At 44.2% G+C, this 135,523-nt stretch overlaps 19 protein-coding genes, 3 long non-coding RNA genes, 2 other non-coding genes and 1 pseudogene across 38 annotated transcripts; 12 read left to right on the forward strand and 13 right to left on the reverse strand.

Moving 5' to 3' along the window:
- Window positions 1–8,293: 8,293 nt before the first annotated feature.
- LOC127772596 (uncharacterized) lies at window positions 8,294–11,841 on the reverse strand. 4 transcript variants are annotated; one of them, XM_052298540.1, is made up of 4 exons: window positions 11,684–11,841; window positions 10,715–10,944; window positions 10,548–10,631; window positions 8,294–9,494 (listed from the first exon to the last, which is right to left on the reverse strand). In XM_052298540.1, exons 2-4 carry the CDS (start codon window positions 10,890–10,892, stop codon window positions 8,734–8,736), a joined length of 1,023 nt encoding a protein of 340 aa, XP_052154500.1. In that variant the 5' UTR covers window positions 10,893–10,944; window positions 11,684–11,841; the 3' UTR covers window positions 8,294–8,733. The 4 variants fall into 4 exon arrangements, with proteins under 4 accessions (XP_052154500.1, XP_052154499.1, XP_052154498.1 ...); XM_052298539.1 differs by having other exon boundaries at window positions 11,680–11,841; XM_052298538.1 differs by having other exon boundaries at window positions 11,641–11,841.
- Window positions 11,842–12,251: 410 nt separating this feature from the next.
- On the reverse strand, window positions 12,252–14,916 carry LOC127772501 (uncharacterized). The gene is made up of 6 exons (XM_052298427.1): window positions 14,717–14,916; window positions 13,777–14,201; window positions 13,614–13,666; window positions 13,454–13,491; window positions 12,951–13,365; window positions 12,252–12,663 (listed from the first exon to the last, which is right to left on the reverse strand). The coding sequence occupies exons 1-6, from the start codon at window positions 14,740–14,742 to the stop codon at window positions 12,469–12,471; spliced, it is 1,152 nt and encodes a 383-aa protein (XP_052154387.1). The 5' UTR covers window positions 14,743–14,916; the 3' UTR covers window positions 12,252–12,468.
- Window positions 14,917–15,118: 202 nt separating this feature from the next.
- Window positions 15,119–17,608, reverse strand: LOC127772499 (protein trichome birefringence-like 40). The gene is made up of 5 exons (XM_052298426.1): window positions 16,938–17,608; window positions 16,201–16,378; window positions 15,924–16,099; window positions 15,687–15,842; window positions 15,119–15,595 (listed from the first exon to the last, which is right to left on the reverse strand). Exons 1-5 carry the CDS (start codon window positions 17,603–17,605, stop codon window positions 15,271–15,273), a joined length of 1,503 nt encoding a protein of 500 aa, XP_052154386.1. The 5' UTR covers window positions 17,606–17,608; the 3' UTR covers window positions 15,119–15,270.
- Window positions 17,609–18,155: 547 nt separating this feature from the next.
- Window positions 18,156–20,719, forward strand: LOC127774723 (uncharacterized). The gene is made up of 2 exons (XM_052301006.1): window positions 18,156–18,320; window positions 19,951–20,719. The coding sequence occupies exons 1-2, from the start codon at window positions 18,246–18,248 to the stop codon at window positions 20,284–20,286; spliced, it is 411 nt and encodes a 136-aa protein (XP_052156966.1). The 5' UTR covers window positions 18,156–18,245; the 3' UTR covers window positions 20,287–20,719.
- Window positions 20,720–22,200: 1,481 nt separating this feature from the next.
- Window positions 22,201–24,266, forward strand: LOC127773532 (protein tesmin/TSO1-like CXC 3). Of its 2 annotated transcripts, XM_052299632.1 has the most exons (7): window positions 22,201–22,552; window positions 22,974–23,033; window positions 23,141–23,378; window positions 23,520–23,600; window positions 23,691–23,757; window positions 23,915–24,051; window positions 24,179–24,266. In XM_052299632.1, the coding sequence occupies exons 2-7, from the start codon at window positions 22,975–22,977 to the stop codon at window positions 24,179–24,181; spliced, it is 585 nt and encodes a 194-aa protein (XP_052155592.1). In that variant the 5' UTR covers window positions 22,201–22,552; window position 22,974; the 3' UTR covers window positions 24,182–24,266. The 2 variants fall into 2 exon arrangements, with proteins under 2 accessions (XP_052155592.1, XP_052155591.1); XM_052299631.1 differs by lacking the exon at window positions 24,179–24,266 and having other exon boundaries at window positions 23,915–24,102.
- On the reverse strand, window positions 24,095–34,786 carry LOC127773531 (uncharacterized). 7 transcript variants are annotated; one of them, XR_008017572.1, is made up of 11 exons: window positions 30,152–31,752; window positions 27,819–30,076; window positions 27,595–27,706; window positions 26,239–26,275; window positions 25,964–26,033; window positions 25,718–25,822; window positions 25,322–25,472; window positions 25,134–25,216; window positions 24,930–25,023; window positions 24,495–24,849; window positions 24,095–24,241 (listed from the first exon to the last, which is right to left on the reverse strand). XR_008017572.1 is itself a non-coding variant. In XM_052299629.1 (10 exons), the coding sequence occupies exons 2-10, from the start codon at window positions 27,844–27,846 to the stop codon at window positions 24,765–24,767; spliced, it is 765 nt and encodes a 254-aa protein (XP_052155589.1). In that variant the 5' UTR covers window positions 27,847–30,076; window positions 31,116–31,752; the 3' UTR covers window positions 24,354–24,764. The 7 variants fall into 7 exon arrangements, 4 of the variants coding, with proteins under 4 accessions (XP_052155589.1, XP_052155586.1, XP_052155587.1 ...); XR_008017574.1 differs by lacking the exons at window positions 24,095–24,241; window positions 24,495–24,849; window positions 24,930–25,023; ... (3 more) ...; window positions 25,964–26,033; window positions 26,239–26,275 and adding exons at window positions 32,414–32,569; window positions 33,041–33,124; window positions 33,212–33,252; ... (3 more) ...; window positions 33,846–33,967; window positions 34,609–34,786 and having other exon boundaries at window positions 27,665–27,706; window positions 29,984–30,076; window positions 30,152–31,753; XM_052299629.1 differs by lacking the exon at window positions 24,095–24,241 and having other exon boundaries at window positions 24,354–24,849; window positions 31,116–31,752.
- A 2,916-nt stretch (window positions 34,787–37,702) lies between these two features.
- Window positions 37,703–42,164, forward strand: LOC127774028 (probable inactive receptor kinase At2g26730). The gene is made up of 2 exons (XM_052300297.1): window positions 37,703–39,157; window positions 41,172–42,164. The coding sequence occupies exons 1-2, from the start codon at window positions 37,816–37,818 to the stop codon at window positions 41,807–41,809; spliced, it is 1,980 nt and encodes a 659-aa protein (XP_052156257.1). The 5' UTR covers window positions 37,703–37,815; the 3' UTR covers window positions 41,810–42,164.
- Window positions 42,165–44,187: 2,023 nt separating this feature from the next.
- Window positions 44,188–45,886, reverse strand: LOC127773184 (bidirectional sugar transporter SWEET5). Its single transcript, XM_052299212.1, has 4 exons — window positions 45,514–45,886; window positions 45,003–45,418; window positions 44,765–44,884; window positions 44,188–44,541 (listed from the first exon to the last, which is right to left on the reverse strand). The coding sequence occupies exons 1-4, from the start codon at window positions 45,557–45,559 to the stop codon at window positions 44,410–44,412; spliced, it is 714 nt and encodes a 237-aa protein (XP_052155172.1). The 5' UTR covers window positions 45,560–45,886; the 3' UTR covers window positions 44,188–44,409.
- Window positions 45,887–47,588: 1,702 nt separating this feature from the next.
- Window positions 47,589–48,136, forward strand: LOC127774312 (uncharacterized; annotated as a pseudogene).
- A 518-nt stretch (window positions 48,137–48,654) lies between these two features.
- On the reverse strand, window positions 48,655–55,750 carry LOC127774657 (paired amphipathic helix protein Sin3-like 4). Its single transcript, XM_052300935.1, has 16 exons — window positions 55,563–55,750; window positions 55,329–55,482; window positions 55,133–55,234; window positions 54,933–55,061; window positions 54,539–54,734; window positions 52,405–52,559; window positions 52,177–52,328; window positions 51,954–52,060; window positions 51,600–51,860; window positions 51,194–51,492; window positions 50,611–50,922; window positions 50,006–50,076; window positions 49,761–49,899; window positions 49,493–49,645; window positions 49,123–49,223; window positions 48,655–49,046 (listed from the first exon to the last, which is right to left on the reverse strand). The coding sequence occupies exons 1-16, from the start codon at window positions 55,733–55,735 to the stop codon at window positions 48,974–48,976; spliced, it is 2,577 nt and encodes an 858-aa protein (XP_052156895.1). The 5' UTR covers window positions 55,736–55,750; the 3' UTR covers window positions 48,655–48,973.
- Window positions 55,751–58,332: 2,582 nt separating this feature from the next.
- On the forward strand, window positions 58,333–60,608 carry LOC127773050 (uncharacterized). Its single transcript, XR_008017496.1, has 3 exons — window positions 58,333–58,520; window positions 59,565–59,696; window positions 60,469–60,608. It is a non-coding gene; the product is annotated as an uncharacterized LOC127773050 (long non-coding RNA).
- On the reverse strand, window positions 59,860–62,080 carry LOC127773047 (AAA-ATPase At3g50940-like). The gene is made up of 2 exons (XM_052299059.1): window positions 60,978–62,080; window positions 59,860–60,835 (listed from the first exon to the last, which is right to left on the reverse strand). The coding sequence occupies exons 1-2, from the start codon at window positions 61,992–61,994 to the stop codon at window positions 60,413–60,415; spliced, it is 1,440 nt and encodes a 479-aa protein (XP_052155019.1). The 5' UTR covers window positions 61,995–62,080; the 3' UTR covers window positions 59,860–60,412.
- On the forward strand, window positions 60,735–65,330 carry LOC127773051 (uncharacterized). 2 transcript variants are annotated; one of them, XR_008017497.1, is made up of 4 exons: window positions 60,735–60,873; window positions 61,006–61,235; window positions 64,297–64,524; window positions 65,188–65,330. It is a non-coding gene; the product is annotated as an uncharacterized LOC127773051 (long non-coding RNA). The 2 variants fall into 2 exon arrangements; XR_008017498.1 differs by lacking the exon at window positions 64,297–64,524 and having other exon boundaries at window positions 65,188–65,321.
- On the reverse strand, window positions 64,806–66,771 carry LOC127773046 (AAA-ATPase At3g50940-like). The gene is made up of 2 exons (XM_052299058.1): window positions 65,635–66,771; window positions 64,806–65,517 (listed from the first exon to the last, which is right to left on the reverse strand). Exons 1-2 carry the CDS (start codon window positions 66,625–66,627, stop codon window positions 65,056–65,058), a joined length of 1,455 nt encoding a protein of 484 aa, XP_052155018.1. The 5' UTR covers window positions 66,628–66,771; the 3' UTR covers window positions 64,806–65,055.
- On the forward strand, window positions 65,411–68,049 carry LOC127773049 (uncharacterized). Of its 2 annotated transcripts, none has more exons than XR_008017494.1 (6): window positions 65,411–65,552; window positions 65,664–65,892; window positions 65,983–66,126; window positions 66,286–66,384; window positions 66,478–66,628; window positions 67,312–68,049. It is a non-coding gene; the product is annotated as an uncharacterized LOC127773049 (long non-coding RNA). The 2 variants fall into 2 exon arrangements; XR_008017495.1 differs by having other exon boundaries at window positions 66,001–66,126.
- Window positions 68,050–69,263: 1,214 nt separating this feature from the next.
- Window positions 69,264–73,450, forward strand: LOC127773048 (uncharacterized). Its single transcript, XM_052299060.1, has 9 exons — window positions 69,264–69,571; window positions 70,259–70,373; window positions 70,466–70,575; window positions 71,706–71,831; window positions 71,931–72,051; window positions 72,146–72,230; window positions 72,335–72,448; window positions 72,542–72,581; window positions 72,998–73,450. The coding sequence occupies exons 1-9, from the start codon at window positions 69,380–69,382 to the stop codon at window positions 73,148–73,150; spliced, it is 1,056 nt and encodes a 351-aa protein (XP_052155020.1). The 5' UTR covers window positions 69,264–69,379; the 3' UTR covers window positions 73,151–73,450.
- A 735-nt stretch (window positions 73,451–74,185) lies between these two features.
- Window positions 74,186–74,258, reverse strand: TRNAV-UAC (transfer RNA valine (anticodon UAC)). The gene has a single exon. It is a non-coding gene; the product is annotated as a tRNA-Val (tRNA).
- Window positions 74,259–74,426: 168 nt separating this feature from the next.
- On the forward strand, window positions 74,427–77,239 carry LOC127775186 (RNA polymerase sigma factor sigC). Its single transcript, XM_052301506.1, has 7 exons — window positions 74,427–74,733; window positions 74,882–75,033; window positions 75,107–75,661; window positions 75,756–75,983; window positions 76,072–76,212; window positions 76,302–76,502; window positions 76,615–77,239. The coding sequence occupies exons 1-7, from the start codon at window positions 74,616–74,618 to the stop codon at window positions 76,894–76,896; spliced, it is 1,677 nt and encodes a 558-aa protein (XP_052157466.1). The 5' UTR covers window positions 74,427–74,615; the 3' UTR covers window positions 76,897–77,239.
- A 376-nt stretch (window positions 77,240–77,615) lies between these two features.
- On the forward strand, window positions 77,616–77,689 carry TRNAV-AAC (transfer RNA valine (anticodon AAC)). Its single transcript has one exon. It is a non-coding gene; the product is annotated as a tRNA-Val (tRNA).
- Window positions 77,690–79,094: 1,405 nt separating this feature from the next.
- Window positions 79,095–80,421, reverse strand: LOC127773107 (transcription factor MYBS3-like). Its single transcript, XM_052299124.1, has 3 exons — window positions 79,979–80,421; window positions 79,684–79,889; window positions 79,095–79,607 (listed from the first exon to the last, which is right to left on the reverse strand). Exons 1-3 carry the CDS (start codon window positions 80,328–80,330, stop codon window positions 79,353–79,355), a joined length of 813 nt encoding a protein of 270 aa, XP_052155084.1. The 5' UTR covers window positions 80,331–80,421; the 3' UTR covers window positions 79,095–79,352.
- A 974-nt stretch (window positions 80,422–81,395) lies between these two features.
- LOC127773258 (RGG repeats nuclear RNA binding protein A-like) lies at window positions 81,396–84,606 on the forward strand. Its single transcript, XM_052299293.1, has 6 exons — window positions 81,396–81,795; window positions 81,949–82,360; window positions 82,466–82,610; window positions 83,688–83,846; window positions 83,927–83,986; window positions 84,093–84,606. The coding sequence occupies exons 1-6, from the start codon at window positions 81,618–81,620 to the stop codon at window positions 84,288–84,290; spliced, it is 1,152 nt and encodes a 383-aa protein (XP_052155253.1). The 5' UTR covers window positions 81,396–81,617; the 3' UTR covers window positions 84,291–84,606.
- Window positions 84,607–85,402: 796 nt separating this feature from the next.
- Window positions 85,403–90,173, reverse strand: LOC127773257 (inactive protein kinase SELMODRAFT_444075-like). Of its 3 annotated transcripts, none has more exons than XM_052299291.1 (10): window positions 89,966–90,173; window positions 89,135–89,340; window positions 88,855–88,994; window positions 88,642–88,733; window positions 87,522–88,540; window positions 86,966–87,126; window positions 86,622–86,698; window positions 86,380–86,527; window positions 85,965–86,114; window positions 85,403–85,862 (listed from the first exon to the last, which is right to left on the reverse strand). In XM_052299291.1, the coding sequence occupies exons 2-10, from the start codon at window positions 89,310–89,312 to the stop codon at window positions 85,638–85,640; spliced, it is 2,190 nt and encodes a 729-aa protein (XP_052155251.1). In that variant the 5' UTR covers window positions 89,313–89,340; window positions 89,966–90,173; the 3' UTR covers window positions 85,403–85,637. The 3 variants fall into 3 exon arrangements, with proteins under 3 accessions (XP_052155251.1, XP_052155252.1, XP_052155249.1); XM_052299292.1 differs by lacking the exon at window positions 89,966–90,173 and adding an exon at window positions 89,450–89,904; XM_052299289.1 differs by lacking the exon at window positions 89,966–90,173 and having other exon boundaries at window positions 89,135–89,440.
- A 14,929-nt stretch (window positions 90,174–105,102) lies between these two features.
- Window positions 105,103–107,217, reverse strand: LOC127775043 (aspartyl protease family protein 2-like). The gene has a single exon (XM_052301355.1). The coding sequence runs from the start codon at window positions 106,902–106,904 to the stop codon at window positions 105,279–105,281; it is 1,626 nt and encodes a 541-aa protein (XP_052157315.1). The 5' UTR covers window positions 106,905–107,217; the 3' UTR covers window positions 105,103–105,278.
- A 244-nt stretch (window positions 107,218–107,461) lies between these two features.
- Window positions 107,462–109,773, forward strand: LOC127775042 (phosphatidylinositol 4-kinase gamma 4-like). The gene is made up of 2 exons (XM_052301354.1): window positions 107,462–109,061; window positions 109,145–109,773. The coding sequence occupies exons 1-2, from the start codon at window positions 107,700–107,702 to the stop codon at window positions 109,526–109,528; spliced, it is 1,746 nt and encodes a 581-aa protein (XP_052157314.1). The 5' UTR covers window positions 107,462–107,699; the 3' UTR covers window positions 109,529–109,773.
- Window positions 109,774–111,418: 1,645 nt separating this feature from the next.
- On the reverse strand, window positions 111,419–113,731 carry LOC127773029 (probable esterase KAI2). Its single transcript, XM_052299038.1, has 2 exons — window positions 113,217–113,731; window positions 111,419–112,099 (listed from the first exon to the last, which is right to left on the reverse strand). The coding sequence occupies exons 1-2, from the start codon at window positions 113,606–113,608 to the stop codon at window positions 111,592–111,594; spliced, it is 900 nt and encodes a 299-aa protein (XP_052154998.1). The 5' UTR covers window positions 113,609–113,731; the 3' UTR covers window positions 111,419–111,591.
- Window positions 113,732–135,523: the final 21,792 nt, after the last annotated feature.

Raw genomic sequence — 135,523 nt, forward strand, 5'->3', positions numbered from 1 at the left:
ACTATCAATGATCGAATTGGGGGTTTGGATCCTAGCTCTAAAGTCTCTGTACGACATGTGAACTAACAGCACCATATGCATCTCTGAATTTTTCTCTTTTGCAGTTTTGCAAATGCAGATTTTATCAGCTAAATCATATCATTCATGCATGCATGGTCACACGCATACGGCCGGTAAAGAAGATAAGACCGTACGTATACGTATGTTATATAGTTGTTGGTAGTGGACATTATATTGCAGTAGTTAATCTGAAGCTGCTTGAAATGCAAGCTTTAGGTGGTTGAACATGCACTGCATTCAGCCGATGATCATTGATTAGAACACGTTTCACAGTATTAGCAATGATCCATCCGGTCGAGTTGAATTTGCATTGGGCGCTTGGCAGTTGGGGTTAGTGAGTAGTTACAAATGTATTAACTAATACCTTGGCTTTTCTGACAAAGCCAGCACATTATCAATATCATGATCTTTACTCTGAAAAAGTTACAAATATATAAAACTGAAGGATATGAATTTAATCATGTATGCGCGTCTTTCATGTAAACTGAGAAATATGGCAGGCGCCAGGTAGCAATAGATTGAGATGGAGGGAGGTAGCTTTGAAGGTAATGGGCCAACAAGGCCCAATGTAGATAAACAGGCAGGTCCAGGGAGGGTGTGGAGCCCACTGGTCCAATTAGCAGCCATTCCTTCTCTGATGCTCCCTGTAAGCATGTGTTTTGTCGTCAGGAGACAGCCTAATTCTTTGGTTTTGGTCGGTTGTTACTGTGCACGCATTCCCTCCTCGCCTCATTACATTTAGTCTCATCAGATCACCACCGATGACAATGAAATGCAAATGCTGTTTCCTAATCATCTTACTCTTAGCTAACTACTACTCTTAAAATCAAATCTTAATTACTAGTACAGAGATAGATAGATAGATAGATGATAGATCACAAATGTCTCAAGGGGCAAGAGCCAAGGGCCCTTTCTTAACAGGAAAACAACACCACTTTCAGATTTGGAGATCTAGAGGAATATTTCAGAAAAAAAAAGGCAGGCTTAGCTAGCTGGTACTACATGTGCCATCCTGCAGACACTTGAAGCCAAGTTTCTTGCTTTCCATGCATCTCAATAATGTTGCCATACACAGATGATTAACTGCTCATTAAACTAAGACTCGTGTGTTTAAACTATGTACCTCACTTTGCATATATACATGTCATGATATAGTGCCTGCGGGTTAACTGTATTATTGATAACTGGTAAGAAACAGACAGTACTAATTTCAGCATTTGTTTGTTAACATTTTCTAACATTTAGAAGTAGTTGAGAGCCCCTCAGCTGGTGGTGATTGACCAGTTCAGGTTCATGGGATTCAACAAGAAACATGCGCTTTCTAAATTGCCAAGCTGTGTGTGTATTTGATTTGATTGCCCCTATGAATAAATTAGTTTTTGCACAGTTGGGATTCAGTTTGAGTGCAAGCAACATACTAGTGACTAGTGAGTGGAGTAGTAGTATTTGGCACAATCCATGCATGTTTGCAAGATTTGAGAGGCCTTTAACAAATGGATTTGAACACAGGAGGCCATGTGATGCTTGTCAGGTCCAATTAGACACCAGGCAGGAGGATAAGTAACTACAGCCTCATCTTGTGCCCCTTTGCCAGAAACCAGGTCCAATTAGATAGATTCCTTTGCACTGTTCAATCAAAACTAGCTTGACCAAATGTGTTGTATATACTCTTTTATTTCTTAATTATTAAACCATGAGAAAGCAAGTAAACGTGTACATACTAAACACCAGATTTAGTTTGATAATTTGTTTGTCAAGGACTCTGTTTGCTGGTCACTGATCTAAGAGCACAGTATTGTTTTTCTAGTATCTTTTTGTGTTAAAGTTCAGTCTTCAGTGTATTCAAGCTGAAGCGTTTTATGTTACTAATATGTTCAGTCTTCATTGGTCAGAGCAAAAGATGAAGCCCCTTATTACCTTAATCATTGCATATTATCACTTTATAAGATTCTTGCAGTATGAAACTCTGGCATTTGTTAGGAAACGATAGGCGAACAAACGATAAATAACAATAGATCAATCACAAAAGACACGAGATTTAACGTGGAAAACCCTCCCAAAACAGGAGAGAAAAAAACCACGGGCGCCAGCCAGCAAAATATCTTCACTATATCTGAGGTGAGGTTTCATCGCCGTACGACGGCTTACAAGAGGTATATATATAGTGGAACCCTAAAAGGGAACGGCAGAAGCTGGTCTTTATTAAATGCAAATGAATTTGGATCACAACTCAACAGCGTTTGCAGTTTTTGGTGCTGCAAAAGAAAATTTAGTACTAGTTGACAGATAAATGATGACTGAAGAACTGATCAAAGCTACAGGTTCAGAATTCAGTGAGTGCGGTTTGACCTGGTTTTTAGTCCTGAGGAAAACTATAACTGTGTGTTCATTGAATTCAGAGTCAGGCAAGAACAATGAAGGAGTTTGGATAAAAAAAACAACACACTAAAACTTGCCAGGCTGTTTGACCTAGTTTAGTCCTGGAAAAATCTATACACTCTCAAGAATCAAGATACACACACCCCACCACTAGAAGCTGTCAATGCAAGCAAGTTAAGCATTGGACAGTGTCAGCAGGAGGAGCAGCTAGCTAGCGAAGCATGTGAGTTTGACACCAAAACATAAATGTTAATGAGGAACAATTCTTTGAACCCTAGAGAGTGGATGGAGAAAAGTAGATGAAATGCACACCTGTCCAACTTAATACAGATCACTCTCCACCTGTGACTGCACAATATTTATTCTGCTCAGATGCTATCACAACTTTGAGAGAGAGCCACAAGCTAATAAAGGCCATAAATAATTAGCATAGGATACACCCATCCACATTGCTTCCAACTCAAGACCTGCTTGTACTTTGTGATCTGTGATGCTCCAACCACCTTATAGATAGATAGATAGATATATAGCCTCGTTCTTCCTTCCTCGCTGACCTCATGTGACACCAGCATTGCCTTGCATTGCAAGTACTACTCTAGTTTCCTTAATACACTTGCCTCAAGATGAAGGGTCAATTGATTATTTATTTACCATGAGCCCTCAAGATCCTAAACACAAAGAATTGTTATTGTTATCCTTTAGTTGTCACTGTCAGTTGATTTGGTCTCAGGAGTTGTGCAAGGAAGGGGATCCAATGAAACATCAATTAGAGGATTAGCTCATTCAGGGGGGATCAACCAGAAGTGGCATGCATATGTGTGCATTTTATATATCTGCAGCTAGTAGGATGGTAGTATGTATATATACTCTGTCTTGCAGCAAGACCAAAAGAAATTAAACTAATTAATCAGACAGGAGCTAGCGTAATGATTACTCCTAAGAAAAACTGAAACAGATAAACATCCATGAGCTGCATGCAGTTCAGTGGTTGTTCATTTAGTGGATTTAGTATCTGCATTGTTAGAATGTCTTTGCTGAAATATATTAAACCGAATTAAGCTGATGAAGGTACGTAGGATCAGTTTGATGCAATGGTGATTAAAAGAGCCCAAATAAATAAAGAAATTTATGGGCCATTGCCGCAACAAGACAACAGTGCAACTTTTCAGCTAGCATCCATCGGTCGATCGATCTCATTGGGAAAATATGGGCAAACATACATGAACCCCAACCACTAAAATTGAAGGCTTGCTCATGGCAACTACTCTCATCCATTGGACTGATCTATCTATCTCTCTTTGACATGTGCATTGTAAAGTGATTCCTATCGAAAGCTGGAAGCCTGCCTGAACGACTTTTCCTAGATCTAAGAATGATCACTACTCACAAAGGAATAGGACATGACATGTTCCTTTTTAACTGAAATGCTTTTCTTTCTTTCATTTCATCTCTCTTTTCCTTTCAGATTTCCATCCAAATGTGTACAGGAGGAACAAGACAATGCAGGGTAGCCTTGTGCCATATATTGGCAATTAACACATCATCAATCAGCATTAATAATTCAGAAACCAACAGCGACGGCAGAGAAGAACTGAAGCAGATTTTACTGCTGTGGTGTATCCGTAACTGAAGAATTGAAGGCGCCGCGTTTTGATGCATGGCCAGGTGTGGTGAGAGCATCATCGTGAGTCTTGGAGAGAGGTAGCATTAGCAATGGCCGCTGTGCACTCCTCAGCCACGTGAGGTGGGGCTCCATCGCACGTGCTCCACGCATATGTATCGATCGATCGATGAATCATGGCTACTGCTTGGTATTGAAGTCTGATCGATCAACTGCATATGCTGCAGAGCTAGCTAGACGAATAGACGATCAGGAGGAGGATAGGGTTAGAGAGAAGCAGACAAGAACATTTTTCCCTTTTCATGGGATCCCCTGCCTGCCTTATCTGAATTTCTCTGAATTCCTTGGCTCTCCTGTCCTGCATCTATCTGCAACAAGGACTCCATAGATCTCTCGTGCTACAGCACTAGAGCAGGCAGGCAGGAGTTGTGCTGAAATTGATGCAGGTCAGGTCGTCGTAAGACTGCATGCATGCATGCATTGACGCGCGTCGCTCCAAGCTGCAGTGACAGTGAGCCAGAAGCGCTGGTAGAAAGATAATAAGGCCTCCTAAACAAAAACATTTCAGCCTGTCACACATGGAACGTTTAGACACATATATAGTATATTGAATATAGACAAAAAAAAAACTAATCATACGGATTGCGTGTAAATTGTGAGACGAATCTTTTAAACCTAATTGCGCCATGATTTGATAATATTGAGCTACAGTAAATATTTGTTAATAACGGATTAATTATACTTAATAAATTTGTCTCGCGGTTTATAGGCGGAGTCTGTAATTTGTTTTATTATTAGACTATGTTTTATACTTTAAATGGGTGTCCATATATCTAACGTGACACACAAAAACTTTTCGCCCCTAAACTAAATAGGGCCTAAGGCAATACATAGGGCATGTTTAGTTGGTGAAATGAAATTTTGTGGGTATCACATCGGACGTTTGACCGGATGTCGGAAGGGGTTTTCGGACACGAATAAAAAAACTAATTTCATAACTCGCCTGGAAACCGCGAGACGAATCTTTTTTATCTAATTAATCCGTCATTAGCACATGCGGATTACCGTAGCACTTATGGCTAATCATGGCCTAATTAGGCTCAAATGATTCGTCTCGCGATTTACATACAAACTATACAATTAGTTTTTCTTTTTATCTATATTTAATGCTCTATATATGTGTCCCAAAGATTTGATGTGATTTTTTGGAACTAAACAGGCCCATAATAATAGTAAATGGATGGATCGGAGGAGGAAGAAGAAGACAGAGTGACAGACTGAAGAGGAGTGAAAATTAAGTGGCCCTGCCTGTTAACTTGGAGGAATAAGCAAGTTGCCATATGCAACTTGTATCATATGTACTGTAGGCATACTGTAGCATGGTCAAAAAGAAGTCGAGATTTTGCTGCCATGGGAACGAATTGAAGCTGCTGTGATACAGTGAAAGCCGATCAAGGGTGCAGCTTTGCATGCAGCACAATGTTGTCATATACTATATGTGGCCGATCGATGATCAGCCGGGCCTAGCTAAATATAGCTAGCTTGTTTGATCGATCGATCGATCGAATCGTCCTCATCCCTCCGTCGTCGAATGCATATGCATCGTTGAATTATTTCTGGACTGCTCGTCACATTCTCATGTCTCCAGCCAGCAGCGTCGCCATCGCTGCATGCACTCTCCTCTCTATCATACGATATTCCCTCCGTAAAAAAAAAAAGACAAACCCTGAGTTTTCATGTTAAATTTTAACTGTTCGTCTTATATGAAATTTTATTATAATTCATATTTTCATTGTTGTTGCATGCGTGACTTGTCTTTTTAAATTTTTTTTATGATTTTTTCAAATAAGACGGACGGTCAAACGTTGGACACGGAAACCAGGATTTGTCTTTTTTTTCTTTTTCTTGGGACGGAGGGAGTAGAGGAGAAGAACAAGTATATCTTGTATATCAGGCACGTGAGGCCCGGCCGGCGACCAGTGGGCGCGCCTGATTGATTTCTCCATGCATCATGCACAGTAGCTGCATGTCATATGCCGTGCCACTGATGCCATCAACCTGTGACGAGACGACTGACTGACAAAATGGCTACAGTACGAGAGTAGGAGTAGATTGCTTCTTGCTTAATTAGCTCGGGTGGTTAGCTAGCTAGCTAGCTCACCGGCAGCCGGCCAGCCGGCGTGCCGTTTGTCGTTGACGACAGAGGCGACGACCTACGCCGTCGTGGCTGGATAAATCCTTCAAAGTATAGATGATCTAGTTGGAATATAGAATTAGGAATTTCCCCGGTAAACGGAGCAGTCTATTTACATTGATTAATTAATTATTAGCTATTTTTTCTTAAAAAAATCAATATGAATTTTTTAAAGTAACTTTCGCATATAATTCTTTTTCTTTTAAAAAAATACAGTATTTAACAATTTGAGAGTGAAAATGAGAGAAGTGTGTTGGGAAAGCCTTCAAATGAAGGCAACAATAATATATATTTCCTTCATAAAAAAACAATCGGGTTGTTTTATATGGAGTCATATTCTCATATTCTCACCTAGGTTTTTTTAAATGACAAAGGAAGTATGTTGATGAACATGCATCATCTTATTCTTCCAGTATGGATGGAATGAAACGGAAACGGATATATGCATGGCTGATGGAGACGGCCAACCATTCGGCCGGTCTGGAAACGTGGCCGGATGGACGTCTCCGATGGAGCCATGCAATGCTTATCCAAAACTGTTTTTGTTGGCTTGTCTAATTACAGTTCGTACGTTGTAACGTTTTGCTCATCACCTCTTAGCGGCCGGCTGCCCATGATGAATTGACCGCCATCTCCATCGCCGAATGCCCGGCGTTTGCATCAATATATTACTGCTGCTATTCCTTTTTTTTTTCTTGAATAAATGACATTATTGACTTAGGATCGTCTCACATGCATTGACCATAAATGTACTTTTAAATGATTGATCAATAGAAATTGTATATATGAATATGATTATATTTACGACGGCACACAATTTACAACATATTTTCAAGTATTTGTATTTTTTTTTTGAAAAAAACACAAGCAGTCAAAGTTAAATTTTAATAGTGTAGTGTCAATTATTCGACAAACGGCTACTTTCTTTTGACCTGCGGCGACGTGATATATCTGATTAGGCCAGTTCACATGCATGGGTTCCGGGCACTACTGTTCGCTTCATGATTTTCATTACTCAAAAATGAACACTAGGCTGTTTGGTTGTCTTGTACTCTTGTTGGAAGTGTATGCTAGCTCTAGCAATAGGCTGTTTGGTTGTCTTGTTGCATTGCATTTGCATGGATAGAAATTAAGCTGACCATTTCAATCAACACTATAGTATTAAGACCATACTACAAAGGCATGATCGATGTAGGTGTGTACCTGAGCCAGCTGCCTTGAACATGAATAAAAACTACTCCCTCCGTCCCACAATATAAGGGATTTTCAGTTTTTGTTTGCAATGTTTGACCACTTGTCTTATTTATTTTTTTTTACAAATATAAAAAACGAAAAATTGTGCTTAAAGTACTGTAGATAATAAAGTAAGTCACAAATAAAATAATTAATAATTTCAAAAAAAATTAAATAAGACGAGTGGTCAAACGTTGCAAGAAAAAAACTCAAAATCCCTTATATCATAGGACGGAGGGAGTATCACTGGCTGGGTGCAGTACTCGCACCAACATGGGTATCCTGCCCTTTCCCATGATGATCGTCAGATATATCCTGCGGACGAGTGAAGTCCAGCTTGCCCATCTTCTTCGTGTCCATTCTTCTGGTGCTCATCAAACTGGCATTAAACTAGAGGAGTCCTGCTCCTGCATGCTACAAAATTCAGTGCCACCAAAATGGCTTCAGTAAAGTGGCACAGTACGGTATTGTGCTCCAGTGCTTATCTAAGCCACAGAAAATGCTACTACTAGTATTGCTCAGTTGCTGGCAACAATTCAGAACAATGTCAAACAAGATGTGCAATATGGCCAAAGGAATGAAAAATAATAATTACTACCCTAGTTCTAATGATTTCTTACAGTACACTAATCACAAGGACGAAACAAAATGGATAAGGAAAGCTTTGTCATCTCAGCATATATAGCCCATCACCCTTGGGAACCCCAGCTTGTGAATCTTCTGAATAATGAAGTCAACACAATGCAAAAGAATTACCTTATCTTTGTAAGTGCAACTTTACAAGAAATGAAAAACGAGCCAAGCACTTCCAATAAATATCAATCAGGTAAGATTTTTTTAGGTTCTCTAAGTCAAACAGAAGACACAGCAAAACAAGAGCATCTTTACATTCCAAAACGACACTCCCCTCAACCATACCGAGCTAAATGGAGGCACATCGCATAACTTTGCTTGCAAATCAGAAACCTGTACAACACATACGTGTCAAGTTCATCATTAGTTCAGCTACCTAGGCCTATCAATTGGGAAAAGAGGGACCCTTTCAGCACAAGCAACAAAGGAGAAAAACTGAAGAAAGCGAATCAACCTAACAACACAGAAATGAAGATAGCCAAACATCCTGCAAAGATCCTAGCAAGATGTTCCATGTGCTGAGACCTTCTCCAGAAAATCCGTGGCCTAATGTGAAGCAGAACTCCACCCCTTCTGCTCCATGACTAACTTAATTAAAAACTTTCAGAAGATCCTACAAGATGTTGGGAACTTGTGCAGAGAGCTTTTCTTGCAATTCTCTGATCTTCCCACAGAGCTCTAGCTTCTGCTCCTTGTAGCTCTGAATCAGGAAATCCTTTCCTTCAATAACTTCCTTCAGATCACAAACCTCCCGCTTGAGCATTTCCACCTTCTCTACCTCTCCCTTCCTTTTCTCAATACCAATATAATGCAGCTCAGGGTCATCAACACTGCTATCAGCATAGCCATTAGCATGCCCATTGGTAGCATCTGATTGCCAATGTCCAGCTTGCAAAGGCTTATCATGAGAGAGTGCTTCCGCAACACAATGGTCTGCAATGATCTTCCTTAGATGCTGAATCTCTCTCTCAGATTCAAAAAGCTCTCGGCTAGCAGCATCCAACTGAGACTGCAAATTGGTGGTCTGCGTCACCTGGACAACAAGAGAGTTCTTAAGATCAACAATCTGAGCTTGCATCTCCACGATCATCTCATCACGTCTCTTCAGCTGCTGCCTCAGCTTCTGTATAATCTCTCTCTTGTTATAGATGTCAGAACCTGATTCTGAAAAACAGGGAGAGCCAGAACTGTTCGAGTACTGAAATGGTTTACGAGGATCTTCGAGCTGGTCAGGTGATGATGTCCACATGACACCACTGTTCTCTTTGCTTGATTCTGGCCCTGGTATCTCCACAAGAAGAAGAGGGGAGAGGTCAGTTGATTTTGGTAGAGGACTCCCAGGAGCTTGCCTGATTTCCACTCCATCTGCAACCGCTGCATACGATAAACCAGCAATAAATATTTCCACCACAAAGGAATAAAGATAAATAGAATTCAAAAGCCAAATTAAGGTATGAAAAGTCTTATACAACTTAGTATGTAAGCGCGCAATACTGGCATGGTCGAAGGCTCCAAGTAATAGCAAATGGACCACAAAGATGTAATCGTGATATGGACAAATATTAAACCCATCCAAAGTTACTAATTGGAATATAGGACATAAATGCAACAGTCTAATAATCATAATCTTTTTCTTCCTGTGTAGATTCCATTGCACAATAAGGAACTTGAACATGAGGTGATAACAATTAACACATTTGACTCTACCCATTCAATCATAGAAAACACTCAGGTATCATCTATTTTGATTCTACCCTCAAATAAAAAGGCGTGTTGTTTACAGGACTATGCACTGAAGATTGAAGAATGAACATAACCAAAAGATATATCAACTTACAAGCAATCAAATATGTGCAGATAAAAAGCAGGCCAAATTTATTAGATATTAGGCCAGACTTTGTATCATTTGGTGTTGAAACTCAGCAAACATTCAGAAGGTTCTAGGTCTGAGTTTCTTATAGAAAAATATGCATCACGTTACCAACTGTAGTAAGTCAGAAACTTAACATACTGAGATTGATGTATGGTCAAGTATAGACATATTCGTATCAAGTATCAACTGGCACTGCAAATAGCATAGTATATGTTTGGATTAGGAAGCTAGCGTATTAGTATGTACTCTCAAATATTTTTTGGGAGAAAAATTGCTGACCATACAGCATTGCAATTATGTTCATAAAAATCTCCCCACTCAAAAAATTTAATCCACCGAGGATAATGGATTCTATATGGTGATTAAAGGGCAGGCTATTCTACCGTGGATAACTATTGACCTGAAATTTTTGGAATCCTAGATAGTCCATATTACAGTTACATATCCTTAGCTCTAAATTTAGTGTCACTTGAAAATTACACACCAAATAACCTGTATTATTCACTGATAAGCGTGACAGAGGCAAAAGAACAGGCTATGTTACAGAAAGGCACCTGACATACAACAGTAGCAGCTTGTTTGGTCATTAAACCGGTAGAGATTCGAGTGCAGATCACATGCCCCAGGCCTTCTTTTTACTGCAATTTTGCAGAGTCAGCAGCACACATAAAGAATATGGACAAAGCGGTCAATGTTACAGCTGTAAATGGGCACATTAAACCTTTGGGCATACTGTTTTGCTTCTTTGCATCGAACATTTGCTTTAATTTGCACCCAAGTCTGACTGACAGTGTGCTAAGTAAAACTCCTCCTGCAACAAGAACCCAGTTTGGTCTGCCTCTTTGGGAGTGATCAACTTTTCCTGCCTTCTGAATGCTCCCATTTTCCTTAGACTTCATCGTAAGATAAAACCAGTTTCTTCAGCCAATTGTACAAAGATACTGGCTTGACCTATATAGGCAGTACAACAATGTATTAAGTGCTAATGCTGCAGTTCCCATACTGACTTAGCAAAATACTACCTCTGTTCCATAATATAAGGGATTTTGGCTATGCAAGCAATTCTATAGCCAAAATCCCTTATATTAAAAAAGACTTGTTTTGCCAATACAAGTATGCAACATAAGATTTGAAGCACCTTTTCTAAGAGGGGAAGTATACCATACAACCTTAGTGGATGGGTCGGCTACACACATGACAGATACATTTTACTTTGGAAATCCAAATGCTAAAGCTAAATGCATAGGAGTTATTCTTAGTTATATACAGAAAATGGAGGAAGTTGTGTTGCCGTATTAACCCTTGATAATACTCAACTTTGAGTAAATTGACTTTCGATTGAACAAGGCACAGGGCGATTTATGATCCTATTTAGGTCAATTGGTGAAACATCACCACAACATCCATGATGGCTGGAGGATGGAGCAACAACAATCGATCATATCAAAGGACCACACAATTTACACAAGTTAAACTAGTGAAAGTCGCACCTGCTACAATCAAGGTCAATCAATTCACCAATTCCTTCAATCGGAATCGGCAGTGGTACTAGATCATTATGAGTAGAATCCTACCCCGCAATCAAATCCCCACGCCCCTCCGCTGCTCGTAGCCATTAAAATATCGCGAAAAATGGGTTTGGTTTACCCGAATGGATCTGAGGAAGTGACCAAGCGATGTTCTCACCCACCACCAGTCACCAGTCAGTCGCGCACGCCCCCTCCGGCGAGTCGGGCGGCTCGCCCGCGGTCTCCAACGGCGGCCGGCAACCTCTGCCCACCGCGCGGCGCCGTTCCGCCTCCCGCTGCGCTCTCCCCGTGGCGGAGGCCGGTGGATGCGCCTCCAAGGGGAGCGTGGGTTGGGGGGTGGGGGGCGTTGGGCGTGATGGGCCGGATGTCTCTAGGCCCAATAGTCCAATGGACAATACTCAGTACGTGTTATGGGCCGTCATAATGGGCGGGCTGTTGCCACTAATCACATACTTAATGGGCTGTCATGTTCTTAACAGGCCTAGATGGGCTATGATAGCGCATTTGTAATCATATGCGAGGCTAGTTTTAAACTGATGAAATTTCATATTAACACCATATTAGTAACATGCTTAGGAGATATGCATACATAAACATCATATTTTGGCTACTATAATCAAATTGATGAATACCACTACTAATAGTTACCCCACCGAATCATGTTTTTATCAAATCAATCGACAGGAGACTTCACATTAGCAATGACAGTATTAATTGGGACTTAAAAATCAAGAACAAGAACAATGATAACAAAACTGAAGAGCCAGTACATGACACTTGATACACATTGACCCCTGGAAACAAAACCGTGAAACAGAATATCACATACGCTGGTCATCCTCAAGAGTAATGATATGCCTTCACTGCACCATTGATGCTGGCATGGCATGAACCCTTCTCTAGCATAAAAACCGCGTTATAGCCACTCCCTGGACATGGCAATTGCTCAGGGCTGTGTTTCGCCTTGGTGGTGGATTTCGCGAGGAAGCCTGTCTTTGCAAGTTATGCGCAGCTCCTCCACCAAATCCACTTCTGCTCGCCTTTCTGCTGCCTTTCGCCTCGGCGTTGATCTTCGCAATCCAACTCCTTTCCTTGTCCTTGAACTTATCATGGTCTCAAGTTCCTTTTTTCGATCATGCCACTTTAGCCATGAAGACAGAATAAGTACTTCAAGTTAATGTCAATTCAGGTAGCAGCATATTAAAGCATGTGGATGATTGCAAGAAATAAAGTCAAAACAGTGAATGGGAACCACATCTGGGACTTTATTTGGGAACGATATTGCTTTGAATTATTATGACACTAGTGCCCAAATTGTTGCCTTGGCTATGCGAAGAAGAGTAGCACAAATATTAGCAATAGGATGCAAATTTCTGCATATGTGGGCTTGTTCATGCAGTGCAATCAATTTTAGGGCATGGCCGTTACCTTGGTTAATCTCTCCTTGAGTTTTGGTCTTGTAGATACTACCACTCGTGTCGGCTGAGCATCTGATTTTCGCAGAACCAACTTCTGATGTTGCAGCTTCTTTATCCCTCTAGTTTGTAGTTTACTTCTCTCTGCTGCCTGAAGCTTCTTGGCTACAATTTTAGCCTCTGCCTTTTCAAGCTTCTTCATTATTCTTTCCCTCTCTTTATTCCATAGGAACATTGATATCATCTCAGACTTTATCCTGTCATAGCTATCCCAATCCAGCTTATCTTGGCAGTAGTCACCATATTTTGCTGCTTCTGCAATGCTATTTGACCATATGCGAAGAACCTCCTGTCTTGCTTTGACAGCCACCATTCGCCTCTCCCAGATCTTTCTCAATGCAGCACCTATTTTGTCTTTGCTTGCTTGTCTGAAACAGGATCAGCCATCGATTGCTTCAGAGTATGCATAGACATGTTTTATATGCATCCATCTAGGTAGCAGAAACACGCATTTACCTATGCAATTGTCGATGTCCTAGCATTTTCTTCCTAACCTGGGAATATTAAAGAAAACAAAATAACTTGAATTGAATTTATGTAGACAGTTCACAGTCCATAGCCAAGTAGGCCTTTGGCAGATACAAGTGTCATGTGAAGGTTTCTTACATGACATCACCTTGGGATCTCTAAGAGCCTCGGTAGTCCTTCGCTTGATGAGTTCCTTGTGCTCTACAGGTGAATGAGAGACCCCTCATTGTATTGTAATAAGAGACTGCGTATCCACTCATTCTAATGTTAAATGTACTGAGGCAAAAAGGACAGAAAGAGCTTGGTCATACCTTTGCTTAGTTTCCTCCCCTTTGTCCAGGGAACCTTTCCCTTGTTCGCTGCACCAATCTTCCGTCTTCTTTCGATTTCCTTCATCGACAAACCAGTAGTATAAGCATCAGCCTGTAGAGTTGATGGCTGACAAGGTGAATGTTCTTGCACTAGCTTCTTCACATCCCTCTTTCTTGTCGATGGCTGTAAGCAAGAGGAATGATGGGAACAGTGTTCATCCATGTCATGGACCAAATGTTTGTAAGCTTCTTGTTTCAATGATGACCGTGGCAAAATGAATTCCCGATAGTGGATTAATCGGTTGTGTTCTCGAAATCTGTTTTGTTGTAGAACTAACTCCAACGCTGCACAGTACTTATAGTATGAGAATTTGATTCTTGAAGATGAGCCAGCACCATACTCAGAGGTCATAGAAGGCACCACCCTGTATATACAAATTTTATTTACAGAAGTGAATGTTAGCTTTGATCTACAGGATTGAATGTTAACTTGCAGTAAGGACCGTGTAAACTGGAAAACTAGGGAAAAGATTAATCAATCAACATGAATACATGATACTCCTATCTGTGAGTGTAACATGAGCTAAATACCCCCACCCCCAAAAAAAAAAAACATTTTTTTCAAGCTTTCTATAAATTTATAAATTGCTTCACATACAATGTGGAAATCAAATGAGTTTTACGATTTATTAGCTGCATTTATGTGGTATTGGATCAAAATTTCGAATGGAACGGAACTCCTAATGCAGATGGAAATATTGGCATCGTGCACTGAAGTAGTATAAAATGTTACAGGCTTAGAGTGAGTTGTTTCTAGTGCCAGATGCGTTATTGATTAGGGCCAATTTCTCGAAAACGCTCACCTGAGCTATGCCACATTACCACATTGGACAAAAATAGGCGAAAAAAAGAGATGACATTAGAAAGCCATGGGCATTACCTAGCACAATGGACGGCCGCCGCCATGGTTTTGCGGCCTTGCACCGCAGCACTCTCTTGCTGTTTCGAATCACCTGGGATGGGAAGATGCTTCAAAAAGAACAAAAGAACAAATCAAGTGAGGGCGGGAGAGATGTGGGATGAAGCGAGCAGGGAGGAGAGGAGGAGAGCAGCCACATCGTCGACCAAGAAAGAAGGTGCGCGAGTGCGAATGGGGATGAGAGGACGATGACCTTATCCCTTCTCGTTCGTGTGCGCGTCTAAGCCCACGAGATGATGGGCCTACTAGCTACATTGTCGGCCCACAAGAGGATGGGCCTCCTTGCTACATTGTCGGCCCACAAGTGGATGGGCCTACTACAAAGGCGGCCCACTTGATCGGATTTGCTGAAACAGGAGCTCACCGGCGTCACTGCTCGTGTTTTGTGGTGTTGAGTTCGTTCAGCACACAAAAATTCACAAGACAAAAAACGAGGAGTTTCAGCAACAATTAATCCTATATATACATGCATGATGCATCAATGGCGCATCGACAATGGAGAAGAAGAGATGATCTCAGGATCGAAGCGAGGTCCAGGAGGCAAAGAGGAGAAGGTTCCACGTGTCAGGCAGCCCGGGCAGGCACCAGTGGCTGCAGTCGGCGTACGATCCCGGCTGCCGCCTCTGCTCCGGCGTCAGCAGCTTCCCTCCCCTGACCGTGAACACCGACGGGTGCGCGTCTCGCCGGAGCTCCGACAGCCGGGTGATGTCCAGGTACCCCACCGCCGTCCTCGCTCTCCTCACGTTCCTCTCCACGATCGACACCATCCCTCTCGGGAACGCCTCCACGTACTCCTCCGCCCTCGCCATCGGAGCCGTCTCGTTGTAGCACCAGTTCTTGCTGTGCCAATGCCAATCATGTCATTGTTTTCCAATGTTAAGATCAAGTAATTAAGCTGATAATCAGTTGAAATTCGATCGAGTTTACGAACTTCTTGTGCTCGGGGGAGATGCTGCGGAAGAACACCATGGTCTTGTGAGAGTCCACGTTTCGATCGAGCCACCGCGTCCATGTCCGGAGCGCGCGGTTGAAGGCTTCCTCCGCTCCCATCTCCACCTTCTTCCCGTTCCTCTCCAGGTGATCCCACCTGCAATGCAGTAGTCGTCAAGTCTGTGTCAAGCCATGGACGCGGATGATTTTGATGAGGTCTGGAGCTGAGAAGCCTTACGCCCTGAACTTGCCGGTGTGCGTCCACCAGTGGCCCGTGTTGAACACCAGCACGTCGGCGGCGGCGAGCCGGCGATAGGTCGTCGCCGGGAGGCGGTCCAGTTTCAGCACCCTGGTCTGGTCGTCGAGGTCCACCAGGAACGGGCTCCAGTAGAACTCCACCGTGCAGTTGTAATCCTGTCCGTGATCGCAAAAAAAGTTCAACTGAATTTCGGTTTGATTTGCTGATGAGTAGTAGTAAAATGCAAAAGTTTTTTTTTTGGTTTGTCTTTAGTTACCAATGCTTGGAAGATCTTGTGGTCGGCGCTGGCGTCGTCGACGGTGGCGCGTGAGCGGTCGGGCGCCGCGGCGTAGAGGATGCAGGCGAGCGACTCCCACATGTTGCGGTTGAGCGAGTCGCCGACGAGCACCACTCGCTTGTCCCGGCACTGCTCCAGCATCTCCCCACCACGCAGCCTGATAAAAAAGTGAAGCATTATTCAGTGCGACGTGTGCGATTTGCAGAGGATTAATCATGGAGAATCAACACGATTATTCCGGTCGGAATGATGCACCGGAGGAATCAGGAACAGTGACCGTGGTTGGTTGTCATGTGTGCAACTAGTGTCAACTATGTGTTTCAAAGTGAAAAATAATTAATTACTGCCATAACACTAGTAGTACTATGCACAGGGCACTGTCAGAGCTGTGTTCCCAACTCAAAAGCAACGCACATCGTCACAAGTTGACAACTTTACCCACTTTTCATTTACCTTTTGTATCCAAGAACGGGCCCTGAGACAGTGCGACTTGCACGGGCTGTTCATTTTAGCCATCGATTACGACTGTGTCACAGGGGATACACACACACAACGGAGTGCATTCATGAACGATTCATGCGCATTTCAAAAACAAATCAGATTCAGAATCTACTAAAGAGACCAGCTTTAGTTTGTCTGTCCAGGATTTAAAACAAAATGAAGAGAAATTTCAAAAAGGCAGAAGAGATGCAAGGTAGGTAGCAGTGGCCACGCACCTGAGAGCGGCGGCGCACCGCCTGGGCTGCCACCGCCAGTGCTCGTAGCCGGAGTCCGGCCGGCCGTTCCTCCGGCAGGTGACCTGGTCGCTCAAGAAGGGGCACTCCCCGGCGTCGTAGAGCGGATAGCCGGCCGGGTCGTACACCCAGCTGCCGTCGAACAGGTCGCACCGGACTTCATCCTGGGCCGGCGCCGGCGAGCCATCGGAAGCAGCAGCAGTAGCTGGGCTCGGCGCAGGTGCAGCAGCAATAATGGCAATGCGGTCGGGCGGCAATGAGATTGAGGACGCCTCGTCCGGTCGCTTGACGGGCTCCGGGTCGTCTTGGGAGAAGAGGAGGGCGCGGGAGAGGAGGAAGAGCGAGAGGCAGCCGAGGGCGGCGCCGGCGAGGCGCTTGCGGGTGGCCATGGAGGGTGGTTTCAGCTTCAGGGGATCCATTGCTAGCTTAGCTCCAACTGCTACTTCACCGGCTGCTCTGCCTCTGCTACTGCACTTTTCACTGGGATGGATGTACACATCTGCAACTCGGTAGTAGCAGTGTATATACTGGAGTGGTACTACTAAACCATAAAAAGAAAAGGAAAACTCAAAACTGAAAAACAAAATTTGGAATGTGTTGGTTGAGTTGTTGCTACATGGAGGATGAAGCCAAGCCCCCAAGCAGTGCATTGTTTGGTTGGTTTTGCATCTATTTTTATGTACTTATGAACTAGTATGTGGAGTAGACGAGTGGTTGCGTTTGGGGGCTTGCTGCTGTCTGTTTGTTCTCTCTTCCTTTGCCACTGACACTGTGTGTGTGGATCTTATCTGAGCTTAGCTCTGGGACTTGCCATGTGCCAGCAAACTGAAATCAAATGTATTACTCCAGCAGCTAGTATCCAATTCAACAGATTGTTTCAAACTCAACTTTTTTTAAAAAAACTAAACCCGCAGGAGAACTGCTAATTATATTTTTAATAAGTAGGAGCAAAGACCCTATACGGGTTACAAGAGAAGAGTTTCAAACTCAACTTTGTAGTACATATCTTCCTCTTCTTCTTAAAAAAAAAAGTGAACTTTGTACAGCTTGGAATCGTGCAAATCAGGAATGGGCCGATAGTCATTGTGGGCCAAGCCCCTGGTCCAAAGTTCACCCTCCGGCCCTGGCTGGCTAAGGAATAACGGGCAGCCCAAACTAAAATTTAATTCGCTCGAAAAATAGAAGAAAAAAAAAGAGGAAAAAGAGAGAGGAAAGGAAACCCGAAACCCTCCTCCTCGACGGCGTCGGCAGGGAGAGGGAGGGGCAGAGCGGCGGGGAAGAGGGAGCGGGATGGCGGCGTGGTTTAAGCTCGGTGGCTCCGCTGTGCGCGCCATGGGCGCTCTCCGGGGATCGCCGCCGGCGATGGTGCGGTAACGCCCCCCATTTCCCCTTTCTTCTCTTCTCTAGCCGGATTGCACATCACAAGCGCCTCTCCACGATCGTGTTCTTCCGTTCCGTGATTCTGCGGCCTCAACGTTGCTCCCTTAGGACAGCCTACTCATGCCCATGAGCCCACTCCTCTCCTCAAGGAAGCACCCCCCAGTCACCGGCGCGCAAAAATTGCTCCTTTTTTGTTTGAGGAAATTGGGGATATATTTCGACGAAACCCAGTTTCGAGGATGGCATATGTCCAATTTTCTCCCTTTTGGATAGATGGATGGATGGATAGAAATCTGTACATGGCTCAGGAAGCCAGAAACAACAGCATCTCAAAGGCCCAAGAACATGTGGGAAAAGAAATCACATCTTCTCTTCAAAAAAAAAATTAAAAAATCACATCTCGCAAATTTCTTTCAGTTTTGACGGCCCAGCATCTGAGCATCTCTCTAGCAAATTCTCTGCGGTTCCCACAATTCATCTTAATCGTCAGCTTGTTGTTATGATCCCAGCTCATCCTCCTGAATTAAGGAGGATATAACAGTGGCAAATAGTTAAAAGCCCCCCTTAATTCAGCACGTTTACACCCAACAGCATATAACAGTTCACAACAATCAACTCAAGTACTTGGATACAAAGTGTAGCAGAGTGGAATTGGGGAATTGGGGATAAGCAATATAGGATGGGAATTAGATAAAATAGACAGGGAATTGGAGAAACAGATGTGGGGGTTCAGGTAAGAGGCCGCGGCCATTCAGTTCTTTCAAAATGATCGATGATATCCTTCCTAGTGGCGCCTGTTTCCCTTTTTGTAGTGGCTGCTCGATGCCAGCCCATTGGGCCTAACAAGCCATAGCCTATCTTGTACACTGGCCCAGCCCATATCCATGACATTCCTCCCTCTTTAAGGTTCAGCTTGTCCCCAAGCTGATGCAATTGAGCTACCCAAGCCTTGCCTCCAGGGTCCCAAGGAATCACTATCATTGTGGCTAAGTCATCCTGAATAGCAGCCGACTCCTTGACCACGAGGTGCATTGGCAACACTGACAGACACAAGGCAATGCTGAAAAGTTGGTAGGATAGTTGCATCACCACAACACCATCTATGTGAGGAATAGCCAACCCAGAATCACAGGTAGTGTCAACCTGCACCTCCATCTTTCCAGAATTGTAGTGATTCAATTGGATCTCTGTAACAAACTCTCAAATATTCCAAGGTTCTTTCCTTAGGAAGTCTAAACGAGCTGGAAAATGTTGAATCGGAGTAATGTTGGTTCTGGATTGAATTCCTTCTTGATGCCATAATGGTCTCCAGCAATGTTGATGATGCCTCCATCACACCAACAGAATAGGGAATGGAAAATGATTGTAATTGTGATTGCTGTCGCATATTTCCCCCCAGCAGTAGAGGGATCTAAATGATGCTGAATATTCATAGAAGTCTCCCAGGATTTGCAGCGCATCCCTCTACATCTTCTCTCCAGGGAGAATGCTTACACGTACAACTTACTTGCTGTAACTTGGAGTTGGAGTTATACTCTACACTTGACTGCACTTACACCTACAATCTTTTTGCAGCATGAATTGTAATATTTTCCCTTTGTTTCGTTTGTATCAGGCATCAGTGTTCACCGGTGGATGGCTCCTGGGGTCTTCCATCTCCAGCTGGCAGACGCTGAAGGTTGCGGAGCAGCAGATCGACGCCCTGGCGAGGGAGCAAGAGGAGTACCTCAACAAGTTTGAGGCCAAGTGGGTCGAGGAACTTAACAGGCTGAAGCTCGAGATGATGAATGAGCTCGAGGAGTCGGAGGAACGGCTTAACAGGGAGATTGACGTCCTCAAGATGATGGTGAGGATAGCGATGGAGGAGAAGGAGATGAGGATGGCGATGGAGGAGGAGGCTGCTTCTCCAGGTCCTCTCCAGGGTGAGTCCGGGGACCTCGGTGACGTGTGACTGATGGCGAGGATCATCGGAGGAGGCTTGCCTGCGCCAGATGTGGATGTGGGTGATCGATATGTATCTACTAGTATCTAATCTATCATTGAGCAATATAACTTGACTACTAGCCAGATGTAGAAAGTTGAGGACTACAACAACAGTAAAAGTAAGCTGTCTTGCCTGAGACCCAGAAACTAGGAACCAGCACAGTCAACTGCTACTAGCTCTACTCATTACTACATGATGAGAAATTGCCAGCTTCCATATTATGGTGGTCTCCTCCTTGATGTTTTTTTCCAATTAATTGCATGCTGAGGAGGCTTCGACCTCTTCTCAAATCCCCTCTCTTTTCAAGTTAGCTAATAGACCATCATGTACAATAGTCCATCTACTGCTTAATTCAGGACTAGCAAAAATGCCTGTGCGTTACAACAGGTGAAATTTTTTTAATGATAATATACGCTTTCCATGCATAATCATGTCAATGATAATAATTGTATCGATCGTTGTAGCTAAGACATATTATAAAGAAAATTGAAACATCTTCAATATAATGACCCAATCTCGACGATGGCAACCTTACCAATGCATGTTTTACCCAAACGAATTGGATTATTTACGTAGCTGGACACATATAATCTAAAATACTCTTTCAATCTCATTTTTGCTATTAATAATAGGATCAATCAAATCCTACATTGTCTCATATTGTCAACTATAGACAAATAAAGCCTCAATGCACTCTTCTCTTAATAACAATTAAAAATATATTATTTATTATATGTTATTTATTATCTATTAGTCTGATAATTACATGCATAGATATGCAGGGTCTCCAATACAGGAGAATATAATCGTGGAACACGAGCCATGTAGGAGATGGAAAAATGGAGGATCCTATCCAACCCAAAGCCTCGATCAATTTGATCTCGTTCCAAGAAAACCAAGCCCAAGCAAGACTTCTTTTAGATCCGCACGTCTGAACATTCGATGACGCTTTGGAAAACCCAAAACTACCAAGACGATGGACGATACAAATGATACGAATATTTTTCATGAAATCAGATTTTTTTTTTTGAAATCAAACAATTTTTCGCATTGCACAGTACTGAACCGGAAATTTTTATAAACGCAGGTTTTTTCTCACGTTGGGTCGGTTTATTCGGAGCCGTCTATTTTATATATGGCGGTTTTTTCTCGTGTGGAGTCAGATGGTTTTTTGGATCCTTTTTTATAACAATTTTTATTTGACAGTTTATTTCAGAGTGGTTTTTTATTTCGCGTTGAGTCGGATATTCTTTTGAACCTTTTTTTTTAAATGATGCTTTTTTCTTTGGTTTAGTCGGGTGGTTTGTTTGAATCGGTTTCTTTTATAAAGGGGATTTTTTATAAACTACAGTTTTTTTCCTCCATTTTGAGTCGTACTTTTTTTTTCTTTTTTTTTTGGGACAAGACAGACTTTTTTTTCCTTTTTTTATGGAAGTCAGACCTATTTTTTTTTTACGGATGAGTCGTTTTTTTCTTTATTTATGGGAATCGGACATGAAAAGTTTTTTTTTCCTTTTTAGGGAGTCGGACTTTTTTTTTCGTTTTCTTTACCGGCGATATTTTTTTCCCTTTTCTTCAGCAGTCGGAATTTTTTTACCGATGGGTTTTTTTCCTTTTCTTTACGGGAGTACCGGAGTCGGACGTGAGAGTTTTTTTTTTCTTTTTTACAGGACTCGGATTTTTTTTGTACGGATAAGTTTTTTCCCCTTTTTTATGGGAATTACGGTAGTCGGACTTTTTTTTTTACTAGCGAGATTTTTTTTATCCTTTTTACCGACGACAGAAGTTTTTTTTCTCGTTTTTTTGAGTCGGACTCTTTTGAGTGGTTGAAGGTGGAGATTTTCACGGACGGGAGTTCCTGTTCACGTAACTTTTTTTTCGCCTTTTCTTTTTATTTTCACGGACGGACTGTTTTTTTTCTTCCGCATCACGTAGAATCGGATTCATTTTTTTCCTTTTTTTTTCACCCTTTATTTTATTTTGACGGACGGCGAAAACATCTTTTTAAGTAGTAGACATAGAGATAGAGATGTACCTGGAGACCACCTGAATTTCGTTTCAAACGTGAAACAACTCAGCCATCCCGAAGGTTTAGAGTACAACTAGTATAATGAAAAATCGTCTCTTCTTCTTCCTCCTCATCCCGGCGAACGATCAGCCTGATTCGACCGTGAGCGCGAGGATCGCCTTGCCTAAATAGATTTGTCTCATCGATTCTTCTTCTTTGATTCAGGTGTTCTTCTCTTGCTCATCTCCGCCTTGCATGTACTACGTAGATTGATTCCAGATTAATTACTTGGATTATATTGTTGTGGGCAATATGTAGGCACTAGCTAGTGTCATCTCCTGTCCGATTAATCCATACATGGCTGTCGTTGCAACTTTTTTATATTCATCAATGATCAATTCTTAGTTTGCATTAAAGAGGATATATGCATCAGTCCATGCACCTCCATAGAACAGAACATAGCAACTTTAGTTTTCAGATAGAGAAACTATCAAACTCTCGAGGATACGTTACCCTCTCTGCAGATATAGATATATCCCTGTCCCATATTGTAGTTAGTATATGGACATACTATCATCCTCTCAACATTGTACTTGTGGTTGCTAGCTTTGCACAGGCTAATTAATCTATCTCTGCTCTAATTAAGCATGGCAAACAATCAGGAGCGGCCAAAATGCAGCTGCGTCCAGTCCAGCTGCACCCAGCTGTAAGTACATACATTACCGTCTATTGTGACGTTAGTTAGTTAACTAGCTAATTGCTCTTACTGCTCACCGTCTACTTCTTATTTTGCCGTGCCTAATTTATCTGCAGATATTGGCGGTGTTTCCGCTCGCGTTACTTTTGTTCAGACAACTGCAATTGTTCTGGCTGCTACAACATTAAATATTACGAGGATGCGATAGAGGAGATTTCCGACATGATCCAGATGAAAAACCCGAATGCATTTGATCCCAGGATTATTGTTAGTGTTCAAGATGCAACGGCAGCTGATCCCCAGAGCTCTACTAGTGCTATTTCAGACCCAAAAAACACCTCCGATGCAATGCCGGTAATATACCTGTTTCTAATTTCTTATCGGAGCACCAAACTTAACTGATTCCATGCTATTCTAGTCTAGCTAATTAATTAATTTTGATGATGCATGGTTTTAAGTGGCTTGAGAACTCACGCATATTCAGTAAAATTTCAGGGCAATGAACAACGGAAGCATGCCAAAGGGTGCAGCTGCAGGAAGTCCAAGTGCAGCAAACTCTACTGTGAATGCTTCAAGGTGTGTATATACTAGTACTTCGTTTTTTACATAAAACCTATATTTATTAGTATTATGATTAGATGGCTGCCTTTTATTTCCCTCTTGCAGAACAGTGTGGGGTGCACTGCAAAATGCAAGTGCCAAGAGTGCAGAAACAGCTTCGGAGTAAAAAATAGTGAGTGTTCTTCTAAACTGTTATTTCCTTGTCTTTCAGATCAGAAGTGTGCGCTCAATTCGTTTGGAGGCCCTGAAGAATCTCATTTTGCTCTTCACCCGTGTCAATGGTTTTGTCTTGCCTGTGTTTTTTATCTGACCTATTTTATACAAAACAGGTGAATCAAGCAACAAACCAGATCCAGATGATAAGAGTGCTACTGACGGCCTGACACATGAAGAAACAACTACGGAAAACATCACGCTACCTGGGGAAACCTGGAACTCTGATCCAAACAAACGCCCAAGATATTTTGTAAGTTTTTCGCCCTTTAACTTCTTTAATATAGTTTACCAATAGAAACTGTAAACTTAATTACAATGTGTTAAACTTGTCATAACCTGTTCAAACTGAAACTCTGACGATATGCTCTTTTGTTCAGTGACAAACTGACAACAACTTTCAGATCATGATGATTTACCGTCCTCCAGGCAGTGATCACTTTCTGCCAAAAAAAACGCAACTGTAAACACAACCAGGTTTCAGTATCGAGGGGTATCTATACATTAATTCTTCTCTAGTATGAGGTTTTTAAATCATGCAAAAGTTTGTTCGGCTTTAGTAGTATGTAAGAATATATATATAAACATGATTGCAAGGACACTTGTACATAATATACAAGGCAGCTGCCTTGCCTTCTTTAGAAAAAAAAAAAAAAACAGACAAACAAAAATGATTGCAAGGAAAGGAGCCTCAACTGCATTATTGGCACTTGGTGACATATGCTCAAAATCCTTAATAAGTAACAGAGCACAATCAAGCCTTGGCCTCCACATAGTTAACACCATTCCATTCCACGTACAGTTGCGACTGTGTAGTGCACAAGTTTACTTCCATAAAGCTTTATTCGGTTAATCCCCGTATGGGAGAGATTGAGGGGGATTAATTCCACACCTCAATAGGTGTGAAATTATTCATCTCCAAATTCTCCTCAATCCCCTTGTGAGTGGGATTAACCGAACTAGTCCTTAGCGGGATCTGTCGAGGCCAAGCCTTGAGCTGAGCCACTTGCCAACGTCGTCCATCTCTTCAGGGATGGTATAGTGGCCTAGCCTGCATCATAAGAAACTTTGTCAATCTTTGCTAAAAGAATTCTGTTTTGTACTCTGCTGTGCAAATGCATGAATATGTACCCATTGTAGGATTTGAAATGCAGATATAAGAACCCCGAGGATCGCAGAGTGTCAGATGACCTCTCAGCATTCCTGTAGGATACAACCTCATCCGCTGCAACAACACACAGAATTGAGAACAGACTGACGCATGATGCATTGACTGGTAATGACTAGTTATACTGTTTCTGGAGGGAAGGCTACATGAATCGACAGCTTTGTTACCTCTTCCATGGCTAAGTAAGATAGGCAAGGAGGCAGCTCTTCTTGCAGCTATGTGTGAGCTCTCCATCTTGCCCCTCAGGGTCCTAAAATTACAGTGCATTAGCAACACTAGGATTCAGGAACAAGTGACACTAGTAAGTAGCAAGTGTTTGACAGATTAATTTCTGCCTAGGATGGCAAACTGGCACCTGGAGCAAGGGAGCCATCCACTCAAGCTGATGACCGCGCTAAGTGTGATTGGGTAGGGGATGCCACTTGTGAATTTGCCATGAGCATAGCACGCAGCTGAGTAGAGGGAAGCAGCAGCACCCATGCTGAAACCACCAATCCTAAGCTTCACTGCACTCGCAAAGTGTGGAAATCAGTGGAATGAGTGTCACAGGAGTGAGTGGTCACCAGCATACATCTGAAGAACATATCATAGTTAGTGCTAGTTTTGTATATATACTGGCTCGCGTTTGATCACCTAATTAACATATGCATTTACCGGTGCCACTAATAAGGATCACTTTGAAAAATTAAAAGAAAAAGAATCTGGTAAGACCATAATATATGTTACATTGATGTGGTCCTGGAACTAGTACCATCAGGCGGCTCTGACGACAGCAGGTTTGCAATGTGCGCAGCTGAAGCATCCAGTCCTTCAATGTCGTCACAGCCATCCACTGAAGTATCCTCCACATCAAACCCTATTTCAGTTCCATACAAAAGCTAATAAGTCAGAGAGAAATGGCAGTACCCCTAAGTTTTCAAACTTCAGAGAGATGGTAGCATAGTAGTCCTGAATACAGGGTATTCTGCCAAGTTCCAATGGAGAAGAAGAAGCTTACATGCAGTGCAAGGGAATCCACCAAATGCTGTGACAGGCTGGGTTGCTGCGGTGGGGCAAATCCACTTGATCTACACCATCATAAGCTTCAAGGTGAATAAACCATGGTGCAACAAAAATAGACTGCTAGTTGCTACTGAACATGATAAGCTACACTGATCTGGAGATAGACCGGTGGAGAGAGACCGGTGTGTGTTAATAGGGGAATAAGGAAAGGTGTGTGTATGTATCTATCATCTGTGTATGTGTGTCTGAAGTACAAGCATCGACACTTACATTTGGCAATGAAAGAGAATCCAGGAGTTGGGACCAGCTGAAAACAGAATGAACAAAACAGAGAAAAGGAAACGGATCAGTGCAGAAAAGCATTGTGGATGCAACTAGTATAGGTATTCTGTTTCATATTCTCTGAGAACTTATGATTAACACATCATATATGTATAAACAACAGGCGTCGTCTAAAGTATCAGTGAAGATATAAGAACATCTGGAACTACAAATTGGAATCCATCAGATCAGACTAAAGAGAGAACATTTACAGTACTGGACAGAATTTTTACAGCAAGTAGAGCAACTAGCCTGAATTTCTTAGCTTATCTTCAGAGAATAAACAATTATCTTATCAACAAAAAACGTAACATGTAAGTAGCTGAGTTGCTGATCTTTTTAGTTACTGGAGACAATAGGGAAATGAATGAAAAAGAACAGGAAATGAACATCTGCCGCAGAGCTTAACTTGGCAAATGTGTACTGAACTCTTAAAAGAAATTGTGACACATGCATCATACCAAACTGAAAGGCGGCCAAGCTTACTTTTTACCTTCTTTGCTCCCGGAGTTGATACTGACCATTAAAAACTCTATTTAATGGAGCCAAGATACTCTAATTTAGTGGCTTATCATAAATTATGCTGTTCTTTAGATGCTTTGTGCAGACATGGAATAGGAAATTAGGAATCTTTCATAAGCTACCTTACATTTATGCAATTTTAATATGCCATTAGCCCACATCAATTAGAAGTATTTGACATTCCTCTCCATTTCTGAATGGAAAGTGAGATGCATTATCTATGTCCTTGGTGGCGCAGAAGGTTGTCAGGTGTGCAGAAGGACAAGAGAAACATTTACTCCCTCCGTCCCAAAATAAGTGCAGTTTTGCACTATTCACGTTCAACGTTTCACCGTTCGTCTTATTTGAAAATTTTTATGATTAGTATTTTACTTGCTATTAGATGATAAAACATGAATAGTACTTTATGTGTGACTAAATATTTTTAAATAAGACGGACGGTCAAATGTTGGGCACGGATATCCACGGCTGCACTTATTTTGGGACGGAGGTAGTACTTTTGAGTAAAGCAATACTAGGAATATATGCATGCACGGACACAGAAAGGACAACACTTCAGTCATTTCTGGCAGAAAGATGCAAAGGGAATGATTAAAGCGTTGCATCTACATTGCCATGATCTAGTCCCATAAACCATAAACCATTGGTTGAAAAGTGTAGTGTATTTGCACTTCTATTAAATTTGAAGAAGATAGTATTGCTTGAAAGGGGAGCATCTGAGTAAGCAAGAAAAGTTTGTGGAACAGGCAAGACTATATCAAACCAGCAGCATACAGCTAGTACCTTGCACCATTGTCACCTAGGCCATGAAGCCACACAATGGTGGCTTGGTGCCTTCCCTTTGGCCTCACCACATAGGTCCTCCCGTACTCAACTCTCTGACCGCCCCGTCCACCTGAATCACCATTTAAATCGTGCTCAGAATTGTTCTTTTGCAGCTATATAGATTATTATAATGGGCAAATAAGTTTTCGAGAAAAAAATGTATAATGGAGTAGACAGATTACCAGAAGAACTGCTTCCATAGTAACTCATGATGTTTTCTGCAGCAAGTCTGTACTGATGCTACTCAGCTATAGTACTATACTACTATTTCTGTATGATGTGCACTGAACGTCCGAACGTATGGAAGGGTATGAAGAGCACAGCCCCAGTTGGCATGTATTTATAGTGAAGGTTATCTGAAGAGGGAATATTATATGTGTGTGTGTGTGTTGGACACTCCTTTGAATCTGCATCTCAGGACAGTGCGGTTTTCCGCAGCAAAGCTGTCATAGGAGGAGCATCTGGAGTCTGGAATACTCAAGGGATGGTAGGGTAAAAAAGATTGAAGCCCTTTGCTCTAGAGTGAAGAATCCTGTACAATGCTTACAGCCTTGCACACAGAGATACACACACAGTGACAGTGACGGTGACGATGAAAGTGATGCCTAAACATATCATGCAAGCAAACTAAGGCCAAGGAGGAACCATATAATACATAAATGCTGTTTCATGTCCCTTTTTTCCCTTATTTTTTGTCTGCCAAGCATATATCCGCTTGTAGGATGGAGTACTAATGCCCACTGCATTCTGCCCACAAATTGTTGCAACTCCATATGGGAAAACTTTAAATAAAATGGCAAGGAATAAGCATAACGGAACAAATTGTCCAGTCATTGAGCTTTCTTTTCACATCAACTTACCAGTTACTGCTAGATGGAACTTCAGATGTTCTTGCTGGAAGTACAATTTCAAAAGGACGGAGTACAAATTCTGATTTTGGTATTTCAAGTTTTTTTATGCAGATGACAAAGCAGAAAGAATTTTTTTTTCCTGGAATGTGCAAAAGAACTGTGCGCCTTGCATTAATTTTAGGAGAAAGCAAAGCAAAAGGAATTGTATGCCACAACTTGTTTTGGCATACCATCAAGATATAGTGAAGAGTCCAGAAAGGATGATTACATTGGTAGAAATATCTATCAAGTGTCGACACCAAATCAACATGGATATGGGAACCAAATCAGACATAACTGCAATTACACTTGCAGATTGCCTCATAAACGTGGTGCAATCTTCATGAAGGTACAGATGCTTGCAACAGAAACATGACATATTGTTGCTACAATTACGTCAACTGTTAACTGTAGCCATTCAATTAGTTAAAGGGTCATATCAAACTAGACAGTAGTTTGCCATAACATTTAGCTGTTGTTGACTTTATGCAACACAAGTTTTAATTTTCTTTTAGACTGGAAATTGTCTCAACCTTGATGCAATAATTCTAGTGAAATTTATCCTGTTTACACTGTTGACTATGCGAATGTTACTAAACCAATAGGACAACTACAGCCTTTTTTTTTACCTTTGATGAGCTAGCTTTATCTTACCCTAGATTTGCTTGCCAAGAAAGGTGGACAACTTTACCAATATGCCTCAGGAATGGAGCTGAGTTGATCCATCCTCAACAATAAAGATTAAAGATGAACCAAAAGTCAAATAAAAACTGACCTTGAATGAAATTTTGGTAATTCGGTAGCAGAATGATGCAAAAGGTCTGCATATCTTCTTTCAGAGAAAAAAAGGTTCACATCTGGTTTTTCCATGTGTTAGCCCACTACACACAGGAAGGATCATATTCTGTTCTCCTTTTTATTTTCTAATGATTGGTACAGGTAATGTGGGGGGCAGCCCAAGCCAGAATATGTGATTTATATGTCATTCTTGTCTCTCTTAGCACCAGAGGTTTGAGTCTACAGTGAGCAAGAATGAGGATGGGACATTAGCCACCTGATCTCACTTTTTCTCACACTGGAAATTATAGACTATGATTTTGTTGTGCCCTAGTACTATAAGCCTGCATATTCCTCCCTACGCACATCATTAATTTTCTTTATTGCACATGTTCCTGTGAAGAGTTAAGTTTTCTGTGAAGTCAGAAAAATATTCTAAAAAGGCCATGGAGAAGATATTGGATTTGTCATTACTAAAACATATAATTAAGGAAGATATGACCACAGGAAAAGATATATTCTTCTTTAAATGTTCTCTATTCTGTCCATGGTTAATCAAGTTCTTATTCATCAGTATTCTCATTCCAGTCCATTTCTGCTGCTAAAAGGATGAAACACAAGGGCAGTGACAATATGATAAATTGATATATGCCTGTAGTGATGTAGTATAATGCGATTACCGATACACAAGGAATTCTTGTGATTGCAATTCCTTGCAAGCAAATTGCTGATTGCAGATGCCGCCTGAATCAGCTCCCACCAGAGCCAAATCACTGAATAAAACAGGAAAAATATTACCTTTGGCCAAACCACTGAATAGTGGATACAACAGGCAAAATATTACTCACAGTAATAAGAAGTCTACATCAAGGCTTAACAGAAGTCAACTTCCAGGATGCAAGAGGGAATGTTGCAACATGAAAGATCCACGGCCACCATTAGACGAGGAATTATGCCTTATAAAGTACTGGGGCATTATGCATGCTTCTAATTACATTGCTTGATCTCCCAGAAATTCTTCAGTAAAATCTCCTCTCATTTCTATTTCATACTTTATTGAGAGAATCCTTTCTACTCATACTGTTGATAGTTCATGAGCTAATACTTTCTTCTAGAGTGTTTTCCTATATACATGCTCTCCTATTCTCTTTTAACTTTTAGACTTATAAAAAGTACTTTGGGCGAGAGAAAATATAAGAAAGGCAAAGTGAAGTTGACATCACTAAGTGCAGAATTTATCCTATTATCACTTTATCAACCTTAGGCAATCCAAAACAAAGCGAATATTTATTTTCCTATGTGTTTGAAGTTGTGCGATAGGACATATATAATCAGTTGATGGTAGGAAAAATGAGTTATAAGTTGCATCATGTCTATAGGCTTAAAGAATCGAACCTGAACTTTTCGACATATGATCTCCCATAGATCAACCGGAATTTCTTTTGATTGCCCAGCCATTTTCTATTTCTAATGTGGTAGCCAGTAATCATAGTATTTGTTCTCATCAGGAAAAGGAAAAGAGAAAGCTATGGTGATTAGTTCGGCGATCGATCGATTGCAAAAGTATTTCCTTAAATCAATGATACTAAAAATTTTTGTTTCACACTAATATAAAATTTTAAATATTGGTGACTAAATCATATATTGGAAACCATGAAATGTCAACAAATGTCAAGTAAAAAGAGTATCTATCAAAATTCAAGGTGTTACAAAGCATACTAAAGGTTAATATATAGTAGAAGAACCAGATCATTATTGCCTAGATGTGGCCTATAAATGTAGAGTTACTAGTTTGTAAATGTCAATGCATACCTTCAAAATTCAAACAGTGGAAGGCTCGGAAAGAACATCCAACAGTCTATAATGTGGGGTCTGGTTTATCTAGCTTTCACATAGACAAAAAGGCATCAGACATAACCAGACCATCTCTAGTTTTTTTTTCTAGTACATTCAACACTAAAACGCAGAGAGTCTAGAGTCTAATAGAAGTGAATATGGATATTTAGTCGGCGCGCAAAAGGAAACAGCAATGAACAAATAAAGCATAGCCATCTTTAAAAGAAGAAAGAAATGGCAAAGCTAAACAAAAGTACACGAGTAAAGTATCTGGGAAGTAAACATAGCTAGCATTGCGCTTGATTTGGGACAATCAATTTAGCAGGACATTTAACAGTGATTGCTATATAAGTAGACTTTGTTTCTCTTTTTCCATCTAGTTAAGATCAAAAGACTGCCTGCTGACCCAACGCAATCAGGAGCCTTTGAGGAGTCGCAACTCACAACTAAGCAGAAGCATCAGGATTCTCTCTGACACAGAGTATTAATGGTCTAAAAATACTACGTAACAATATAGCAACCACAAGGATAAAGAAGCTGTGCACAGGCTTCCGCAGGCAGTCAGTCCGCCCAGTTGATTCAGTCCATAGCTCAGGTTCACAATCACCTTCTGCCTGCCAAATCAAGAAACGATCTCAGTACATGGAATTGTAAAACTGACAAACAAGAATACATGGAGGCAGCATCGAGACATTAAGCCCTAGTATCCAAGGGAAAAGGAAAGTGTTCAGCTAACAAGAACTACAATGTATTTCTTTATGAGCTTGCAAGTGAAAGGCTGATGATATCCACCACTGAAGACTACTTAGGATTTAGTCATAACAATGTTACCTCTTTTCCTGACTTTCAACTATAAAGCCCACCTATATCTAAACATGCCAATTAAGCATGCAAATCATAAGATTCTTATATTATTGAAAGGGAACACTCCAAAACACACAATTGAACAAACTGAATCATATAATCTTCCCTCAGTTGTGCATGTGACTTTCCTCTGGTAAATGTGGTACGGTGTGAGCCAGACCGTAGGAATTTACATCACAAAACAAATGAAAATATAACATATAAGTAAAATTGAAGAAGTTTCGAGGTGGATATACACTATCAGTCTATCACCATGAATCAGTTTCTGTACTTGCCCCAAAAACAATTCACACAGCAATAAAGAGAAGTGATACATTGACAGTTTTATTTTATCAGAAAAAAATGAAGGTGTTAAAATAGTAACTAAAGTAAATCAATTGAACTACTTAAGTCAAGCAGGTGGAACATACCTGTAACTAGTTAATTTTAGGGCTTAAGTAGTACTGCGGATCTCTGAAGAACCTGACAATTGTCTCTGCCTTATCCGTGGAAAGGTCAGTGTTTTCTAGAATAAATTTCTTGGATGCTTTTGCAATTGCTTCAATAGAGCCAATAGCTTGGGCAAGCTTGAAAATCAAGTGTGACATCAATATCAGCATGGCATTATATGAACAGTAAAATGTTATCTCATGTTATGCATGAGGATTGACCATATATATCTACTGGGTAGGCTATAGGAGAAAAGGAATAAATGCTAACAGATTAGTACATAAATATATCAGGAATAGAAAACGATCAATTCACCATCATGAAAAGTTCCAAAAGGTCAGCACTTTGCATGGAGAAGGTCCAATAACTGTGTTTAAGCTCAGTTATACCCTGAATTAGCTGTGGAGTAATGCTAAGCTTATCCTTTAGAACGATTTAGTAGAATGAGTACACAAAGATGGTACTTATATATGCAAACAATGTCTCTAATACATTTTCCCTAAAGAAAGAACTATCAATTAAGTATGCGGACTTATAATTAACATTTTTATGCAAGCAAGCAAAAGACCATCTGGTCATACATAAGGCTAAAATAATTGAGTGCATACCGCATTGGCGTCATGATTGTCAATACCAGGAATAGAGGTGAGCACACGTAGAAAGGAATCAGTGCACTGAACTGCTTGCTCCCGCTACAGACAAGCAGGAAATCATTAGGCTCCATTTCAATTATAGACCAAGAAATAGAGCACTGTGTATCTGGAAACATGTGAAAGCACCTCATTCTTCAGTCTTGAGATAATGTCTTGCTGCTTGCATACTGAATAAGAAAGGAGTGTCGATCAATGTCAGCTTACAATTCAGAATTTGAATAGGACTGAGAGAATTGCTAAATGAAGTTTGAGATTTACCTCCAAGTGCATGAGCTATCTTCACGATTTTCTCGAACCCCATCTCCGGATCAGTAACAGGCACAAACGTAGGAAAGCCAAGCTTCATACCATACCTTGAATAAGAAATACATGAAAATCAATAGCTCAACTAAAATATTCTGGCATTAACATTATGATAGGTGCATACTTGTGATATGATCGATTAAATGATTCGTTTTGCTCTTTTGTAGGAACAGCAACAACAACATATAGATGTTTTAACTGCCTCTTCAGCATATTCACCCTGAAAAGGCATATCGAAACTGAAGTCATTATCATAGTCGTTAGGGTGGATTGGAATAGGAGTCTCGCACCTGCTAAAGACAGCACCTTCATTTTGACAATCCCAGTTTGTCTCAAAGATAAATGCAACAGATAGCTCCCCATTGTTGAATATAAAGTCCTGGGAAACACTTGCTCAGGTTACAGAAAGGCGCTACAGAAACAGTTCTGTGACGTTGAAGCAGGAAGAGGTGCTTACAGGAGATATTGACAGGAAGTTTAGGCGGTATGAGTTTGCAGCTAAGAATGCAGCAATAAAGTTGATGAGGCTTGGCTGTTGTTTATCCCTCCATGAAGTGCTCATTGCGCATACTCCACGACCTGCAGGACGGTGCCCAAAACCCCAAATAGAGTAACCAAAAATGTGCTCAGTGTAGGATAAGCTAAAAGCAGCCTGCTGCTTCTTTGCTTCAGGCTTCCTGTACTGGTCTAACATTGGAGATTCCATATGAAAGAATTCTAGAGTGCAAACTGAATTTCTAAGTGCTCCTGAGTCCTAACATACTGAAATTGAACAGCAGAGTACTGCAGACTGATTGGTTTAAATGAAATAGGACATGAACATGAACATGCCATTAGCAAGTAAGACGTGTCCACAAGTAGCAACAGGCTGGTGCTTCCGGAAACAAGCAGCCATTCCTAGAACTAGAAGTAAGAAATGCCGAAATTGAACAGGTGAACACTGCAAAGTGACGGCCTTAGCTCCTTAAGTAGGAGATGAACATGGCCACGCGCCCATGCCATATAAGTAAGTAAAACATATCCACAAGCAGCACTAGCCTGATGCTTCCAGAGAGGCAGCCATTCCTAGAACTAGTAGGATTGAGAAATGTAACTCGGACCGTACTGAACTCATGATTTTGCGACATTGCGGGCTTGATTGATCCAGTATGGGGCGATGCCCTAGCGCGTGCGTGAGAGGGGGAGAGAGAGAGAGAGCGAGAGGCGAGGGAGTGGATGACCTGGAGCAGCGGGTTCGGGCGGCGGCGGTGGGAGGCAGGTCCAGCCGGTGGAGTGGGTGGAGCGCTCCATCGGATCGGAGGAGGACGGCGAGACGAGGCGGCGCCGCGACGGGGATCGAGCGGAAGAGCCAGCCAACTCGCCGCCGGTTTGCCGTCGACTCGGCTAGTGCGGTTTCGCGGCGGCTTTTGCTCGCGCTGGGCCTCAAGTGCTAGACTGCTACTTCTTCCTTGAGGCCTCGTTTTGTTATGGGCCAAAGCCCGGCACTTCGGCAAGGATGGGCCAGATGTTTGAACCCAGGGATTTGGTCCGTTTGAAAGGAAATGAAAATGGGCCAAATTTCCTGGATTTGAACAAAACTCTTTTCTTGTGTGTGCGCTGGATTTTTCATCTTTTTTGTCCTTTTAGAAAACTTATTTTACAGATATCTTTTTTAAAAAAAAAACTTATTTTAGAAATGGACCATTTTTCATGGCATCAATGAATTGGCGTCGTCTCTACTGTCCCCGGTGAAAACTAAGTCACTAGTATAAAGGGAAAAGGCGCCAATGTATAATAAGTTTTTCAAAAGGTGAAAAATCGGGAGGGGGTGTAATTGCTGAATGGCTGTTAAATTATTGGCGCATTTCATCAAGTAGTAAGTATATATTATATTCCCCTTATGTAAGTATTGCGTCATGTTTGAACATTGTTTAATCGTGCTTTTCCGGTATTTCTGGGCACTGACAGAACCATATGGCGTTGCTTTATATTTCTCTTCTTTTCTTTTCGGACTGAAAGGATATCACTGAGTTTGAAGCCTGATCGTGTCGTGTAATTCTGCACTGTACCTCAATTTGGCGAGTTAATTCTAGTATTGATCATCTGTAAGCTAACGGTTGGGCAAATGAAGAGCAGCACGCACCGTGAAAAATGATGATGCAGCTACATGGTAGTATCTCTTTTGAGCTTCACGCCGTGGAGACTAGTTATAATTCAGCTCCAATGATGCTGCCCCCGCGAGGCACATGGCGAATTCGCCCAACGGCCGGCCAAACAACACCATCGGTAAAATCTTTTTTTAAGAGGCTCGCTAGCTAGCGGCAGCTAACAAAATGATCAACCACAAAGCGAAGCGACTGAAGAAGTCTTCTTAAGTTTCAGTTTCAGGGCGTCCAGTTGCGTGCGTGCTACTGAAACAACCACGAGTTCAGACCACGGTTTACATCACCAGTTTACCACTAAATTTTTTGAGCCCCATCAATATCACGATTTTCGATAAATTTCGATCGGTTTTCGATAAATTTCAACTGAATTTTGATCAAATCTATTGTTTAACCTTTAAAATTCCAATCGAAACTTAATTCCGAGCCGTGTCAAAACATCGAAATTTCACGAAATTCGACCGGTTTTCGTCGGAACTGTGAACCCTGATTCAGACTTGAGAGTTCAGACATCGACACGGCTGGCTACTGAATGATAGTATATAGTAGTAGTACTTACATATCCGTGGCGAATGCGATCGATTGAAAACTGAATTTGAGAGGCCATTATTCAGAGAGAGAAAAAAAGGGTGAGCAGCAGCATTTGCTCCTATCCTAATCGGTCACCATGATTGCCCGATGGAGCGGGCATCATGACATGAGCCGGCTTCAGTACTCCGAAAAGGATATCAGGGTAAAGGACTGATTAAAAAGCGACGACGTACACAAGCATGCATGTCCAAGTAGTAGTAGTATTAGTTTGAACTAGAGAAAGAGCAATCAAAGCGCCGTCGGGGCGGGGCATCGTGTTCGCAGTTGCAAATGTTCAGTGAGATGGGGAGGTATATGATGCATGTCCATTCGATCCATTGCTTGTGATCCACGTACAAATCGAATCCGAGGTGCTCGCAATTCGTTCCTAAGGCCTCTTCAATTCGGATCCTCATGATCGAACGCAATGCGATTCCGAGCGTCGATGGCATGATGATACTTTGCTTCCTCCTTCCGCGCTCCAATTCGCCATATTACTCCCTCCGTCCCATAACATAAGTGATTTTGAGTTTTTATTACAACGTTTGATTATTCGTCTTATTTAATTTTTTATTGTAAATATAAAAAATAAAAAGTTGTGCTTAAAGTACCGTATATGATAAAGTACGTCACAAATAAAATAAATAATAATTTCAAAAAATTTTGAATAAGACGAGTTGTCAAACGTTGGGACGGTTAGCATTTAGCAGTAATTCCTCTCTGTGTCTGTGTCGGCGGCGGCGAGTGGTGACTGCTGAGCCCCTAATCCACTGTAAACTATCACTAGCAAAGGACGCTAATGTCAGTCGATCACACTGTTTGACCAGAAAATAGGAGTACTCAGCTTTCTTTCTGCATGCTCTGTTTCTTCGAGGTGTATGTCAGTCGAAGATTCTTCACTGCTACTGCTCTCGGTTTCTAGTGTACAGTAGCAGAAGTTCCATGCTAAAATTGAAAGTTTGAAGAAATTGGAATGATGCGACAGAAAAATTGAAAGTTTGTATAGGTAGGAAAGTTCGATGTGATGGAAAAGTTGGAAGTTTGAAGAAAAAAAGTTGGAATCTAAACAGTGCCTGGATTATTTGAAACTCTCGAAGGGACGTTCACTTATTGTTTATATCATTGTATGTCACTTAAATAGCTATGAAAAAAATATAAATTAATATGTGATAGATCACATGAACATTTCACAAATATACAAGTTACTCATTCCGTCCCTTAAATATAAGGGATTTTTGTTGGATATGACACATTCTATTACAACGAATGTGGACAATTCAATCAAAATCTCTTGTATTTAGGGACGGAAGGAGTATAATTTAACTTCTACATGTTACAGTGAAAAAAACAAATTTTATTAAAAATATACGTTTAACTAACTTAGTTTAATATGTTTCCTGTTATAACTTACGAAAGTGAATTTTAAGTTACATGGGAAGTGTATAAATGTAAATATATCTTGTTATTTCTTAAAAAAAAATCTTGAGAGTTTAAAATTCCTACTACGTAGAAGTAGACAGCAGTGGAGGCCAGAAAGAGAAGATCTGGGCCGTTTATTTTAGGCGATACGGACGGAAGCAGGACGTGTCCCATCTGGCACGGCACGGTACAATCCTCCAATTCCCATTCCCATTCCCATTCCCAATCCCAAGCATAAATAAAACCAAAACTCCCTCTTCATATTCCCACCCATGACTCCGACTCCGACACTGACCCATGCCCATGGCCGCGCTCCGCCTCCTGCTGCTCGCGCTCGCCGTCGCCTGCTGCGCCGTTGCCGAGCCGCCGCAGCAGGAGCGCTCGGCTCTGCGTGCCTTCCTCGCCGGCACGCCGCACGAGCGGGCGCTCGCCTGGAACGCCTCCACGCCCGCCTGCGCCTGGGTGGGCGTCACCTGCGACGCCGCCAACGCCACCGTCGTCGCGCTCCGCCTCCCCGGCGTCGGCCTCATCGGCCGCGTCCCGCAGGGCACGCTCGGCGCGCTCCGCGGCCTCCGGGTGCTCTCCCTCCGATCCAACCGCCTCTTCGGCGACGTCCCCGGCGACCTCTTCTCCCTCCCCGACCTCCGCTCCCTCTTCCTCCAGGGCAACCTCTTCTCCGGCTCCGTCCCGCCCGACGTCGCCAAGCTCACGGCGCTCCAGCACCTCACGCTCTCGCACAACAACCTCACCGGCGCCATCCCCTTCGCGCTCAACGGCCTCGCCAACCTCCGCTCGCTCCGCCTGGACGGCAACCGCTTCTCCGGCAGCCTCCCGAGCTTGACTCTCCCGCTCCTCGAGGACTTCAACGTCTCCTACAACCAGCTCAACGGCTCCATCCCCGCCTCGCTCGCGCGCTTCCCGCCTGAGTCCTTCGCCGGCAACCTCCAGCTATGCGGAAAGCCCCTGAGCCGCCCATGCGAGCCCTTCTTCCCGTCTCCTGCTGGCGCGCCGACGCCGACGGATGGACGAGGCAGCGGAGGCGGTTCCGTGCCAGTGTCCGAGAAGAAGAAGAAGAAGCTGTCCGGCGCGGCGGTCGCGGCCATTGCCGTGGGCGGCGGGGCGGCAGCACTGCTGGCCCTGGTGCTACTCGTGGTCTGCACCGCGGCCTCCCGGCGCCGCGCGGCGAACGGCGAGGTCGGGAAAACAGCGGCGGCGAGGGGCCTGACGCCGCCGTCGACGGCGTCGGGGGAGCTGGGCGAGCTGACGTCGTCGACGTCGAAGGAGATCGCTCTGGCGGCGGCGGCGGCGACGGCGGAGAGGAGCCGGCTGGTGTTCGTGGGGAAGGGGGCGGCGTACAGCTTCGACCTGGAGGAGCTCCTGCGGGCGTCGGCGGAGGTGCTGGGGAAGGGGAGCGTGGGGACGTCGTACAAGGCGGTGCTGGAGGAGGGCGCCACGGTGGTGGTGAAGCGCCTCAAGGAGGTGGCGGCGTCGCGGCGAGAATTCTCGGCGCACCTCGACTCGCTGGGCAAGGTGGACCACCGCAACCTCCTCCCTGTCCGAGGCTACTACTTCTCCAAGGACGAGAAGCTCCTCGTCTGCGACTACCTCCCCGCCGGCAGCCTCTCCGCCACGCTCCACGGTCAGTCGCTCTAACCACTCCTCCATTCGACCGGAATTCGCGCGGTTTTTGCTTGCAAGTACGCGCCCAACTCCAATCCAACTAAAACGCTAGGAATTGTCGCTGCATATGCATTGCAGTATAGTACGATAAACAGTGTGGGTGTCATGCTGTAAAGCGAAAGCCATTGGGGCACACCTACACACACGACACACTGACTATGAGTACGATACACGCAATGCTAATCTCATCAAGCGAGTGTCGTCTGTGATTTCAATTTCGATCGGAGATGCTGTTGCGATATCAACTACGAACAGGTGAAAACTGTAGCTACTGAATTCGTCGGCCAAGTGCGTGCTAGTACTTCAGAATGCAGTCCAGCAATTGAGCAAAATTATCAAGTACATTTCCACGCATGAAACATTCTCTGTGTTGGCGATTACTGTTTGGAGCTACATATTCAGTTATTACTACTACTTTAACGGTACAGCTACTTTGGTACGGGGTTTTTCTTTAGAATGTTTCATGGCATGGAGGTACGTATGTTTGCTCTAACAAAAGCAACAGTACGGCACATAGTACATATCACTGTAGAGTGTAGGTTAAGCATTGTTTTAGACAACATCGTCGTTTGATTTGCATCAACATCACTGCAAACTTCCTCAGTAGTAAACCTTCAGTCTAATTCAGGAGGTGGTTGGTAGGAGGTGTAAGGTGAATTTTGGGTCAAGCTGTAGATAATTAGTCACAGTGCAATCCAATGATTCGAGATGCTACAACTACGAGTAGTCAGCAAGGGGCATGTACAAGAGATGTGGACTCTAGCTTCTTTCCAGCGGCGCATGGGCTTGAGGTTCCAAACCTAGGAAAGTGATTGAGAGGGTAGCGTTTGCATTTGACCAGCGTTCTTCAGATTCCAAATGGCTTATGTCCAAATCATCCGAAAGGGATTGAAAGATAAATGTAAGGTTCAGTACCCATCTTCTGCTATCCATGATGCCGCCCTGAATTTTAAAATTTTCTGAACGACTGGCCATGCTAGTTTGTTTCTTTCGTTTTTATGCAAGTAGTAGCAAAATTTAATTACTGCTGTTCATCAGTTACCAGAGGGCAACTTTGCTTTATTTTGGGTATCACTCAAATGTCAATTGCCTGTCACAAGCGAAGCATTTAGTACCAAATCCTTAACTCTGAGATTTCTCTGATTGCTTAGTTATTATATTCTTTTTCAATAAGTCAAGGTTTTTTATTAACTGTAAACGTCACATGTTCTGTCATACGCGTATGCTAATTACTACCTACTACAGCTTATCCAGCATGTTGATCTTTCATACAAGCAACGTATGTAGCATGCATAATCTGTGTGTTTTACATCACAATTGTTATATTTAGAAGTCCACGAACACGTACGGCATAGTTTTTTGCTTCTTAATTTCGAAAGAGAATCCATTATTTCTCTAACTTTTTTTTTTGCTGGGCTTTCTCTAACCAATCTCTCATTCTCTCTACCAACTCGACCAACCTGAGTACAGGTTTTGTATTCTGGTTTCAATAATAGAAGATGCTTGCCTTCTTGCTGTCCAGCAGTAGTGCCTACCAAAAAAAATCAGGTTTACTACTCTGTAGTGTATGCACCAATGGAAACAAAATTGGAGGCGCGATTCTGTATCACTAATAATTCAGCCGATAGAGACAGGCTCATGCGATCTTTATCCCGTTTAAGAACTGTCTTTTCATCACTTCACTTGTAAAACTAGCATGTAGAAATAACAGAAATGATAAAAATTTTCATGCAAAACTAATTGTAGCATAATTGTAAATTGTACTTGTTTATGTTCATAATGAAAAGTGTGCGCGTCCGTATTGTGTTAAAACAACACTCCCTTCATCCCACAATATAAGATGCTCACACATTTCAAGATTTCAGATTTAAAACATTTTAACCAACATTTAATACAACATTTAGTTTTACTGTGCATTGCTTTGCTGCTCTGTGTTTTGTGGCTGGAAATGGCTGACAGTGAATTGACCTCAGGGAGCCGGGGCACCGGGAGGAGGACGATGGACTGGGACGCGCGGATGCGCGCCGCGCTGTCGGCCGCGCGCGGCGTGGCGCACTTGCACGCCGCGCACAGCCTCGCCCACGGCAACCTCAAGTCGTCCAACCTCCTGCTCCGCCCGGACCCCGACGCCGCCGCGCTCTCCGACTACTGCCTCCACCAGCTCTTCGCCCCGCTGTCGGCGCGCCCCAACGCCGGCGGGTACCGGGCGCCGGAGCTGGTGGACGCGCGGCGGCCGACGTTCAAGTCCGACGTGTACTCGCTGGGGGTGCTGTTCCTGGAGCTCCTCACCGGCAAGTCACCCGGGAACGCGTCTGTGGACGGCGACGGCGCGGTGGACCTCCCGCGGTGGGTGCAGTCGGTGGTGCGGGAGGAGTGGACCGCGGAGGTGTTCGACGTGGAGCTGGTGCGGCTCGGCGGGAGCGCGGAGGAGGAGATGGTGGCGCTGCTGCAGGTGGCCATGGCGTGCGTCGCCACCGCGCCGGACGCCCGCCCGGACACCGCCGACGTGGTCAAGATGATAGAGGAGATCGGCAGCGGCCACGGGCGGACAACGACGGAGGAGAGCGAGGACCGGTCGAGGGGGACGCCGCCGGCAGGCACGACGCCGTGAACACTCTACTCTCTCTACTGGTGTCGTAATGCAGCAGCACATGACAGGGTAAATTGATGCATGAACAGCTTCGTTCGTTCGTTCGTGGCGAAGTTTTCTCACTCTGTTTTTTTTTTGTCCTCCATTTCTTCAGTTTATAGCCTCTCTTGACTTGATCTAGTAATTCTTCCATTGTTTCGTCGATCAAATGAGTTGTTACTACCTGTTCGTTCCTCTTCAGCCAAGTGTAATTTTTCAGTCCGTATCTACTACCACCATTGTAGCTCTTCGTATATGCATCTTCATTTTGATGCTGTGAAGTATATGTAGGAGTATGACACATGAATAAACAGAAAACCTGTGAAGTTCTGTACCATTTGACAAAGCTGGGCGCTACCTGAATCTGAAGACCCAAGAAAAAGACAAACATGCATTGAGGCTCATGCTGTATCGCAAAAAATTCAGGAAAAAAACAATCCATCTCATCCAGAAAGAAAAAAACGTGCCCTCAGCCTTGTTGACACGAAGTACTAGTAGTACGTACAGTAGGTTGTTTGATTGGAGTCAGCACGTCAGAATGTGGGATGTCATCTTGCTGAAGAATCTTCATTTTTGCAGCTGTGGATGTCCCAGCAGAAGTAACATCGTCAGGTTAGATTTACAGGTGCTCTGCTCCAACCCTCGCTATCCGGGCCAGAAGGGGGAGGCTGCGGCCTGCGGGCGAGTAGGCCGTAGTGAATTGGGCTTTTGTAAGTTGGGCCTTTGCGGTGCGCGCGCGAGTGGGCCGCGGCCTTTTGACTTGTTCCTCCAACTCCAACTCCAACTAAATCGGTGGATCCTTTCGTCGCGCGGGCGCGGCTGCATGCGCGCGCTAATCTTCATCTCCTCGTGAATCACCACTGCAGCTGCAGCTAATAGTAGTAAATTCCATCCATGGCCGTCGCCTACACTAGTGACCACCGGCACCACCACCACCACCACGACGTCGTGGGCAGGCTGAGCAGCCTCGTCGCCTTGTGCGGCCGCGGCCTCTCGCGCGCCAGCCGCCGCCTCCTCCTCCTCGACCGCCGCTGCTACGGTGGCGGGAGGTCCGCGCCGGCCAAGCAGGACGGCGGCGGCGGCGAGGCCATCTGGCAGCGGACGATCCTGATGGGGGAGCGGTGCCAGCCGCTGAACTTCGACGGCGCTGTCCACTACGACAGCTTCGGCCGCCGCATGGCCGCCCCGCGATCCGCCTCCTCCCTCTCCTCCTGCTGCTCCTCCGATAGCCTCGGCGCCGCCACCTCCGAGGCAAGCTACATCACCTCCACCTCCACTTGTGACGATGGCGTACTCTGAATGTATCACCATGCCATGCATCTAGCTCTAGCTTCATGCGTTTAATTGCCTTCAATTAGTATTTTTGTCACCGATGATATATTCCGCATTAGTTGCTTTATACATGTGCATGCACCGTACCCTTCAGTTTAATTAGCCTCCCTCATGCATTCTGTTCAGAATATATGTAGATCTTGCTATGCCCAAATGAATTACTCCTATATTAGTACTTGTCTGTAAATATTGCTCGGATTTATCCTTGAATCATTCTGCATTATATATATGCATTTTCTTTTCTTAATCATTGTCTCATTGTCTGGTCATTGGTCATTGTGTGGTTGGTGCATGCTGTCACCGGCCAGTAGAAGAGATCCTAGAAATTAAGGTGGTCCAATCCAGTTAATGGTTGTTCTAATTACGTGCTCGCAAAAGCCGTCCATCGATCCAACGTGTTGGCGACAAATTAGACATATGGTATACAAATTAAACGTACAAGAGCGAGGCCGCCCCAGCCCATCCAAAGCTTAACAACCTACTCCCTCGATCCGTTTCTAAATATTTAACGTCGTTGATTTTTTTAAAATATGTTTGACCGTTCGTCTTATTAAAAAATTTAAGTAATTACTCCCTCCGTCCCAGTATAGTGGACGTTTTTGACTTTGTACTTTCAACGTTTGACCATTCGTTTTATTTAAAAAATTAGTGCAAATATAAAAAAAGATAAGTCATATGTAAAATACTTTTGATAATAAAGCAATTGACAAACAAAATAAATAATAATTCCAAAATTTTTTGAATAAGACGAATGATCAAAAATTATAAATAAAAACTCAAAAAGACAAGTAATATGGGACGGAGGTAGTATTATTTTTTTTTTATCATTTGATTCATCGTTAAATGTACTATGTGTATGTATATAGTTTTACATATTTTATAAAAGTTTTTGAATAAGACGAACAGTCAAAACATGTGTATCGATCTCATTGCATTTGGGGGCCTTTTGCTCACATATACCTGCCTCTTGCATAGTTGCATATGTACACACACAAAGAAGCTGGCTGCATGCACCGGCGAATTCAGTGGGTCCAAACAGAAGAGCAGCTGCATTGCCTGCATCCATGATCCATATCCATCCAACAGATCGATTATAACCCGTCACAGTTACATGCACGCGCGCGTGGTGCGTGCAGATCCAAGCATGCGTACGTTGTGATACTGCATGTGTGATGTGCATATATGCTGCATGGTTTGTGTTAGCTTCGATCTTGTGGTTCTTTGCATGGCAAGATATATAGCATATGTAGCTACACAGCGGAGGAGTCGCCGTCCTTGGGCAGCTCGAGGGCGCCCTTGTTCTTGGCCGTCGACCCGTCGTAGTAGCAGAAGTAGAGGATCAACTGCGCCGCGCCCAGCAGCGTCCCCATGCCGTTCGGTATCTATTTATTTATTAATTATGATACATTAATATATAGTACTATTAGCTAGAATTACTCTATGATTATAATAACAACTATACTACTTACTGATCCTAGTAATTATTTATGAGATAATTGAAAGCATATATATATATATATATATATATATATATATATATATATATATATATATATATATATATATATATATATATATATATATATGCATGCATAATATGTATACCGTGATGAAGATGTCAAAGCGGATCAACGCGTATATTGTCCAGCATATGCCGTTGATGAAGCTCACCAGCGACAACGTGAAGGGCATGTACTCCACGCTCTTTGTCGCGATCACTTGTTTCTGCATTCATTCCATGTAGTAATTACATCATTTTGCCACACACATATAAATCAAATAATTAATCATCAGATCAGATTCATGCAAAAAATTAATAATCGACAGATATATATACACATACCATGATGGTGAGCGGCGCGGCGTACATGAGGGTGCCGAAGAAGACGCAGAGGGTGCCAACGATGAGCGAGCGCTTGTCGTAGGTGTGGGCGCCGAGGAGCACGCCGGCGGCGACGGCGGCGAGGAAGACGAGCTCCACGGTGAGGACGCCGAGCATCCTGCACCTCTTGGGCTTGGGGGCGTAGGCGAAGTAGATGGCGAGGTAGGCGATCTCGATGAGGAGTCCGGTGCCGTTGATGGTGACGATGAGGATGCTGTTGGGGTGGATGAAGGGTAGGCCGTAGAACACCCACAGCGCGCAGTTGAGGAACGTCGCCAGGTACGGATCCGGCACGAACTCCTCCACGTCCTTCTTCTTCACGATCGTCACGAACGTCGGCAATGGCGACAAGAACAACCCGAACGATATCAAGTTACCTAGTACAATTAATCAATTATTAGTCAATTACTAATGTTCGATCAATATATATATATGAAGCATCTACAAGCAGGTTCAATTCGAGACGACGTACCGATGATTCCGACGACATTGCGGACGGCGTCAGGGTTCATCACCATCTTGCCTGCTCCTCTTTGCTGCTACTTTTCGATATTTTCTCAGGCGAATAGATGGGAGTATGTATTAGTACAGTGGCAGCTAGCGAGAGCGTGTAGCTGATAGCAACTAATCAACCAGCAAGAGATTAATTAACTGTCAGGCCAGCAACTGTAACCTGATCAAATAGTTAACTTAGCAGCTAGCTAGCTAGTGTGCTGCTAAGTTAAAATTGGGGGTTAAATTAAATATATAAAATGCGTGGATTTTATTTCCACTGATTAAAATGGCGGCCTCTGCCCTCCAATTCCTCCCCCCTTAATCTTACGAGAGTCGGAATAATGGAGAGGCAGAGCACGGATTCAGATTGGCCATGGCCGCCCTTATATACACGACCTATGGCTAAAAAAACACATATACAATTAACCTGATTAATTAAAGTGGTGCTAGCTAGCTTGAGGTGCAGACACAATCTAGCTAGTTTTGGCTTAATTACGTGGGGCCAAAAAATGGACAAGCCAGGGTGGAGAGCTTACTGGAGCTCCGAAATGCATGCGCAGCCGTCTGCTCAGTTTTACTCTTTTCCGTCACAAAATAAATTAATTTTGCCATGTCTATAGCATTTTCCAAAATAATCATCCAAAACAGTCTGGATAGTAGACTGTAAAACCAGAAATTGACAAAACCAAGTCTATTACTCGCTCATTACCGCCTCTCTAAGAGGATCTAGGACGCCATAAGCACATGATCGCAACTACATAACAAACCAATAGAGTTGACGAACTGTACAACAATGTAGCAGTGGTGGGTGAAAACCACCTCCGTGCAAAACATGCCAAAGAAAGTACTCAAGTCGATGATTATCCTAGTCTCCTGGGAGTTGTGAAAGGAGATTAACTCTTTTCCCTCTTTCGTTAGGGCCGACTCTAACTCTCAAATGATGTACATATTTGAGGATCTCCTAACTCTATCAATATAAAAGATAATTCTTTTGCCTTCTTTTTCAAACAAATAAATCAAAATAAATATATTTGTACCACTCAAGTTCTCTACCGCTCGTCTCAACTAACTACAACCATTTTACATTTAATTTTTCACTTACTTTCTTTTATCAACCAAACATCAATTTGTACTTACTTTTAATATCCGTATATAGCTTCAAGATACTTATATTTTAAAATGGAGGGAATTGTACTCACAAATTAATAATTATCTGTAGTTTTCATTTGACTGACACGTGGCACGCAATTGGCGTTAGATAGGCATCCGTACCGATCCGATCCGAATTATTAACCGTACACTTGCGGGATTGCAGGAGAGCATGCGATTTGCATGGCAAGTGAAGTGATTGATGATGGTTCGAGGTTTTGCTTGCATTGGCATGCCGATAGCATGAATAACGTTCGATCCATCAAACAATACACCAAGCATTTTGAAAGCACGGGCTTTCTTCTTAGCCGATTCAGCCCAACGCGTTGGTGCGGTTAGTTAGTTTCAGTTGGGCTGATTTCCAAATTCTGATGGGCCGATCGAGTTGGACCCGATGAATAGTAAGTTTACCTCCTGTCCCTCAACTTTTACACCAAGTTTGTTTGACATCCATTATCCTCAATACCAGAAATATTCACCCCTAAATTATACTCCCTCCGTCCCTAAATATTTGGGGCCATTGACTTTTTAAAGCATGTTTGACCGTTCGTATACATAAATGTTTAAAACTTTTGTGAAATATGTAAAACTATACGTATACATAAATGTATATTTAAGAAGAAAAAGAATTAATAATTACTTAAATTTTTTTAAATAAGATGAATGATTAAACATGTTTAAAAGAGTCCACGGGACGGAGGGAGTATACAAAACCGGATAATCTGATTTCGTTGACGTGGCACCCTACCAGCCACATTAGCACGGCCCACCCCCTCTCCCTCTCCCCAGCAGTTGGACTCGGATCGCCGCCTCATAACCGCATCCGACTCATGCGCGCGTTGCAGCGTTATATATGTAGGATGGACGTTACGATCGATGTGATACGTGTATCCAAATAGCGGTAGCGAATTGAAGGAAGATATATCGATCGGTTGAAAGTGATGATGGACGATGTGATGAGCGAGATCCTGCTCCGTCTGCCGTCCAAGTCGGTGGTTCGGTACCGCGCCGTCTGCCGGACTTTGCGGCGGATCACCAGCTGCCCCTACTTCCTGGCCGCCCGAGATGCTGGTGGGATCCTGCGACGGCCTCCTGGTGTTGGAGCAGGACCACGGCCTGTACGGATGCTGATACACTGTAGCATTTGGACGGCTAGTAGAGGAGAGGGATGATGTGATGGTGGTGTGCGAGTCCGCCCATGACAAGAAACTTAATACCCAACATGCTGCTGGCCTTTACCATCTCCGTGACAACAAGTTTTTGGAGCCCGCACTTGATCTTGGGGAATGCTCCCTCTCAGAGTTTCGGTTCAAGGAAAGCCTCGTCCGACATGCCTTCTTCGACTTGCCCCGCTCTCCCGACTTGAAATTCATACCCTTCGATCTCCCCCCCCCCCCCCCCCCCCTCACCAATTTCCCCTTTTCTCCCATATAATTATAGGCCCTATTTAGATCCCCTGGTAAAATTCTACACGCTGTCAGATCGAATGTTTGGACACATGCATGGAGTATTAAATATAGACGAAAAAATAACTAATTACACAGATTGCGTGTAAAATTGCGAGACAAATCTTTTAAGTCTAATTGCACCATGATTTGACAATGTGGTGCTACAGTAAACATTTGCTAATACCGGATTAATTAGGCTTAATAAATTCGTGTCGCGGTTTACAGGCGGATTCATTATTAAACTACGTTTAATACTTTAAATGTGTGTCCGTATATTCAATGTGACACATCAAAACTTGACACCTCTGGATCTAAACACAGCCATATATCATGATGCAACACTGTAAATATATATATATTGATGATGGATGGAATGCCTGGAGATAAGGGATGTGGGGCTCTGTTTTCCTCTGTTTCACAAGCTATATGAAAACTTAGAGGCATCTGCTTTTTATTTTTCTGAGATAATTTATGTGTCACAATACATCACGCCATGTACATTCACTAGATCTATAGGGGGGGGGGGGGGGGGTGTATGTACAGATTTACAAAGTTACAGGGTTTGGAGAACTAGCCCAAAAGGATCAATTTACAGGGCTTTGGCCAAGTCCGCTACCCAGGTTGAGAAGATAGAGAGTTACTACAGGAGAGCGGGAGGTTGCAGAGCTCTCTGCCTAGGCAGAACCTCTCCCTAGGGCTGGTTATGCTGTGTCCTGCTTCTCCATGAAAATTTCTGCTTCCCTCCAGATATCCTCAAATAGCTGTTGTGCCGTGCACATTTTGTGTTGAAAGATCCTTGCAAATCTATAGCCTTCTGCAGGGCTGCATATAACTACATGTTCAATTATGAGCTTGATTCCCTGAGCCAGGCTGAGAAAAACTCGGTGGACCGTTCTCCAAAGCGCGTTTTTTCCTGTAAAAGACATCTATAGTGTCGAAATAGCTGGAACCAATAAGGAATTCTAATCATTCTGTCAAAGGATCCTTACCTTCTCTGAAAATGGTTCTGTTTCATTTTTCCAGTGTCACCATGGGACTCACAGCCTCCTTTTGCTTCCTCACGACCTTGCTTCGGCAACTCAATTGATGGCTGAATTGGAATATCGCAACAAGGGAAAAAAAGACACATGCAACAGTTGTGAATATCTGATAAATTCAGTGAAACGCAGAGGAAATGTATTTCTTTTGCGAGGTGGAAAAAGGGGAAATGCATGACACCAATATTTCACATTTGCACACATGACACATCTCATGGCTAAGCATGCATGACTAAACACGTTCTCAACAACTAGATGAAAGTGGGCGTGTTTAGTAGCTTGCTGCTGGTAGTAGGTAAAGTTTTTAGAGTAGAAGACTTACGCCTCTTGCATTTTGATGATGCAACAGCTCTTTGGACGAGTTTGTTCTTCTTGCCGGCAAAGCTGGGTCTTTCAAAATGTTAAATGTTCTTCTTGACCTCTCTTGCCGCTGAAGGACAGAGCTGTCTTCACGGCTTGGATATATCTTGCAAATCTGAATGAAGAAAAGTGAATTTTAAACAAATGTCTGGAACGAACTAATGAACAAAGTTACCAAGAAAAGCTAAACCGCACTTCCAATTTACCATTGCACAAAGGAATTCAGTTACCTGCTTGATAACACGATCGATAAGCTTATCCAAAGTAAATAGTACGTAGGAGTTGGGCCCAAGAAATTTCAAGCAGTGCTGCTCAAAGTTCCAATTGTCAGTAGACCCATGAATCAGGCTGCAGAGTTTCTCCTTGAAACTACACCATTCAATAAAATAAAAAGTTGTTGTTAAAACACAGATATTCAATGGTGAAATTTGAATAATTCTACTTATAGATAATAGGTGAGAATCTTAGACGTTACTGTGCATATGAATCATGGGTGCTTGCTCCTTCTGAAAGATTCTTAGCTACTAGTAGTCTCTCGTACATAACCTGCCACATAAATTAAAAATAAAATAAGATCATAATGCCAATAATTAGGTATAGAGGCCAATAGTTTGTCCAGAAGAAATATCATACTGCTGTCTATTAGATTAACAATCATGGTGATGCATATTGAGCAAGCCGTCTCTTTCATGTATAACAAAGTAAGAGCATACATAAATACTCCCTCCATTTTTTAATAGATGACGCCGTTGACTTTTTCTCACATGTTTGACCATTCGTCTTATTCAAAAAATTTACGTAATTATTATTTTGTTATGAGTTCTTTTATCACTCATAGTACTTTAAGTGTGATTTATATCTTATACATTTGCATAAAATTTTTGAATAAGACGAATGGTCAAACATGTGAGAAAAAGTCAACGGCGTCATCTATTAAAAAACGGAGGTAGTATTTTTTTGAAAGTAAGAGCATATATATTTGTGTTGAACTATGTAGCTTGCTGTCTTGCTCAGTGCTCACTGGCATATTAAAAGTCGCCAATCCAAACAAAAATATGTAATAGGAACATACTGAAATACCTGGAGAAGCCGGCAGAGCACAGCCAGAGTGCAACAAGATATTCCTCTGTTTGCATCACATTCTTTAGATGTTCTTCCGAAATATTCTGAACTTCCAACCTCTTTGTTGGAGTCATCTCTTGATGATTTATGCTCTTCAGATCCACTCCAATGTCCATAGGTACTATGCATAGAATTATTGGTAGGCAAACATCGAACACGCAACTGTATATTTTCTACATCTGGTATGAACTCACCCTCCTCAACCTCCGCGTCAAAATGATAAAGCGAAGAAGTAGACTCATTGGACTTGGCTCTTAGACTTTCCACTTCCTGAATGGAAAATAAAAATCATGTAGCTTTACTTACATTTATCTTTCAAGTCACCCAAGTTACTTTTTTTTTTCGCCGGGACGGCGAAGAATGCCGACCGATGTATATTAAGGAAAAGGAGAAAACTGTACAAACACCCAAGTTACTTTTACTTGATAAAGATGAGAAAGTAAGTGTTCATCAATTAACTTTCATAACAGAAGCTATTTATGCAAATCCAAAACACGAAATCATCATAATTCTAAGAGTAAAGTGTTGTAAGTACATATACCTTTGAAGAAAAAACAAACTCATTAGTAAGCACAGCAACAGGAATATTATTGAGAAAATCTCTGCTCATCCCACAATGTTCACAAACGTTTCTGCGAGAAACTGTATCCTTCAAGTCTGGCCATTGAAACTTCACAGAAACAAATGCCTTTACTAACTTTGTCCAATTCATCATTGGCTTATCTTCAGTAGTACAACTTCTACTATATGCATAGTTAATGATAACGCCTACGTCCTCATGAATGTGAATATCAGTATGAGATTTGATCTGACTGATTTGTTTGTCTTCTGCCAGCAAAGCTGCAAGAGAGATACTGAAATGAGTAAGAACGAACTAATAAAATGGTAAAATTTCCATGAATTATAACGCAGAACCTAGCTTCAGCAGTACGTAATAGTAAAAGTACCTTTTGGGCTCATCCTTTTCATGTCTAGTTGTTTGAAGGAGGGACTACAATGATCAAGTGATCTATAGTAATTATTGGCAACAGTATCTGAGCACATTTTATTCAAGGATAATCGTGCCTCGGAGAAATCTCCTATCTTCTGATTTAGACGAGAAAGTATAACAGCAAGAGCAGAACTGGTGTTCTCAGATTCTGACAAAGCATCAAGCATGTCAATGCCAGAATCATCATATAGCTGTTCAATGCACCTCTTATGTAGAGCTGCACATGTAAAAACAAGGAAAAAATGTAACACTCAGCTAACCACTCGAAAAGTTTTGGCTCCGAAAAATTTACATAGTACAGTATACTTACGAGTTAGGTGTTCTTGAATTTTCACATTGCTGCCAAACCGATATTGAAGATCCTCAATAAAGTCAGCAGTTGCTCTAAACCTCTGCAATAGCATGTCACTCTCAAACCTAAAAAGTAGTACATAACATTCATTGATTATCAGTGACCAGGCAATTTTTTGCTGATAGCTGAAAGAATGAAAACAGTGCTGAAGCATCTGAAAAACTAACATCTGTGTACTTACAAGTCATCTTCACACTTAAACATGTTTTCTTCATATTGATTTTTAGTTCTGAACTTATAGCAATCCTCACGTCCAGATGTAACAGAAACCAAAGAATCATTTAAAATAGACCTTCCAAGTTCAGTTTGGTAGCTTGACTGGAGAGTCACACACTGAGATCAAGAAAGAGAATGTTAGAACAGATGCCAATGATTTACATGGAAAACTTGTGCGTTTGTAGGAATTTACATTCTTTGGTAGCAGGCAATAGCTAGGAGTGCAATGCTTGCAATTACTAGGATCCACTTTTAGGGGTAATTCGTTTTCTCGTGAGGTACTCCACTGAAGCAAAGGTTCAGTCTTGTGTTCCTCATCATCTTCTGCATGAGGTGATTTGTCATCACCTATCATAAATGATTAAACATAACTTCAACACAAGGGGTTCAATTAAATATATACAAAATACAAAAACAAGTAAGTGGCTAGCCACACAAAATGATACTGCATTTGTCTGTTGTTACATTGTATCATGTGCACATCAATAGAAAGAAACTAGATAATATAAAAACCAACACACCTAACTGTTGGAAAACAGTTGTACTCAGAAGTCGGAACATCATGTTGTACAACATTTGAATTGAATGGTTCACAATAGCGGTCCTCATAGTTTCTTTTTAGGATAATTTAGGAAGCACGAAAGGGTTTAAGAACCAATATATTCAACTTTTAACCTTTTCATTTAAAAAATTCTAAGGTGCATTCCTCCTAGAGACTGTAAATTGTAATTTATTATCTAGTAACTTGCCTCCACGTTCGCTCTCACGGCCTAGAAATTATCATATTAATCGGAGAAAAAGAAAAACAGAGTCCATATAGAAATACAATTTAGAGATAGCTGAAATTCGGAATTAAAAAATAAAGAATATTGGAAGAGAAGACAACAGTCCATGCCGGTATACAATTTAGAACTAATAAAAATTCGGAATTAAAAAAAAGTAAATTAAAATTAGGTTAGAGTCCATATAGAAATACAATTTAGAAATAATTAAAAGTCGGAATTAAAAAAGAATATTGAAAGAAGAGTATATAGTCCATATAGAAATATAATTTAGAAATAAATATAATTTAGAAATAACTGAAATGAAGAATTAAAAAATAAAGAATATTAGAATAAGATTATAGAGTCCATATAGGAATTTATAATTAACTAAAATTCGGAATAATAATAATAATAAAATTAAAAGTAGAGTTTAAAGTCCATATAGAAATACAATTTACAAAAAACTAAAATTCATAATTAAAAAATATGGGAAGAAGAGTCTAGAGTCCATATAGGAATACAATTTAGAAGCAACTGAAATTCGAAATTAAAAAATAAAGAATATTAAAAGATGAGTCTAGAGTCCACATAGAAATACAATTAGAAATAATAAAATTCAGAATTAAAAATAAATAATATTGGAAGAAGAGCCTAGAGTCTATATATATACTCCTTCCGTTTCACAATGTAAGTCATTCTAGCATTTCCCACCTTTATATTGATGTTAACGAATCTAGATAGATATATATGTCTAGATTCATTAACATCAATATGAATGAGGGAAATGCTAGAATGACTTACATTGTGAAATGGAGGAAGTACAATTTACAAATAATGAAAATTCGGAATTAAAAAATAAGGAATAATATTGGAAGACGAATCTAGAGTCTATATGGGAATACAATTTAGAAATAACTAAAATTTGATATTAAAAATAATTAATAACTATCACGTATATACAATACAATATGAATGTACTGTTACACATTGGTAGTTTGGTTAGTACAAAATTTAAATTTATGTTGTCATTTTAATAATAAATTGAGAATATATTTATACTATTATATGAGAGAAAATACAATGATGCTAGCCGCGTAATCTGCGCGGGCCACCATGCTGGTTTCATATATGAAAATAAGCTCTGGCAAATGTAGCACTCAATTGCTGAGAAATTTGATAGTGACACTCCACGATGTGGGCTTCGATTATTTGACAACCTGGCACACTTCTATTCCCACAAATGGTCACACATGTCATCTCACAAGAGTCAATTAAAGCAAATTGGCGACGAAGAAAGTGTCAAATTATCAAATTTCTCTCAATTGCTAGGGCATACTTCGAAATAACATATGATACCATGAAATAGGTGAATGAAAAGATGCGCAGATCATTTGTGCATTCTCTAGCAAAAAGGAAAACAGTTGGGCATGTATGACTGTTATTAAGAAAGGGTTCATTATTTGTGTCTAACTTCATTATTTCCTGAGAAGGATGTTAAAGCAAAGCACCTAGGGCTCGCCTGTATTTGGAGAATAAACAAATTAAGAGAAAACTTTCACACACCTTCCTTTCTAGGATTTTCAATCAGGCCAGTGGTTCTCTTAGTTTGTTTATGCCTCAAACTATAACCTCTGCCTTCATGGTTTTGGTTTTGGTCCTGAGTATACTTCAATGGAGTCGCTTGGTTTCTTCCATTGGTTGCTTTTACTCGGAGACCATCCAATTTATTCATAGCATCTAGAGTAAAACTCACAAACGTCTGCAAAGGAAATTTGATAAACTGATGATGGCACATGCGCTCAGAATAGAAAATTTTACTGAAAGCAGTGAGCTAGTGATACTGAGTTCAATAAATTATTTATAAAATAATTGTTCACCAACATGTTATAAGATATACGAGGAATGATCATTAGCAGTTAGGCCTTAGCATATGTTATGCGAAGCATGTAATGTATACCTCGCTGACTCGACTACTCTTTGGACTTGTGCAAGATTTCTCATTTGGCAGATGAGCCCTTAGGTGGTGAGGCACAAAAATTTTGAACTCTTCTAAGAACTCGGGATAGTTACCTATGATTCTCTCAACCTGCAAGTAAATCATTGTGAAATCAGGGCCTTTGCAATTATTTTGTCAAGCCATTATTGAAGAATGAACACCTTTTCGAGAACTTCTTCGCTGGTCTTGATTTCGTTCTTATAATATTTAGCAAGAACGTTCAGCAAAGCATGGAAATCTTCGCGGCTGATATCAGGACATGCCTGCAGGTATAAGGTCAAGTTAACAACAATTGGTACCAAACGAGCACCCACACCACACAAGGAGGGAGCAAGCAAAGCGGGTTTCTTTGGGCACCTTCACTCTCTCAACGAAATTGTGTGCCTTGCTACGCATCTTTGCTCTGCAAGGGCTATATCCTTGGATGAAGTGCTCGAAGACCTGTATGGCTTCAGGTTGGCCGTCCAATATCTCGAGAATAATTTCTTTGCATTTTTCAATCGACATGTTCCTGAATTCAGGATCAGGATTCTTTATCATCAGTCATCAAAACTCACAGCCGAGTAGACGAGAGGATATAGTGATTGATACCTCTGCCTCCTTATCTTGATCATAGATCGGACGAAATGGCTGTATACGTCGTCAGGAAGCTCTGCCTTGACAAGTACCAAAAATTCCATCGTCTCGACTCTGTAGGGATCCCTCTCCGTCCTCGCCCTTTTGGATGGAACGCCATCGCCAGGATCACCGGGAGAAGAATCCATTCTATTTCTCCTAATTATTTAGGCGAACACCTGCACAAGAGCAGACAGATGCAACAAATCAGCAAAGACCTGCACGAGAACAGACGAATCTACAGTGACGGCCTCGTCTAGGCAACCAAAATCTACCGCCGCTCCGGTTATCCCCTCGCAAAAAAACCGAAAAAGGAATTCGATTCAACCAAGTCATCAATCCGCCGTAAGGGCTGACGAAACCGAGGCGATTAGGCGGAGTACTCTCGTGATCTCGGCGCCTTGATTCGCGCACGCGAGTGGAGGGACTGACCTCAAGTATGCCGGCGGCGGCGGACGCCTGGAGGAAGGAGGCGAGCGACGAGGGCACCGAGACTCCACACCTTCCGGAACCTTCTAGAACCCCCGCGGCGCGGCCGCGCGGGCGAGGGAAAGAAGAGAGAGAGCGCGAGGGAAGAGATGAAGAGAAGGAAGACGCAGAGTATTTAAGTGGGCTGGATTGGATTGGAAACCGAGACGTTTCCTTCCGGTTTGGAATAAGTTCATTTTGGGTCCCTCTATTTGTTGCTCAGTCCGAATTTCGTCCTTTGACCGCAAAACCGGGTATGACCCATCCCGTGGTTTTGAAGGCGGTTTTGGCTGACGTGGCACATACGCGGCTTGTTTGACTAGGTCTCCGTCCCACGTGCCATTGACGTGGCGCTTACGTGGCAATTATATCTCAGAAAAATAATAAAAAACGTGGCCCCACATGTCAGCTGCAAAAAAAATTGAAACGGTGGGGCCCATGTGGGCCCCACATGTCAGCCTCACTCCTCTCTTCTTCCCTCTCCCTTCTCTCTCTTCTTCCCTTTCCCCTCTCTCTCTCTCTCCTTCCGGGCAGAGGACGGCGCGGGTGGGCGGCGGAGCAGGCGAGCTCCGGTGGTGGCGGCGGGCGTGGTCGGCGCCACCCCCCGACCGGAGCGCCGATGGTCCGCGTGAAGGCGAGTAGCGCAGCGACGCCCTGGAAGACGCCATCGACGCCGCCATCCGTGTCGCCGCCACCGACCACCCGGACGCCCTCCGCGCGCGCCGGGACGGCATCGCCGAGAGCCTCTCACCGCCGCTCCACAAGCCGCCTACGCCGCGCTCTCCCCTCCCGACGCCGTGCTCCGCCTCCTTGCCTCCCTCCCCTGTGCCCCCAATTCCTTCATGCTCAACACCACGCTCCGCGCCCTCGCCTCCTCCCCCGGCCCGGCCTCCGCCCTCGGCTAGGCCACCCTCGGCTTCTTCTCCCTCCTCCGCCACAATAGCGGCAACAGCAGTGGTGGCGGTGGCTCGTACTCGCCTCACTCCCTCCCGGGCACGCGCGTATGGGAAAGGAGAAGAGGAACGAAGGAGCTAGAGCCATGCCGAGCTCCCTCCTCTCCCGCCGGCGAGCTAGAAGGGCGGTGGATGGCTAGGCGAGCTCAACCGGCGAGCGCGCGTGCGTCGCTCTCTCCTCTCCCGCCGGCGCCGCTCCCTGTGCGTCAGCCATCCGTGTGCGGTCCATGCGAGGCACCGCTCCGGGCGTGCAGGCTTCCGTGCGCCTCCTTCCTCGCTCGCTGTCGCCCTCCCTTCAACTGGTAAGTGATTCGCTCTGCTCCCTGTGCGTGTGTGGCTTCGAGTTCGAGGTGGCGAATTTGAGTTAACTCCGGAGCTCTTGAACTTTTGAAATTGGTTTGGATTCTGCGTGCCATTTTCTTAATCGAGTGTGGTTTCGATGTGCGCGTGTGTTTCTGGAAGGAAGTTCGGTGTATTGGAGGAAGGGAATTGGTTTGAACTTTGAACTAACTTGGAGTTCCTCGGTTGGATTTGAGCATCTGTGATGAAGCAGTGGAGAATCGCCTCATGAATTGCTTGTCTGTGTTTGCATTGCGGTGATTTGAACCTTGCTGCTGTGATTTCAGTTTGGTTATTAGGTGATCGCAACATAACCCAGTGAAGCAGTTCTGGTGCTGCTGTTTCAATCCTGCCACCGCCCGCTGTGCTGGATGCCGCCCGGCGAGAGGAGGTAGCAGAGAGATGGGGATTGGGGAGAGCCGGAGAGAGGAGGAAGAAGAGGATTGGATTCGGTCATTTAAGAATGACATATGGGGCCCACGTGGGCCCCACCATATTTTTTAAAGCTGACATGTGGGACCCACCATTTTTAAATTTTTTTCCCTGTGGCTGACATGTGGGCCCATGATTTTTATTATTTTTCCGATATATAATTGCCACGTCAGCGCCACATCAATGCCACGTGGGACGGATAAGCCACGTAGACGCCACGTCAGCCAAAACCGCCTTCAAAACCGCCGAGGGACCTCGTTTGCCCAGTTTTCGGAAGTTGGGGGTCGGGTCGTACCCGGTTTTGCAGTCAAGGACGAAAATCGGACTGGGCGACAAATAGAGGGATCCAAAGTGAACTTATTCCTTCCGGTTTCTATCCTCTTGTTGGGCCTTGCGCTCAATGCCAGGCGGCCCAGTTAAACTACACGCATGACAGCCCATCACAGTTTGGACATCCAGATGGGCCAAATTGGAATATAGCGATCCATTCGGCCCATCATATTGTAAGGCCCATCAGATGTATACTGAACAGAAGGGAAAGCCCACGACGCACCGGTACTGAGCACCGCAGCCACGGCGCCGCCGGCTGCTCGCCGGCGGGCGCCGCCCACCACCGCCTCGAAGGCCACTTACTGCACTCGTCGAGGTCTTGTGTCTCCTCGGCCGACGAGTGGCTAGCGTTCTCAAGGCGGCCTCTCTCTCACAGACACCCATTCTCGCTGCTTCGTCGGGCTGTGGTCAGGTAATCTCCTTCCCTCCCGGGTCCGGGTAGTCGGCCTCTTCTAGTTTCAAGAGATGCTTGTTTTGATTGGGGATCTATGGCGCTCTTGACTTGATCCCTGCGTACTTGTGCTGTGCGGCAGTGGCAATGTCGGATTTGGCCATTTGGGGATTTTCAGGGTTCGGCTATAGTGCCGGCAATGGGGAGGGGGATTAACTTGATGTTTTATCAATTGATCTTCTGAATAGTGATTGATTTGCTAATACTATTACTTCACTGGATAGCGGAGATAAAACTAGTTAAATTCTATAGAAACGTGTCAGGTTCTGTGCAATCTTATGAATGAATCCTTCATGCCTCGTCAATTTATCTCTTGTAATTAATTGTAATATGGTAGCTTCTGAGTAGTACTGTTGACATATTCAAATCACTGTTGACATCATAGTAGAATCGAAACCTAAAAGGATTAATGATGTTGCAGAAATTAAGAGTTAGCTGTAACTGCAGCTGTTCTTATATGTTTTTAACATGGCTGTATTAATTATGTATCATCGAAATGTTTTCGTACCCTTTCATGTCATGTCCCTGCTATTTATTTAGCATTCGTTAGCAAGTATATGTGGCCAATCATGCTGATGAAATCCGCTAATGCGCTGAGAAACCTACAACCATCAACTAGCGCAAAAAAGGGCATCATGCCATTGTGCATTCTTACTGCTCCACCATCATTTAGTCAAAAAAACTGCTCCACCATCATGTCACTCAACTAGCACAATCACCTTTTTCTACTATGTACTTTCATTGGACTCTTCTTCACAGGACAAACCTGCATGTTTAAATTCACATGGGATGCATGTGTAGAAAGGACCAAATGTTGTATTGTAGCGGGGCTTATTTTCTGTATAGTACAAGTTTTGTTTTCAATCTTCTTATACATATTACAAGTTACTCAATTTGCATTGGCATTCAAGTTTAGAGTTACATAGTTGAAGCATTGTCATCAGGATTTTGGTTACTGCAGAAGTTCAGAGGACTTTATATGTCAATATGTTTTGGTTGCTGCAGAAGTTCAGAGGACTTTACATGCCCAATGTACAAGTTGCCGATGTGTCTAATTTGACAGCAGGAATTACGGTCTACAAGAAAGATAAGGTGAACTGTATGCTGGATGCTTTTGTGTTTAACAAGTCCTTCAAGGTACAGAGTACATCAATTGAACCTTTGGTTTAACCTTCTAAGTATGATAAGGAGTGCTAACAATTATGGATCAGAACATTTTTGAATGATACCAGCGATTTCTAGAAGTAATAACTGCTTTGTGGAGCCATTTAGTGTACCTGTCTGTTCTGTGTTTTATTAATACTACATCAGTTTTCGCTGTGTATGCATGCGATCTGTAGAAACACTTTGGTTTCACCTTTCCTTTTGGAAAAATAGTAGTCCTGTCGCTTGACTTAATCCCCACTAAGGTGTTATAAGGGTGATTGTGGACCTGTAGTCAAACTTCAAAGGTTACCTGAGAAAAACAGAAGTTGTCTTTTACTGAAAAAAAGTACATAATATAAATGTCACTTGACTTCTCCTAATCTTAAGAAATTTAAGGTCAGCGAGTCCTTTTAGAAGGTGATTGGTGACACCTTCTCCACATATATAGCAATCAGCTGTTTCCTGTCTTCCTGAGCTATGATAAACATTTCTCATTGCAGTGATAGGAACTATAAATTGAATATGTAATAAATAACATATCGTTGCGCATATTACATCTAAAAAAAATGCTCTCTGGTTGTCATTCATGGTCAAAACTGTAACAATTTTCGCAATGTTTTTATAGGCCTCATTTACATGAGGAAGTGCTTGATCACGATTAGTTTCTATAATCCTATCTTCCCTGATCAATTGGGTTATGATGAATTTTACACCATTGACTGCTCATATTTATTTATCTTCTGATTTCCATTCTTGTTTTCAGCCTTGGTCTCTCCGGCTTCATTCCTCTTCGCCTTCAGAAACTCAGCAAGAACCTGAAGCGCGACATCGACATCATCATTCCTCATTAGGACCTCTGCAACCTCCGCAGGCGTTGTCAGCACCTCCTCTATCAGCTGCTCGATTTCTGGGTACATGGCATGGTTTTCGACATTGTGGTAGTTGCTAGCCAGAACTCGGAAAGCCTCTCGAGTGCAATACCCCATGTGGATGTGCATGTCCATCCTGCCAGGGCGCAGCAATGCTGGGTCAAGCCGCTCTCTGTAGTTTGTTGTGAAGACGATGATCCTCTCCTCGCCGCTGGTTGACCACAGACCGTCGACAAAGTTGAGCAGTCCAGATAGTGTCACCTGTTAGAACAAAAATACCCAAAGTGGCAGCATCATTGGTAAGGATTAAGTTAGTTATCAAATCAAGAAGTGGCTGGGATTGGCATTGTCTATCATACTATATATTCATGAGACAATGATTGGTTATAACCAAGTAACTAACCTTGTCTTCGTTTTCTTCTCCTGAATAGGTGGGCTTGGCACGCTTGATCTCTCCTTCGTCCCGTTGCTGCAGGTCGATGGTGCAGTCAATGTCTTCAACGACGAGGATGGACCGGTTGCTCATCCCGACGAGCAGCCTCCGGAGGTCAGAGTTGGACTTGACCTCGGTGAGCTCAAGATCGTAGATGTCAAACTTGAGGTAGTTGGCCATGGCGGCGATGAGGCTGGACTTGCCGGTGCCAGGTGGGCCGTAGAGCAGGTAACCCCTCTTCCACGCCCTGCCAATCCTCCTGTAGTAGTCTTTCCTCTTGACGAACCTCTCAAGATCGTACATGACGGAGTGCTTGAGGCTGTGATCCATGGCGAGCGTGTCGAAGGTGGAGGGGTGGCGCAGGTCGACAGCGGTCCAGGCGTCGTACTCGATCATGTGCATCTTGAGGTTCCTGTGCTTGTCGTTCATGGCCTTGGCCGTGTCGATGACGAAGGGGAGGTACGACCTGAGCGCCTTCTCCTTGTGCTTCTTGTGGAAGCTCACCTCGAAGGACTTGACCTCGAAGCGGCTGCGGCCCCTCCTGTTGGCGGCGCCGCCGCCGCCGATGCCGTAGGGGGCGGCGTGGGCGGTGGCGGCGGCGGCGGTTTCGCGGGAGACGAGGCGCCAGGTGTACTCGACGCCGTCGTGGACGTCGAGCATTTCCTCGCCCTGGTCCATGGTGATCATGATGCCCTGGGCGTCGTCGACGCGGCTGGCGCGGAGGCGCTGCATGTCGGTGTTGATCCGCGCGGCGAGGTAGGTGCGGGCGGCGTCGTAGATCTGGTTGGTGGAGAGCCCCTCCGTCTCGTCGATGACCACGGTGTGGGTCGACGAGACGCGCGCCCGGATGCCCCGCGCCGCCGACCGGAGCATCTCGCGCAGCTCGTCGGGGACCAGCTCGCTCACCACGCCGCGCACCACCATGGCCGTCCCGGCCACGGCCGCCGCCGTCGCCATGTACTTCTCGTAGTCGCCGGACCACGACATGGCTGACTGTGCCGTGGATGGACCGACCGACCACAGTGGGGGAGGAGCTCTTCTTCTTCGTGGTCGTGGGCGCTAGGCGACGCAGCTAGGCGGGACCGCGGCTGATCGGAGGGGCGTGAAGTTTACTTGTATCTAGGGCACCGTTTATGGGTTTGTGTGCCGATCTGTCACGTATTTCTTCTACACGGAGTATTTGTTTTTCTTCCTGGACACGAAAAAATTAGTGTATTTGGGCTGCAGAAGGAAGATCTGGATCCCAAGGGTCAAGTTTGTAGACGTGCCGTATTGTGGTCACGTGTAGAAACAGAACCTGTATTCGAACTTGGAGATACCAACGACTTGTGCTGATAGACCACGGCCCATTGGGCAGAAGAGGCCCGGCGTGAAACCTTTACAGGCCGAAGCCCATTGCTGCTGATATTTCATTTAGGAATAAGTTCACCAGAGGTCCCTCAACTTAACAGCGAGATTTTTTGAGGTCCCTTAACCACAAAACCAGAAATGTGTACCCTTAAACTCACTCAAACCGTTCACCGGAGGTCCCTCGGCAGTATTTTTGCCCGGTTTTGCTGACGTGGCATCCTAGTCAACAAAAAAAATTAAAAAAACACGTGGGGCCCACATATCAGCTTCACATCTTTTTTCTCCTCTTTTCTTTTCTCTCTCTTCTCTTCTCCTTCAGGCTGCGGGCAGAGCAGCCGCGCGCCGTGGCCGCCGTCGTCGGCGGCTCTCCACCGTCGTCGTCGCCGTGGGTGAGGCTACGCGGCGCGGCCGTCCGGCGGCGGAGCGGAGGCAGCGGAGCGCGGCGGCGGAGCGGAGGCAGCGGGCGGAGCGGCGAGCACGGATGCGGGTGGCGCAGCGGAGGGTGAGCGCGGCAACGGAGCAGCGGAAGGCGCGAGCGCGGCGGCGGGCCGAGCAGTGGAGCGCGAGCAGGCCGCGGACAGAGTAACGGAGCGCGAGCGCGGCGGCGGAGCGGCGGCGAGCGAGCGCGGCGGCCAGCGAGTTTGGGAGGGAGGGGGAGGCGGCCGGCAACCAAGAAACAATCGCTTCCTCTGCCTCTTCCCCTTCTCCCGCCGGTGGTGCCTCTCCTAGCATCGTCGGCCACCCGCGGGGGCACGGCGGTGGTGGCGGCCGAGCACGGGGGAGCTCCTCGTCCCATCCACTGTCTTCCGCTTCGCCTAGCTCGCCCTCCGCTGCTTTGCCCACTGCTGTGCTTGCCCGCCGCTGCTCCTCCGCCGCGCTCGCCTTCCGCTGCACCCCCCGCATCCGCGCTCCTCCGCTGCACGTAATGGCATATATACATGTGAGTGTGCTCAGCCATTTACACATGCTTGGCTAATATATACGTCTGCATGTTATCGGGCGGCAAACCAACAAGAAGCTAGCTAGGCTATAGCTGGTCGTCTCCATGCATGCATATATATGCTCGTACGAAGACGCATGTACATGCGGCCGTCTGTACCCAGCGTATATGCGTATGAGCTACGACGTCAAGTGCTACCGCGACGTCGGCGAAGACAACGAGGGTCACCGCGCCCGCGCCGACCACCGTCCACGACGCTGATGGCACGCCGAGCGTGGACATGCTCCTGCTGCAGCTGCGCGAGCTGGGCGTCCGGGAGGACCATGGGATCAGGCCGGCGACGCTGCCGCCGCCACCACTGCCGCTGCCGCGGCACAGGAGGAGCGTGAGCGACTGGGGTGCATCGTCAGCCGGCACTTCGAGCCACCTATGCACGGGCACTGTGACGCCTGGCTGATGCCGCCGAACGGCCGCGCCGTGTAGCCTCGCCCACGGCGACGACGACGGTGGAGAGCCGACGACGACGGCGGCCACGGCGCGTGGCTGCTCCGCCCGTAGCCTCTGCTCCGCCGCCGCGCTCCGCTGCCTCCGCTCCGCCGCCGGGCTCGCCCGCCGTCTGCTCCGCCCACAGCCCGCCACCGCTCTGCTGCCGCGCTCGGCCATCGTGGCTGCGCCCGCCGCCAGCCTGAAGGAGAAGAGAGAGGAGAGAAGAGAAAAGAGAAGAGAAGAAGAAAAGAGAAGAAAAAATATGTGCAGCTGACATGTGGGCCCCACGTACCTTTTTAAATTTTTTTTTTGCTGACTAGGATGCCACGTTAGCAAAACCGGGCAAAAATACTGCCGAGGGACCTCCGGTGAACGGTTTGAGTAAGTTTAGGGGAAGACATTTCTGGTTTTGTGGTTAAGGGACCTCAAAAAATCTCGCTGTTAAGTTGAGGGACCTCCGGTGAACTTATTCCTTTCATTTATGGCCCAACACCGTCCAAATGCACTGCACAGCCACTGTCCTCTTCTTCCCCCAATCCCACAACCTGATGCGGGTGGAGGCGATGGTGGCGGGTGGAGACTCGGCGGTGGCGGAGTTCAGGTAATACCGTAATAGGAATACTGGTGAGTTTCTTCTCTAACAACTTTTGCTTCGGTAATGACAACGGTTAGTTAATCTATACATTCGGGGAGCCCAATGGTGAACGCCAGTTCGAGGATCTGTGAAAGTGATTATTCTGTGTAAGTTCTCATGCTAGTCTATTTCATCTATTTGTTCCAAATCTAACACTTAAGAGTTAAGAGTTCTTCTGTTTGTTCCAAATATAGCACTTGAGAGATCAGAGTTGTCCACATCTAGTAACATTTTTCTTTTCCTGTTTTCACCAGATCTGAATTCCATATGTTTTAGATGAAGGTTTCGTGTGTGCCTTGGTGGTTTTTGTCTGGGTGTGGGTTAATGTGAAATCTAAGAAATCAATGGGGAATTGTTCCTTTTGAATAGTCAGATGTATTTCACCCTGTTTTCTGAATTAGCTTGCCTGGACAATGTTTCGTACACATACAAAATCTGATGTTGCATATGTATGACTTGTCGAGACAATACTTTAAATTTCTTAGGAAGCACACTTCATTAAATACAAGTGCACCTCCTATCTCCAAATACACATTGTAATTAGTAGTCAAAAAACGATCACATGTTTTGAAATGGATCTTCTGTTGGACCTATCTAGCATATACACATTCTTGTTGTCATTGTTGTACTCCACAATCCTAAGTGCATTCATCAGTTGAGGAGTCATTTTTGTTCTCCATCGCTTTGTCATCTTTATTCTCCTCCGTCTGCTTATTTGCATCCTTGCTTTCAGCCTTGGTCTCACTGGCATCTTTTATCTTTGACTTTAGGAGCTCCAGTAGACCAAGGAGCGCAACATCAGTATCATCATTTCTCATGAGAGCCTCAGCGACCTCCGCGGGCGTCACCATCACCTCCTTGATCAGCTCCTCGATCTCTGGATATGTGACATGATAGTCGATCGAGTGGTAGTTGCTGGCAAGAATCCGGAAAGCCTCTGGGGTGCAGTACCCCATGTGAATGTGCATGTCCATCCTGCCAGGCCGCAGAAGTGCTTGATCAAGACGCTCCTTGTAATTGGTCGTGAAGATGATGATCCTTTCCTCTCCACTTGTTGACCACAGCCCATCAACAAAATTGAGCAAGCCGGATAATGTTACCTGTGTGGACGGCAATCAAATTCTCGTCAGCATAGGTGAGAATAATCGTGAAATCAAGGAGAGGAAAGGTTTATAAATATGAATGTTATTATGCATTCTGATTTTAAAGGTACTCACTTTGTCTTCTCCCTTGTCTTCTTCTGTAGAGTTGGACTTGGTACGTTCCTCCCCTGCCTCCCGTTGTTTCAGTTCGATGCTACAGTCAATGTCCTCAACAACAAGAATGGACCGGTTGGTCATCCCGACTAGAAGCCTTCTGAGCTCCGAGTTGGAATGGACCTCAGTCAGCTCAAGATCATATATGTCAAACTTGAGATGATTCGCCATGGCTGCGATCAAGCTGGACTTGCCAGTCCCTGGTGGACCATACAGCAGGTAACCCCTCTTCCATGCCTTGCCAATCCTCTTGTAGTAATCTTTTCTCTTGATGAACCTATCAAGGTCGTCAATAATTGACTGTTTCAGCTTCTGGTCCATGGCAAGCGTGTCGAATGTGGATGGGTGGTGGAGATCAATTGGAGACCATGAGTCTGAGTATTCATTCATGTATATCTGGAGAATTCTTTCCTGGTCTTTTATGGCCTTGGCTGTAGCAATGATGAATGGGAGGTATGATTTCAGGGCTTTCTCCTTGTGCTTCCTGTGGAAGCTCAGCTCATAGGAGCGGACCTCACGTTGGCCGCTGCCATTGCCATTGTTGGGGTCGGCTGAGATGCTACGTGAGATTAAGCACCATTTGAATTCTGTTCCCTCATGCATATCAACCAGCTCTTCACCTTCCTCCATGGTGACAACCATCTTCTCAGAAGATTCATCCATGCTGCTGACTCGCAGGCGCTGCACGTTGGTGTTGATGCGTGTTGCAAGGTAAGCCCGCACCGCGTTGTAGACGTGGTTGTGGGACCAGCCCTCAGTCTCCTCGATGATGATTGTGTGCTGAGATGAAATTTGTGAACGCAGGTAGCCGAGGCTGGAAAACAGCACATCACGCACCTCGTATGGAACCAGCTCGTTCACGACGCTGCGGACCAGCATCACAGACGCTGCAACGGATGCAGCGGTTGTGATGGCCTTCTTGTATGACTCGATGGCCTTGTCGTAGGACGCCATGGTGAGCAAGCTCTGGCTCCTCTCTTGTTCTTCTTTTGATGAACTTCTCTTCCTCTTTGTTGTTGGTAATGGTATGAAACAGTAGTGTTGAATGGGGAGGGTGAGGAGTGTTTTTTTTTTTTTTTTTTGGGGGGGGGGGGGGGGGGGGGGGGGCGCGGGGGGAGAGAAGGAGAGTTGGTGTTGAAATGGTATGAAACGGTGGGGTGGTGTTGAATGAGAGGGTGAGGATTGGGGGGGGGGGGGGGGGGGGGGGAGGAGAAGTTGGTGTTGATTTGAGGTAGAGTTTGTGGGGAGGGGGTTTTATAGGTGCGGAGTTGGGGGCGAATGGTGGCTTCGTCTGAAAGAAAGAAATCTGAATACTACTCGTGCTTCCACCTTCCACAGTCAGGAAAATGACATCACCATTACAACGTAATACTCCTACACATATTCACCTGGGAAAATAGTTAATACGGGCATTTGTGCTTCCTGTACAGATTGTCGTATTTCTGAGGTATTTGTTCTTAATCTATTGCACCTTTATTCCTCCCAGCGTATCTTCTTTACTGAAGAGAACTTTGAATAGTGATGTTTTAACTGTCACGGATTAAGATTTCAATAAACCAAATACTCCTTGGGCAGCTAGAAAAGGCAAACTTTACTTCCTTGGCATCCAAGTTTTCCTCTGAACCATTCTTTCTGCAGGGAGCAGAAGAGTTGTGCACCGCAAGTTTCTGCTCGAAATACTGGAGCAGAAGAATGCCCGCATCAGTATTCCAGAAAAGAATGCCCGCATCCATCTACCACCGCGTTGGCTGAATCCATTCCATGTGCGCAAATCGCATACCGTTCCGTGCAGACGACGGTTGGTCGACGTCCGAGTCAGAGACTGTCGATCAGCAACTTATAAAATTCTGAAAAGTTCCAGCTGCATGCATCCACTGATGAGAATATATTGGTCCATTTGGGGAAAGTGGGGGCGTTGCTTTGGCTTTGCCTTGTCTCGGTCTACGTCGCCGACGTGTTGAGATCGACGGAGCCGAGCCCCCCATGTACAGCTGCTGCTGCTACAGTGGGGGCGGATTTAGCTGGTGAATGGATTTTGTACCAAAGGGGTCAAATTTTTGATCGCGTAGCGGCGGTGGCACCAATCGACGTGTTGCTCTGTGGTTTGTCCGGCGACTCCATGGACCATTTTCCTTGGTGATATCATCTTCTGTGAGCTGAGTGAGTGCTTTTATTCGTTTCTGTTGGTGACAGCTACTCGTATTCTATCCTTGTGTAACCGCCTCTCTCTGTTCTCTTGTGCTCTTCTGTTGTGATGGGGAAATTATCTAGTACATTTAAGTTCATACAGATTCCTCATGAAACTATTAAAAACTTTTGTGAGCTGTAAATATATTCTGTGCACACAAGTTTTTCGTGCACTCAGCTCTTGGGGTTATGGCCATAAGCAGCTCTTGATTCGTTGATACTCCAAGAGGGCCTATTGCCAAGGCATCGATTGGATCGTCCAGCAACGTGCACGTTGCACATCACAAACAAATTGATTGCTTTCAGATCGTTGCGCTAGCTGTATTTTACTGATCATCATGCGGCGCGCTTGAATACAAGGGTCGACACTGTGCTGCCATGATCAAAACACTGTGTTGTGTTGTTTTCGGGGGCACAACGTGTGACTGAACCTGCTAAAGCAATCGTGGTCGCCACGTTTAATTTGCTTTTGCAGGAGAGATCGAAACGTGAATGGGACTGCGTGTTGCAATTTAAAGCAGCCATAAAGGAAAACTCAATTAATTATCTAAAGTGTCAAGACAAAATAAACAACATTTTCCCTTTTCCCTTTGGGTGGTAGCGGCGCCATCGACAGATAGAGCAGAATCTAGCATGCACGTTTTTTTTATTTTCCTTTTATTTTTTTTCCTAAAAAACATTTTTTGAGCATGTGTGGCTGGCACGTTGGTTTCTGATTTCTTCATCATCAAGACTGGGTCACTGACACGTGTGCACCTATGCGGTCCACGTGTGGTAATCGCTTGGATGATCCGGTACTTGTTTCAATCGCGTAAAATGACCATTCCTATTTCTCCCTAACAAATTGCAGTGCCATATTTAAGGATGAAAATATTTTATGATTAACCTTACTTGCAGAGTGCATCTGTGGCTTGACGCAGTGTGATTATCTAAAAGAGATTTCGCGAGGGAAAATGACAGAAAAAAAAGATGTTTCGACTTTGTGAATCTTAAGATATGTTTACGGTCTTCCAAAGACACAGGAGTAGAGCGTGAGTATGTGTTCATAAAAGTAAATGTGCGTGCGTGATTGTATTGTATTCTATTTTTTTTAAAAAAAATAAAATGATGTCAGCAATGGCGAAGAAAACAAGTAGACCATTTTCCAAAACTGTAAAAAAAAAGAGAAAAGGAAAACAAGTAGGCTTGAAGATCCTGCGGTCCAGCCCAAGAGAACGTTAGTGTGCGCGGCCTACCTGCGCGTGTCGGCCTACTTCGGTCTGGCTGAGAAATAGTAACTGGGCCAACATGCGTGTTGACTAGCTCGGCCTGGTTGGCGAAGACGACGGCCCAAACGCGGAGAGAGATATCGAATATTCCGTGGCCCACCAAAGCCGACAACGACCGCAGCTCGCTTGTCAGACATCGGGGAAAGCAAGCAAGCAAGCAGCGGCCGCATCGATCGGAGCGGAGAAATTCCCCAACTCTGCTCACCCTCACCGTTGCCGACGACTTCGTGCGGCGGCGAAGAGGAGAGGCGATGGGAGGGGGAGACGCCAGCGGCGGCGACGGGCCGGAGCAGGAGCTGAAGCGGGCTGCTGCGGCGGCGTACAACTACGAGGGCGACGCGCGCTGGGCGGAGTACTGGTCCAACATCCTCGTCCCCCCTCACCTCGCCTCCCGCCCCGACGTCGTCGACCACTACAAGCGCAAGTTCTACCAGCGATACATCGTGAGTTCCACCACCACCACTGCTTTGCTTCGCTTCTCCCCCCTATCAACAACTGCTTAGGGTAGGGGATCTGGCACGCTTTCTGTACGGACGGTTTTAGTTCGGGGCTTCGTCCCCTTCGATTTGTGTGGTGATGGCGGTAGCCGTAGCTAATACCCAAGCTTGCACTTGCTAATACATGATGGTGTGTTGATGACTTTTAAGATGGTACCAACGCAGATGTGATGCTTGCTGCTAAACCGCTTGCTTCATGTAGCTGAGCTGTGAGCACAATCTACACTTTGATGCATTGCTTGTTTCAACCAGGGTTTTGTTTTCAGTTGATGATGAACTCGATGCTACAACTACTGTTCAGTACTAGTTCATACCTCTCTTTACCAAACTTCCTAAGGCTAAGGGAGGTTTCAAATACTTTTTAATCTTGCTTCATTTCATGACGACGTAGCTTGGCAAGCTTGCCCTTGGTTTCTTTTGTTGAAGCAATCTATCTCCATGTTAAAACGAAAGCTACATTTGTTAAGCATCAAACCACAGCTTTCTTGGCATTTATCACAGTTAGAAACTCAAAAACAAAAACATGCTATTTGCATTCGGTCATTTTAGAATCTATGCTGTTACCCATGTACAAGTAAAGAGCAAATCAAGATGATGGTAAAGCTGTTTGATTTCCTTTTGCTTTCCTAATAGGATCGTGATTTGGTGGTTGAGCCGATGTCATCCACTGGTTCCACCCAGCCAAGCGGACCAGAAGTAAGGTCTTCGTCCTCCTCATCCAGTGAGAATGTCAGGGCCCGTAGTTCAGGTAAGTTGCTTTCAGTTTAAGTATAGTACATCTCTCGTTTTATTCTGTCGCGTGTCACATCTATTTATCATGTGACTCATTTTCATATTTAGGATCAAGTTCCAGATCAGCTGCACCACCGCCCCCACCGCCACAAACAGACAGTGCTACAAATCCCTTACGGTTTGATGCACGGACCATACACTTCTCCATTAATGCTTGGGTAAGAAACAATTCACCTTCTTCATTCGAGAGAATCTATTCTATACCACTGAGTTTGTTTGGGTTCAACAGTTTGCCATCGACATTGTCTCTTTCTATAATATACCGACGACTTTATCAATTGTTCTACGATACGCCATTGGGCTAGATCTTCTTTCCAAAAATACCCAAAGTACCCTTAGAGCCATACAAGGTTAACAATTGATTTATCTCATTAGAAGTTTCAAAGAAAAATGAAAACTTTTATGTGGCCTCTTTACACAACATGGAAGTTTACGCGGCCTCCTTACACAACATGGAAGTTTCCAGTTTTTTTTTTTGGTATATGAGAGAGAGTTTACTAATACAAGAGATAATAGCACAAAAATATCTTATGTAGTGTATGAAAGATGATATATAATAAAAACAACAATAAAAAGTATTTACAAAGCATATAACAAATAAATTATATTTTCTTTTTAAAAAATAGACATGTAAAAAACTTAAAACTTGCCTCCTTACACAACATGGAAGTTTCCAGTTTTTTTTTGGTATATGAGAGAGAATTTACTAATACAAGAGATAATAGCACAAAAATATCTTATGTAGTGTATGAAAGATGATATATAATAAAAACAACAATAAAAAGTATTTACAAAGCATATAACAAATAAATTATATTTTCTTTTTAAAAAATAGACATGTAAAAAACTTGTATACAAATTTCCATGTTGTGTAAGGAGGCCACATAAAAGTTTTCATATTTTCTTGAAACTTCTAATGAGATAAATCAATTGTTAACCTTGTATGTTCATAAGGGTATTTTGGGTATTTTTGAAAAGAAGGCCCAGCCCAATGACGTGTTGTAGAACAATTGATAAAGTCGTCGGTATATTATAGAAAGCGACAATGTCGATGGTAAATCGTTGAACTCGACAAACTTAGTGGTATAGAATAGATTCTCTCTTTTCATTAGCATTTGCATGTGTAATTATTTGTCCTGAAAATAGTTGGCACCTTTAGTAGTGAGCTTTTAAAAATCAAACATTATGGTTTCTGATAGATATCTCATATATTGGTCCTGGTAACCTTGATCTTATGATCATTATTAGCTACAGCCTACATGGCCATGACACCCTCATATATTTTCAGGTACTTGTTGTTGCTGGTCTGGGGATGCTTCCAATTTTGCCAAAACATCTTGCAGATAGAGCCTGCAAACTTTCATTGCTGGGAACAATACTCTCCTCTGCATACTCTCTATACAGCACTTATGGGGTAATTTCCTTGCTACTTGAAGCACGAATAACTAGCACTATTTTTAATCTTATTTCTTTTTTTTTTCGTTGCTGATCTGTTCTTTTTTTCTGTGCTAAGAAACCAAGAGCATGGAACATGCCTGCAGTCCAGGGTTGGTTGCAAGCTGTACTTGGAACCAAGGATTTTATCCATTTGATGTTCTCTCTTATGCTCTTCACGTCTCAGTTGCACTTAAAAAGTAATACGTGGTTTCCCTTTCAAGTTTGTGGTTCTGACCTGTCTTTTGCTCGTTTCACATCTTCTTACATGTTATGTTATCCTTTTTGTAACAGTTGCTGCACTACCTGTGTTCTGCTGGGCACTTGATCATGTTGCTAGATTCCTAAGGCGTAATTTTGCTCGCTCATCCTTCTATAGGTAATTGTGCGTTCCATTATCATTGAATTTCGCCTTTGCAATCTGGGGCACAACCAGTGTGCATTGCTCTGTGATTAATTCCATCTTTCCGGTCTCTCATTCAGGAGTTACTTGGAGGAACCCTGTCTTTGGGTAGAGACAAATAACACTACACTCAGTCTCCTCAGTTCAAATGCTGAGATTGCCTTGGGTTTTCTTCTGATCATATCACTTTTCTCGTATGTTCCTTCCCCCCCTCCGACAATTTTGGATTTTCTTTTGTCTGGAAAGTCATATTGTATACTCATATGAGTTACCTTTGTACCTTGCAGGTGGCAACGTAGCATAATTCAGACATTCATGTACTGGCAGGTAAGTTATCATTTGATCATCATTATTTTGCCCCATTGCTTTATAGCTACAACATGATGTAAGGGCGATTTATGCTGGTTTGTTACATATTATCAAAAGATTCAAGAATGCCCATTGTCAATTTTGTTTAGTCACGACTTTCTAGTTGGACATGACCACATGAGTACTGGCCAGTCGTCAGGGCATGCATACTGTTTCAGTTCTAGAATCCCAATATTTTTCTGCCGACTCCACATACAAGTATACAGCTAGTTAACATTTCAATTAATAACCGCATTTGTCTTAATATTACTTTTTATCATTTTGAAAATAAAAAACAGTTGTGTCAAATATACTGGCGCCCTTTCCATTTCTCAAGTAACTTATATTGATGTCAGTACGTATTGGTGTTCTTTGCATGCTTGCCTGTTGTGCAGGTGTTGAAGCAGATGTACCATGCTCCTGTAACCGCTAGCTACCACCAGAGCGCGTGGGCGAAAATTGGCCGGATTGTCAACCCGTACATCCATCGCTATGCACCATTCCTCAATACACCCATTTCTGCAGCCCAAAGATGGTGGTTCAGGTAGCAAGGCTGAGGACAGAATCACGATATTTGCAGATCTGATCATGCGGAGAACTTATCTACAATGTGTTTTGAAGAGCTATTACAAACTTAGCACGCCGTTGCTCTCGTCATGATGGAGCTGTGCATCATAAAAACTCCTGCAAGTAGTTCCCTTTTGTATTGGCTTATACTTTGAGGTTAACATTGATGCAAGAACGGTGTTATAAACCCTGGAGGGCTTTTTCACCACCGTAATGCTCGATCAGTGATCACGACGATGTTCTATATAATTCCTGCCAAACTCAGGCTGACCTGTATACAATGGATTGCTCTTAGATAATGTAAGTCATTTTAGTATTTTCCACATTCGTATTGATGTTAATGAATCTAGATATATATCTATCTAGATTCATTAACATCAATATAAATATGGGAAATGCTTGAATGACTTACATTGTGAAACGGAGGAAGTAATGAGTTGTGTTTATCTGTTGTGGCATATCTTTATGCTCTGTTCTACTTCTAGCCAGGGACGTGACGGTCAGAATGCACAACACAGGCAGGGCAACCGTTTCGCCCTTCTCCCCTCAGCCTCCAGGGGCAATGATCTCTCTGGAGGGAACACCTGCATTTCCTACATGAAAGAGAGGTCAAATAATATCGAAGAAATCACATGGGTGCAGAACTGTATTTTGCCGCAACCAGACAGGCAGGTAGACAAAACCATTACACGGTCAGAGATAAATTTTGGGATTTTGTTTGATGCCAGCACCGTTTCCATTAGAAGACGATGAAAGACAAAACAATTACATGTTCAGAGATAAAATCTGGCATTCTGTTTGTTGCTAGCACTGTTTTTGTTACATGTTCAGAGACAGTTTAAGGGGGTTGCAGCACGTTAGAAGTTCCGAGACAATTTTGCAGCAAAAAGGAAAATTTTGCTTTAAAGAAAGTTATTAGCACATAAGATTGTCTGCAAAAAGGAAAATTTTGTTTTTAAGAAAGTTATTAGCACATAAGATGTTTAGACAATTTTGCAGCAAAAAAACAAAACATATGTCGCTGCCCAGGATCGAACTGGAGACCTTCAGTGTGTAAGACTGACGTGATAACCACTACACCACAGCAACCAAGCTGTCTCAATAATGAAGTTTGTAGTTCAAATAGATTTAGATCCAAACATCTGCAAATCGGAATATCTAACTTCCGAAACTCCATCGCAAACAGGATTGCTCGTGCGGAATTCCTCTGTGACAGACAGTTTTTACTCACTATTCTTGAGGAAAAGGAAAGGAAAATATCTCGCGAGAAAAGATCCCAACTCGTTTTCTTTAACCCTAGAGATCTTTCTGCCTGTCCATGTCCAACCAAAGAAGAGTCTGAGACTCTGAGTTGGATGGATAGGGTCCCCAACCCTTCTTCACCAATCACCACCCCCATCTGCTGCCATTGCTGTTGCAGGCCAGCTAACGGAAGGCCCGGGCGACATGGGTTTGCAGATGATGCGTGGTAGGCCCTGCGCCCCGTGCTGTTCGTCGTCGTCGTCCTCCTCCTCCTCCTCTTCCTCCTCGTCCTGGATGCCCTCCAAGCATCCTCACGCGCCATGTGAGTTACCTTCTGCATCTTCCTTTTCTTTCCCCCCATTGCTATAGTATTCCCCAGGCGGAAAAAATAACTTATTTTTTATGTAAAAATGCATTGGTACTTTGAGCAATTTGCCAGCGGAATCTAAAGTTCCAAACTTCTAATGCAGTGAGTCGAAGGAAAATCTCATCTGAGTCACTTAGAGCATTGGCCTTGCACCTCTTGCTCAAACGTCGGAAATACCAAAATGGGGATATCTCAAGGATTTCAGCATCTTCGTCCGGTGTGCTTGAAATCACCGAGAACAAGTCCAATAACAAGGTCCTCACTTAAATCCGTAATCCATGTACGACTCATTTTTGTCTGTTGATAATGATTGCAACATGAATTTCAGGCTGATGCAGAAAGAAAGATCCTTGATGATGCTCTTGACAGAAAGCCGCAGATTGACTGGGTTGAAGAAGATATCTCTTCTTGGATGGATAAGAGTTACACAAGCAGCAATTTGGAGTATAACTTATTAATGCAAAACATTCAGGTCTTAGAAAGTAGTTTGGCTGGTAAAGACTTGGTAAGGCTGGAAAGAGATATCCTTGTACATATCGAACGGCTGGGAGCTTTGAAATCATTCAACGCGTCTATCTCCAGGGCCACTCTAACACAAACATATGAATCAGAGTTTTCACTTCCTGGGGATATTATTAAGCTTGATCCAGAGATTCCTCTCGAGGAGCAAAATGATGTGGTAATTGTTCGAAGTGGGAAAAGTCAAGAGAGGAAACTGAAAAGAATGAAAGCATCAGAAAAGGGCTCTCGGGTCTCCGTGAAAACACCCTCACGAAAATCAAAGAAGTCCAGTAGTAGTCAATTTATAGCTGAGTGGAAAAACTATCCAGGCCGAAGAAGGAGCATTGTACGAGAACAATCAGCATTGCTGGTTACTATCAAGGTACTCTTCATCATCAGCATATTTATTCCTTTTAGCAGTCAATTATTGTTAACCATAACATATCCTTCATGGTTTTATTCTTACTGTTCTCTAGGAGTGTGCAAACCTTGAGAAAATAAGAGAAAACTTGTTGAAGGATGGGAGTGAAGTCAGCCATGCAAGCTGGGCCAAGGCAGCTGGAATTGATGAAGCATTGTTGAGGAGTAGGCTGCAAGAAGGTTACTGCTGCCGAGAGAGATTACTGGTAACCACCGAGTGGCTAGTCAAGTACATTGCAAAGACATACGCTGGAATGGGAACAGCTTTTGAGGATCTACTGCAGGTTGAGAGATAACATATTTATTGAGAAAAAGGTAGACTACATTGACAACTTCCATTTTACAATTTGATTTGTTGGAATGACACTGCAGGCTGGGAAAATGGGTGTCCTTAATGGTGCTGAGAAATTCGACAGCCAAAAAGGATGCAAGTTCTCAACTTATGTGAAGTACTGGATAAGGAAAGCAATGTTAGCACTTCTTGCTGAAAACTCTGGAGTAATCCAACTGCCCGTATGCCTCTGAAACTATCTTGATATGCTTCACTTTGTTTCATGAGAAAAATCATTGCTTAATGATGTGAACTGGCAATGCAAGTGTAGGCAAGGATGGAGGGTATAATTCGTAAGGTCAGGGAAGCGAGAAGGGCGATTCGCTACAACACAGGGAGGAACCCACCAGATGCAGAAATCGCAGCCCTCATCGGTGTATCAGTTGCCAATGTTAGGTTGGCACGGAAATGCTCTCGTCGAGTTGTGTCGCTTTACACAGAGATCGGAGTTGGACAGAATGCAAAATTTGTGGTGAGCCTCTCAGCCCTGTGATTGACCGATGATAAAAAATGACAAATAGTTCTTCCATCACCCGTTGATGGTTTATTTTGACGTATACAATCTGAATGGTGTTTAATTGCAGGAAGTGACTCCGGACACATCTTTAGAAGCTCCAGATGAGGCTATGTTCCGGATGCAGTTGAGAGAGAGACTGCTTCATGTCCTGGACAGGCTCCCCCCAAGAGAAGGGCACGTACTGAAGCTGCGGCACGGGCTGGAAGATGGGAAATGCAGGTCCCTGGAGCAGATTGGGAGCATTTACCATGTCTCCAAGGAGTGGATAAGGAAAATAGAGAAGTCGGCCATGTCCAAGCTGAGGAACGACGACGTGCATAATGAACTCAAGGACTTCTGTGGATTCTAGTGCTCCTGATCGAGCTTTCTTGTGCATATAGAGCTCTCTACTTTGCATCAAGTACACATGATTTTCACAAGGGTTCCTTTGCTTCAGGAGGAGGAACAAGGATGCGTTCAACGAGAAGTTGAGAACTGTACTGATGATGTTGTGATAGCATTCGATAGAAAGTTGTATATATCGCATAACATTACAAGCATTTGTTTACCTTTTTATTTTGAAAATTTACAAGCATTTGTTTCAGACGAACTGTTCAGTATAGAGCAGATGTAATACAGAATGTGGATCATACATTGATGGATGTATAGTGCAAAAGAAATATTGCCATACTGTTGACTGTTGTTGCTAAAAATGCTGACAATTATATCAATGTTTTGAACACTGATCTTCCATGATCTTATTTTTGTTTGGTATTTCACTTGCGCCAGACTTTTTATCTCATCTCTTTCGATTTTTTGTTCGTAGGATCTTACATCAAGATTCATGTTGTTGTAGACCAAATTGTAATTACACACAATTACTTATACTTAGTTATAGAGCATTTACACTCAGTTTCAATGCACTAAAATTAGATTTTACAACTGTTTTTATCTTTAGATTTATGGGTTTTTGACATGTTTATATTTTTTATTTATTCAGAACGGTTTATATTCATTGATTGGGTTAATGGCTTAATGCTTAATGCTCTAAATATTAATAGTTAGTTGTAAATGACAACAGACAAAATTGGTGTCGTGGTGTAGTTGGTTATCACGTCAGTCTAACACACTGAAGGTCTCCGGTTCGAACCCGGGCGACGCCATTTTTTTAATTTCTACTTTCTTTTTTTATGCTTCGATTACAGAGCAGGCCGGTCCATGACACGAAGCACCCGCGGGCCGGCCCACAGGCCCATATCTACGGCCCCAGTGTTTCAGCGATGATGATGACATGGCTGTGATGTGAGCCGGCAAGTCCACGTCTGCAGTTTGACATCTTTGTCCATCCCTTTAGCCAACTGTGGAGGTAATTAGACAGCTAAATAATTGCATCCACAAAGCTTTGAGAAATGCTGTAGCTCAGGTGGCGATGCACAGTAGGATCCTAGTGTGTTCTGTGCGTGTTTTTTCCAGCATGTGGCTGAGGAAAGCTTCGCCTTTTTGCCACCTCACCAAATGTATTAGAGGAGCTATCCTTCCTTGCAAGTTGCAACCACACCAAAAGCCATCATCAGCCATGTAATAATAATATGATTAAGCAAAGGAGACAGGGTAGCTCACACATCACTGTCACTCAAAAGGCTCTTTCTGCTATGTGTCCAAACCTTTAGATCTTGTTGTACATGTGTGTGTAGCCAAGCCAAGCAGCTAGCAGCTGCATCATGAGCATCGTTTTTTGGCCAAGAAATATACTGATTCTAGATACGCCTTATCCGGATCATAAGCTTGCTCGACGATTTGTCATCACATCTGAACATCTCTGAATTAATCTGATGCATGCCGCCGTGGCTCCTCTATCTCCACTATCTCCTGTTTCAGAGTTGAAACCATTTAGGCAGCTGTCCTAGCTGGTGTCTTTTGCTCATGGATTGTGACATGTCATAGGTCATTGTTCAAGTTATCAAGTATGGGTGATACATCTAGTCCTTGTCCTGTTAGCATTTAACCTTTCTCTGATGGCAATATGTCCTGGTTATTGGCATGTTGCTTTTGCAAACAGTGCACAACTTGTCCCCCAAACACAACCAGAGACTAAATTCCTACCAAAGTGCTGATCTGAAGATACCTGAATATGTAGTACCCGGGAACACCAGGATACCAGATAGACTAATTGGTAAACACACATCAGAATATCAGATATTCAGCATAGGTTGAGGACAGAGCATTTTGAGACCTTCTTTGCACTGTCAATTGCACAAAATTAAAGCAAGCATGTAGTTATTGTGAAAGAAAAGGAGAGGGCACCATGGAAGCAAAAGGCTTCCAAGTTGGTACTATGAAGGAGAGTGAATTGGGACGAGATGGACATGCACCTAACATCGATCTCATACCAGATTAAGGATTGTAGGGCCTGAGCGCCATACAGTGCTTCAGGCACTACAGATTGCTTGCCAATCGCCATTGACACTGCAACCACATTCTTGTCGCTAGTGCTGTTTGCTCGATCAGTGGAAGGATATGAGTCATACCGCAAACAAAATGATTCAGATATTAAGGACACTATATACATCGCTGCAACAAAAAATTCTATTGATGCAGCAGAGAATACTAAGCATGGTAGCATTGCAGATATGCACAGTGCTTGTGACCATACAATGGGTGGCTACATGAGACAATGTTACAAGATTCCAAACTTTTGTCTACAACACTGTCCCCATGGCTGTCAATTAGATTCAGCAGCAAGATGGTTGGAACTTGACCCTGAGGATAAAATTTGTTAAGCATCTTGGGAATCCAGTCGATGGATGACCACGGCAACTGATGGTGCTAGGTTCCGATGGATGGCGTGGTGGACAGGGACATGCCCAGCTCCAGGTCCAGCGGAGAGCAATGGTGACTAGTGCCGTATCCATGACCTTGTTGTGCTTCTGAAACTGATGGTGTTTCTGACGAAGGCCACGCACTGTCACCTGATTTGTGGTGCGAAACTTGGAGAGACAGAGAAGCAGAGATGTTGTTGTTGCAGCGAGTGGCAGGATCGGATGAGGCGAGAGATCTTCCTCCACTGTCACAATCCTGAACCTGCCATGACATATCAGCTCAGCTCAGCTCGACTTGTATGAACATATGAATGCAGTATGTATGCGTGTGAGCGTACCATGTCGAAGAGGCTGGAGCGGCGCTTGTTGTTGGTCTTCTTGGCGGCGCTGTTGTGGCGGAGGAAGAACTTCTGGGCATGGCTGGCTACCTGGGTGGGCGTCCTGGTGGTGACGAAGCTCCGGGAGATGCCTCGCCAGTCGCCCTTGCCCAGCTTCTCCAGCCCCGCCAGGAACAGCCTGTGCTCCTGCTCGCTCCATGGAACTCCTGCACGCACCACGTCGTACGTTGCATCCATCAATTTCCAGTTGCAAGAATCAAATTGACATGCTTCAATGGATAACTAATTGATTTACCTTTCTTCCTCTCCCGCATGGTTGCCGCCGCGCCGTGAGGCCCGTCGGAGAGGTAGCCGTCGGCGGCTGGCCTCTCGCAGCCCTCGTCGATGGACAGCAACAACGAGGACGTCAACGGCGACGGCGACGACGACGACGACTGCAAGGAGGAAGGAGAAGAAACCTGCAGCCGCAGGCAATCCATGCTGTAACTCTTGTGCAAGTAGGACGCCGGCGAGCTGGCCGCCGCAGCATGGAGCTGCACCCCGAACAGCCGTAGCCCGGCGCCGCCGCCGCCGCCGCCCTCCTCGCCGGCTCGTTGGCCTGCAGTCGAGTAGTCACCAGAGCATCGCCTCGCCATGATGGCGTGCATGCGTCAATGCGTTTGTGTGTGTGGTGTGTGTGTCGCGGCTGCAGATTAGCAGGCTAGTTAAGGGAGGGAGAATGACCTGCGCATTTGCATTGCATTGCACAATCGAATGGGCTACAAATATGGTAATATATGGAGAAAAGAGTGATGCTAATCTCGCTGCTGCTAGTACCGATTGATCGAGAGGGACGTCGACTTGCTACTAGTGAGGACACGACAATTATTGCACCCGTCGTTTTCGTGTTTAGCCCTATATTTGCAATCAATTTGGGTTTTAATTTATGGTTAACCGTACTGTCATACCATACCACTAATTATCTGAGTATAGGAGGGATAGTACTTTAGTGAGGTCAATCCATCATAATTCTTTGCATTATCTTTCTTTGAACACACACATGCACTCTCTATGAATCTTTGATCCACTGTTGAAGCAAGGGATTTGGACAATATTTAAAGTGCCTGTCAGTCCATGATGGAGACGGGCATGCATGATAGAACCGAATTAATTTGGGGTTAAATAAATGACTAAGCAGAGAGAAGATGGTTAATCATAGAATTGTTTTTGTTTAGGTTCAGGGTCCCTCTCCTGTCCTGCAGCTTTGCTTCAGGAATGCGCGGAGATTTCGGACAGCTACCTAATTGGTCACTAACTGCTAATCTTTCATCCACTAACGCTGGCGGCCGCTAATCTACGGTGCATGCATAAAAAATCTTTTATAATCTTATAATCCCATTGCTTAATGACGCATGGGTAAGATTAAGCATCAACAAACAGAATCGCTATTAAGCTTGCTAATCATGATGCAGTCACATATTGTCCATTTAGGCCGAAGGCCCGTTAATCCGAAGGCCCAACTAATAAGCACTTAAGCCTATGTAAGCCGACTAGGCCCATAAAGAGCAGTACTTCTCCAGTACAAAGGGGATAAGACAGAACTACCCTCACGACACTTTGTTGGTAACCAGAATTTTGGCCGTAATTAGCGCAAACTGTTAGGCCCAAATGCGTCATTTCGTAAATAAAAGGAAATAATTAGTGAGGCCGTGCTCTGAAAATGGAATTAATTTAGTGTATGACCGTACCGTATAGCAGAGCAGCAGCCTCCGGGCAGACGAGAGCCAAAGGCTTTGCTCTTGGCGGCTAGGGTTTTGTGTGCCAAACCCTAATCCCCTTCCTTGCATCAATCTCATGGCGGCGATTTCGTCGGGGATGGTGGCTTGAAAGGTCTGTGTGTTCTTGTTTGGGATTGAGGAATAGAGAGGAGCTAAGTGGTGTGGCGGCGCGGAGAAATGGGGTCCAAGAACCAGTTCGATCTCCTCGTCGACGTCGACAACGATGACCCCTCCCACCTCATCGCCGCCGCCGAGAAGAAGGCTGCGGCGGCGGCCGCGTCGCCCAAGCTCGCCTCATCGCCGGCGCCCGCTCCGGCCAAGCTGCCCACCAAGCCCGCGCCACCCGCGCAAGCCGGTGAGTATGACACGCTTCTCACTTCTCAGTGCTCTCTATTCGATTCGATTACCGTACGCATATTGATGGAGAAATTACCGGATTGTTGGATCCATGGCTGTTTTTCCGTTGGGCGCAAAGATTTGATTTGATTTTTTATGTATATATCTACAGTAAGGGAAGCGAGGAACTACGGTGCTCCACGCGATGGGGCTGGCCGTGGTGGCCCAGGGCGTGGAAGAGGCGGCGGCCGAGGAGGCAGGGGCGGTCCGAGGCGAGATTTCGGTGAGGGTGATGCCAACGGCTTTGAGGGTGGCTATGGTGGTGGTGGTGGGTTTGGTGATGGTGGATTGGCTCGCGGTGAAGACGGTGAGGGGAGACAGGCAGAGAGGGGCCGTGGGCCACGCCAGCCCTACCGTGGAGGTGGTCGCCGCGGTGGCTATAGTGATGGGCAGAGTGGAGACGACTATGGACGTCCGCGCAGGGCGTATGAGCGCCACAGCGGCACTGGCCGTGGCTATGAGTTGAAGCGTGAGGGGTCTGGCCGCGGCAATTGGGGAACTGTCACCGATGAAGGCCTTGCACAGTTAAGATTGGTCCTTTGCAATTTGGTTTGCGATTGTTGGCTTATTTTGTAGATGTGATTGATTGATCCGACGATTGAATATAACTCTTCTATATGGTTGATTAGGGAAGTTGCGGAGGCTGTTAACACTGAGGAGGCTCCTGCAACTGCAGAGGATGAGAAGAAACCTGAAGATGTGCCACAGTCTGAGGTTGACAAGGACAAGGAGAGTCCAGAGAATGAAGAAGAAGAAAAAGAACCTGAGGATAAGGTATATTTCTGATCTGTGCTTTAATACCTTAATGCATGTGTGCACATTTGGTACTGTTTAGGAGGTGATGATAACTCTTTCTGGGCATAGGGCATGGTAAACATACAGTTTTGGGTAGTACATTCTGGTGTCTTTGAATGGTCAAACATGTGGATGCATTTTAAGCACAACGGGTACATATAGTTTTGGTTTTTGATTTCGTCAGAAACTAGCTACAGGTCATTCGTTTAGTGTGGGAAAACATGTCATCTGTACTATTCTAAGCAATGTAGTTCAATCATTCAACTGGTTTACATGTGGGTTAAATTTGCCTTTTTGAGAACTGCATTATGTTCTCCAGTTTTTGCAGGCTCTTCTTGCTTTCAGTTTTGTGCTTTTGCTCATTTCTAGCCAATGCAATATAATTATGTCAGAATGTATCGCGTTACTGCTTAGTTAATTTGCTTTTGATACTCATGTTACAAAATAGCCAGGACTTCGGTAAGATGATGTTTAAGTTGACTGATGGGAAGGTTTTATATATTCTGTGAGTAGTCTGCCACACTCAAAAGTGGTGGATGACTTGTGCCCACTTTAAATACAGAAATATAAAGTTTGCAATTTTGCTTGCATCAGTTGGAACTAGAAGCTGCTGTATATATTGATTTTCTGCATAATTCAATATCATTACCTGAAGTTTCTGTTGTTTAATTTTTTTTCCCTTCTGTATTGAATGCTATCTCCTATCTGCTATGTAGTAGATCTTTTGGGTATCCATAATATTATTTGGGCCTTTCCCGTTCTTTTCTCCATGGTGAACGTTCAGCTATGGCACCTTCCATTTGTTGATCAAATTCTCTTGGTCATTCAGGCGTTCTTGTGTTGGTTCTAGTACATGTTTGGATATTCCTATTATCCCTACTGTCCTAACAGTTGCCTGTTATATAGCATGTGTTTGCTCATTCTGGTGTTTCTACTGTCTCATTTCTCTGCCTATTAAAGGGTTTTCTAAGTAATTGCTTGAAGTTAGCACTCCGTGCAATTCAAGTAGCAATTCGTTTGATAGTGAAATAACAATTTTCTACCACCATTTCACAGGAGATGACTTTGGAGGAATATGAGAAAGTGCTGGAGGAGAAGCGGAAAGCTTTGCTTGCACTGAAGGCTGAGGAGAGGAAAGTTGAAGTCGACAAGGAGTTGCAGGCCATGCAACAGCTCTCTGTCAAAAAGGCTAATGAGGAAGTGTTTATCAAGCTGGTAAGTTGTATGCTTGGTGTTATGTCCTCTGAACATGTTTCAGTACATGTCTATTTCCGCTCAACTTTTATTATTATCAGGGCTCTGACAAGGACTTGAAAAAGAAAGAAAAGGATGAAAAGGATGAACGTACCAAGAAGGTATTTCATTTTTTTGGCTCATTAATCATAAGCCTACACTGGCTGTTCTGGCTCACAATATTGACTTGTCTTTGTCCTTCTCCTGTTTGGTCCATTCTTGGTGAAGTCCCTGAGCATCAATGAATTCTTGAAGCCGGCTGAAGGAGAGAGGTACTACAACCCTGGCCGTGGTCGTGGCCGTGGCAGGGGTCGTGGTGATCGTGGGGGTTTCTATGGTGGTTACAATGGCAACGGTGGTCGCAGACAGGCTGCCGCTCCGGTGATCGAAGATCAGGCCCAGTTCCCCTCGCTAGGTGGGAAATGAAACGAACGCTCGGATCTAGCGGCTCGGTTGTCTTGTTGGTTCACCTGAAAACTGTGTCGTCGAGTTGAGTACTGTGTTGTTATGTCGCCCCTCCCAGATAGGAGTGTTGTGTTTATCGCCTGTGTCTGTATCCCCGTGCATATCCGAGGTGCACCCATCCATCACCATTGCTGTGTTTGTCAGACATAGTAGCTCATGTGCTGCTTCTATTTTCCGACAGGAGTGGACAGTGTATGCCATGTTTCTGATGAGTAGTCGTGTGTGCGTTGGTTCAGAGATTTTGCTCAGCTGAGAATGGATCCCATGGTTTATTGAAGAGGCTAATCTGAAACCTGTCACCTGTGGTGCTGTAAGGTTGATTTTGTCAGATGTGGTTGTAGAGGAACAGTTTATCCATGTGTGAATTGAATGCACATCCAGCCCACTACTGGTTGTACTTCTCTTGTCCGGTCCAGCCCAGAAGCTCATTGTGGGCCGAAATGAGGACGAGCTCATCGAAGTATGAATCTCCAAGCTAATCATCAAATGGACTCGAAGGGAATTTGATTTATTCTGAAAGAAAATTTACACCTGGTGAAAAAAGTTGAGCAGAAAATCGAAGGGAAAGAAAAGGACACGGTGTGAGTTACTGTGCAGATCCAAGGAATGGTCAAAAGCAAAGGAATCATCTTTTGTGTGTGTGTGCAGGCATGATTGATTGGCAGAATGGCAGCTAGTGGCAGCGTCTCGTTCCGACCGAGGCCACCACACCACTGTCACTGCACGCAATTACTTGCGCCACAGCTTCTTCATCTTGCAGTTGCTGTACTGTAAAAACCAACAGTATCCCACAGTCCCTGCCGGATTATCGCTGTGGCCACCACTGCTTCAGTTTCGCATCGGCCGACGTGACGTGATGGCTCGTTGCTGAATGAACGGATGGATGATTGCTCGCAACGGAGTCTGAAAAGAAGCATCCGGGAGCTGTTCTTGCTGGGCCTCATCAGTCATCAGATATGCTCTCTACTGGATACATGGTGACAAAAACATGAGCATCCTAGCCATAGAACAAGCAATAGCAAACCCAATCTTGTCTGTCTATCTTGTTCCCAACACATGAGATGAGATTCCAAACAAGCAAAACAATCCCTCCCATAAAACACCCATGGATGGTTTTCCCCCGTTCATGACACAAAACAGGCACTTACAAGCCTAGATAGAGCTCAAGATAATGTAAGCCTACTACTCCTACTGTACCACCACCACTACTACTACTGTACACACACTGCAGGCCTTGAGCAGAGCAGAAAAGAATTGCATCAGTACAGGCTGCACAGAATTGGCTGCATTCTTGTGCAGATGGAGATTCTAGAATCTGTGGGACAAGCTCTGCGTATCTCTATCCCAGGCAATTCTCCTCGCCACATAGGACTGTGGTTTACCATCAACCATGATCTGTGAATCTTGCTGAGCCGGGCTGCTCTGCTGCTCTTGTTGGAGAAGCATTCGCCGGCTCCTGCTCCCAGCTTCACTGCATGGAGCAGAAACGCAACCTGATTCCACCACCATGTCGCCCTCCAGTATGCGTAGAACCTTTTCATACATGCGAGGAGAAACATCATTATTAGTACAGATGTAAATCAAGCTTAGGTGATAGGTACTGAGAAATGTGGAGAAGAATGGTGTGTGGCTAACATGGGACATGCGAGGCCTCGAATGAGGGTCACGCCGTATGCACAGGTTTGCTGCATGCAGCATGCACAGGACCTCATTTTCACTGAACCGGTCCCCTAGCCGTGGGTCGATCAGATCGTCGATCGCGTACTCTTCCAGTAAAGGCCGTGCCTGTTGCAAATGGATCAAAACAGGAATGATTTATCATCAGGAAAAAGTGTGGAACTGTGGATGAGTCAATTCAACAGAGGAAAGTGGAAACTGACAGTCTGGCACTACTGAGGCCATCAGGCTCAAAACATACTTACCATTGTACTATAAGAAAAAGGAGGTTATCAGCGTTTGTCACTTGTCAGAAAAGTAAATATCCAAGCTTAACATAATCTAATGTGATGATATAGCACTAAATAGTGCAATACTAGGTGAACGAACTCACCCATTCAGTGAGGAACTGCTGGCCCTTTGGCCTGTTAATATCAACAGCCTTGCGTCCAGTGACAAGTTCCACTAACACAACCCCAAATGAGTACACATCGGCCTTCTCGGTTATTTGCCCACTCTGCGCATATTCAGGTGCCAGATAACTGCACATGGCCGAAAATGGTCTCAGATATGCCTTTTTCACAAGTTACACCTCACAAAGGACAGGATTGATGGATTGTATGGCTGAGCACTTACCCAAATGTGCCAATTACTCTTGTTTCGACACCCATGTCTCCATCAGGCTGCCATCTAGCCAACCCAAAATCTCCGACCTGCACACGATATGACGATACTTCACCCTCATTATGTGGAAGGAAGTTGAGGCTAAAGACCACTGATGCCAATTAGAATGACAAGTACGGCACATCTTCACAGCATCATGCATGCATATATGATCAATTAATCATGTAGTACTGAATTTTACTATCTATTGAAACAGAACAGCATTTCAATGGAAAGAAGATGACCAGTCTTGTTTATTATGCATCTTCATATCCATCGACTATGATCCAACATAATATAGGGATGGAATATCATACCAGTGGTTCAAAATCATGTGTGACAAGGATGTTGTTTGGTCTCATATCACGATGGATTATGCAACCAACCCTACATTCTTCATGGAGATATCGCAGCCCTCTCGCAGCTCCTACTGCAATTTTCTGTCTTGCAGCCCATTCCAACGTCTCTTTGTTACGGCCTAAGGAGTAACAGATGGTTTGAAAAGATAACACTCATGCTTTTTACTCCAACATGGCCATGACATAAGCTAAATCAACAGAGTTATTGCAACAGGACCAATGCACTCTTCTCCAATAGCAGGCTACAAGTCAGCTATAAACACATGTGGAGAAGAGAAGAGAAGAGAGAGAAGGAAAACAGGCTACATATTTGTGGTCAGCTGTAGCACGAACTCTAATATTGTGTGTGTATGAGAGGTGGGACCATTTATTAATGGTTTATAGATAACTATTGTATGAATGAGCTATTAGATTGGCTATAGATGATTTGGAGCTAGTAGTTGGCTATATATTAAACTTGCTCTAAGCTATATTCATCAGTCACATAGAATTTGCAGAATAATAATTAGCTTACCATAGAGATGGGAATCCAGCGATCCATTGCAAATGTACTCGTAAACTAGCAAACGCCTCTTGTCTTCGACACAGAAACCAATCAGCATTACAACATTCCGGTGCTGTGCACAGCTTAGAACTTCCACCTCTGAGCAAAACTCAACATCACCTTGGGAGCTAGCAAGTTTGTATTGCTTAACAGCTATTGCCTGGCCATCAGGTAGGACACCTCTGTGAACAGACCCAAACCCACCCTCAGCCAAGAAATTTGCTTGGGAGAAGCCACCAGTTGCAAGTTCCAGTTCCGCGTAGCTGAACCACCGTGGAGGTTTCCCAAATACAGGTGTTTTATGCTGACAAATTGAACACAGAGGCGGTGGTCCAGGAGGTGCACTCCTTGACAATGAAACAACATCTCTCACATTTCCTCTGAAGTTCAAGTCAGACCTGCTTCTGATTGCACTGATTTCAGCCAAGAGATCTAGCTTCGAGATCTTCTCGAGCAAAGCATCTGCGGTAGGAGTACGAGTTCTTCTAGGACGGTTTCCTGCTAATCTTGAGGACGCAGATCCTTTTAAAATGTCAGCCATCCATGGCTGAAGGGATGATGCTGCTGGAGGAGTTGAAGCTTCACTCTCAGAATCAGATACATTGACATCAGAGTGCTGGAAGTTATCCTTGGTTGCCTCTTTCTTGAATGTGCTATTCGTTTCTGAAGCAGAATATGGAGATGTGCCAAGGTCTGAGCTTGAAACGGAGGATGTTCCAACATCAGTGCTACCAAAAGCTGTTTCTGACTCTGGACTGCTACTTGGTGTCACAGCCGGTTCACGAATCGGACATCGCTGTTCGTTGATACTGCTTTCGGTTTCACCAACTGAATCACTCAACTCAGGAAGTGGCGGGAGAGGTGATTTTGATTCTTTTGGGGGAGACCTCACCAGATTCAGACGAAGAACTTTGGGCCGAGAGCGCTTCATAGCAACAATGTTGCATTGAAGTTCTTCCATGCAACGTTTCTCTTCATGTTTCAACTCCCTGAGTAACAAGACCATTGCTCAATGATGCAGATACGGAAAAGGGGTTAAAAGTAACAGTGCACTGTAAAAACTGTGAAATGTAGTACAGGATAACATTACTTGTCTAGCACAACCCAGCTTGCTTGGGCACGCTTTGATTCAGTAGCCACACCACCAGGAGATGCAGGGATAACCTTAAGTTTTGTAATTATCTACACAAAAATGTAACCAGATTTTTTTAGCAAAAAAAAAAAAGAGAAAGAGAAAAAGGTGCTTGTGCTGAAAGATTGAAGTAAAAACACACAGCAGCTAGTGTTAGCTCCCTTTTGATACCTTGTTCGGATCATAAAAATCACGAAGTTTCAGCATCATTTGATTACACAAATCAGCGACATCCGAATTCTGAGTCAACACGCTCCTGTGGGCGCTCGCACAACCCCCTGCAAAGAGCGGGAAGCCCCAGAACTTCTTGCCTGAAATTAAAACGAGAGGAAATAATTGAACTAGTGAAAGTTGATCCATGAAGACCAAATCCAAAGAGCTCAATGATACAGTATAAAAATGCATGGCATCGTAAATTGGCAAAGCTGTTGAAGAGGAAGGGCATGTATACCAGAGTTGTGCGGCGGCGGCATGACGGCGAGGAGCAGGATGGTGTCGCCGTGCTGGACGACGTGCGTGAGAGCCCAGACGAGGGCGGCCTTGGAGATGTCCCTGGCGGCGGCCCGCACGGCCACCACAACCACCGCCTCCGCTCCCCGGCCCTTGTCCGGACCGGAGACCACCGCCATGTCCGAGAGCTCGAGCAGCCTCCTAGTGCTTCAAAAGCATTTCGGTTTCAGCAAGAAATGAAGTGAACACCAGCAGAACCAACAGGTGATGAAAAATTGAATTCAAAGACACCAAAATGAGAGAGAGAGACAAGCACCGCTAGGCTAGCTCCGGGGACTTTAATGCCCGGAGACGAAGCAGGCAAACAGTAAACACTAGTACTCCACTGTTGTGGTGACTGTGGAGTAGAGAAACCACAGGACAAGAAAGAACAGGTCGTGGTAAAAAGAAAGAAAAGGCCGTCTTTTTTTTTTTTTTTTGCAGGGCTAGTTGAATGGGGTCAGGGAGGGGGTCCGAGCGAGTCGCTGCGGCTGCGGATTGAGAGAAAGATTGCAACTTTTATATGGGTGCTGCGGGCTTGGCGGAGAGATGCATGGCGACGCGGGGAAGAAGGGCAAAATGGTGGGCGGCCACCCACTGTGTCTGCTACGGCCATCGTCTCTGTCCGGATTTCGGGGGATTCCTTCCATCTCCATCCATGGCGATTAAGCTTCCTTCCAATCCAAATTGGCGCCGCATTCCGTCGGGAAACACGGGAAGCTTCCCCTCCCCTGTTTATTAGTAGCTGAGTGGAAACATGCAAAACTGAGGAGATAACAAGAGGCCCACCCACCAATCCAAATTAAACACCGTCGTTCAACTGTAAGTACAGGGAACGAACACGGTGCCACCGCCGCAGCTAGCACGCCGACGACCACCTCCTCCTCGCCGGAATGCCCCTCACTGGCGTTTCAGCCGGCAGCGATTGTATGCCTCGATTATCGTGGAAGAAGAGACGAGACGGCCATGGCCCATGAAACATGGAACAAGAGGAGAAAAGAAGCAACGGAAACCCGATGTACTCTCCTATTACTACGGGTAAGTCAGTCCGGCTCCAGCTTGCGTAACTGCCCTTTGAGTTGGCCTATATCTACAGAATTGCCACTGTTGCAGTGCGGCACGGATGGGCCCCGTCTCGTCACCAGACGGCTCAGATGTGCCCACACGACAGAGCCTTACTTTGTGGACCCACGGCCGTGTCCTGTTTGGACGTGGACGGACAGCAAAAGTTTGTGTGACCTGTCGTGCTCCAACTGGGCATTTCCCCTGCCAACTCACCAACCTACTGTTTGTTTATAGCCTGGCTGGCAACTACACCAAACACTCTGACCAAACTTACTCCTATCTCCATCCTTCCATTTGATGAATTGCATGAAAGAGAGAGACTGTATTTGAGTTGTGATGAATCCATGGAGAAGCAGTAATAAATCGATCAGCTTTGTGTTGGTTTTGGTCGATCACTGCCAAACTGCAAGTGAAACAAACACAAGACGAGCGAGTGATACCTGGCAGTCTCAGTGACAGTCGTTCTTTTTTTCTCTCTGGCCTCTTGTGTTCGTCATAAGCTCCATCAGAACCTGATCAGGCAGGCAGGCAGGCAGCTCGTTGCCCCTGCCTGTCAAGGCTGCTACACGCTTCAATTATACTATTGCTCTTGCTGTTCAAACTGAACACTAAGCTTCAACAGTAGCAGTGATTGTACAGTACTTGATCGGATGGCAATGCAATGGCAGCGTGGTAAATAAACACCAAAGAAGATGGCACTTGCTGTTGCTGCCTGCTAATTACTCCGTCAGCTAGGCCGTCCGTCCGTCCGTCGCCGTCGATGGGCACACGGGCTGACGGCGTCAGCACGGCATCGGTTTCGCTCAAATTAAAGATGATGAAACAACCACTGAATTCGATGCGTTTCTCTTTTTTTTTTCTCTTCTCCTTTTGTGGCACGAACGTTAAGGCTGCTTTTTTAGTTTTCATTTGCAGGAAGAGGAGAGAGGCCGCTAGCTTTTCCGCTGATGAATTATAACAACTCCGTTGCATGTGCTTTATTGTTGCCTCGGCAGTTGCGCCTCCAACCTTTCTTCAATGAGCGACTTCCATCCCACGCATGTTTGAACTGAAATTCACTCCACCGCGCAAAAGCGCGCAGCCGTCAATTTTCAACTTAATTTGAAGAGATTCTGAAGCTACGGATCCATTCAATCGAGTTGACAACGCTGGGGTGGGAGGAGAGGAACATGTTATTGAGAATATAGGCATATAATGATTTAATATATTCCAAAAATAAATCATGACATTACAGATGTATACTAGCATTAACGCATCATTAGATCTACACATATAAACTAAGCAGTAAAACATGAACAGATCAAATATGCGCAACATGTCGAACACGTACCGAGGTGGCGGAAAGATCGGTTGCTCGGCAGGAACTACTCGCGGTTGCGAGCGTCGACGAAGGCGCGCAGCACGCGAGCGGAGAGGAATGCGAGCCGTCGCGGACGAACAGGGAGCAGTCGCGCGAAGCGCTTTCCAAAAACCTTATTGCCGCCTTCTCCCAATGCAGGACGTCGAAGGCAGAGGTTTCGGAGACCTGCTCTCCCGATCGCAGGTGCACGCTGGCGAGCAGGATGGAGTAGCCCACGAGCGACGGCGCAGCACAAAGGAGGAGGCAAACCCTAGATTGATTTCGTGTGTTTTGCGTGAAGGCGGCGGCTCGGTTTATATAAAGATAGGTCGCTTAATCAGGGCGCCCGCACGATCTCCACTCCGCGTAACCGAACCGGATAAGTCGCGCGTAACTTATCCGGACTCCACGCCGTCTTCACGCACCGGATTTTTCGGAATGTTTCCAAAACAAAACAAATCCGAATTTTCCTGCAGTAAAACAAAACTGCAACAATTTTGCGGACCATTCGACGCGTACATCGTGCACGCGCACCGCCTGCCCTGCCAGGCGAGGCGAGCGAGCGCGCGCGTGTTCCCCCTCTTCTCTCCACCACACATGCTTCAAGTGGCTAGGAGGGCATCCTCCCTTTTAAGGAGGTCCCCCTCTCCTAGAATAAGCAAGGTGGTACTAAACTCCACATGCATGCCATCCCATGAGGTGGGCTTTTGTGATTTTCCAAAGAATTAATCTTCGAATGGGCCTTAGCCCATCTATTAATTCTAACAATCCCCCACCAAATCTCAAAATCCCACTGAGATTTGCCTTTTCCAATGTACTGTTTATATACCAGCGGTTCGATGGAGACCGATCAAGGTTGAACATCCACCTAGAACTCCAAGCTACACTTACTCACAACTTGAACAATGGACTACGCCTTGAATTGCAAGTCTTGTGCAAGCAAGTTTCACTCAGAGTCTTATCTGGTACTAGATCGTCTGTAGACTACCCCTCGGGTGGAGCGTATAAGTCATACTCCTAGTTCTTTAGTAAGCTTCCTAGAAGATTCACCCAAAATCTTCATAGACTGCGACCAACAGTCAAGCTTACAAAGGTGAGTTCTTTCAAGAATGCTCTGCAGGACAACATCTTCGCTAATTAAAGCCAACATAACTCATTAAGGCATAGCCAACCTGCCTTGCAGCTCACGAGAGTACATGCATCTTCACTTAGAGAGGGTATAGATTGGTACTCTCCTCTAGTTTACTAATGGTTTGTTCTTCCCAGGTTCTAATTCACGGGATCTCCGATCACATAGACTGGTTTACCACCATAGTATAACTCACATGGGTCTCAAACCCATCTCCTTCGATGCATTATCTATCACATTTCGTGATAGTCCCTTCGTGAAAGGATCTGCCAGGTTTCTAGCTGTTTGGATGTAATCCAACGTTATAACTCCGGAGTTTCTCAATTTCCTGACAGACTTCAATCGTCTTTTCACATGTCTAGATGATTTCATATTATCCTTAGAACTATTCACTTTGACAATTACCGTTTAATTGTCACAGTTCATAAGGATAGCCGGCACCGATTTTTCAACAATAGGCAGATCTATTAATAGATCACGCAGCCATTCTACCTCAACAGTAGCAGTATCTAGTGCCGTCAGTTCTGCTTCCATGGTTGACCTCGTCAAAATAGTCTGTTTGCAAGACCTCCACGAAACAGCATCACCAGTGTGAAGACATATCCACTAGTGGCTTTGATCTCATCCACATCAGAGATCCAGTTAGAATCACTATATCCCTCCAGTACCGCAGGATACCCAGAATAGTGAAGCCCCAATTCCATAGTACCTTTCAGATAGCGCATTACTCGCTCAAGCGCACGCCAGTGATCATCTCCCGGATTAGAGGTAAACCGGCTCAACTTGCTTATAGCAAAGGAGATATCAGGCCTAGTTGCACTAGCCAGGTACATCAGCGAGCCAATGATTTGGGAGTATTCCAGTTGATTCCTAGTAATTCTCTTGTTCTTACGAAGCAACAATCTAGGATCATAAGGTGTTGGAGAAGACTTACTATCAATGTAGCCAAAGCGATTCAAGATCTTCTCCACATAATGGGACTGCAAGAGTGTAATCCCATTCTCACCTCTAATTAGCTTAATGTTTAAGATAACATCAGCTACTCCCAAATCCTTCATATCAAAATTTTGAGACAAGAATGTTTTAACCTCATTTATCACCTCAAGGTTTGTCCCAAATATCAGTATGTCATCAACATACAAGCACAGAATAACTCCCTCACCCCCACCATGGCGATAGTACACACATTTATCTGCCTCATTAACTGCAAAGCCTGCAGATGTCAATGTTTTGTCAAATTTCTCATGCCATTGCTTAGGAGCTTGTTTCAGACCATACAAAGACTTCAACAATTTGCACACTTTGCCTTCTTGACCTTCAACTACAAACTCATCAGGTTGATCCATATAGATCTCCTCATCCAGCTTCATTAAGAAAAGCTGTCTTAACGTCCATTTGATGAACGAGAAGACCATGTGAGGCTGCTAGGGAAAGTAGCACACGAATTGTGGTCAATCTAGCAACAGGTGAGTAAGTGTTAAAGAAATCTTCGCCTTCTTTCTGAGTATAGCCCTTAGCAATAAGTCGAGCCTTGTACTTTTCAATAGTACCGTCAGGCCTGAGCTTCTTCTTGAACACCCACTTGCACCCCACAGGTTTACACCCATATGGTTGATCTATCATCTCCCAAGTCCCGTTAGCGATAATGGAATCCATTTCACTACGGACAGCCTCCTTCCAGTAGTCTGCATCAGGAGATGCGTATGCTTCTGAAATTGACTTAGGAGTGTCATCCACGAGGTACACAGTGAAATCATCACCAAAAGACTTAGCCGTCCTTTGTCTTTTGCTCCTTCGAGGAGCTTCACTGTCATCCTCCTCAGTAACATGTTCATGTGTATGTTCAGTTTGTTCTGGTAGTGTGATTGAACTGGGAATTATTTCAGAGGGTTGGCTAGAACTACTATGTGTATCCTTCATTGGGAAAAATCTCTCAAAGAAGGTAGCATCACGAGACTCCATAATTGTACCAACATGCATGTCAGGTACCTCAGATTTAATTATTAAAAATCTATAGGCAATGTTGTGGTGAGCATATCCCAGAAAGACACAGTCCACAGTCTTAGGTCCAAGTTTGCGCTTCTTCATTATTGGTACATTGACTTTCGCCAAGCACCCCCATGTGCGCAAGTAAGAAAGTGATGGTTTTCTCCCAATCCATATCTCATATGGTGTTTTGTCCTTATTTCTGTTAGGAACTCTGTTTAACACTTGATTCGAGGTCAACAATGCCTCCCCCAACCATGCCTTAGGTAATCCCGCGGTGTCCAACATGGCATTCACCAAGTCGGTCAGTGTGCGGTTCTTCCTTTCAGCAATCCCATTAGACTCGGGAGAATAGGGAGGCGTCCTCTCATGTATAATGCCATGTTCCACACAGAATAAGTCAAACTCGTTTGAGAAAAACTCTCCACCACGATCAGACCTAAGTCTTTTTATCTTTCTATCAAGTTGATTTTCAACTTCTGCCTTATAAATTTTAAAATAGTCTAGAGCCTCGTCTTTCATTTTCAACAAGTACACATAGCAAAATCTAGTAGCATCATCAATCAACGTCATGAAATATCGTTTTCCACCCTTCGTCAACACCCCATTCATTTCACAGAGATCTGAGTGTAGGAGTTCTAGAGGTGCCAAGTTTCTCTCCTCAGCAGACTTGTGAGGCTTGCGAGGTTGCTTTGATTGTACACAACTATGGCACTTAGAACCTTTGACAATGGAAAACTTAGGAATTAAACACATGCTGGAAAGCCGAGACATCAAGCCAAAATTAATATGACATAAAGGTGAGTGCCATACATTAGCCTCATCATCCACACTGCCACAAATATGGTTCATAGACTTATTGCAAAAATCAGAAAGGGAAAAGCGGAACAGGCCTCCGCACTCATAACCTTTACCAATAAAATATCCATGTTTAGACATGACTACTTTATTAGACTCAAAAACCAACTTAAATCCGTCTCTAGTCAGACGGGAGCCACTAACAAGATTCCTGTCGATAGAAGGGACATGCTGCACGTTCTTTAGCTGCACGATCTTTCCCGAAGTAAACTTCATATCTACCGTGCCAACACCATGAACAGAAGCATGTGACCTATTTCCCAGTAGGACGGTGGAACCCCGTGCGACCTGATAAGAAGAAAACAATGAGATGTCAGCACAAACATGTACATTGGCCCCTGTATCAACCCACCAATAAGTAGATTGATTAACTGAAAAAACAGTAGGTAAATTACCATACCCGCTTCCATCTCTAGTGTTGCAAATGGTCACATTAGCAGAATTAGAGGTCCGCCCTGCAGGTGCCTTCATCCCCTTACGTTGTGGACACTTCCTGGCCAGATGGCCAGGTTGACCACACACAAAGCAAGTCCTCTTATCCTGATTAGGATTGTTGTTGTTCTTATTCTTCTTGAAGTTGGTGGTCTGCTGAGCTTTGTATTTCCCCTTGCTCTTGTTCTGGGCCTTGTGCACAACACTGGCAGTGGACTGCCCACTATCGCCCTTAGACGCGGCATCTTTTTCCCGATGCTTTCTCCTCAACATCAAGAGACGCTATCAACCCCTCAACGGAGTATTCCTGTCTCTTGTGTTTGAGTGCAGTACCGAAACCTCTCCAAGATGGAGGTAGTTTCGCAATAATGCACCCGTCCACAAATTTGTCGGGTAAGACACACTTAAGGAGTTCGAGTTCCTTAGCTATGGTTTGTATCTCATGAGCCTGTTCGACTACAGAACGGTTGTCAGCCATCTTGTAGTCATGAAACTGCTCCATGATATACAGATCATTGCTAGCATCAGTAGCATCGTATTTAGTATTCAGTGCATCCCACAATTCCTTAGCGTCGGCCATATGCATATACACCTCGACAAGACGATCGCCAAGCACGCTAAGAATGCATCCCACAAAGAGAGTAGTGGCCTCATCGAATTCTTTCTGCTGGTCAGCATTAAGAACGCCCATAGGCTTGCCAGTACTCACCCAGAAGCATTTCATAGTTGTCAGCCACAGAGTGACCCAGATCTGCCATCTCTTAAAATGCACACCGGTAAATTTATCCGGCCTCAATGCATCGGCAAAACCAACCATAGTAAAATCACAGCGCCTATAGTAAGGTTTTTGGATTGTTGATAATATAGGCATATAATGATTTAATATATTCCATAAATAAATCATGACATTACAGATATATACTAGCATTAATGCATCATTAGATCTACACATGTAAACTAAGAAGTAAAACATGGACAGATCAAATATGCGTAACATGTCGAACACGTACCGAGGTGGCGGAAAGACCGGTTGCTCGGCAGGAACTACTCGCGGTTGCGAGCGTCGACGAAGGCGCGCAGCACGCGAGCGGAGAGGAAGGCAAGCCGTCGCGGACGAACAGGGAGCAGTCGCGCGAAGCGCTTCCCAAAAACCTTATTGCCGCCTTCTCCCGGTGCAGGACGTCGAAGGCAGAGGTTCCGGAGACCTGCCCTCCCCGATCGCCGGTGCACACTAGCGAGCGGGATGGAGTAGCCCACGAGCGACGGCGCAGCACAGAGGAGGAGGCAAACCCTAGATTGATTTCGTGTGTTTTGCGTGAAGGCGGCGGCTCGGTTTATATAGGATAGGTCACTTGATCAGGGCGCCCGCACGATCTCCACTCCGTGTAACAGAACCGGATAAGTCGCGTGTAACTTATCCGGACTCCATGCCGTTTTCACGCACCATATTTTTCGGAATGTTTCCAAAACAAAACAAATCCGAATTTTCCTGCAGCAAAACAAAACTGCAAAAGAAGGCTGCATCTGCGCAAGGGTGAGGAGCCAATTTTATGGACCATTTGACGCGTACGTCGTGCACGCGCGCCACAACGCTTGCCCTACCAGGCGAGGCGAGTGAGCGCGCGCGTGTTTCCCCTCTTCTCTCCACCACACATGCTTCAAGTGGCTAAGAGGGCATCATCCCTTTTAAGGAGGTCCCCCTCTCCTAGAATAAGCAAGGTGATACTAAACTCCACATGCATGCCACCCCATGAGATGGGCTTTTGTGATTTTCTAAAGAATTAATTTTCGAATGGGCCTTAGCCCATCTATTAATTCCAACACATATTCACATTGATCTGTAGAGTAAGCGATGGGTGTTGTTGGGTCGTCACGGGAACAAGACAATGGTAGGAGTACGACTTAATTAGAAAGTCCATCAGGAACAAGAGACAACCACCGATATCTCCGTCCCAATAAAAACTAATTTCTAAAGAGTTAATGATGTAAAGTCAAATTTAATTTTTATAGGCTGCATATAAATAATCAAGAAATTTATATAATTGTGAATGCATGTTAATTAGTTTTTGTTTAATTTGTTTCTTTTTTATAACTTGTAGAAATCAAATTCAACATTTCATGTTTATGGAGTGATCGATATATGATCTCATACTCTCTTCGTCATAAAATGAGATCACTGGAGTTTGTGAAATAATGAGATAAGTGTATTAATTGGGAATAGATAAAGAGAGGAATGATTGAATTGGGATTTGATAAAGTGGGCGTATTCTAGGCTATGTTTAGATCTAAAGTTTGGATCCAAACTTCAGTACTTTTCCATCACATCAACCAGTCATATACACAACTTTTCAATCACATCATCTCCAATTTCAACCAAAATTCAAACTTTACGCTGAATTAAACACAACCCTAGTTATTTTTGTTTTGTGTTGTTTGTTTTTTGCGAATGTGTAAAAGGATTGCACGTCAATATATTAAAAGGAAAAAAGTTTTTGCTACACAATACAATCAGCCAGACCGACTTATGTCGGGAAGGTATAAAAAGCAAAATAAAAAAATGAAACTAGGAAAAGACTAGCTACTACAGCGGCTAAACGCAACTAGGAAAAGAACTTGTATTGTTACGTGTAGGATGGATAAAAAATAAACTTATTTGAATTTTGGGACAGAGGGAACATAGTTTATTTTTTCAATTCGTTGTTGGAAAAAAAAGGAAGCTGGATCGATCGAGTTGTCGCCTCGTTGATTTGCCAAATAAATCGATCGAGTATTAGTTTATTAGTTTGGAGTATATATTGCCCTCGAAAAAAATAGTTTGGAGTATGACTTTATTAGATGCATGCTTAATTAGTTAAAGACCACAAAGTTAACGGCCCATGCAGCTATTTTGACCTCAAACCTATACTTTCTATATAGTTGGTACCCACTAACAATTATTAGAAGCTAAACTCAACATGCAAAGCATGCCACATTATCATCCACTGGCAATTACTACTATTTTAGCCCATTTAAAATTCCATGCAAGTATGCCACATCTTCACTCACTAGCAATTACTATTCTAGCCTATTTAAATCTCATGCAAGCATGATACATCATCTACAATATTATATTTTAGAGATCAATAAGTATGTGTCAAATCATCTTCCTCACATTATTTTCTCAACATTTCAACCTTCATCATTTCGACAATATTTAACATATATTCATCGATGAATCCCGCAGCGAAGCGTGGGGTATCACCTAGTATAATTAAGGAGATAAACCATACGCAGACCGCTAATAAATTACGGCTTTGCTAAAATTACGTCGACATATTTCTGGGCTAAATACAATCAGTTTGACGATCTGCCATCTAATCTTCTTCATGATTCGTGCAAAGTACATCTGATAAGCTGATCGAACAACTTGCTCCTAAGTTCGCGACTCTTTTTTGCTTTGCATGACACGTGTTGGTCATTTACACAGTAATTACACATGTGTAATTTAGAACTTAGATATGTAATTTTGGTACTTACATTGTAAATACACTAAAATTACATATGTAATTTAGGAACTTACAATGTAAATACATGCCGACTATTTTTTGGTGAAAAATATGACGCCATAAATATAGCTACTCCCATAAATTAAGGGGTAGTAGCAAGTAAGGAGAGAGATATCTGTTGAGATTTGACAATGAATTCAGATACAAGATAGCATGCCCGAGTCGATGAATCGTCGTACCGTGCTTGTGCTTGCATGGCTGGCTGCAATATGGAGTATATCCATCACCTGCACCAACTACTAGTATCGGCGTATGATGGATGGATCATGGATCTGTCTTCCGCTGCCGGCCGGTGGGCAACAAGTAGCATCTATCGATCATATATCAGCGAAGGAAATTAACATACTAACATGCAGCTGCTGAGATATCATATTGATTCGCTATGCAAGCTCGTCCTCATCATCGGATCGGAGTGGCTATCAAATTAAAGCGATAGCGAAATGAGATCGGGATGCAGCCTTGTGCTCGAATCGCGATCGGATGGAGGCCCGGCCAAATTAAAGCGGGGCAGGCGAACAGCTTGAAAGAATCGGTATATAGTCCAAGATGATCAGATGAGGAGTTGAGCTAGCACTGCACTGCACTGCACTGCACTGATCAATTTGTCTGATGAATCTAGCTATCAACTGGCAGGATGGCATGGCCGGCCGGACATTTAATCCTCAAGATCTTGGGGCCAGCAGCCATGGATCTCTCTTCTGTAGCACCGTACCGGCCTCCTTTCTTTCTTTTCATCCCATGCATGATCTCATCTCTGTATCCATGCATATGCATGCATTCTTTTGATTAGCTAGTGGTCACGCTTATATATGGGGGGCTCGCTGCTTGTCTGCGGCCGCCACGACAAGCTAACACACGTGAGCATAGTAGTACGATCTATCGATCTACTCCCTCCGTATTTTAATATACGAAGCTGTTGACTTTTTTGACCAATGTTTAACCATTCGTTTTATTCAAAGTTTTTATGCAAATATGAAAATATTTATGTCATGCTTAAAAAACATTTGATGACGAATCAAGTCATAATAAAATAAATAATAATTACATATTTTTTTTAATAAGACGAATTGGCAAACGTTGGACAAAAAGTCAACGACGTCATATATTAAAATATGGAGGTAGTAATATATATAACAAGTTGCTGGCCATAATAAGCTACTGTAATGAACGGTCCACTGGGGGAGAAACCATTTATAAGGACTAAAGATATGGTTCCGGTTGGTAACACCAACCGGGAATAAAGAGAGGGTAGCGGCAGTCTTTTTTTCATTGTTTTTTAGCTACAGTTTAATCCTGTATTTTCTCCCAAATCAAGTGGGATACATATCCCCAAATCAAGTGGGATACATATCCCAAATCAAACCTCAAATCAAAGTAACATCCCAAAACATTCACATCACAAATCTTAAAAAAATACACACAAACCAAATACATCACAGATTATACATATCAGATCATGCAACAAATCACAAAATTATACATCTTAGTGAATCACAAATTGTAAAAAAAAAAAAGATGCCGGCAGCGGCTGCCGCCTGCCGCCGCTCGCCACTGGGCCCGTGCGCGGCCTAGCCGGCCGCCTGCTGCGTGGGAAGGGAGGAGGGGAAGGGGAGGAGGCGGAGGGGGAGGAGGAGGGAGATCGATCTGAGAGGGAGGAGGGGAGGAGGAGAGGGAGATCGATCTGAGCGGATGGGAAGGGAGGATGGGGAGGAGAGGGCCGGGGGATGGGAGGAGGAAGGGGAGGAGGCGGAGGAGGAGGAGGAGAGGGAGATCGATCTGAGAGGATAAGTGCGAGGCGGTTGTGGAGGAGAGGATAGGAAAGAAGGATTATATATTAAGCGTTGAATTTTAGTCCCGGTTACCAACCGGGACTAAAAATCTTCTAGATCTTTACTCCCGGTTGATAACACCAACCGGAAGTAAAGTTAGGATCTTTATCCCGGTTGGTAATACCAACCGGGAGTAAAGATCCCGGGGGGCCTGACAAGTTTAGAACCGGGACTAAAGATCAAATATATCCACTGTAGCCACCAACCGGGACTAAAGATCATCTTTAGCCCTTGATTTTTAGTTCCGGTTTTTAGTGAAACCGGGACTATAGTGAATTTCGGCCGACCGACCAAAGATGGTTTCTCCACCAGTGGTCGCTCAATTCGGTTCAACACAATTAACCTCGGATGATATTGGTTATGGTAACAGCCCACGGTGGGTGGGTTACTGGGTCGGGTTGTGTCGTGCATGCCGCCTATGGCCATATCATTCGACTCTCGATTCAAATTTAACGACTAAATTATAACTTTGCTACGATATCATCGACATATTTTTAAATTGCCTTACCGCAATGATATTTCGACGATTATAGATAAAATAATCATAGAACTGTAACTCTATTATAATCCTCAATGATTACCATAAGCGACACATCAACTCTGACTTTAAAGCAGATGCAACATCAATACCTAGCAAACTGCCAGAATGATCAAGCGGCCTTGATTTCCCCTGATGGACTTTAGCCAAAGCCGCCTAAATGCCCAAACCTATTCGCGGCCAGCAACTATACACCCTAAGAGCTGGTACAATAGCAGGCTATAAGCCAACTATAAACATATTTTAAAGAGATAAAAGAAGAGAGAGAAGAGCAGCGGGCTATAAATCTGTAGCCAGCTGCAGCACGGATTCCAAGACATATTGTGTGTATGATAGGTGTATAATAGGTGGGACCATGTATTAATAGTATAATAAGCAACTATTGTATGAATTGGCTATTATATTGGCTATAGATGATTTGGAGCTAGTAGTGGACTATACTATTAAACTTGCTCTAACAAAGAAATTGGTTAATTATGCCTCGTGAGCCGACCGCGTTGGTTTCCCGCCCATGCTCGTTGAGTTGCAGCCCACATATGGCATTGAAGTATTAGAGCAGGTACAATAGCAGGCAAGCCAGCTATAAACATATTTTAAAGAGAGAAAGGAAAAGAGAGAAGAGCAGCGGGCTACAGATCTGTAGCCAGCTGCAGCACGGACTTCAAGACGTAATGTGTGTATAAATATGGGACCATATATTAATAGTATAGTAATTAAATATTGTATGAATTAGCTATTACATTGGCTATAGATAATTTGGAGCTAGCAGTGAGCTATAGTATTAAACTTGCTCTTACTATCATGGGACTACTTCAGTACACACGATGACATGGACTGTTTCACCCACGCCGATAACCACCTGTATGAAAAGTGGGTCTGATTTGTTAGTAACATAACAGTATATGGTACTAGTAATAGAGTTTTAGTTTTGTGGTAATTTCATCGTTAATTTTTGCGGTAATCTAAAATAGATTGTTGATGTTATAATAAGTTGATACTTAATTTAGCCAGTATTTGCAATCGTAAGGAATTTACTCAGGAAAGAAAGAAAGGAATAAGCTGAAACGTCCACCGAGGTAGCACGGTTTCTATATGGCCCAGGTCCAATATGATTTAAAGTTAGAGCCCTTTGGCAGGTCACCAGGCTCCAGCCCAAGCTTTGGGTGCGGAAATATGGACCTTTTTTTGCGTATATGGTCTTTGCATCCATAAGAGGGCCCTTGGCATGCGCGTCCAGTAAAAGGAATAAGTTCACTTTGAGTCCCTATAGAGTCAATCTAATTCGTATCCATCAATTGCGATACCATATATTTTGACCACCTAGCTATTAAAATCGCCCCCAACAGTATTTATGGTAGTTTTCGCTGACGTGGCTAGTTGACCTAGTCTAACCGGTCAAGTTAGCATGTGGGGCCCACATGTTAGCGACCTCTATCTTTCTCCCTCTCACTTATCAATTTCTTTCTTTCCTTTCCCCACCTATGGCGAGGGCCGTGGCATCCAGCGTTCAACGAGCAGGGCCATGGGGTGTGGCGTTCAAGAAGCAGATTGTGCCGGAGCCCGCTGCTGCAAGCCCCCACGAGGAGACCGAGGGTGGGCGGGTATTCCTCGCCAGTAGGTCTAGGGCGACGAGGCCACCACCCATTGTCCATGGCGAGGGTCGTGGCAGCCGACAAGGAGGGGGATGAAGAAACAGGCGGCACTGAAGCTCGCCGCCGTGAGCATCCGCAAGGAGGAGACCTAGGAAGGGCACATCTTCTTTGCCAGTCGATCAAGGGCAACAAGGTCAACAAACCTCCTTCCCGGCAATCAGTGGCTCCCCAAGCTCCACCTGATTGAGATATCCAGTATTACTTGCCTCATCTTTTCGCTTATGCTTATTAGCCAAAATTTGAATTTTCAATCTTAAATTTAGAGTTGATTTTAGGGTTCTTTCATCGAAGTTTATTTTTCAGCATTTGCTTTAGATTGCTAAGAACATGTATATAAAAGTTTTATTCACAAATTACTTTTGTTTGCAAATATGCTGCACGATCGAGGAATATGAATTAAATTGGACCTATATTGGAGAGTCAAAGTGGATTTATTCCCAACATAATACTCTATCCGTTTTTAAATATTTGACGCCGTTGACTTTTTAAAATATTCAAAAAAAATGAGTAATTATTAATTCTTTTCCTATCATTTGATTCATTGTTAAATATACTTATATGTATACATATAGTTTTACATATTTCACAAAAGTTTTTGAATAAGATAAACGGTCAAACATGTGCTTAAAAAGTCAACGGTGTCAAATATTTATAAACGGGGGAGTACTCCCTCTAGTTCTAAATTAATTGACGTTTTGGATAAGTTTGAGGTTAAACTTTTATAACTTTGACCATCAATAACATTAAAAATATTTAGTTTAAAGAAACTAGAAAAACATATATAGATTTGTCTTTCAAAACACTATAATAAAAGTAAACATGTATTTATTTATTGTATATATTATAATAGAAAAATAAGGTCAAAGATATATCTCGTATAGCGTGTCATTGTTCAAAGCGTCAATTAAAATAAAACCGAAGGGAGTATGTAAGCAGCCTAGATTTAACCGGGCATGGCCCAAAGTTTTGCATGTTTTTCTCCTCCATAAATCGGCACACAACTTATTAGTACGTGGCACAGCTCAGATATAGAAGGGCTGTGCACAGTAGGAAGTAAAGTGAAGCGCAGAGTCCCATGCTGCCGGCAATGGCGGATCTCATCTCATTTGATCTAGCTCGTGCTTGCTTGCTTGGTTAGCCGGTGACGGTGACGGTGATTGCTTAAAGGAGGGGGCATTAATGTTGACGAAGGGGAACATGTCGGCCGGCCGGCAGCTCACCGCCTCGCTGGGGATCAATATCATGCATATCGGAGGCCTTTCACCGTTGCCGACGTAACGTAACGCTTCGCTCCCTGTGTCTCTGCGGGCGAGGCCGCCACCGTCCGCCGGCCGGGGAAAGGAGCTGGAGCAAAAGGAAATTAAAGCCGGTGAGGCAGCCATGTGTCCGTGATCATGATGAACACACTCGCGTGGATGCAGCAGTAGAATCCAACCCAACGGCAGGGAAAGCTAGCCTGAGTCTCAGATGAAAGCCTTGGTCCTAGTCCTATCCTGAATTGATGGAAATTAAGCCTACGATCATCAGTCGATCACAATTCACAACAACAACGTTACGTACATGCAGCTCCCTCCTGCCAAATTCCAAAGGCATAGGAGGCTTTGATTAACAAATTAACGATACCCGATAGTACAAATTAAGCAGTGAATCGATTCACAAAAAGGAAAAAAAAAAGAGTTCGATTTTAACACCCTTGCTTAGTAATACTAATACTCCGTAGTGGAGTACTGTAATTAACAGCTCTTTGGCACGAAGCCTACGCGCTGGGCGTCGCCGTCGAACACCACCCGGAACCCCTGCTGCTGTATGTTGCCGATGATGGAGACGCCGCCGTCCGTTCCCGCCATCGCGAAGCAGAACGTCCCGCTCGTGTCCACCGGGATCAGGTAGTTCTCCGGCGGCAGCGCCACCGACGCGCCGCCCGCCAGGTGCATCGACACCGTCGGCACCTTCACCACCCTCCGCCCGCTCAGGTTGTAGCACGTGTCGAACAGCGAGAACCCGCCCGGCGACACCCGGAGCCCCACCGCCGCCGCGCGGAACGCGTCGCGCACGGCCTCGTACACGGGCCTGGCAAGCCGTGTCACCGACGTGCCGGAGTCCAGGATGACGCCGCCGCGCCCGGTGGTCGGGTTCAGCCGGAGGTCGGACTGGGACACGCCCTTCACGCGCGCGCCGCCCACGCTGAAGCCCAGGAGGTGCACGTAGTAGAACGTCGCCATCCTGGGGTTCCTCCCCATCGGCGTGAAGGACGCGCCCGCCGCTGCCGCCACCGCGCCGGCGCCGAACGTTACGGTGGAGGAGCGGGTGGAGGAGGGCCTCACCGACGAGGTCCGGTCCACGAGGCAGTAGGAGAAGCTCCGGCCGAAGCTGCGGGCGATCTGGGTGGGGAACGACAGCCTGCCACGGCCGAGGCCGAGGAGTCCCGACGCGGCGATGAAGAGCCCCTCGTTGTCGTGGCCGCACCCGATGGCCACCCGCTGCACGCGGGCACCCCGCGCGAAGGTGAGCGTCTCGGAGGCGAAGTCCCCGGCGGTGACAGAGCCGTCGCCGTAGGCTACCTGGTAGAGGCAGGAGTTGCGGCGCCTGTCGCAGCCGGCGGAATCGAGGCGGCGGCAGATGGGCGCGACGCAGTCCACCGCGGCGTAGGAGCGGGAGCGGCGCGGGTCGAAGACCCTGCCGGACTGCGCGTAGCAGTGGCGGCAGGGCGCGCACTGGAGCCAGACGACGTCGCTGCCGGTGTCGAGCACCATGAGCGCGGTGGTGGCGGGCGTGCCGACCCCGACCTGGGCGAAGTACTCCCCGCTCCCCTGCGGGAGGCCGGACAGCAGGGGCGCCGCGAAGCCGCCGCGGCGGCGCGGGCGCGTGGCATTGTTGGGTGCAGCAAGCAGGGCGGCGGCGCGCGCGGCGTCCCGGGCGAGGAGGTGCGCGAGCAGATCGGAGGCGGTGGCGTTGAGCGCGAAGTGCTCGCGGTGGGCGAGGCGGAAGTGGAGCGTGGAGGCGTTGGTGCGGGGCGCGGCGAGGCTGAGCTGCTGCTCCTGAGTGATAGGATCCGGGGAGAGCGGGTTGGCGAGAAGGGATTGGGTGCGCAGGGCCTTGGAGAAGGCGGCGGGGAGAGGCAGCAGCAGCAGCGCAGCGATGAGGAAGACATGGAACGCCATTTCCGTTGAGGGGAGCATCTCGATCTCGATCGGAGGTGGTGGAGATGAAGCAGAGGAGGAGAGGATAATTGGGAGAGAGAGGTGGCCGGCGGTTGCTAGCTGGGGGATTAAATGTTGTTTCTTCTTCTTCTTCTTCGCGGTGGCTGATCGATCAAAGTGAATTGAATTGAAGTAAAAGCCAACAGCGGCGGCTGCCATGTCCTCTACTGGATCGATAGATCGATCCGCACTTCACTGCAGCGACTTCAATTCGACCAAGGATGCACTGGGAAAATCATCACTTGCTGCCTGGATCTTGCACAAGTACACACACTCGGTTAATTACCAGCAGCAGTTTACAGTCTACAAGGAATCTGGGCATTCGGGAATCGGGAGAGCGAGATGTGCGTGCGTGTCCGTTGTTTCAGGACACACACCATGATGGCAATCTCCCGTTGGGCCTACCAGCCGAAAAGTTAGCTAATTGGCCCATGGCATCATTTTGGGCCCAAATGCATGTGGTCCCGACGACAGAAGGCCCACAATGTCGTCCGTCCAGCGCAGCGCAAAACTGGGGGACGGCAACCAATCGCAGCAGTCCATGTTCCGCGGCGCGGGTGGATCGGCGAGGACTCCATCTTCCCCGGCAATTCCGGCGAAAGCATCTCAAATTGGTACCAAATGGCAGCCATGGCGAGCGCGACAAACCGCCAGAGGCACCTAATTTTGGCACTGGTCGTCCCCAGCAGAGCAGATGAACAAGAGAGGTGCCTCGCAATTCCCAAAACGAAACGAAACGAAAGGAAACAAAGCGATCCTTCTTGCGCTCCGGCGCCGCCGTCTCCCCCTCGCGCGGTTGCCTGAGCCAAGAACAGGATCGGAGGCCAGGCCCCATGCATGCATGTTAATTAGTCTGTCACTGATCACTTCATCCCATTAGCCATTAGCTGTTTCTCATCCAGAAGGACGCGCCATCCAACACACATCGATCGATCGGAGGTTGATTGGCCGGCCATGACGACGACGGCCGCCGGCAGAGCCACCCTGTGCGCGGCGAGGGAGGAGCAGGAGCTCCTGGCCACCCGCCTGAATGTGAACGGCATCCGGCCGCCGCATTGCGCCGCGGAATCCATCCTCATCTACCTCACCGCGCCGGGGCTCTCCATGATGCCCATGCGGGTGATGGCCTCCGACTCCATCGCCTCCGTCAAGCTCCGCGTCCAGACCTCCAAGGGTTTCGTCGTCCGCAAGCAGAAGCTCGTCTTCGATGGCCGGGAGCTCGCCCGGAACGACAGCCGCATCATGGACTACGGCGTCTCCCACGGCAACGTCCTCCACCTCGTCATCCGCATCTCCGACCTCCGCCTCATCACCGTCCAGACCGTCCATGGCAACAAGTTCAGGTTCCGCGTCGAGCCCGGCCGCACCGTCGGCTACGTCAAGCAGCAGATCGCCAAGAACTCCACCCACGACGACGACCACCACAGCCTCGTCCTCCAGGGCGAGGTGCTCGACGACGCCCACCTCATCCACGACGTCTGCAGGACCGACGGCGCCGTCATCCACCTGCTCGTCCACCGCTCCGCCAAGCTCGCCGCCAGGCCCGTCGACCGGGACTTCGAGGTCTCCATCGTCGCGCGCAACCGCAACGCCGCCGCCGACGCTGCTCAACCGACGTTGCACCTGCAGAGGGACTTCGCCATCGAGCCGGTCATCGTCAACCCCAAGGCCGCGCTTCCGCCAGTGATCGAGAACCTGGTGGGCGCCGTGCTGGCCGGGATGGAGAAGGGGAACGCCCCGATCATGTCGTCGGAGGGCACCGGGGGAGCGTATTTCATGCAGGACGCGTCGGGGCAGGAGCACGTCGCCGTGTTCAAGCCGGTGGACGAGGAGCCCATGGCGGCCAACAACCCACGCGGCCTCCCACCCTCGCCCACCGGCGAGGGGCTCAAGAAGGGGACACGCGTCGGCGAGGGCGCCATCAGAGAGGTCGCCGCCTACATCCTCGACCACCCTCCCGGTGGCCGCCGTTCGTTCGCAGGACATCATGGCTCCGCCACCGTGGGCTTCGCCGGTGTCGCGCCAACCGCGCTGGTCCGTTGCATGCACAGGAGCTTCAAGCAACCTGCAGCTTCCGAACAAGGTCCTCCATTGTTCAAGGTGGGGTCATTGCAGGCGTTCGTGAAGAACAGCGGCAGCTGCGAGGACATGGGACCTCGTGCGTTCCCGGTGCACGAAGTTCACAAGATCTGCGTGCTGGACATCAGGCTGGCCAACGCCGACAGGCACGCCGGCAACATCCTCACCTGCAGAGACGAACAAGGCCATGGCCTCACCCTGGTTCCGATCGACCATGGATACTGTCTTCCTGAGAGTGTAAGCACTGACGAAACACGCCGGCCAATGATTTAGCTAATGATCCTGATTCCATTTTGTGATGATGCATGCACATCGATCAGTTTGAGGATTGCACATTCGAGTGGCTCTACTGGCCGCAGTGTCGGGAGCCATTCAGCGAGGAGACGGTGGAGTACATAAGGTCACTGGACGCGGAGGAGGACATCGCCATTCTGAGGTTCCATGGGTGGGAGATGCCAGCCAAGTGCGAGCGCGTCCTGCGCGTCACCACCATGCTGCTCAAGAAGGGCGTCGACTCGGGCCTCGCCGCGTTCGACATGGGGAGCATCTTGTGCAGGGAGACGCTCACCAAGGAGTCTGTCATCGAGGAGATCATCCGTGAGGTTGAAGACGATGTTGGTGATGAAGCTGCCTTCCTGCAGTCTGTCTCTCAATCCATGGATCGCCGTCTGGGTGAATTATCCAAGAAAAAAAAAGTAATGTAAGTATACAAGATTAACTGGTTGCCCTCCCTCTACTCATATCATAGATAAATAACGTCAATAAAAAGGGCCAAGCTAAACTAATTAAAAGGGACAGAGGAAAAGGTTGTACTAGTGTACTTGAGTTATAAACTTTTTGTGCAGCTGACAATTGAGTGTACATGTAATCAGCAGTGGATTTAAAGGCCTTGAGGGCGTGTACCCTTTTTTTTCTTTCATGTGGTTTAATTATGTGGAAAATTTGACTACATGCATCACCTATTTTCCACAAACATCATGATCAAACTTAATATAACTCTGAATTCTCGCTTAATTTACGCATGGTCAAACTTACATGTAACTGCAAAGAAACAAAAATAACAAAAATCAATACATGTCGCGTGACCGCGCATTTCGCTATCTGTTTTGCTTTTCTTATTTTCTCTCCATGTGTAGATAGAATATGATCTCGGTGTTTGTGCTGTCATAATTAGGGTTAAACTTTTCGGTTTAGCTAATTTGATCGGTCCTCACCGAAATGCCGAAATTTCTGAAATTTCGGATATTACCAAAATTCACAGAAAAATTTAAAAATTTAGGCTGAAATAATATCGTATCGGAGGGGTCTGAAATGACCGAAATTTTGAAAATTTCTTTCCGGAATTTTGAACCCTGGTCATAATATGTATATGATACCGAGTATAATCTATCTTGTCATGTTTTTTTTTCAGATTTTCTCGTAACTATTTTGACCATCTACAAGAAATAGCACACTCTATTAACAGTACAAAACACTTTCCCTATAGAGCATCTTTACTATCCTTGAGGAGGTAACATGAGGTACCAATCTAATCTAACCGTTGATTTAGAAGTGGGTATGATCAGGCTAAAGAAATTACCGTCGTCGCATCAAGGCTGTCGTGGCTGCCGTCGCATCGAGGCCGCCGCCGCCGCGCCCGCCGTCGCATGGAGTTTGCTGTTCACATGTGTTGCTTTTGGAAGCACGTGTGTTGCTGTCCGTCCTCTCCAGTTGCTGTCCATAAAAAACCTTCCATCGCGACCTCGCTCGTTGTTCGATGTTTGCTGTGGCCTCAACGAAGACGAAGATGACGCCGCCTGCCTGACGAGGAGTTCCTGGTTGTCTTTGCGACCAGCAGCTGGCGCCTATGTGGCGGTGGCTCCCGTGGTGCTAGCAGCTGCACGGGGCGCGCTGGTGGCTAGCCGACGCGCCACGACGACGCTAGTGGTGAGCGGCCGATGCCGATGCCGCCGCCCAGGTGTGACCGCTAGGGGATGCGAGGACAAGAAAGAGTACGCGAAAAGACAAAAATACCCTTCCACACATGGTACCGCATCAATCCATTCTGCAGTACCACACGGTACAGAGGCTCAGCAATTGGATTGGGCTAGACGGACGGCGAGGATTCGATACTGCACAGGCTCAAGGACAGTAAAAAAGCTCTTCCCTATATGTATACCACCGTTATGTAATAATATTGTCCCTTACAAGGGTAAAGCCAGTGACGGGTGGCTAAGAGCCTGGCCTCTCTCAAGGACACCTTAAAAGTGTCAGGAGGAAGAGATTGCAATTGCACAGTACGTAGATAAGGTTCGATACGATGTAAAATCAGAGAAGATAGGAGGGTAATATGCAGGCAGGGTGGAGGGGACACATACGGTGCGTGTGGTGGCTAGTGGGGGAGGGGACGAGGGGTGGCGGTGTAGCTGTGGCTGGAGGCTGCTCGCTGACGAATCTTCGATCAATTATGTCCTTTAAATTTCAGGAAAAATTTCAGCCAGCCGGCTAAGAAATTAATGTACAGCCCCAGGAAATTAAACACATTTTTAATAAGGTATATGTCCCATTGAAAATGGTACTTACATCCATCAGCATACCCAAACCATGCATGCAGGTGTACAAGTAACATAACCTCTATGATATGTTTACACAGGAAAACATAATAGTACAACTAATGCATGCTCTGAAAACAAAACAAACAAACATACATACAAGGGAGCACACATGCAGCTAGCTCTGACGCATATATGTGCAGACTTTTTACAAGCATGCATGCATGATGCACAACCTATATGGCAACATCGATGCCACCGGCAATCTCCACGGTGCCGGCGTCGTCGTGCTCCGCCTCCGCCGCCGCCTCCCGGAGGCGCAGGACGCCGGCGAGTATGTCCAGCAGCTGCTGCGGCGCGACGAGCTGGGGGAAGTGCCCGACGGAGCCGATGATCTCGACGGCCGTGGCGGCGCCCTTCATCCTGAGGTGCATGTACTCCGCCACGCTGGGCGGCGCCGCGAAGTCGGCCTTCACCTGGACGATGGTGCACGGCGTCTTCACGCCGTCGAGGACCTCCCGCTGGTCGCCGAGGAAGATCATCTTGGCCAGCTTGAGCGCGACGGTCGGGTCCATGGCGAGGAAGCTCTTGAGGAGGTGCTCCACGGCGGACGCGTCGCCGGCGGCGTTGGGGAGGAAGCTCCTGACCCAGCCGTCGAAGTCCGACTCCATGGCTGCCAGCATGCCGTGGATCGCCGCCTCCTCAAAGCCTCCTACATACCCTTCCTCCTCCAAGTTTATGTACCTGATCGATCGATCCACCACCCGTTTTCATCAGCTATACGTTCTCTAGTTCAGTTTTAATTTTGTTCATCAGTTTCTTGTACTGTCAGAGTAGCTTACTCCTATCTGGCAGCTGCATGCCCAATTGAATTTTCAACAGGTACTTGCATGCAATCGAGTAGAAATGCTAAGTAATCAATTAGATGCTTGATCATGCATGTTTTGGCAATAGAATATTAATTAGTTAGTTGCAAGGATCTGAAACATCTTGACTGATTGATACATGGATAATTTCTTGTGTTCCTATTTTTTAGCCACACGTACAGGTTATGGACTAACTAACATGAGGCCACGATTGATCGATCCTGCTTCATCTCATCCGGACTAGAGCTAGCTTTGATCTAGGGCCTGTTTGTTACAACTCCAACTCCTAAATTTAACTCCAGGAGTTGAGTCTGGAGTGGAGTTGTGGAGCTGCCTAAACCCAGCTCCACAACTCTAGTTCATTTTGTGAGAGAGCTCCACCCAGTTCTACTCCCAGTTTTGGTGGAGCTGAAACTGTTTGGCTGAACTCCAGCTCCATGAGGGGTGGAGTTGGAGCTGGAGCTGTGCCAAACAGACCCCTAATCTAGAGTAGCTAGCAGCAAGTGTTTGTTGCGACGTCCCGGTCGATCCGGCCAAATCTTTTCATTAGTCAGATTTGACAAGCGCTATCTAGGGAAAAAGAATCGAAAAGGAGGCGTTTGTTTTCTTCCTGTGAATGAAGCTATGCAATTGATGATGTTTCTAGATGTTGGGTGAGTCGTGAGCAACAGTGAACGTGACTGCTGCTGCATGGTCGCGATTAGTGTGCTGACGTGGACGTACACACGCTGACAATTAACACACAAAGTTGACAATGATAAAACTCAAAAGCTAGCATAGCTGCTATCTACTGGGAGTGGTATCTGGATGAACCAAACACGTGTTACACAACGACTAACTAATATAATTGTGCTTAAAAATAACTAATTAAATTAATTAGCTGTAATAATTAATAACGGTAATTAGGCTATATATGTCATCCTTGATCTTGAGGGGCTTAATTAATTAAGGAACAGCAAAAATGAATGAAATCTAGTGATCGATAATTAATTAACCTCGGGGAGGCGCAGACGAGGAAGATGTGGGCGAAGAGGTCGGGTCTCCGTTGGGCGGCGATGCAGGCGGCCATGGCGGACATGGAGTGCGCCACCACCACCGCGCCCGACGCGCCCACGCCCCGCTCCTCCATCACCGCGATGAGCTCGTCGGCGAACCTGCCGAAAGTGTACTCGTCGTCGTCCTTCCCGGCGCCGGCGCCGGTGAAGTCCCAGTCGAAGAGGAGGAGGTTGTGGCTCTTGGAGAGGGAGGGCACGAGCTTGTCCCACACCGCCTGGCTCGCGCCATAGCCATGGGCAAGCACCACGCTAATTACTCCCCCTCTCTCCTCGGCCTCGCGACCACCTCTCCTTTCCACCACTCTCGCGTTGGCGCGCCACATCTTCTTCATAGCTTCGATCAGCTATAGGGGCTTCACTCTCAGGAGCTAATAAGCTTAAGCTGGTGCAGTAAACGGCGCAACCACGTACGCCTGTATTTATAGGAACTCAGCAGATGCCAGCCCGATTTTGTGTCAACAAAATTGAGGGCTAGCAATTAATATAGCCCGCTGTTTTGAGAAGTAACCGATTGATAGCTGCCTTATTAAAATATAAAAATGCTCGGTTACAGAATTTAGAAAATAAACTACAAGCCAAACTTAAATTGGTTTTCTCAGGGTATCCGAATTCTCACTAGTTGATTTTTAGAATTTAAGGCTTCTCTAAACAGACTCATATTTCATTTTTTTTGAAAGGGCTAAAGATTCTATAAGAAACTGCAACGATTAATCACAAAAAGAACCACGCGCACTTTTACAATAAATGATTGACTTGGATATACATAGATTATAGTGCATCTTTCTTTCTGAATTCTGACAAGCAAAAAAAAAAAAAGGACAGAAGGGCTAGAAAAGGTGCAAGAAGGCAGGTAGCAAGTGGCCGGGAGCTACAGTACAGATAGCCTAGATTCCCAGTCTCTCCCGGGAAAGTGCTGCTTTGTCGCCTAGCTAGCATCACCAATGGTGGTTGCCAAGTCGTAGATACTCCGTAGAACATATCATCTCTGACTGAACATCAACAATTTTTACATTTTAGTCCCTTCATAAAATTTAATCTATAAATAGATCCTCATAAATACTAAAGCTAAACCTCAGCAGTCACACCTATGACGCGGAAGCCCAACATCTCAGCGTCATCAGTCTGGCCACTTAGCTATGTGAAGCTCAGCTTTATAGTACTTGATAATATAAATGTGCTATTTTTTTACTATACGATGTTAAGTACTCCCTCCGTTTTAAGTTATAAGACGTTTTGACTTTGGTATTCTAAGTTTGACTAATTCTGTAGAAAAATATAGTAATATTTACAACACCAGCATAGTTTTATTAAATTTATAATTGAGTAAATTTTCATAATATATTTGTCTTGGTTAAAAATATTACTATTTTTTTCTATAAAATTAGTCAAACTTAGAGTAATTTGACTTTGACCAAAATCAAGTCTTCTTATAACCTACTAAAATGGAGGGAGTAGCTTAGTGGCTTTCTTATGCAATCTCTCCCTGGCATGATCGACTTCCCATGCCTCTGTTTTTCATTCTCTTTTCTAATTGAAGTGTTCTGGTGATATTAGCTGATCGAACTCTGTAGAAAGCGTTCTAATTATATTAGCTGTCCTATATAGAAAAGTACAAAATATACTGGTGCTTACTATTGTATTGCCCCTTGGTGCTGAGATGTTGGACTTCGTCGCCATGGACCTGACGCTAATGTTGAGCTCTATTTTTAGTTATAATTGTACGGGGTTTTATTTGGAGAATAATGTTTGTAAAAGGGCTAAAATGTTAAATTGCTGGGCTGAACACGTCATCACTGTCCGCATATTAGTATAACATTTAGGCAAATACAGTACTCTGCTACCCAATTAAAATGATAGATTTGGAGTTATATATCAGCATCATATCATTAGTTCATTACATGCTGGGATCCTCTACATCCATAAGCAAGCAGATTAATTAAGCATGATAGTATTAACTAGCATTCCCTTTGTTCTTAAAAAAGTACATTTTAAAAATTATCTAAAAAGAATTATATTTTTTGATTTTTGTGAATACTAGAATTTTTTTTTACGGAAGGAGTATGTCATGACCTCATGCATTATACTAGATCATTATGAGTAGAGCTAGCTAGCTGAAAACTTGGATATATAATAAGGACGTGTACCACTCAAGGCTACAAATTTGGGGTGCCAATTAACCTAATGTGTAAGGACAAACTAATTAAAGGCGTTGTCCACATCAGTGAAGCCTGCTAAACCGATCCTTTTCTAAGCATACAGGACCAGTTGTCGTGTTGCGTTGAGAGATTACAACCCAATTTCATCACGGAAAAGAATAAGTTGACAGAAATTCCTAGCCACAGGGGTCCCAATAAGCAACTTGCCAACTTGCAGTTGCAGTTTCCTCCAAAAGTTAACTTTTCGTGCATTTAAGTAGTGTGCCTGAACCTCCATGTAGTGCATCATGTGCGCGTTATCTCAAATTAACCACAGCAGTCTTCCTGGTCACAAAATAAAAAAAAATGAAGTTAATTAATTTTGGATGTCTTAACTTTTCGTGAATTGAAGTATGCAAGATTCTTAGTTTTGTTTGAGTTTTCTCAGTTTAAAGCGTGATAGATGCTCCTATTTTGGGATCGCAAAAAACATTCGGTTTGCATGTCGTATGTCCAACTTCCGAAGCTTTACCCATGAATATATTTTTAGAGGTTCGAATTGTATAAAAATGATATGAGTTTGAGTTTGTTGTCTAGTAAGGACCACCACTAGTAAAGTAGTAAAGAGGCTACAATATTTTGGGGCGCCGGACAAAGAAGGTATCCACATCATCTTTTTTTTTTTCATGCTAAACGGTTTTCTCCCTAACAATATATACAAGCGACTACTTGTCGTATGTGTTGAGATAGCAACATGTACAATTTAATCACATAGAAGAATAAAGTAAGTAATAGAAATTCCTAATAATCACAAAAAATGGGCATAGTTCCATTAAGAAAAGAAAACCATTAGATTTGTTTTTTTTAATGGACAGAGTGAATATGCAAATTAAAAGTCCTCTCACAGCAAGTTGCCATTAAAAAAGTGTCGGCAATTTCGGTCGTGTTGCCATCATACGGCCAGTAATGACGGCCAAAACAATAAACAGAGGAGCTAGCCCGTGTCTTTGTTAATCTGCACTACCGTCATAAGATTCTTCGGTCGCAACACATACAGTTCGATCATTTCATCCTGAATAACTGTTATATAATCCAAATTAAGTACGTGCCATATGTATGGTGTTTGGACTAGAGCAGTTAATTCCCATATCGTCCTGCTGGAGACGTCAAACAACTGTTAATAACGGATGAGGCTATCTGTAGCTTGTTAGGCCACTGCCAGGGAAACTTTCATTCTGATTAAACTTATAGAGTTGAGGAATCAAGTTAAATCCCAATGATGGGCAGCACTTTCTTAATTTTGTCTGAAATTTGATTTCTGAATCCAAAATTTGAGTAGGTTGTGTTTAGTTCCCTTCAAACTTCCAACTTTTCCGCCACATCAAATATTTGGACACATGCACGGACTATTAAAAGTGAAAAAAAAACAATTGCATAATTTACATGTAAATTGCGAGACGAATCTTTTGAGCCATGATTTGACAATGTGGTGCTTCAGTAAATATTTGCTAATAACGGATTAATTAGGCTTAATAGATTCATCTCGCAGTTTACAAGCAGAATCTTGTCAGGGTTATGTATACCACATACCTAATAGTAGTTGACTAAATCTCGGCAGGATCCACCACGTACCATGTCCTATACGGAAACAACCTGCGGATATAGTAGGAGTTCCGGATAAGGAAAGACAACCAAAGTTCTACATGGAAACGGCAAGGCTACTCGGATTGTATCCATATTGGTTTCCCTAGTTCTACTTGGACAAGAGGACACCTGTGGGTATAAATATAAGCCCTCTAGGAGGACAGGGGGACACCCATGATATGAGACGATCAACACCCCCCATGGGACAGAGAATCAACACCCAACACAATCGACATAGAAGCCACAACCTAGAAGCCTACATACGCCAAGACGCGCCGCCGGATATCGACTTCAGGGATAAGCACGGCTAGTACCCTACGGTGTCTCCGGATACTATCAGGAGAGACGAAAGCGCTATCTCTGATCTCGTCGGGCACGGATTCGAAGAGTAAGGCTACCCTGTTGTCGACTACGAGTCAGATCGTCAGACCGCCATATCGACAACAGTTAGACAGGCTACCCTACATATTGTACTGGTGTGATTATCATGAATAAGAGCAATATCGGCTTCAGCCAACAGGATGTAGGGTTATTACCTGACAACTCAGGGGCCCGAACCTGTATAAAAATCCCTGTCTCCATCTCTTTTACCTCAGTCTCGCGTATATCCTAGCACCGACGATCCCCATACTATGCAAATACCATAATTGCGACATCAAACGTCGACAAATCTGTAATTTGTTTTGTTATTAGTATATGTTTAATATTTCAAATATATATCCATATACTTAAAAAAAATTTAAAAATGAACTAAACACGGCCTAAGTTTATCTGTCTATTTCAAGGATTGAATATCCTCTGCAGTCGACTGCACCACGCCTTTATCACTTGTCATTAAGATCAGTGAGATCATTGACAAAGCGCGGGGCAGTCGACAGTAGAGTATCCTGGTCCCTATTTCAGATGCAGGTAGATCAGATGAACGTGAAGGCGAAGCAGATGCTGAGGTGGCGGCTGTCAGCGTTGATGTGCCTGTGACAATTATTTTTTTCTTCTGTTTTCCAATGTTAGCCTCATTGTGTGTGGTCCTGCTATATAAGGATTTATTTAACGTTATAGGGTACAATCATAAAACGTTTCTGTTAAAATTTTGTAAAAATTGTCATACTAAAAAAATTGACTCTCGGTCAAATTTGAATATGTTACAAATAAGTTCAAAAAGGGGAGAACGTATTTTCAAAAATTAAAAGAACATTTTAAAACAAAAGCAGAGGAAAATATGCAAGGGTGTGTCCAGGGCAAACCGGAGCTTCGATCTGAGAAAGCAATAATGGTAGACGAAAAACGAGGAAGTTACCGATGCGAGTAGCTCAAAAGAACCTGGCCTTAGAATCCCGAGTTTTTCTAAAAATGGCCCTATGTAAGTATGGTTTCTAAACACATACTAAAAACTAGCATGGTGGTCCACGCAATCTACGCAGCTAGCATCATTATATTTTCTCTCATATAATGTTTATTCTGAATTTTAGTTAGTTTTAAATTCCTATATGGAATCTATACTCTACTTCTAATATTTCTTTTTTTAATTCTAAATTTCTATTGTTTTCTTAATTGTATTTCTATATGGACTCTATACTCTACTTCCAATATTCCTTATTTTTAATTCCGAATTTCTATTATTTCCAAATTATATTTCTATATGGACTTTATACTATACTTCTAATATTCCTTATTTTTAATACCAAATTTCAGTTATTTCCTAATTGTATTTCTATATAGACTCTATACTCTACTTCTAATATTCCTCATTTTTTAAATCCGAATTTCAACTATTTCTAAATTGTATTTTTATATGGACTCTAGTCTCCTCTTCTAATATCCTTATTTTTAATTCCGAATTTCAGCTATTTCCAAATTGTATTTCTATATAAACTCATCTTTCAATATATTCTTTAATTTTAATTTTAAATTTCAGTTATTTCTAAATTGTATTCCTATATTGATTTTAAACTCTTCTTCCCATGTTTTTCTTAATTTCGAATTTTAGTTATTTGTAAATTGTATTTTTATACGGACTCCAAACTCTACTTTTGTCATGGTTATAGATACCACATACCTAATAGTAGTTGACTAAATCTCTGCAGGATCCACCATATACCATGTCCTATACGGAAACAACCTATAGATATAGGAGGAGTTCCGGATAAGGAAAGACAACCAGAATTCTACATGGAAATGACAAGGACTACTCGGATTGTATCCATCTTGGTTTCCCTAGTTCTACTTGGACAAGGGGACACCTATGGGTATAAATACAAGCCCCCCTAGGAGGACAGGGGGACACACACTAACCATGATGAGACGATCAACACCCACCACGAGACAATCAACTCCCAACACAATCATCATAGAAGCCTACATACGCCAAGACAAGCCGCCGGATATCGACATCAGAGATACGCCTGGATCGACCCTACCCGGTACCTTCAGAGGCCGGCCGTAGGGATCTAGCACTGTCTCTGATTCTGTCGGGTGCGAGCTCGAGGAGGAAGGCTACCCTGTTGTCGACTACGAGTCAGACTTCAGACCGCCATGTCGACAACAGTTAGATAGGCTACCCCAAACATTGTACTGGTGTGATTATGGTGAATAAAAGCAACATCGGCTCCGGCCAACAGGATGTAGGGCTATTACCTGACAGCTCAGGGGCCCGAACCTGTATAAAAATCCCTATCTCCATCTCTTTTACCTCCATCTCGCGTATATCCTAGTACCGACGATCCCCATACTGTCCAAATACCGTAGTCGAGACATCAAACGTCGACAACTTTTAATTTTATTATGTTTATTCCGAATTTTAGTTAGTTTTAAATTTCTATATGGACACTATACCCAACTTCTAATATTTTTTAATTCCGAATTTCTATTTTTTTTCTTAATTGTATTTTTATATGGACTCTATACTCTACTTCTAATATTCCTTATTTTTAATTCCTAATTTCTATTATTTCCTAATTGTATTTCTATATGAACTCTATCCTCCACTTCTAATATTCCTTATTTTTAATTCCGAATTTCAGTTATTTCCTAATTGTATTTCTATATGACCTCTAGTCTCCTCTTCTAATATTCCTTATTTTTTAATTCCGAATTTTAACTATTTCTAAATTGTATTTCTATATGGACTCTAGTCTCCTCTTCTAATATTTTTTATTTTTTTAATTCCGAATTTTAGCTATTTCTAAATTGTATTTCTTTATGGACTCTGCTTTTTCATTTTCTCCGATTAATGTGAGAATTTCTAGGCTATGAGAGCGAACGTGGAGGCTCTTTTTTCTATTCCTTTAATAATATAATAGATAGATAGATATTAGAGATATTAAGATTTACAATATATATGGGCCTTACCTCTATTTTAAGACCGTCTCGTTAGTTGTTGCTGTAGGTCTGAAAATAATCTAATACACTAGTAATGATGTTTAAGAGACAAATCGATAAACATGGCTAAATCCTTCTAAATCACCATGTATTTTTTTTTAAAAAAGCTAATATTCTATTAGTTGAGCCCTACTAAGTCTTAGGTTTAGAAAACTTCTGGCTCCACCACTGGTCACGTCTCCTCCAGATTAATTTTCTTTGACAGAAAAAGTTCTAGCTAGGATGTTTAATTTGTACTGTACTCTACTAAGGCTGTGTTTAGATCCAAAATTTGGATCCAAACTTCAGTCTTTTTTTATCACATCAACCTGTTATACACACATAACTTTTCAGTCACATCATCTCTAATTTCAACCAAAATTTAAACTTTGTGATAAACTAAATACAGCCTAAGTAGAATTCGGTCGTTAGTTTTGTGAAGAGTAGTTTTGTGTTGTCAGCGTGAACGGAATTGGCAGGCCGGTGTGAAAGGAGGGAAGGAAAGATGGATCGTTGTTGGCATCCATGGGAACGCATGCAGCGAGGCGTGACAGTAGTAGTGGCGGCTGCAGGTGACAGGTGACATGGCATGTAGGGCACGGCGGATCCAGCGGAAAGCGGCCCTGCACTTATTCGCCGGCGCGTCGACCGCCATGCACATGTACGCGCCGTAATGAACTAGCTACTTAAATTACCTTAGAGCAGGTAAAATGAGACTATAAACCAACTATAAATAGATATCGAGAAGATAAAAGAAGAAAAAGATAAATAGATATCGAGAAGATAAAAGAAGAAAAAGATAAGTAACGGACTACAGATTTATTGTCAGCTGCAGCACATGCTCTAAGACACAATATGTGTATGACATATGGAATCATATATAATAGCGTAGTATATATTTGTAGTAACTATTATATGAATTGGTTATTAAATTAACTATATATAATTCGGAGCTAGTAGTTGACTATACTATTAAACTTGCTCTTATGCATGATTGATTGCAAAGCTAAACAACAGTAGCAAGTAATCATGTCGACCATGCTGCATCGTAAGTTAACACGCTGAATAATAAGTACTCACTCTGTATGTATTTTAATGTATAACGTCGTTGAAATTTGTCCAATATTTGACCACTGTCTTATTAAAAAAAATTCATGTGTTGTTGTCGAGGAGATTGAGCGCCGTGCCGGGCTTAGGGGCTGTTTGGTTGGTTGCCACACTTTGCCACGCCACACTTTAGCCATGCCACAGTTTTTTAGGCATGTGTTTGGTTCGCTGCCGCAATTGTGTTATGCCACACTTTCTTAACTTTGGGACCCCACATGTCATGCTCTCAAATTTAGAGCTAAGCATGCCACACTTGTGGCCAACTATTTCTAAGCCACATTTATGCCACCATGCCACAACTAGCCTAAACTTAGTTATGGCAAGGTTAGGCATCAACCAAACATCCCCTTAATTTGTATAGTAGGTTGCTGTCGAGGAAATTGTGCGCCATGCCAGGCTGGGCTCGGAAAAGCTGATTCGTGTGTACGCGCCGCTGGCACAGCCAGCGAACACGCGTATGTGGGTCGACCCAGCTACGCTTCCGCGAACATGCTTTACTTTTTAAAGAAAGTTAAAATGCAAATTGTCTAGATTTAAAACTTTAGACTCCAAGTTAAAACTTTCAACTTTAATTTGAAATGTTCAACTCGAAATTCAAAACTTTTGAATCAAATTTAAAACTCTCGACTCAAATTTAAAAAATTTCAACTCAAAATTTTGAAACTTTCAAATAAAATTTCAACATAAATTCAAAAAATTTCACCTCAAATTGTGAAACTTTTAACTCAAATTGAAACTCTTAACTTATTTTTTAAAAATATATATATCCATTTTTTTGAAACTTTCAACTTAAATTATAAACTTTCAAGTCTAAATTAAAACTCTTAGCTCATTTTTAATAAAACTTTTAATTTAACTAATCTATTCATTATTTTATTATATATCATAGCACTTGTGGTAAATCACGTTTAGCGCCCGCTAGCGATGGGGAAGACTGCACCCGCGCACGAGTTACGGTAGCAGTGCATATGCGCTAATTAACTACTCCTAATTAGGTGTGCCGGTCCGGCCTACGGATGGAAACAACCTGCAGGAAAGCTATGGACTCCAGGACTTAGGTGGGCTTTATAGGCCCACTCATGAGTGGGCTCGACACGTCAAAGCTAGCCGCTAGGCCTGCATCACTGCACTACAGTCTACAGGTAAAAGTCCACATCAGTTTCCTCGTCCAGACGTAAAGTTTCAATCGCGAAACATGGTATTATAACACATCCCTCATTTTTCAATACAAGTGCAAATATAGTCCCAATCCATTCTTGAGACCGGTTTTAACTGACGTGGTTGTCATATTGCGTGGCACTTATAGCAAGGGGATAAAATTGTGGGGCCCACATGGTAGTGGCTCCACTTTTCTTCGTCTTCCTCCGCCATCCCCTTGACACCAACGGAGCGCAGCGTAGAAGGAGCTCGAGCTTGCTACGTCGATGGTCAGAATATGCAAGAAGGCGTCCACTATACAATATTTCATCTCTCTGCAGAAGGAAGTTAGCTGCGTTCGTTTGGAGAAGAAGGGAGTCTGTTTCTTTCGTTTTCCGCGCGCACACTTTCCAAATTACTTAACGGTGTGTTTTTTACAAAAATTTTCTATATGAAAGCTGCTTTAAAAAATCATATTAATCCATTTTTAAAGTTTAAAATAGTTAATACTCAATTAATCATGTACTAATAGCTTACCTCGTTTTGCGTATCCTCCTAATCTTCTCAATCCCCTCTCCCTCAAATTCAGCCATAGAAGTTGGCTAAAATATTTTATCCATGGCTCTCTATGATGGTGTTTGAAAGTGCTGAAAATGAAGATTAAGTTAGCACACATAAAAAGATAAAGCTATTAGCACATAATTAATTAAGTTTTAATTATTAAAAACGTGACAAATGGATATATTTGAATATTGACAAGCCGGCTGCCTTACTATTCACATGGAGTAGATGATTGTAGCTGCCGTGTTGTCTTGGTATCCACAGATCAACTTAGGCCGTGTTCTTTTCTCCTCTTTCCCAACCCAAATTTCTTTTTTTTTTGCGCACGTTTTTTAAACTATTAAACGGTGTATTTTTTAAAAGTTTTCTATATGAAAGTTGCTTTAAAAAAAATCGTATTAATCCATTTTTCAAGTTTTTAGCTAGTAATTAATTAATCTCACTATAATTAATTATGTGATTTGTTTCCCAACCTCGCCTACCGAACGCAGTTTAGTGACCATGCAAGTGGCTAGCCTTTTTGTTTAGAAAAAAGAAGTCAGAATTGCCCCTCACCCCCACCCCGCACACCTAGACCTTTAGGGTATACCGTTCTGGCCCTTTACACAAACACACACAAAAAAAACCTAGATCAATTGATTTTAAGTTCTTTTTTTACCAAAGTTTGTTTTCAGCATCGGCTTTTAGAATATATATACATACATATATAAAAGGTTTATGCATAAATTATTCTTTGCTTGCTAATAAATTGTTTTACGGCTTAAGCGAATTAAACATTCTCCTCATATATGTTGTACGCATGTATTTTTCAAGGCAGCACACTAGCTTTAATTTAGACCTGGATCCAACAACAAAGGTTTGACGGGATAAGGAATTAATTTTTTTTCGTGTCTTGAGATTTTAAGTCAATGGTTCATGCAAAAAATTGTTAATATTTCCCTCCGGTTTCATAATTCTTAATGTTTTGGACAATGACACAATCTCGAAAATATATCTTTGACTATGTTTTACTATTATAATATATATGATAATTGATATTTTTTTCTATTTTTATTGTAGTATTTTGTAAGACAAATCTATATAAGTTGATTTGATATCTTTAAGCTAAATAGCTTTAAAGTTTTTGATAGTGAAAGCTATAAACAGTATTGCTCATTGAATACTAGGATGTATTTCCGTTGAGTTGCATTGGTGTGGTTTAAATTAACTTGTCTTGTTGTCTCTGTTGCTTCCACTGTAGTTTGAACCAATTAAGTGCAAGAGTGAAGGGCTGCAGACGATATATATAGTACTCCTGTATGATGGAAGCACGAGAGTGGTATAGATTGCATGCACGGATTCGATCGCTTGCAAGAGCGTTGAGGCCGGCCGGGCCGGCCGGGAGCCGGGGGCCGCGGTAGATTGCATGCATGCACCAATGCACGGATTCGCTTGCAATAATCAATACTGCTAGCGCTCCATAATCGATCGTATCGTATCCAAGACGTCGGCGCATATATAGTCCACTACCCCTCCTCCTCCTTGAATATATATACTCCACTGAATTTGTGAGAACAGCAAGTCAACAAGGAAACTGAATTAAACAGTACACTATGTGATCGATCTACCAAGATCCTACCATTTCCATGCATGATCGAACATTGCATTGTGCCCGGCGCCCCGGCCGCGCGACGCTGTAGGCTGTAGCTGGAGGGATTAGGCCATTCACAATGCTCCCATGTGGCATTCAGCCTCACCCTCAAAAACCGAATATTCGTGGCCACGTGGGTAATCCGGGGCGGCTTGCTCAAGACCGCGGAGCCAACTTTGGGCACCCGTTCCTCAGTTCTGCAGTGGGGCCCACGCATGTGCGACGCCTCGTCCTACCACCCCAACCCCGCCTCGGTTCCACCGCAGGAGAGCATGCATCACCGGAGAGGGCATGGTCCCGTGCAAGGGGACGGCGGTCGTCGCCGGAGAGGCCACCACCCGAGCTCGCCGGAGAGAAGGAAAGAAAGATGGCGGATCTGGCGAGCTCGGCGGCGCCGCCACCGTCGTCCACCGGAGAGGAGAGGGTGAGTCGCCGCCGCCATGAGCGGAGAAGGTGGAAGAGGAAAACGACGGAGACGGTGGAGGTAGGGAGAGTGCCGCGACGCTCGACACCCGGCCGCCTTCAAGAGGGGTAGAGGGGCTCGAGGTTGGTCCGGAGCCGCGAGGGAGGCGACGGAGAGATCCGCTGCTCGTCGTCGCCGCCGTCATCTGCCGCGTCGGTCGACGCCGCCGCAGCTCCGCTCGGCACCACTGCCTTGACGTCGTCGCCGTCCTCTGCCGCGCCGGTCGACGCCGCCGCCGCTCCGCTAGCTCGGCACCGACGCGGCGGCTCTGCTCGCATGGTGGGGAAAAGAGGAGCGCCGCTCTAGCTTCTCTGCTGCTGGGAAGGAAAGGAGGAGATGAAAAGTAAAAAAAAATTGATGGTAGTGGGACCCACCACAAGTAGCCTATACTATGGTGCACTGTGAGACATGTAGCTTATAGTGTTCCTTATCTCCCTTATAGTGTTCCTTATACTATGGTGTTCTTGCCCGATAATAAACACTAGCAGGTTGGTGAAGCATAATCCTCGCGTGGGGGAATGCTATACGCTTGGTGGGTTCTCCTCCAAGAAGAATGAAGGACGCCATGGACGCGGCTATTCCGAAGCATATTGTATATATATCTGGTGTCACCGTTTGCATCGTATCAAAAATCGCCATTCCTGAGATTAACCACCCGCCGGGGGAGTTTATAAAAAAAAAATATCGCTAATTCCATCTTCTATACTGAGATATACCATGAGACCTGTAATATGATTCGTGACCTCGCAACGAATCTCTTGACCTAAAAAAAGTGTCCTTTCTCGATACATAACATTGTATAAGTCAACCCAAGTCGCTTCTTCATCTCCGGGAATCCGGTAAGGTACTTTTGGAACACCAATGGGCATATTAGATTAATATTATTAAATTTAAGTAAGAAAACTACACTTTAATATGGAAACGTAAGAATGGAAGAGAAAGAAAGAATCCGCAGTTTATTGTTTTCACTTTTTTTCTTATTCTATATGAATACTATAGATTCTATTAATACGTAGATTGAAATAATACATAGATTGAAAGATCCTACATACAAGTAGGATAAGACAGATTGAATAAAGAAAAAAGAATGGGTGATTCGAATACTAAACAAAAAGAGATAGGGATCTATTCTTCGTTTTCTCCAAATAAGCCAAGCTGCCCATTGCATATTGGCACTTATCGAGTATAGAATAGATCTGCTTCTCTTTCTTCTTATGAACAGAATTGGCTTCTTATTTTTAATGGAATGAAATAAATATTCACGCTTTCTGACACAGAATCCCCTAGAAGGGTTAGGTACATAGGATATGGATAGTCTTTGCCAATGCGATAAAATAAAGTGACATCGTGTCTATTTTTCTTTGCTAAAGGGGTATTTCCATGGGTTTGCCTTGGTATCGTGTTCATACTGTCGTATTGAATGATCCGGGTCGATTGCTTTCGGTGCATATAATGCACATAGCTCTAGTTTCTGGTTGGGCTGGCTCGATGGCTTTATACGAATTAGCGGTTTTTGATCCCTCTGATCCTGTTCTGGATCCAATGTGGAGACAAGGTATGTTCGTCATTCCTTTCATGACTCGTTTAGGAATAACCAATTCGTGGGGTGGTTGGAGTATTTCAGGAGGAACTATAACGAATCCGGGTATTTGGAGTTATGAAGGCGTGGCAGGGGCGCATATTGTGTTTTCTGGCTTGTGTTTCTTGGCAGCTATCTGGCATTGGGTATATTGGGACCTCGAAATATTCTGTGATGAGCGGATGGGAAAACCTTCTTTGGATTTGCCCAAGATCTTTGGAATTCATTTATTTCTTGCAGGGGTGGCTTGCTTTGGCTTTGGCGCATTTCATGTAACGGGTTTGTATGGTCCTGGGATATGGGTGTCTGATCCTTATGGACTAACTGGAAAAGTACAAGCTGTAAATCCGGCGTGGGGTGCAGAAGGTTTTGATCCTTTTGTTCCGGGGGGAATAGCTTCTCATCATATTGCTGCGGGTACATTGGGCATATTAGCGGGCCTATTCCATCTTAGTGTCCGTCCACCTCAACGTCTATACAAAGGTTTACGTATGGGCAATATTGAAACTGTACTTTCCAGTAGTATCGCTGCTGTTTTTTTTGCAGCTTCCGTAGTTGCCGGAACTATGTGGTATGGGTCAGCAACTACCCCAATTGAATTGTTTGGGCCTACTCGTTATCAGTGGGATCAGGGATACTTTCAGCAAGAAATATATCGAAGAGTTAGTGATGGGTTAGCCGAAAATCTCAGTTTATCAGAAGCTTGGTCTAAAATTCCCGAAAAATTAGCCTTTTATGATTATATTGGTAATAATCCGGCAAAGGGGGGATTATTCAGAGCAGGCTCAATGGACAATGGGGATGAAATAGCTGTTGGATGGTTAGGACATCCTATCTTTAGAGATAAAGAAGGGCGCGAACTTTTTGTACGCCGTATGCCTACTTTTTTTGAAAAATTTCCGGTTGTTTTGGTAGATGAAGAGGGAATTGTGAGAGCGGACGTTCCTTTTAGAAGAGCAGAATCCAAATATAGTGTTGAACAAGTAGGCGTAACGGTGGAGTTCTATGGTGGCGAACTTAATGGAGTAAGTTATTCTGATCCTGCTACTGTAAAAAAAATATGCGAGGCGTTCCCAATTAGGGGAAATTTTTGAATTAGATCGGGCTACTTTGAAATCAGATGGTGTTTTTCGCAGCAGTCCAAGGGGTTGGTTCACTTTTGGTCATGCTACCTTTGCTTTGCTCTTCTTTTTCGGACACATTTGGCATGGGGCTAGAACCTTGTTCCGAGATGTTTTTGCTGGTATTGATCCAGACTTGGATGCTCAAGTGGAATTTGGAACATTCCAAAAAGTCGGAGATCCAACTACGAGGAGACAGCCAGTCTGAGGCCGCATTGCTTTGGTATCTTTCACCTCTCTTTTTTGATTTGACATGGGAAACATCTCCCATCCCTTCTTTGACTCTTTTTCCTTTTTTATATGGGAAATGATCCCAAATGACAAATGAATAGGTGTGGAAGTTATAATTGTAAATAAACCACAATCGAATCTATGGAAGCATTGGTTTATACGTTCCTTTTAGTTTCGACTTTAGGGATAATTTTTTTCGCTATCTTCTTCCGAGAACCACCTAAGGTTCCGACTAAAAAAGTGAAATAATTTAATTGAAGTAAGAAGTCTCCCCATCTAGGAGACTTCTTACTTCAATTAGTCCCCGTGTTCTTCGAATGGATCTCTTAATTGTTGAGAGGGTTGCCCAAACGCGGTATATAAGGCATACCCAGTAAAGCTTACAAGTAAACCAGATATGGAGATGGCGACTAAAGTTGCTGTTTCCATTTTTATAGAATTTCAAGATTACAATGGATCTACGAAAAGATCGTGTATTTACAACTACAACGGAATAGTATACAAAGTCAACACAAATCATTAAATGGAATTTATGGCTACACAAACCGTTGAAGATAGTTCTAGACCTGGACCAAGACAAACTCGCGTAGGTAATTTATTGAAACCCTTGAATTCGGAATATGGGAAAGTCACTCCGGGTTGGGGGACTACTCCTTTTATGGGGGGTCGCAATGGCTTTATTCGCGGTATTCCTATCTATTATTTTAGAAATTTATAATTCTTCCGTTTTACTGGACGGAATTTTAATGAATTAGGTTTCTACTAACGAAAACTACGAAGTCATAGTTTTTCCATCCAAAAGAGCCTTTCTACTTTAAGCTCTACATTTCTAGACATTCTGGTAGTTCGACCGTGGAATTTTTTGGTTTCGGTATCTCTGGAATATGAGTGTGTGACTTGTTAGAATTTGCTCCTATTGATAATACATAGAAAGCACCTGTTATCTCTATCAAGATGATTCTAATTCGTCGGATATTATTTATTCTAGTATCTGGAACACGAAATAGATAGAGTGGATCAAGAAAAAAAAAAGAAACTATGATTCATATTAACTATTCAGACCTCGCAACCAGACTGAAAAAAATTCAAGTAGTTCTTAATAAAAATAAAAAAAGAAAATTTCTTCCTTCCAATTTTGTTTGCCCAAAAAACAACTTTTTTTCTCTCGATTTTGTCGAGTCATTACACCGATTCAATAAATGATCATCAAGCGGTTCTTATTCGAAGAACCCTTGCCTTTTGTTTAGCTTGAGACTCAATCATCGTGGCTCTAGTATGAATCTAAGGTTTTAATTGAACTGATTCATAGGATCGCAACAAGATAATTTCTACCAGAAAACTACTCCAATTTTTGCTTTATTTATTTATCTAGTAAAACAAGAGTAAATCTGCATTACGCACAAAAAAAAGAAATTCAAAATAGGGAAGAGAAAAATCAAGAGGCCTCTAATGATCAACATTTGGGAAAGAAAGATAGACGAGCCAACTTGAGATTTTTTGGCATTATCATCACAAAGAAGAAATTCTGGATTTTTCTTATTTCATATCTTCAAGGCAAATCGACCCAACCCAGTGGCTGATGAAGTTTTGAACCTTTTTTCTAATATCCGTTGAAAATTTGTGTGTTTCTGTTTGAGCCGTACGAGATGAAATTCTCATATACGGTTCTCGGAGGGGGGTTCGGGTTAGTTACCTATCTCAATAAAGTATATGATTGGTTTGAGGAACGTCTTGAGATTCAGGCAATTGCAGATGATATAACTAGTAAATATGTTCCTCCTCATGTCAACATATTTTATTGTTTAGGGGGAATTACACTTACTTGTTTTCTAGTACAAGTTGCTACCGGTTTTGCTATGACTTTTTACTATCGCCCAACCGTTACAGAGGCTTTTTCCTCGGTTCAATACATAATGACCGAGGCCAACTTTGGTTGGTTAATCCGATCAGTTCATCGATAGTCAGCAAGTATGATGGTTCTAATGATGATCCTGCACGTATTTCGTGTGTATCTCACAGGTGGGTTTAAAAAACCCCGCGAATTAACTTGGGTCACTGGTGTGGTTTTAGCTGTATTAACTGCATCGTTTGGTGTAACTGGTTATTCTTTACCTTGGGATCAAATTGGTTATTGGGCAGTCAAAATTGTGACAGTTGTGCCTGACGTGATTCCGGTAATAGGATCACCTTTAGTGGAGTTATTACGTGGAAGTGCTAGTGTGGGTCAATCCACTTTGACTCGTTTTTATAGTTTACATACCTTTGTACTTCCTCTGCTTACTGCCGTATTTATGTTAATGCACTTTCTAATGATACGTAAGCAAGGTATTTCGGGTCTTATTATTCCCCTCTCCTCTCCGGTGGACGACGGTGGCGGCGCCGCCGAGCTCGGGTGGTGGCCTCTCCGGCGACAACCGCCGTCCCCTTGCACGGGACCATGCCCTCTCCGATGATGCATGCTCTCCTGCGGTGGAATCGAGGCGGGGTTGGGGTGGTAGGACGAGGCGTCGCACATGCGTGGGCCCCACTGCAGAACTGAGGAACGGGTGGCCAAAGTTGGCTCCGCGGTCTTGAGCAAGCCGCCCCGGATTGCCCACGTGGCCACGAATATTCGGTTTTTGAGGGTGAGGCTGAATGCCACATGGGAGCATTGTGAATGACCTAATTACTGTGCTCGGCGATCGAGGAGGCCCGCCGGAGAGATGAATACGATCGATCACTCCATGGCTCATGGGAGTGGAGGAGTACTCCAGTACTGTGTAGAGTATGGAGTAGTAGTATAAAAGGAGAGCAAATAAACCCAAGCTAGAGTTGGAGTTGGAGTTGGAGTCTTGAGATCGATATGATGGTTATTGTCGTGGTAGCTGTAGCGGTCGTGGGTGTCTTCGTCATCGTGGTGAAGGGCGGCGGCAGCAGCAAGCAGCGTCGTGCAGGAGCAGGTGTTGCGGTTGCAGTGGTGGTGGTGCTGCTGCTGCATGCAGCACCAGCTGCTCCTGCACAGGGGTCGTTGCAGGGGACGCGCACATGCCAGATGGACACGACCAGCCTCGCGGTGCTGTCGTGCCAGGAGTGGCCGCCTTCGGGATCTTGCTGCGACGCGCTGCGGTATGCCATCGACGAGCAGCCCAGCGATGTGTCCGACAGAGGCCTGTGCTGCCTCTGCGTGTACATCGTCACCATGAGGCTTATCTCCGTCGACCTCCCGTATGTCTACCGCGTGTGCCGCGGAAAGGATGCGGAGGCCGTCGCCGCCTGGATCGCTCTGCAGCCTCCTCCTGTCTACGACTGCACTGGTACGTACGTACTGTACGCAAATGGAGTACTGTATAATTAAACTAAACTGCATGCATGCCTCTCTCTCTCTCTCTCCGTAATATATATAGATGAGATGATGCATGCATGAATGCTGCTAGCTAGCTTCGTTCCCTCCCGATCTAATTCTCCTCATGCATTTTACTAGCTACTCCCTCAGTTTCACAATGTAAGTCATTCTAGCATTTCCCACATTAATATTGATGTTAATGAATCTAGACATATGTATTTATCTAGATTCATTAACATCCATATGAATGTGGGAAATGCTAGAATGACTTACATTGTGAAACTGAGGGAGTAGCTAGTAAAATGCATGAGGAGAGTACTTAATTACCTAGCTCATTCTTGGACCAATCGTCAGTTGCTTGCAGTTACGGGCAATGGCATGCTCCTCCCTCACCGCGGGCCGGTGGCGGCGGCGCCGGTGATCCAGCGGGAGGGGGAAGCAGCACAGGCGGTGGTTCGGGTGGGACGAACAAGAAGAAGCAGCAGCAGCAGCATCTAAGCTCATGGGCCATTCTAGGCATTGTGGTCGGGACCTTGTTGGCCATTATGGTCATATCCTGGTGCGCCTATCGTTTCTTCTTCCTTGGCCGGACCAAGGAACACAAGTCTCCTGACCCTTCCTACCCTTCCAGCTCGCAAGGCATCTACACCTACACTCTCTCTTCATCTAATTAACCGCTACATGCATGTAATTAACACACGCAGTTATGTAAATTAATACGTACTACTCCTGAATGCATGCATGCAGGTAGTGGCGTGGAGATGATGCCAGGGCGACAGTCTTCGGCGCGCGTCTCAACCTCACGCTTGATCTAGATTAATTCTAGACTGCAGAGCAATGCACTCGTGCGCGCGCGCGTAATACTGTATTAAACTAGATAGCTAGTAATCGTCCTTGCTAGTTAACTAGTAGTAAGATCAGTAGCCATGCAAGCAGTTAGCTAGTCGAGTCGAGTACGTAGTCCAGTACTAGTAACTTCCTTTAGCACTGCTAAATTGCATCATGTTTGACGATCATATCTATCGATCGACCCATGTATCCAGCATTCAGTATTAGTTTCCTCGTGCCGCACGCACTGTGTACCTGAGGTACTGGTATTTACTATCTATCTTCGATATATATATATTTCTATGCATTAATTATACATTATGATCGATCGATGATGTTCTTCATTATCTCAAAAAAAAATCTATATATGTTACTCGCTGTAAATAATGGAAACCGACCGACCGACATCTTCCACAGTATATATATATCGCGCGAGCTGGCCCATTCGTTGGAATGGAGATCATATCGCTGATTCGTTGGATATATATCAGGCCCGACCTGCCAGCTCGATCGTCTCTGTAAATCTCAGCCGTACGTGTCTCTTGCTCATATGCATGTACGTACGATATGATGTGTATACCGACCGACTGCTATATAAAGCTTCTCACGTCGATATGATTCTCTCCGATCTATAGCTTACATTAAAAGACACGACGATGCCGCGTGGCGGGCCCACTGTAATTTAAGGGGTGTATGATTCTTGGTGATTTAATAAATTTCACGCCCTCTATTTAGGGACGGAGAGAGTAATACGGAATGAAATTAAGAACGAAACAAATTAATTAAAGAAACCCATTGTACGTACTGGGCCTCTGTATCTCTCTGATACAATTCGTCCACCGGCCCGTAAGTCAGATTCCCAGTCCGCACCGCACGCGCGCCCTATGCCCTAAAGTCCCCATCGCCGCCGCCGCCCGGCCGTCATCGTGGTTAGTGCGGGTGTGCGATCGACGAGCGGCGAAGGCCTGGCCGCTTGGCTATGGCTGGCCAAGCAGCCACCCAACGCCCCCACTGTTTGTTTCTCTATCTGTTTCTGTTTCAGTCTCAGTGTTTGACTGCCTAGCTCACGCCCTCGCTGTCTTGTCTCAAGTTATTTGTTCTACAGCTCCAATTCTTTTTGTGCTGCGAATTTAGTACATTTTGTTAGCTAGTTTTAATAGATCAATAGAACTAAGACATTAATCTTATTATTTTGAAATTTAGGCCGTCTTTCAATTAATATTGGTCAGGACTCCAGAGACATTAGTCCCATATTTGCTCTGAAATATGAATGAGAAAGAAAGGTCCTACTTGGTTACATTCACTGTATATGGAAAGGGATTTTCTTCAATGAACTACTCCGTATATCTATAAAAAATAAGCTAATTAAGAAGCAAGATAGGGAAAAAGCAGCAAGAAGTTTAGAGCATCTCTAACAGCATTGGCAAATGACTTTTCAAGCTATATTTTAGCTAATACATGAAAAAAACTTCCTCCAACAGCCTTAACTACTTGGATTGCCAAACTCCTCAACTGGCCAAATGTGGCCAGCCTCCTTCACTTGCGAAATGGTGGGCTCTATCGTGGGACCCATCTTCCATCTCTTTCTCTGTTGCCCTCTCCTCTCTACCGATGGTCAGCTTCGAGGTCGATCCGGCGGCGTGCTGAAGCTTGAGATCGAGACGCAACTGTGTGGGAAGATCGGACTCGTCGTCCTCCTCCGTATCCAGTTCACGTGGCGTGCGGCGCGAGGTGGTTGTCACACCCCGATCCGGCACCGCCGTGCAACGGCTCCTGACAGACGTGTGTTGCAGGAAGACCAACGCTAGACATTATGAATAATTGTAATCCTTAATATAAATTGATGACTTTTTTACCTTAACTTAAATTGTAGCTCAGGGCGGCCCGAAAATGCAACCGATGACATCGAAGCAACAACAACAGCAGCAGAACCAACGAACTAACACCCAACACCACAGAGGATGGCTGGGAATTAGGATGAAACCCTTATATCCACTCCACTTCATCTTCGCCTTCAGGACAGAGGAAAAATAAATATAGAGAGCTTGGTGAGTTCTTATGTACTTAGAAAGGTTACGAGAACTTAGGTGTTCAGTGCAAGCTCGAAAGAGGGGCAAGATTATTTTGCAAATCCTTTATTTGGAACTATTATGAAACCACTAATTAAGTGATTTTTCCTCTTTTAAAGTTTGGGTCGAAAAGAGACTTGCATCTTGATTCATCTTAAGAGATGTATTTCAACAACTCAACTGGTAATGAACTGACTTTCTAGATCAGTTCATTAATTCTCGACTCATAGAGCTATTCCACTCGATTAAGCGCCTCCCTAAGCCATTATCATTTCCTTGGACTCCAAGAGTGAAGAGTCCCGTTTGCCTCGCAACACAACAATTTACTTCCTCACGGGAAGCCTAGTCTATGATGTCTGCAAACATCCTAAATCACACATATCCATTTATAACCACCCAGGTCACCCATCTGCCAAATAGGTTGATTCTGGTAGCGATTCCAATACCACAACAAATTTTCACGAAGCACAGGTAAACAAAAATATGCAATGGGAAACACCTCACATCCGCCCATGACCATGAACATGGCTGTTCAAACAGTTAGTTAACCTCTATAGAGGGGTACATTTTACCCACATAACATGAACTTACTCCAGACACTAGCCGGTGTCGGAGGTTCGTGACAAAGCCTTTCCAAAGCCATCCCACGGTTACCTCATGCCACATAGAAAGATCAAATCTTCACATAAACGAGTCATTTTAGTTTCACAAATCAAACTCCAATCACCTCGACTGGTACTCTGGCAAGCTTCTCTTCTTTGCCTTACTAGGAACCCGAAGACGCACTAACCACTGCGTCCCGACATTCCACAACTATTGGCAAGCGAGGTTTCCCTGAACCGACTAGTTACTTAGCCAGGGTACCCCATTATACTATGTGGTTTGCACTTGTTATGCTTGATGAATTTTCCACATGATTCGGTCCTTATATGCTAATATGGAACAACACCACACATGCACAACATCCGCATTGCGAGTTTTCATAATCTATTTTATTTTTCTTTTTCAAAAAATAATATATTTTATTTTCAAACATGCTGACACCATGTGTCGGGTTTATCAA

Source organism: Oryza glaberrima, chromosome 5 (assembly GCF_000147395.1).
Source record: "Oryza glaberrima chromosome 5, OglaRS2, whole genome shotgun sequence".
Taxonomy (NCBI): domain Eukaryota; kingdom Viridiplantae; phylum Streptophyta; class Magnoliopsida; order Poales; family Poaceae; genus Oryza; species Oryza glaberrima.

Coding starts and splice junctions, on each gene's coding strand:
- LOC127772596 (XM_052298540.1), bottom strand. CDS start 10,892: ATGAAGTCTAAGGAAAATGGGAGCATTCAGAAGGCAGGAAAAGTTGAT. Junction 10,632..10,714: donor GCAAAACAGTATGCCCAAAG/GTTTAATGTGCC, acceptor GCAAAATTGCAG/TAAAAAGAAGGCCTGGGGCA. Junction 9,495..10,547: donor CTGCTACTGTTGTATGTCAG/GTGCCTTTCTGT, acceptor TATCGTATGCAG/CGGTTGCAGATGGAGTGGAA.
- LOC127772501 (XM_052298427.1), bottom strand. CDS start 14,742: ATGGCGGCGGCCGTCCATTGTGCTAG. Junction 13,492..13,613: donor AGGCTCTTAGAGATCCCAAG/GTGATGTCATGT, acceptor TAATATTCCCAG/GTTAGGAAGAAAATGCTAGG. Junction 12,664..12,950: donor TCAAGGAGAGATTAACCAAG/GTAACGGCCATG, acceptor TCATGGCTAAAG/TGGCATGATCGAAAAAAGGA.
- LOC127772499 (XM_052298426.1), bottom strand. CDS start 17,605: ATGCACTGCTTGGGGGCTTGGCTTCATCCTCCATGTAGCAACAACTCA. Junction 16,100..16,200: donor ACAAGATCTTCCAAGCATTG/GTAACTAAAGAC, acceptor GATCACGGACAG/GATTACAACTGCACGGTGGA. Junction 15,596..15,686: donor ATCTCCCCCGAGCACAAGAA/GTTCGTAAACTC, acceptor GCATTGGCACAG/CAAGAACTGGTGCTACAACG.
- LOC127774723 (XM_052301006.1), top strand. CDS start 18,246: ATGGCGGCGTGGTTTAAGCTCGGTGGCTCCGCTGTGCGCGCCATGGGC. Junction 18,321..19,950: donor GGGGATCGCCGCCGGCGATG/GTGCGGTAACGC, acceptor CGTTTGTATCAG/GCATCAGTGTTCACCGGTGG.
- LOC127773532 (XM_052299631.1), top strand. CDS start 22,975: ATGGCAAACAATCAGGAGCGGCCAAAATGCAGCTGCGTCCAGTCCAGC. Junction 23,379..23,519: donor ACACCTCCGATGCAATGCCG/GTAATATACCTG, acceptor GTAAAATTTCAG/GGCAATGAACAACGGAAGCA. Junction 23,601..23,690: donor TCTACTGTGAATGCTTCAAG/GTGTGTATATAC, acceptor TCCCTCTTGCAG/AACAGTGTGGGGTGCACTGC.
- LOC127773531 (XM_052299629.1), bottom strand. CDS start 27,846: ATGAGTTACTATGGAAGCAGTTCTTCTG. Junction 26,276..27,594: donor CTAGGTGACAATGGTGCAAG/GTACTAGCTGTA, acceptor TTCTGTTTTCAG/CTGGTCCCAACTCCTGGATT. Junction 26,034..26,238: donor ATTCTCTTTCATTGCCAAAT/GTAAGTGTCGAT, acceptor ATGATGGTGTAG/ATCAAGTGGATTTGCCCCAC.
- LOC127774028 (XM_052300297.1), top strand. CDS start 37,816: ATGCCCATGGCCGCGCTCCGCCTCCTGCTGCTCGCGCTCGCCGTCGCC. Junction 39,158..41,171: donor CCTCTCCGCCACGCTCCACG/GTCAGTCGCTCT, acceptor AATTGACCTCAG/GGAGCCGGGGCACCGGGAGG.
- LOC127773184 (XM_052299212.1), bottom strand. CDS start 45,559: ATGGTGATGAACCCTGACGCCGTCCGCAATGTCGTCGGAATCATCG. Junction 44,885..45,002: donor CCGCGCCGCTCACCATCATG/GTATGTGTATAT, acceptor GAATGAATGCAG/AAACAAGTGATCGCGACAAA. Junction 44,542..44,764: donor GCTTTGACATCTTCATCACG/GTATACATATTA, acceptor ATAAATAAATAG/ATACCGAACGGCATGGGGAC.
- LOC127774657 (XM_052300935.1), bottom strand. CDS start 55,735: ATGGATTCTTCTCCCGGTGATCCTGGCGATGGCGTTCCATCCAAAAGG. Junction 55,062..55,132: donor GCGAAGAAGTTCTCGAAAAG/GTGTTCATTCTT, acceptor ATTTACTTGCAG/GTTGAGAGAATCATAGGTAA. Junction 54,735..54,932: donor AGAGTAGTCGAGTCAGCGAG/GTATACATTACA, acceptor TTTCCTTTGCAG/ACGTTTGTGAGTTTTACTCT.
- LOC127773047 (XM_052299059.1), bottom strand. CDS start 61,994: ATGTCGTGGTCCGGCGACTACGAGAAGTACATGGCGACGGCGGCGGCC. Junction 60,836..60,977: donor GAGAAGAAAACGAAGACAAG/GTTAGTTACTTG, acceptor TTGTTCTAACAG/GTGACACTATCTGGACTGCT.
- LOC127773046 (XM_052299058.1), bottom strand. CDS start 66,627: ATGGCGTCCTACGACAAGGCCATCGAGTCATACAAGAAGGCCATCACA. Junction 65,518..65,634: donor AAGACAAGGGAGAAGACAAA/GTGAGTACCTTT, acceptor CCGTCCACACAG/GTAACATTATCCGGCTTGCT.
- LOC127773048 (XM_052299060.1), top strand. CDS start 69,380: ATGGGAGGGGGAGACGCCAGCGGCGGCGACGGGCCGGAGCAGGAGCTG. Junction 70,374..70,465: donor TGTCAGGGCCCGTAGTTCAG/GTAAGTTGCTTT, acceptor TTTCATATTTAG/GATCAAGTTCCAGATCAGCT. Junction 72,231..72,334: donor GCTCGCTCATCCTTCTATAG/GTAATTGTGCGT, acceptor TCTCTCATTCAG/GAGTTACTTGGAGGAACCCT.
- LOC127775186 (XM_052301506.1), top strand. CDS start 74,616: ATGGGTTTGCAGATGATGCGTGGTAGGCCCTGCGCCCCGTGCTGTTCG. Junction 75,984..76,071: donor CTTTTGAGGATCTACTGCAG/GTTGAGAGATAA, acceptor ATGACACTGCAG/GCTGGGAAAATGGGTGTCCT. Junction 76,503..76,614: donor GACAGAATGCAAAATTTGTG/GTGAGCCTCTCA, acceptor GTTTAATTGCAG/GAAGTGACTCCGGACACATC.
- LOC127773107 (XM_052299124.1), bottom strand. CDS start 80,330: ATGCACGCCATCATGGCGAGGCGATGCTCTGGTGACTACTCGACTGCA. Junction 79,890..79,978: donor CATGCGGGAGAGGAAGAAAG/GTAAATCAATTA, acceptor TGGTGCGTGCAG/GAGTTCCATGGAGCGAGCAG. Junction 79,608..79,683: donor GCTCCAGCCTCTTCGACATG/GTACGCTCACAC, acceptor ATGTCATGGCAG/GTTCAGGATTGTGACAGTGG.
- LOC127773258 (XM_052299293.1), top strand. CDS start 81,618: ATGGGGTCCAAGAACCAGTTCGATCTCCTCGTCGACGTCGACAACGAT. Junction 81,796..81,948: donor CGCGCCACCCGCGCAAGCCG/GTGAGTATGACA, acceptor ATATATCTACAG/TAAGGGAAGCGAGGAACTAC. Junction 83,847..83,926: donor AGGAAGTGTTTATCAAGCTG/GTAAGTTGTATG, acceptor TATTATTATCAG/GGCTCTGACAAGGACTTGAA.
- LOC127773257 (XM_052299291.1), bottom strand. CDS start 89,312: ATGGCGGTGGTCTCCGGTCCGGACAAGGGCCGGGGAGCGGAGGCGGTG. Junction 88,734..88,854: donor ATTTTTATGATCCGAACAAG/GTATCAAAAGGG, acceptor ATTTTTGTGTAG/ATAATTACAAAACTTAAGGT. Junction 87,127..87,521: donor GCTGGATTCCCATCTCTATG/GTAAGCTAATTA, acceptor GTTACTCCTTAG/GCCGTAACAAAGAGACGTTG.
- LOC127775043 (XM_052301355.1), bottom strand. CDS start 106,904: ATGGCAGCCGCCGCTGTTGGCTTTTACTTCAATTCAATTCACTTTGAT.
- LOC127775042 (XM_052301354.1), top strand. CDS start 107,700: ATGACGACGACGGCCGCCGGCAGAGCCACCCTGTGCGCGGCGAGGGAG. Junction 109,062..109,144: donor GATACTGTCTTCCTGAGAGT/GTAAGCACTGAC, acceptor CACATCGATCAG/TTTGAGGATTGCACATTCGA.
- LOC127773029 (XM_052299038.1), bottom strand. CDS start 113,608: ATGAAGAAGATGTGGCGCGCCAACGCGAGAGTGGTGGAAAGGAGAGGT. Junction 112,100..113,216: donor CTCGTCTGCGCCTCCCCGAG/GTTAATTAATTA, acceptor TCGATCGATCAG/GTACATAAACTTGGAGGAGG.